The 107508-nt window shown below is 40.1% G+C and overlaps 2 pseudogenes; both read left to right on the forward strand.

The window, feature by feature from the left end:
* The first annotated feature begins 12172 nt into the window (after positions 1–12172).
* LOC149174043 (uncharacterized) lies at positions 12173–66906 on the forward strand (annotated as a pseudogene).
* A 36092-nt stretch (positions 66907–102998) lies between these two features.
* On the forward strand, positions 102999–103650 carry LOC149174044 (DNA damage-binding protein 1a pseudogene; annotated as a pseudogene).
* Positions 103651–107508: the final 3858 nt, after the last annotated feature.

The following is a 107508-nucleotide window of genomic DNA, read 5'->3' on the forward strand; positions in this document are numbered from 1 at the left end:
GAAGTAATCTCTCCTTCTGTGCATGGCTGAGATCTAGGTCCAGCTGAGCTGACATCCTTAGAGTATTGAATTCAAACTCTATTGACAAAAAAGCCTTCTTCCCATAGACTAGTTCATAGGGTGTGAACCCGGTGGTGGTCTTCCATGTTGTGTTGTAGGCCCAAGTGGCCTCAACTAATCTGTCCGCCCAGTCTTTTCTGTTGCTGCTCACTACCTTAGTTAGGATCCCTTCCAATGCTATGTTAGTGACCTCCACTTGCCATTGGCTTGTGGATGGTAAGCGGTGGAAGTCCTGTGCTTGATCTTATGATGTGTGAGCAGGTCTTCAATCAGGTTGGAAGTGAACTGACTGCCTTGGTCTGTGACCAACTCTCTTAGATACCCAAACTTGTAGAATATGTTTTCCCTAAAAAACTCAGCTACCTTTTCCTCTGTCGCTGCTTTGATTGCTTTTTTCTCCACCCACTTTGTCAGGTAGTCGGTGCACACAATGATGTAATGCTTCTGCTTTGAAGGGGGGTTGATAGGCCCCACAAAGTCCATGCCCCACTTCTCAAATGAATCAAAGGTCACTTTGAGGTTGCATGGGCATTTCATCCTTTGGAGTGGGTTTTCCCATCCTCTGACACCGATCACACTGGCTCGTGTATCTCCTCACATCCTGATGAAGAGTGGGCCAGTAGTAGCCTACTTGCAATATCTTGAAGGCGGTTCTTTTTGTTACAAAATGACCTCCACAGGGCCCGTCATGACAGGTCAGGAGGATGTCAAAGACTTCCTCCTCCCTGACACATCTTCTCAAGATTTGATCTGGGCCAAATTTGAAGAGATTGCCTCCAATCCAGGTGAAAGGGGCACTTTTCCTTACTATCTTGCTCTTCTCTTTTGAGGATAGGTGTGGCGGGAACTGTGTTGAAACCAGGTAGTTTGCTATATCAACAAACCATGGAGAGAGTACTGATATAGAAAATAGGTGTTCATCTGGCATTTGGTCATCCACCATTCCTTCTTCACTTGCAGGAAAATTTACTCTAGAAAAAAAGTCAGTGACAACATTCTCTTTACCAAGGTTATCAATAATGGTCAGATCAAACTGTTGCAGTAAAAGCAACCATCTAATAATGCGAGCATTTACATCTAGTTTTTTCATTAAATATCTAATTGCAGCATGATCAATGTGCATAAAGGTTAACCTGTGATATAATGTCTGAATTTGTTTAAGGAATGCACGATAGCTAGGAGTTCCTTCTCGGTCACTGTATAGTTTAACTCTGCCTTTGACAAGTTTTTGCTTATAAAGTATATGGAATAAGGTAAGTTTTCATCAATTTGTCCCAAGGCTGCTCCTATTGCTTTGTTCAAGGCATCTGTGTGAATGTGAAAGGGTAGGGCCCAGTTTGGGCCTCTGAGAATCGGGGCAGTCACTAGCTTGCTCTTCAAGGTATCCAGGGCTTCTTGATAGTTTTCCGACCATATGAACTCAACATCTTTGCCTAGGAGGCCAAACAAAGGAGAGGATAACTTGCTGAAGTCTTTAATGAATCTCCTGTAATATCCAGCTAAGCCTAGGAAGCTTCTGACATCTCTCACCTTTTGAGGAGGTGGGACCCTTTGGATGATAGCAATTTTGTTGGGGTCCACCTGCAGTCCTTGTTGAGATATTGCATGACCTAGCATGGTCCCTTTAGTCATCAAAAATTCACATTTTTCTGGACTGAGGGACAGGTTCATCTCAATACACTTATCTAGAACTTTTCCTAGGTTAGATAAAGCTTCCTGAAAGTCAGAGCCATAAGGAGTAAAATCATCCATGTATATTTCTACTGCATCATGAACCAGTTTAGAAAATATACTCAATACCACTCTTTGGAAAGTGGCTAGAGCGTTGCACAAACCAAAAGGAAGGACCTGGTATGCAAAGGTACCCCAAGGACAAGTGAAAGTGGTCTTATCTTGGTCTTCCAGGCTGATTTGAATCTGATTGTACCCGCTAAACCCATCTAGGAAGGAGAAAAATTTTCCCTGCCAGACCGTCTAACACTTGATCTATGAAAGGTAAAGGAAAATGGTCCTTTTTAGTGGTTTTGTTTAATTCCTGATAGTCAACACAGATTCTCCACTTACCATTTTTCTTTAGCACTAGCACCAAAGGAGAGACCCAGTCACTGTCAGAGATGGGATAGATGAATCCTGCATCAAGCAATTTCTGCAGTTCTTCCTTAATAATATCTTTAAGTGCTGGGTTCATCCTCCTCTGAGGCTGCCTGACTGGCTTGTAATCTTCCTTGAAGTATATGTGATGAGTACATAATAAAGGGTGCACTCCCTTCATCTCCTTACAACTCCAGGTGAAGGCATCTAGATGTTTTCTCAATATGATGCATAGCTCCTTCTCTTGGGAAGTAGATAGGGATGGATTGATTTTCAATGTTCTTTCTGGGCCGAACTCTACATTTTTAACACGGAGAGAAGTGAGGTCGGCCACATAGAGATCAGTTGAGGGGTTGTTTTGGGTTTCTCTTACTATGTATTCTAATGGTGATACACTCAGAGGTGGATTCTGAATCAAATTTTCAATCATATCATCCTCATCTTGTGGTTTTCCCCCCATGGCGATTTCTAATGTACAAAGTGGCGCAGAATAAACTTCATCCTCATCCTCCTCCTCCAACCGGAGAGGTAGACCATGTTCTAGCAAGGGTTGGGTAGGAGGATATAGGATTAATTGCTTGGACATATGCCCATTCTTTATGGTCATGTTCCCAGCTCGGCAGCTGATGTAGGCATCGACTGTAGCCAACCAGGGTCTTCCCAGAATGAGAGGATACCCAGTGAGCTTTGCCTTTGGCTAGAGAACTAAGAAATCAGTAGGGTACTCCCAAGAATCAATGGAGACCATCACATCTTCCACAATCCCCTCAGGGGTCACTGTGGAGCGGTCTGCTAGCTGCAACACTGTCATGGTCTTCCTTAAGGAGCCTTGGAGGTTAATTTTGAGCATTGTGTCCTTTGTCATCACATTAATGGCAGCTCCCAGATCAATCAAGGTATGTGGGACCATTGTGCCATTGATGTGGACATCAACTATTGGGCTTCCAGGGTCCAGATATTTTGGACAGATTATCTGCCCCAACATCAGGTCGGACAGTTGTCCTATGACATTGATGGTTGGGGCATCTCTCTTGTGCCTTCCTGGATGCCTAAAGCACTTCTCTTTGATCAACCTATTGTAGATAGGCACCCTTTTTATGGCTTGGAGAAGTGGAATCTTCACACATAAATGTTTCAATTCTCCCAGGAGTTCAGTCTCTTCTGGGGTAGACTGGATTGTCATGGATAGTCTCTCAGGAAAGGTTGGATTTGATTTAGGTTTGATTTCCTCTTTATCTTCCTCAACCTCCCTAAGTGGAGGCTGGCTATCTGGGAGAACTTTCCCAGATCGCAAGTTAATTTCTTGAATCTCCACAACATAAGTTGGACATGATGGTTCCCCATTATACACTTGCTGAGCCTATCTGTTGTTCGGGTTCGGATTTGGCTGGGCAGGCATTTGGGATTGCCTTGGTAGAGAAGAAGGTAACAGTTGTGGTTGGGCAAGTGGTGGAGGCAGAACAACGGGAAGAGAGTTGTATTAGGGCCTCCACCCCTGATGAGATGCATTCCACTGAGGTTGCGGTTGAGCATAGGATTGAAATGAATGGGTGGCTTGTTGGGCATGACATTGAGATGTGAAGGACCAAGGAGGAGGCGTGGACCAGGAAGGATGACCAAGGGGGCCCCAAGAAGGTATGGAAGTGACTTGGTTGGGGTTGTAGTATGCCTGAGATGTCCCTTGCATCCCCTGCTGGTATGGTCTAGGTCCATGCGGCCTCCTTTGGTTTATGTAATAGATCTGTTCAGTGACTCCTTTGGCCCCTTGGTATATAGCTTTAAGTCTGGGAAAGGAAGGGAACTTATCTATAGAATGATCTTCTTCACAGACTGAACAAACCTCTATAGAGTTCAATGGGCATTCATTCCTAGGATGCCTCCTGGTGCATCTAGGGCAAAAAATGGCCAAAGCCCTCTCTACTTCCTCTTGTTTTCTTTTGATATGTAAGGTATCCATTTGCATGGCAAGAGTCTGCAGCATCTCACACTTGTAGTCTTCCAACATGTTTCCAATTTAAACTTTAATGGATGAATTGGAAAAAGAGGTACTGGCTATGGGTTTACTCCCCCTACCTTTCTTTCTAGCTGCTCTAGAATGGTTTCTAAAAACAGTCTTTATGTCCTCATAGGATAGTTGGTAGATGTCTCCCCCGACCAGTAGATGGAGGGTGTCTAAAAGGTCTTCCCGAATTCCCCTGAGCAGGACCAACTTCAGAGACTCAGGGTCAAGTGTACACCTGGCCCTTTTGTAACTGAGCTGGAACCTCTCTTCATAGTCTTCTAGGGACTCATCACTTCCTATGGTCATTTGGAAGATTTATTCTTTAGTATCTTTTGACCTACAATAGTCTCGATACTTGTTGTTAAAGGCCTACTACATCTGAGCCCAAGTTGTGATGCTATTGCCAGGTAATCCCATGAACCAGCGTAGTGCTACGTCCTTGAGAGTAGAAGGGAACAATTTCAACTTTTTCTCGTCTTCTGCATAGTCATAAGTTCGACAGATGACAACAAATTCGAACAAGAAGGTGTTAAGATCTTCTGTAGTCAGACCATGGAAGTGAGGTAGGGCTGAAGGACTTATATTCTTCATTTTGGTGTCCCCATTGGTCTCCCGAATGGGGAAGGTACCCTCTATTCTCTCTCCATTTCCCCTAGCATTTCTGTTTTCAGCCATTGGCTTCAGAGGAATGGTTTCTTCTTATTCTTCCCCTATAGGTTCTTCAAATATGTCTAGATGTTCACCTAAGGGTTCTTCTTGATTGTAGCCACCGAAGAAGAGAGAAGGTTGGCTGTGTGAAGCAGTGGGGGTGTTGGGCAAAATTTTTCCTAAGTTATCTCTACTCCTACGAGGCATGAAAGGAAATATTTTTGGTTGGTTTTTTGTTTCTTTTTCCCCACACTGAAAGTACCTGTAGAAACTGAAATTGTGATTGAACAAAACAAATTGCAACGAGTTGCAATGAACTTGCTAAATGGAAATTTGCAAAATTGAAAAGGAAAGCAAGGAAATGCAGAACTGAAAGAAAAGAAATGACTAGTCTACTTTTGCCGAAATAAACTATTAGCAGAATGTTGCAATATGAAATAGAAGAAAGCAGTAATCACAAAATACTCTGACGCTTCCCCGACAACGGTGCCAAAAAGTGGTGAGAGACAGTATTGCAACAAGAATGCTACAACTCCTGGGCTACCACCAACTTTACTTTTATCAACCCGGTAGTTCGTAACAAACTTGGAAGCGTCAGTGCTATATGCACAAGTACTAGTTCTCACTGCAGGTTGTCACTTGGTCAGCCGGTGCGATATCAATAGGAGCTCAAGCCAACTTCTATAGATTTCAGAAGAAGCTCTATGTGTGGTGAAAGGGAAGAAATATTACTCTACAGATGCTATTCTAACTGCAGAAAGGGGAAAGATTGTAATGTAAAGCAAAACCTAGTAAACCCTAATTAACAAGCTAATTCTACTTTTGCCAAAAACACTATGAAAACCATGAAAGAAATGCCATTACCTACTCAAGGAAGTAAACAACATCTAACCATGCTATTTCTGGAAGTAAATAAGCAAAAAAACATATTTTTGGATTTTTATGTGAATTTAACATGCATCTAATTTATTGTGTGTGAGTGTGGTAGCGAACAGGTGGCATTAGAGGGTGTTTTTGGAGCTTGGGAGGATGTAGGATGGTGTGGATGGGTCCTAGGAGGTTTTAGGTGGCCTTCTGGAGGCTTCTCCAACACTCGGCTTTCAAAAGAAAGCCTACAGGAAAAACTACAGGAGGACACAGGAAAACTACAAGAGGAAAACAGGGAAACTACAGGAGGCCTACAGGAGGAGGCCGAGAGAAATTTTCGTTGTTTTGAGGGTGTGAGAGTGGGTGGAAAAGGTGGATGAAGGTTGGAATGAGGTTTTAGGGTGCCTAAGGTCTACCATGAATCACCAGGAGAGAGAAAGATGATTGGGTTTGCTCAAGGAGAGAGGAAGAAGTTCTATGAAAAATGAAGGAAACTAGGGCAGAATTGAGGTGAGGTTTGGGAGACCTATAGGGCATGGATCAGATGGAGGGTGTGATTTTTGGTAAGCTGGCCTACTACTAGAAGATATCTGCTTCGTAGAAACTGACATTCAACCAAGAAAATCAAGCAACCAATGAAATGAGTGCATCCTAGGAAAAACAGAGTTTTTCATTAAAATGGCCTAAACTATGATGTATAGAAGGAAATGCTGGGAAATGTTGTAAGAAAGGAAAGCATGAAAAAGGACTATTTCAAATCAGGAATTGAACATGATAAATAAGCTCTAAAGCAAAGCAAAACTGGACTATCAACCTACTAGAGAGCTGCAAACACTAGAAGTCCTAAGAATGAGGAAAATCTGTGTTTTTGGGGCAGCAAGAGAGTCTTTGCCTCAAATCATGGTCCCAGAGGGAGGAAGAGAGGCCAAGGCACTGTTTCTAGCCTTTTGAATCTTCTCAGATCATTTCTTAACCTACTACAGAAAGCACAAATGGAAGCAAGCTACTAAATCATCAAAAGCAACCTATTCTTAACCATAAGAGAAATACATCTAACAACAAACTAATCTATAAACTGAAGTAAAGCATACAAATACAAGTAAAGAGAAGCTTGGCTGCTTGGATTGGGACCTAACCCAAGAGCTTTAGCCCTCTGAGGTAACTCAGTGCTAGCTCAAAAATGATTCCATCTTCATTATCAAAACATAGCAAGATTACATAGAAATGTCATAAAATAGTAAGCTTGAAATTTGAGCAGAGTTTTCACAAGCAAAAAAAAGTCGACCCTAGTGAGGCCCTAGGCCTCTCTACTTATACATCTGAAGCTATCAATAGCTTCCTTAAAATCAGGGAGGCTTGGCTTCCAAAACTTGAGATAACTATCAATCATCTTCCACTTGCTCGGCTGCCTTCTAGTGCATGATTCAGCTGCTTGTACTTTGAGCTGAATGAAGGGGAATTCGAAGTGAGGAGAAATAAATGAGGGGGATTCCCTCCTATAAGTCCTCTCCTCTGTCTACTTCGAGTTATTGCTGTAGTTTGACCACTAGATCCTTGAATTTGACCTCGAAATCCATCAATAATCTGCATTAAATACATGTTAGACCACATGGCATAATAACTAACTCAACTCACCCTATAAGCATAAATATAATCAGAAAATCATACGATATACTAAGAGAATGGTTGATTTGACTAGGTTAGGAGGTAAAATGAGCCCATATAATTACCCATTTATGAGGCTCATCATTAGACATGGAATAAAATCAAGTCCTTGAGGAGTGATAATGGAGGAGATTATGTCTCAAATTCCTTTAGAGATTTGTGCGCCAAGGAGGGCATTAGGAGAGAGTTGATAACACCCAAAACCTCAACAAAATGGGGTTGCAGAGAGGAAGAATAGGAGTATTGTTGGGGTTTCTAGAGAAATGTTGCATGACTGGGGGTTTCCCTTATCTTTGTGGGTAGAGGCTTGCAACACACTTGTGTACTTGCATAATAGGAGTCCTCACAAAGTTCATGGGATGATTATACCTGAGGAGGATTTCACTGGTAAGAAGCCTAATTTATCCTACTTTCTCATTTTTGGGTCCATGGTGTATTGTCATGTGCCCAAAGATGGAAGGAGAAGTTGGAGCCCACTACAGAGAGGGGGATCTTTGTGGTCTATATCGAGAAAAATCATGTTTACAGGGTGTACATTCCCTCTCTCAAAAGGACTTTTTTGAGAAGGAATATGAGATTTGATGAGGAGAGATCCATGAGGATTTATCTAGAGTGAGAGATGAGAACATCACTAGATGAGGAGCTTCTATCTCCCAAGGAGGAGCCTCAATTAGATTCGTAGAGTCAGTCCTTGCCTAAGTGCAAGAGGACATTCTAGGAAGATGATGTGGATCCAACACATGATGAGAATAAGAGAGCAGATTGAGTGGAGGAACCCAGTGACACAATGACTTCGAATGAAGGCAGGAAGGGGACCAAGTTGGTTGAAACATTGGTGTTGGAAGCTCAATAACAGGTTGGACCTCCTAGTTCCTTCCACAGACAATGCAGATTACCAAATAGATATGTAGGATACATGGCTCTGATGACAGACGATTGATTGATTTTGAGCCATCTTCTTTTGAAGAGGCAGCTTCCCATTAGGTTTTGTTGGATGCCATGGTGGAGGAGTATAAATCCATTATGAAGAATGATGTTTGGGAGGTTGTGCCTATACCTGAGGGAAAATCAGTTGTTGGCTGTAGGTGGTTGTATAAGGTGAAGGATGTTGCAGATGGTAGTGTGGAGAAGTATAAGGCTAGGTTTGTGGCCAAGGGCTTCTCACATATTGAAGGGATTGATTACGAGGAGATCTTTTCCCTAGTGGAAAGGTACTCATTTATCAGGACCCTAATTGCATTGACAACATATTTAGGGTGGAGGATCTACCAGATGAATGTCAAGACAATGTTCCTCAATGGAGTGGTTGAGGAATATATCTACATAGAGCAACCAAAGAGATTCGAGACCTTCAGCAGAGACACACATGTGTGTAGGCTAAAGAGATATATTTATGGGATCGAGCAGGCACATATAACATGTCACACTCACATTGATTCTTATCTCAGAGGATTGGACTTCACTAAGAGTGAGGTAGATGCAAACCTATACTACATCATTGTGGATGGTATTCTGCTCATCTTAGTTCTCTATGTTGATGACTTGATTTTGACAAGAGATGATAGTTTGATCCAGGATTGTAAGGAGGATCTTGCAAGAGAATTTGAGATGTAGGATAGCGGGCTAATGCACTATTTCCTTGGATTCAAGGTTTGGTAGGGCGATGGAGAGATATTTTTTGGATAGGGGAAGTACACCTCTGAGATCCTTCAAATATTCAACATGCAGGATTGCAAACCCATGGCTACTCCTCTAGCTACTAATTAGAGGAAGGAGGATGCCTCCACAACAAATGTAGTAGATGGTACAACATATAGGAAGTTGATTGGGTCTTTGATGTATTTGGTGAACACAAGGCTTGATATTTATTTTGTAGTGAACCAGTTGATTTGGTCCATGGTAGATCCTTCCAAGGTCCACTGGAGAGTTGCAAAACATGTTTTGAGATACCTCAAAGGCACAATAGACTTTTGATTGTGGTACAAATAGGTTAACAGAGTGATACTTCAGGGCTTCACAGATGTAGATTGGGCAGGGAGTCCCATAGATAGGAAGATCACATCAAGAACAATCTTCACTATTGGGTCAGTAGTAGTTTCTTGGTACAACAAGAAGCAGAGATCAGTTGCACTCAGTTCAATAGAGGTGGAGTACATGGCTACTAGTCAAGCAACACACGAGGCTATTTTGATGAGGAACATCTTGGTAGGACTCTTCAGTCATGGGATGGAACCTACATTGATCACCTATGACAATCAAAGTTGCATAAAACTCTTTGATAATCCATTGTTTCATGATAGGTCCAAGCATATAGACATCAGGAACCATCATCTTAGAGATTGTGTTTTGAGGAGGATTGTTATGCTACAATAAATTCCTACAAAGCAGGAAGATGTAGACATCTTTACCAAGGACCTATCAAGGGGAAAGTTTGAGCTCCATAGAGGTAGGATTATGGTTTTCCAGAATCCCTTCCTTGTTAAGAGGGAGTGTTGAAAATGTAGCAAGTAATGGCTCCATTGACTTGTGCCTTAGTCAAAGATTCCAAGCCGAATTCAGCCTCATATTTTCTTGAGTTAGCTTTCAGTTAACATGTGTGACATGTCCTATCACTGAGTTATAGTCAGTTAATTCGAGTTAGATGGAATGCAATGAGTTGTGGACTAGTTGATGGCTAAAATTAGCTATCTAGTGGAGTTAACTCTAGTGTCTATCAATTAATTGCTCTCTACTTCTATAATAGAGATAGACATGATTTTAGTTGAGTAGTTGATTTTCTGTTAACTCAACTTACTCTCGGTTAACAAACGAAACTGCTAAACTTATTCCTAGTAGGCCATGCAATTTGAATTTCCTAACGAGATTGAATGAAGGCACAATTGTAATCATTATTGTATACAGGTTTTGGTGTACAAGCTTCAGGATCAAGTAGGGTAATTTTTCTTTGTATTTTCACAAGGAAATAGGGAATTATCCTATTTTTAAGGGAGGATTTGTGCTAGGAAATATGAGGTTCCTAGCAGGCCTTATTTTCCCAAGTGTTGGGCAAGTCTTGTAGAGATTTGATCAGTATTGCAGGGAACTTCAGGCTTGAAGCAATTTCTATGTAATAGATCAGATTTCTTAGTTGATTTAATACACAAGCAAGAGAGTTTTTTCCCAGTTAGGTTCCCCAAATATATTTTGTGTGATTTTGTTTCTATTCATTGTTTTCTTTCCACTGATTTTTGGTAGAGAAAGCTTATGTCTTTTTAGTTTAGTTTTCTCTCATTATAATTTGCAAGGTTTCAATGATTTTCTACACCATCATGATTACAATATGCCATGAGTTAATGAAGAGAAGGGTTTTGTGTGGGTTACTCATAAATGTGGGTTTGTGGAAGACTGAAAACCATGGTTTTTTTTTCTAGTAATGGTCATCTTGTTGCAACTGTGCTAATAACTTCTTCTATGGGTGATGAAATCAAATTATGTCAAAGACCCATTTGAGGTATTAAAGAGATATTTCCATTGATATAACACACTTACACTTTGATGACCTATGGAGTGAGAAAATGATTCCTAAAACTCAAGGTACCGATAGTCACGAAACATTACAAACATGTGTAACGTCAATAGCTGGTCTCTTAAAACAGGAAAAAAAAATTCTTTAAAAACCCATTTGAGCTAACCGAAAATCCCTTCAAATGAGATATTGTGCACCTTCTGAAATGCATTGTGGAGGTCATAGAACTTGCATGAAATTTTCTAAAGATTGTTGCTCTGCATTTCATCCATCATTGGGCTTCTGTTGTGGCCATACCACTATTGGAAAGCTAAGAAATTCTTGCAATGATGTCGTCCAAGATTCTATGTGTTGAATATAATTTTTTAGGCTATGTCATGGTTGTATAAATCTACAATAACAATGAATGCAAGAATATCAAGTGCAGAGGGCCACAAAGTATGACAAGGGTTTGTATGGAAACATGGGTTGTTGTAGAGGTCATGGAACCTTAATTTTGTAGACCAATGGATGTAGTGAATCCATGTAAAAATGCTTTAGCAATGGTGAATGAAGATTGGAGGGACCAACTTTGATACTCACAGTGTATGGCCAAGAAAAAGGACTCTAAAAGTGTCAAAAGGAGGTTGGATATTGCTGCAAAACTTTGAAATTGAAATATGCTTCAAACCCTCGTTCCCGTGGATTTGTAACCTGACTTTTATACCATTGATCCAGATCTTAGGGGCTAAGATACAAGAGCCAAGAATGCTGAGAGAGGGGGAGATAAAACATATAGATCTGACATGAAACTAATTACAAAAACAATGATAAAATATACAATAACTCAAATACATCACAAAAATATGAAGAGTCATAGAGCTAGAATTGGAGAATAAGAATAATTACACTAAGAAGAACCATTACATGAAACCAGGAAGATTCACCTGAAGGGATCACTTATTGGTAGCTCAACCATAGGGCTTGACCCTAAGAGTGATGAGAGAATTGAAACTAGGACATTTTAATAGCAAATGTGCTTTAACGATAGGGACTCATCCAATTGAACTAACACCAATTGTAATCAGATGAGGATGGACGGAAGCTTGGAAAGCCTCTAGGAATGACAACCTTCAAAGATGTTTTCAAGGATTCTCTTTCAAATCCATCAAACATAAACCTTCCCACAACTTCTAGAAACCCCAACATTTTTCAAAACCTTAGTCGACTAATAATATGGATATTGAAAAATATTCTAGTCTGCACATCAGGAATCAACAAGTTTAAGCAAGGAGTATTAACACTTCGTTTATGATTTTCAATTTATCCATTTTTAGGAAATTAGAACTAATACAATGGGTAATAATATTACGAGCTGCTATGAAATAATCAATGTGCTAGTGGGAAAAGGAAATCACAAATTAAGTAGCATTGTGAAGAATTTTTCCATATGGAAAATGGATCACTTGATGAAATTACTATTTTTTTTTTCTCTTTGGTAATGCATATACCCATCACTAGAAGGAATCATTTGATAATATATTATCAATATTCAATGCCAAAATATGCCTTGACTGTTGGTAATTACGATTGCCATTAGACCAAAACCCACAGGTGTTAGTCAAAGATCGCATCACCAGAGATAAGGATCCACGAGAGGTGGTTAGTCGATGTCACAAAACACATGGGGAGCGTTGGTTTAACCAATGTCCAAAAATCTCCCCCCCAACACGAGTCGAGTGTGTATCGAACTCGTGACCTACACCCTGATACCACTTGTTGGGAATCACGATTGCTGTTAGACCAAAACCCATAGGTGTTAGTCAACGATCACATAGCCAAAGATAATGATCCACAACAGGTAGTTAGTCCATGTCGTGAAACACACGGGGAGAATTGGTTTAACCAATGTCCAACATTGACAACAAGGGAGATGGATTTTCTCCTAATGTATTTTCATTTGACCAAATTAACTGGGACTTTCATGGTCTATGGAAAAAGATGCACTATGTTTTATAAACGAATGCCACAAGGCATATTTTTAATACCATACTTTGAAACATGTCAAAAATATACTACCAAATGGTGTAGAAATAAGTTGTGGAAATCTGACGACAATGTTTTGTAATCCAATTAAATTGCAAGGGATTTATATGGTGAAACCTTTAGTGAAAAATTCTAATACCAAGAAGCTTTGCAGACTTACAAGAATAATGTATGTAGGTGATTTGAGAAAGGATCTTAGTAATATAGACCTGGTGACAACTAAGCACCAATCACAGGGAATTAGGCTCCTTGCAAAAGTTGCAAATGTAGAGAATATTGACTCGAAGGCTAGTGATCAATAATATGCTTACCAAGGTGAAATAAGTTGCAAGAAAGAAAGAACCAAAAGCTAAAAGGAAGGAGAACATACAAAACATTATCCAAGATTTTCATCAACAACTTGGTTATAAATCATTTTCCTTAATCTGGCCAACAAAATTTGGCATCCTTCAGGCATCATGCTTCTTGGTACATTAGCTATTTGCAATCCAAATTTTGGCACATTGAAGCTTGGTATTTTGCCTTTCTAGTTATGCATTTGACAACTAGTGGGGCCCATGGTGATTGGGGTATCTTTGTTGACTATCTTGAAGCGTACTTTTAATTGTGACAAATTATCCCTCCTAATGCTAAGGCAATGTCATGGTCGGATCATCAAATCACAACAATGGGAATCACAAATGTGAAACTTCAATACTTGGAGGAAGCCTTTAAAACATCTCATTGAAAAGTGATCATTTACAAAGATAAGCCATCATATCTCTACCAGGCATATTGGCAAGAGAAATATCTCATCATGGTTATCGGTCACACACAAACCCACGGTTATGGGTCAACCACACAAAACCCTTGCTACCACATTTGATTTTCTAGGCCACACACTATCATCATCACAATTGGTCCACAAGCATTACATGGTATATCTATCCTCGGATCTCCATTCATCATGGTTATGGGTCATCCAAAAACCCATGGTTATGGGTTAACTACACAAAACCCTTGCCATCGAAGTCAATTTGCTAGGCCATACACTATCAATATCACAGTTGGATCACAAGCATTACATGGTATCTCTATCCTTGGATCTTCATTCATCATGGTTAAGAGTCATCCACAAACCCATAGTTATGGGCCAACCACACCCTTTTCTTCAACAACACATGGTTTTCGGTCATCCACAAACCCATAATTATGGGTTATTCACACAAAACTATCCTCTTCATTCAACAAAGACTTCTCAGGAGGGAAATTTATGTAATGGGCACCATTTCTTCGTAAGGGAGGAGGATTGATTCAAATGGAGAGTGGCATCCACCTATGGTATCATAACTCAAAAAAGGCTATAAATAATAAGCCTCATTTTGTGAAAGGAGAGATTGGTCCACACAATGTAGATGTAACAACATTTTCTCCCTCATTTAATAAAGAATTGGGCTTTATGGTGTATCTTATTCTTGTTACATAGGAAAATGACCTCCTCATCAGCTCAGAGGAGAAAGGCAAGATGACTGAGAGACTGAACAGGTTCACAGGCCTATTTGTCAAGCTAACACTCTTCTTAAGGCAACAGACAGAGTTACCCTAGGTACTAACGCACCTGAGTCACAGGCCTATTTGTCAACCTAACGCTCTCCAGGAACTAGCAACCTACTTTATAAAGCTTCCTAGCCATGCACCAGGTGCGTAAGTACCTAGGGTAACTCTATCTGTTGCCTCAGGAAGAGTGTTAGTTTGACAAATAGGCCTGTGAACTTGCTCAGTCTCTTAGTCATCTTGCCTTTCTCCTCTGAGCTGATGAGGTTTTCATATTTTTTTTAGGGGTCATTTAGTTCATGCATTATTTCGTTAATTTTCTCGCACTAGGTTCTATCCTCCTCTCTAAGCATTCTTGGTTCTAGATCTTAGCCCCCAAGATTTGGATAATCCAACATTTTGAGTTCATGCATTATTTCATAGTGTGACAAAACATAGATCATATTCCAAATTCATAGAAAAAGTTTTAGGGGAAAATGTTCGCCATTTGGCGAAATTAAGGGGTTTTAAATTTTTAGTGGGCGAATATTTTGTATCATAGTACATTTTTACAAATCACCTCAAATAGCCCACCTTATTTTAAGGGAGAGGGTAAAAAAGGTAAATTTAGCCCTTGAAATTAGGAGTTACAACCTTCCATTCTCCCATTTTCAAGAATAGGTTTTATTTAAGTGAATCCATTCACCCATTTTCAAGAATAGGTTTTATTTAAGTGAATCCTATGGGCCAAATACCATATTTGTAAAAGAGGTATGGTAAATTAATAAAAATATAAATAAACGAGAGGTATGGTAAACAAATAAAACATTTTTTTATATTTACTCCATAAGTCACCTTATATTTACGAACACTCAAAAAATGCGTTATATTTAGGTGAAACCTATGGGCAAAATACTATGGGACAAATACCATGGACTAGATTGTTATTAATAGCATGCAAAAAAACATTATTAACCCTAATATTAATATTAATAAAAATAAAAATGGCACATGGTATTGACCCATGGTATTCACCAAAATGGCACATGGTATTCACTTGGAATGTAGCCTATTTAAATGAGGGAATTAAACCAGGATAGATCCATCTTTAGTCTGGATCTACTAACTCCCGAGAGCTATCAAATATTGTGATATGCAAACTAGCATAGAGTGAAAAAATATTTGATCCCTCTCGGGCTTGGTGGATCAAGAGTAAAGATGGATGTTGTAATTTAATGTATGTTAAACATTTTAGCTTGGTTAAAATAAAAAATAAAATAAAAATCAACTATTAATTTTATTTATTTTTATAAATTACTAATAGTAATTTTTAAGCTCAGGTTTATGATAACCCATGGTATTGACCCATGGTAATACCAAGATCTTACAAGATTTTATAATTTAGTAAAATATTCGCCATGCCTGGTGAGAGATTCGCCAAAAAATTATATATACATATTATATTATTGATAAAATCGCCTTTCATTTTTCCTATATACCATGGATATTCGCCCATTTATTATACATATAAATTTAGGCGGGGTTCTTAAAATTTTCCCTGTCTAAATTTATGACCCCAGGAAGTTGACGTTCCAACTGACCCCATTTGAGCCCATAAGATTTTAGTACTTTATCTCCTAGGGTTAGGTTTTTGGATATTTATGGTTTCTTATTGTTCCTTCATGATAAAAAGACATCAAAGCCTCATTGTAGCATAGTTCAAAATACATGTAGTTGTTACATCTCTTCTCGGAGATAAGCTACTACTCTTCGAGCTAATTTTCTTTCATTATACATGTAAACAAATTTCAGTATTTGATATTTATTAAGTGAACTTCAGTTTCACTATATCTATATATTCTTGGTTTAAATATGTACTTCATTTCATTCCTTCATAAATTCATATTAGTTTTCCAAGCAGAATAGGCAGGTGGCCTATTGGAAATACTGAGAGGGGGGTTGAATCAATATTTCTTTTACAATTCTTATTTTACCAGTTAATATTTTTCACAATTAAAACTAGAAAGTAAATGATAGTAATTTTATTAAGAACAAATGAGGACACCAATTCTATTTTTACAATAGTTTGAGTACAATAATGTTGAGGGCTCCAACCCTTCAATCCATAAGGCTCCAACCTGTTGCCAAGCTCCAACTTGGCCTTTGATCTGAAAATGTGATCTTAAACAATTATTAAGGTATTACAGACTCATGTGCATGGATTTGCCTATGTTACTTTGTGCAATGGATCGATAAGATTGTGAAATACATAGACAATGAAGCAGTTAAAGAAACATAATAGACAACACACATAAACACAACAAGTTTAATATGGAGTTCACCCAACACTCCTGGGCTACATCTCTTAGTCCAGCCTTTAGTGGTGACCTCTCTATTATGTCTTTGAAAACAAAGTTTTACAGAAGTGAGCTCAATTTGAGTCTCACACAACAGATACAAAACAACAAGGCTTTACTTGGATCCCCCAAGTCTTTCTGAGTACACAGACTCTCCTCACTTACTCCCTGTTTCTGTTTTCACTCTGTCTCAGCACTACCTGTCTCTGTCTTCTACCTTCTGTGGCTTTTAAAGCCAATTGGTGCTGTCTGTTCGTTTCTCCTTATCCGCTCTCTAGCTTCCTGGCCTCTGTCCTCTCAGATCCCCTTCTGAGCATTAGTAATCATTGCTAAACGCCTCCAGGGATGGTGGCCACCTGTTCTGTAACGGAATGGGTCATCGAGCCTTTGAAATTTCCAAAAACAGCATTCTTTGTGTTCACAAAGAAATATCAAAAAACACAGGAAATTTTCCAAACTGCCATTTGTCGGATTTGAAATACTATAAATTCCCCTTATAACTCCTATTGAGTCCGCCTTTATGTCGCTTATTGCATCTCCACCATTGATCTAGAAGATCTAGATCCAACGGTTGTGGTTTATTTCGGGCGGCCCATGCGTACGGGAGTTAACTGCCCGAAAAGAGTGGTTTTCTCTCTCCAGGGCCTGGACACGTGGCAGCCAATGTATGGGCTCGAGCGGAGCCCAGCCAAAACCTCTTACTGCCCACGGCCCACCCAAAATCCTGCTTGTTTCGTGATTTCCCTTTTTATTTAAAAATACATTGAAACATGAAAATCCCGCTCATATCGGACTTGAAATAATATGTAACAACATTAATAAACCCTTTCGGGTCCGGCAACATCGCCCAAATCGCGTTTCCCTTGGTTTTCGTTTATTTAACGAAAACACAACTTTACATAAAAAAGCCCTTTTTTTACGGATCTCAAACTATATCAAATATCATTTATGATCCCGTTGGGTCCAGCCATCGCATCACATATATACATATAACCCCACTCCATTGTGTTGCTCTGACGCAATATGGCAATATCGCAATCACACATCACATAAGCCCCCAGGCCGTTTGGTAACCGCTCCTCTGTAATCGCCGATTGTGATATCACGATTCAACTTGGGCCGTCGATCTACACGCTTGATCGATGGTCCTCATTGACCCGTGCTGATCATGATCACAACTGTCATATGGTCACCTCCGATGGCCTCCGCCTGTCACCGCCGACTGTGATATGCCGATCGGATCTGGACCATTGATCGACCAGATTTGACGGCTCCGATGCATTGTAGTTTTAAGCCGCCGATACTCTGTTTTTCAATGTTTTCTCTATGTTTTTGCCTCTCGATAGTGTAATCCACCTTTTTGAAAGGTTCTTCTTAGGTGACAATTTTGAATGTTTGAAGACTTAGAGGGTTTTCTAGGATCCATTTGGATCATGCCTTCCCACTAAAAAGGCTTTTGGACCACCAAAAGTTGGTTTTTAAGCATCAATCAAGTGAGGATACAGCTTCCTCACTTGCTCAATCTCTATCCATCTTGCACTGCTGGGTTTTGAACCTTTGAGTCCAATTATGAGGTACTCAATATCCCCTTTGCGCATAGTTCTCACCTTCCTGTCCATAACTGTATCTTCCTGCAACTCATTGAGATGTTCAGGCAACAGATCATCAATAGGAGGCAACTGACTTTGCTCTTTAGGATCTTCAATTAATGAAGGTTCAAACAGTCTCAATTTTTCTGCATTTACCACTAAATAGATGTGCATGTAAGCTGGAAAATCAAGGCAAAAAGCGTTCTCACCAATTTTCTCAAGTATATTGAAAGGCCCATACCTTATTGGCTTTAGCTTCTTTCCTTCACCTTGCATTCTGTCTTTGCTGATGTACAACTAGACTTGATCACCAACTTGGAAGCTATGTTCAATTCAATGCTTATCATGCCTTGCCTTGTACTCGACCTGGCTCTGTTGCAGCTATTCCTGCACTACCTGGTGAATTTCTTGGATCTGTTCAATGAACTTGGTTGCTTTGTCCACATCATTGTGTCCATCAACTGCTATGTCTTTTCCAAAGACAAAATCCAAGGGAGACTTTGATGTGAAACCAAAACAAGTCTCAAAAGGAGATCTTTGTGTAGAAGAGTGTCTAGCACGGTTGTAAGCATGTTGCAGATAACGCAAATGTTCACCCCAAAGCTTGGGATGCTTGCTGCAATAGCCCTTGAGCAACTGGATCACTGTCCTATTGACCACCTCTGTTTGGCCATCGGTTTGTGGATGAAAGGCTGTGCTCTTCTTTAGTCTGGTGTCCATTACTTCCCACAGACTTGACCAAAATCTCCCAACAAATTGGGAATCTCGATCAGATACAATGGAAGTGGGTAACCCAAAATGGATCCAGACATGCTGAAAGAACAACTTCACTATTTTTTCAGCTGTAATCTTCTTGTTACAAGGTATTAGAATACACATTTTGCTGAACCTATCCACAATAACATATAAATAGTCATGACCTTTTCTAGATTTTGGAAATCCCCAAACAAAGTCCATGGAAACACTTTCCCAAGGACGAGAAGGAACTGGAAATGGAGTGTACAAGCCTAGTTTTCTATTGTTGGGCTTTCTTTTAGCACACATGGTACACACTTTAATATATCTAGAAACCATTTCATGCATTCTTGGCCAATAGCAGAATCTTTGCAGCTGTGCAACTGTTTTACTTACACAAAAATGACCTGATATTAGAGAAGTGTGTGCTTCTCGGATTATATTAACTCTTTCAGTTTGAGGAATGCATAACTTTCCCAAATGATATAAGAGTTGGTCCTTAACATGATAATCCAATTCTTCTACTTGTTTTCCATGACTTAAAGTTGCATATACATCTTTAAAATCTACATCTTGAGCATATTGTTCAATGTAGCTTTCATGCAATACTGAATTATGCTTAAGTATAGTAGATGCATTTATGATTGGTTTGGACAACATATCTGCAACTTTATTGTGTATGCCTTTCTTATATCTGATGACTAGATGAAATTGTTGTAGGAAACCCATCCACCTATAGTGTCTTGATTGCTGCAATTTAGTTTGTGAGTGCAAATACTAAAGTGGTTGATGATCAGTATGTATAACTGTTTCTTTGCCCATTAAGTAATGTTTCCACTTTTTCACACTCTGTACTAATGCATACAATTCTTTATCATAAGTGGGATAATTAACTACTACAGAATTAAATGTCTCAGAGTGATAACATATGGGTTTACCATGTTGCATCAACACTGCTCCTATGGCATAATCACTCGCATCTGTTTCAATCTCGAATGGTATTTGAAGATCTGGCAATGCTAGTACTGGTGCTGTACTAATTGTTTCTTTCAAGGTGTCGAAGGCTTTCTGTTGTTTGCCTCCCCACTAAAACACCTTGTTCAATCCTGTCAAAGCATGTAAGGGAGCTGCAATCAAGGAAAAGTTAGCAATAAAATTTCTCCAATATTGCGCTACTCCTAGGAATCTCCTAACTTCTATAGCAGATTTGGGTTTAGGCCAGTTCACAATGACTTCAACCTTAGAGGGATCTATCGTCAGTTCACCACCCCCTACAATATGACCCTAACAATTTAAAGATGTTTTGACAAATTCACATTTTGATAACTTAACATAGAGATTTCTCTTTTCAAAACATCTAGAGTCTGCTTTACATGTTTCAAATGTTCTTCCCATGTTTTACTGAAAAAAATAATGTCATCTAAATATACAATTACAAAATCATCAATAAAAGACCTGAGTACATCATTCATAACTCTCATGAAAGTGGCAGGAGCATTAGTTAAGCCAAAAGGCATAACTAGCCATTCATACAGCCCTTGCTTTTTTTTGAAAGCAGTCTTCCATGCATCTTGTTCTGCTATTCTGACCTGATGGTAGCCACTACGCAAGTCCAACTTGGAAAAGTAAACTACTTCTTTTAGCTAATCCAATAGATCATCAATGTGAGGAAGGGGATAATGATTCTTGATCGTTATTTTATTCAGCGCTCTGTAATCAATGCACATCCTCCACGGACCATCTTTCTTTCTCACCAACACGATTGGAGATCCGCATGGTGATGTGCTGGGTCTTATGAACCCTTTCTCGAGTAGCTCATGTACCTGCTTCTTGATCTTTGCATTCTCTAAAGCGGATAACCTGTAAATTCCGATGTTAGGCAATGGAGCATCTTGCTCCAAATGAATATCTTGTACAATTTCCCTTTTGGGTGGTAGAACTTTAGGTTCGTGAAATAGGATATCATATTCTGAAACAAATTTTTCTAAATTAGCTTTCTATTTAGCATCACAGCCCTCAAATACATTGGTTTTATCAGGTTTCTTTTCCTTTACAACCATTAGTAAAAATTTCTTGCATGAATTTACAATTCTTTTCATCTGCCCTGAGTTTATGAGAGTGTAATTATTTTTGAGTTTATGAGCTCTTACAATATATTCTATTCCATCTTTGGTGAGTTGATACTTATCTTAAGCTTTATAGAAAATGGCTTTTATATCATACAAGTAAGGACTTCCTAAAACAATTCCACATATATCCAAGGGAACTATATCTAACTCAACCTCATCTACAAATGCTAACCCAATAGCAAACCTAAGTTTACATTGTCTAGTCACTTGTAGCTTTGCTTTATCACATACCCAACCTAATGGATATGGCTTCTTGTGAGGTGTGGTTAGTAATCCCAACTTCTTTACAATTGCTTCAGAAATCAAGTTTACTTGTGAGCCACTATCAAATAAAGTATCAATCTTTTGATGCTTGGAAATAACTCTAATATGAAAAATCTCATGTCTTTTCCTCTCATTTTCTTCATTATCAATAGTTTGTGCAGAATTACTAGTAGATGCTTCAGAATTTTTACCTTTTATACCTATAGCTGTGATTGTTGTTTCATCACTTGAGTTTGACCCCAAATCTTTCTGTATAGCAGCAACAGTCTTCTTCTTCTTGCCATCAAACTTCTTGGGTTTCAGCTTCGGATGCAAAGACCAACAATGTTCATCATCATGTCCATCCTTCTTGCAATGAGTGCATGAAGGTTTGTTTTTCTGTACAACGTTTGCCTTCCTCTCTTTCCATTTCTGCTTCTTCTTTTCCTTGTTCTTGCTTGCAGTGGGTTTTGATGATCCCCCAATCTCCGGGTTCACATTCTTGCCTCTAGCCTCTAGATGTGTAGCCTGAACGGATACCTCATCTATGCTAGTGGGGTTAAACATGAGAATGGTTTGCCTCAAATAGCTATGCAGACCACCTATATACTTCAACAAAGTTTCAGGTGAGTCTAGAGAAATGCCTAGAATTAAAGCTCTTTTTCTAAATTCCTAGGTATAGCTTTATACACTTTGCCCCTTTAATTGGCAAATATTTTGCCAACTCATCATAGCTTGTTGCATATAAGCTAGTGGATAGAATTGTTTTTTAAAAATAGAAACACATTCACTCCAGGTAGAAAGATTTTTACCATGCTTCTTCAAATCAGTTTGTGTCTTGCCTTCCCACCACATTAGGGCAGTTCCTCCAAGGCGAAGGCTGGCCAGCTGAATCTTTCTCCTTTCTGAATCAGTGTTCTCCACTTTGCAATATACATCAATATGTCTAATCTAGTTATCTAGCTTTTCTGCATTTAATTCTCCATCATATATTGGAAAATCAAATTTTACATCTAATTTAATCACAGAAGTCTTCTTCTTTTTATTTTCAGGGCTAGAAGGAGGTGTTGATGGAGGAGGCTCTTCCCCTTTCCCTTTGCCTTCTGAATGGGCAACTAGAAGAGGTTCCTCTACTCCTTTGCCTGTTTGAGATGCTGAAGGGCCTTCCCCTCGGCCTTTTTTAAATTCTCGATACATCTATTCTACCATGGCTCTCATGGTCATGAAACTGTCCATGAACTAAGAGTCTGGTTCCAAGGTAATTTCTTCTGCCATTTTCCTCCTAGGATAGAATCTTCCAATTTCTGGGTTAGCCTCAACGAGTTCTCCTTCTCCTAATTTGAGCTTTGACCTAATTAGCATTCAACAATCCAGCATAAGCTTGTCTAACCTTAGCAACCTAAAGCTATGATACCACTTGATCTGAAAATGTGATCTTAAACAATTATTAAGGTATTACAAACTCATGTGCATGGATTTGCCTATGTTACTTTGTGCAATGGATCGATAAGATTGCGAAATACATAGACAATGAAGTAGTTAAAGCAACATACTAGACAACACACATAAACAAAGCAAGTTTAATATGGAGTTCACCCAACACTCCTGGGCTACGTCTCCTGGTCTAACCTTCAGTGGTGACCTTTCTATTATGTCTTTGAAAACAGAGTTTTACAGAAGTGAGCTCAATTTGAGTCTCACACAACAGATACAAAACAACAAGGCTTTACTTGGATCACCCAAGTCTTTCTGAGTACATAGACTCTCCTCACTGACTCTCTGTCTCTATTTGCGCTTTGTCTCAGCACTTCCTGTCTCTGTCTTCTACCCTCTGTGGCTTTTAAAGCCAAGCGGTGATGTCTGTTCGTTTCTCCTTCTCGGCTCTCTGGCTTCCCGGCCTCTGTCTACTCAGATCCCCTTCTGAGCGTTAGAAATCATTGCTAAATGCCTCCAGGGATGGTGGCCACCTATTTTGTAACAGAATGGGTCATTGGGCCTTTGAAATTTCCAGAAACAGCATTCTCTGTGTTCACAGAGAAATACCAAAAAACACAGGAAACTGGCCAAACTACTATTTTTCAGATTTGAAATACTATAAATTCCCCTTATAACTCCTATTGGGTCCACCTTTATGTCGCTTATTGCATCTCCACTATTGATTTGAAAGATCTAGATCCAACGGCTATGGTTTATTTCGGGCGGCCCATGCATACAGGAGTTAACCGCCCGAAACGAGTGGTTTTCTCTCTCCAGGGCCTGGACACATGGCAGCCAATGTATGGGCTCGGGCGAAGCCTGGACAAAACCTCTTACCGCCCATGGCCCACTCGAAATCCTGCTTGTTTCATGATTTCCCTTTTTATTTAAAAATACATTGAAACATGAAAATACTGCTCATATCGGACTTGAATAATATGTAACAGCATTAATAAACCCTTTTGGGTCCGAAAACATCGCCCAAATCACGTTTCCCTTGGTTTTCGTTTATTTAACGAAAACACAACTTTACATAAAAATCCCTTTTTTTTTGCGGATCTCAAACTATATCAAATATCATTTATGATCCTGTTAGGTCCAACCATCGCATTGCATATATACATATAACCCTGCTCCATTGTGCCACTCTAACGCGATATGGTGATATCGCAATCGCACGTCGCATAAGCCCCCGGGTCATTTGGTAACCGCCCCTCTGTAATCGTCGATTGCGATATCGTGATTCAACTTGGGCTGTTGATCTGCGTGCTTGATCGACGGTCCTCGTTGACCCGTGCTGATCACGATCGCATCTGTCATATGGTCACCTCCGATGGCCTTCGCCTGTCACCACTGACTACGATATGCCGATCAGATCTAGACTATTGATTGGCCAGATCTGACGGCTTTGATGCATTGTAGTTTTAAGCCGTCGATACTTTGTTTTTCAATGTTTTCTCTATGTTTTTACCTCCCGTTAGTGTAATTTTCCTTTTTGAAAGGTTCTTCGTAGGCGACAATTTTTAATGTTTGAAGACTTAGAGGTTTTTCTAGGATCCATTTGGATCAGGCTTTATGACGCTCCAACCTTTAGGGCTCCAACCCTATCTTCCCAAGGCTCCAACCCTTCAACTTTTAACAAACATAATATATAAATGACTTACTTCAATAGTCAATCAACTTGTCCACAAGACTGCTCCGTATTTCTAATTTTCCCACTCTCCAAGAGATCAAATAATTCACTGCCTAAGGCTCCAATTACTTCACTATCCAAAACTCCTAATACTTCACTTCAAATTTTTCTCCAAACAATGCCTGAATTTGCTTCAAAAATATCAATGGGATGCTTTACAAGATGTAGTAATTTTGACTCAAGTCTTCTCCTTAACACATCACTTCCACACCTAATCTTGTGAAAACGGGTTTGAGTATGGTCAATATTCAGAACTTATTAATAGCCCTCACACAAGTCTGAGCCTTCACCCAAGTCCAAGCCACCACAATGATAACAATCCTCTACAATCGTCATTGTTTTGAGCTTTCACCTTTTATGCCACTGTTCAATAAGTCCAAGCCTTGTTGCTACATGTTCGAGCTAAAAACACAGTCCAACCACCTTTCCATGGGTTCATAATCATAGGTTTCCAAACTGTTGATTTATTACAGGGTTCTAGTCCGAGCTTGAAGGAGGTCTGAGGCTACTATTGTTCCTATCTGAGCATGAAGGAGCCTTATTGCCGGTCGAACGATATTGTTGTTCTTGTCCAAGCATGAGGAGCCTTATCACAAGTCCAAGGCTACTTTTGTTCTTGTCTGAGCATGAGGGAAACTTAGCACAGAAACTACCACAGGTCTGAGTCTAAAACAATCACTTCAAGTCTGACCCTTCCACTATCCCGAGTTCCACAGTCAAGAGTCTGATCTCCTCCAACACAGGTAGCTTTGCAATCCTTATCCAACCCTCTGAAATTGGTGATTGTCCACAGTTCAATGTATCAAAGGTCAAAGCCAATAGGTAAGGTTCCAAGGTTATCTTTCTTCTAATATGAGCCTCCAATGTGTCACTATTATCAGATCTTCACTTCTTCAATTCTTCAATGATAACCCAATCATAGAGGTATGCCCAATCAATAAAACTATATTCCTCGACATCCTTGGTTCACGAGATGTGAACACTTTTCCTTTCTGTCTTCCTGTGATATTCTTTACCAAAATTGGATGATGAAATGATGTGTTTGAACCTTTATTTATACAATTTTTGACCTTAAATGAAGGGGCACGTCTCTTCAAGGTGAGGCTAACTTGTACAAGTAGGCTTAAATCGGCTAGGATAAAGAATATATTATTTCATCTTAAAAAATCATTTTCTCTTAGACTAAGAGGAGTTAGAGGATGACTAAGGGCTCATTGGAAAGGGGAAAGTGTCCTCTTATTAAGTAGGTGAATCCTCTCTGCGGACAGAGACGACCCCTCTATCCCAATGAGTGGGTCTAGCAACAAACGAGACAATCTACAAGACACTTTCCTAGATTACAATCGAAATAAGAGAAAAGGAAGGAGACCTACCTCACTCTGATGTTATAATGTGCTCATTTGTTGAAAATATTGATCAATTGTTTCTCAGGCTCAGTCCTCGTTGCTCATAGCATTTGAATACCTACACAAGAGGCCAAAAACACAAAAAAGCATAAAAGTGTAACAAACATAATCAAATGTAATCCACTTAACAGATTAAGGAGCATTATAATAAATGAAGCATTGACACAAGCATTTATGGAAAGTGAACCAGTAGTTGTATATATTAATAAACAAAAGAGGAAGTGTACAACCCAGACCTTGATGTTGGAAGCCCTCCTTGAGTGAATGTCCCAGTCCAAGCTCAATCTCTCTAAGCACTCCTTCTCCAAGCCAAAATGAATAGCATGTAGGCATTATCTCAGCATAAGGGTGCAAATAATCAAAGACCAACCATTTGGGAATGGAAGAAGATGAATTTATAGGCAGGGAGAGGGAGTTAGGATCTCTTCAAAGATAGGGGAAGGTCCTCATCTCAAGGAAGGAGCTCATAGGGATAAGATCAAAGGGTAATATTTGGAGAAATCGACCACATCCACAATGAACATCATCTAGCTCATTGTTCTGGAAGCCTCTAGATCACTAAGCTTCTCCTCCTCTTTGGGAAAACTTTCCTTTTAGGGATCAGCGCGAGTATCCAGGCCAAATCCACGTTGGAAACATGAGGCTCATATGGTGCAACCTACCATCAACATGAGTGGGTAGTGTCACAGTCGCGCTGACCCAGAAATTAGGGTTTTGAGCTCATTTTCCTCAGGGAAGGCTTAAGGCATGTTTTCATTAGTTCTTTAGGGAGGATCTAAACTGCATATCAGGATGTGTACACTGCATAGTTTTCAAGTTTTGGCACTCTGGGGTATGACACAGGGAAGTGCAGGAGGTGTGACAAAATATTGTGTAAAAATCGCCCCCTAAAGCATGAAGGTAGAACAGGGAGTGATGGTTGAGATGCTTTACGAGCTAGTGCAAGGACGAGAACAAACACCGTTAGGAGACCTGCAAATCAAGGATGCATATACATATACATATATGAGATCTCTGTCATATATATCAAGACATTAATCCACGATATGGACACAACCATCTGGATAGCAAGGACCACGTGAAAATATCCATGGTATGGGTGCATCCATCTGAATGAAAAGGATCATCTGGAAGTCTAAGATCCATGGTATGGATGCAGCCACCCGATATAGAAGGATCATCATCATCATAGATATAAGGTCCCATGGTGTTACACAAAAATATCATCACCATGATTATTTGCAGTTAGTATGGGTCTATCATCACTTGTACTGTCCTCCTAAGCAAGTCTCAAACCTCAGCTCTTCAAATCAAGCTTTGGAAATGGGAGAAAGACATTAAAAAACAATGAAACTCTGGTTCCGCACTTTCTCTCACTGTCACCTGTGGTCCCGCACCTTCTGTGTACAAAAACTGCGGACCTGGCCGCACTGTCCCTAACGGTGTAGGTGCAGACCCCTGTGAAAGTCAAAAGGCACAAGTTTTATCTTAAAAAACTCACTTTGGGTTAATTCTAGAGGTTTCTAGAAGGAATTTTGACGTGGATTGTTCGCTCTGAGGTGGTTCATGCATCCCAAAAGAGAAGGAGCTAATCCCTTGATGAGAGGAGCTATCCCTTTGAAGGAGGGCTTTATCCCTTTGAAGGAGGACCTAGTAACCTCCCTCCATTGCACTATAAATACAGGCATTGGGCTGGTTGCTGGAGAGGTTAGAAGCTGAACATTTTTGAGGGTAAATGCTGGTGAAATCAAGACTTCCTAGTTGAGCTTAAGAGGAGAGATCACACATCTTTTTGGCTTCATTGGGGAGTGAGTGAAACTTGTCAAAGTAGAGGAGACTTCTTGCTGGACCCTGGGAGGAGCTTGTACAGCGTCAAGGCAAAGGTTGTAAAGTTCTTCTTCTTTTGAATTAATACAATCAAACTCATTTTTCTCAACAAGTATCTTATGTTATTTGTTTCATGGACTCCTTGACTTTCATGTTAAATATGTTTTATGCAATTGGCTTTTCAGGTGCTATTTAATTTGTTTGCCTTGTTTGTGTTTTCAGATTCGCGAAAAGGAGCTCATTTGGATCAAAGGAGCGAGGGCATCCACAAGCTTGCGTTGGACCTAAGGTAGGCCCTAAAAACACTTGTTTGCCATTGTTTACAAAAGCATATTTAGAGAAAGATAGTGTCTGGTTGGTTTGCTTGTCATTAGGTATTCTTTAGATTCTAGGAAGGTCTATCTTGTCCACAAGATCGACTTATTCCATGTGACAAAATGGCGACTCCACTGGGGACTTGATTGTTTTCCTTGTTTTTACTTTGACCTGAGAAACTATGTTTTTGTTTATGTTTTTGGCTTGTTGTGTGTAAAATTGGGTAGAGTTTGTAGATCCAGGGTTATTTTTCATTTTTCATAGCTTTGAGAGAGGACCGCACCCTAGCCGTTTGACACAGTGTGTACTTACCCGCAGCTTGGCTTTTAGCACAGAGCGGGACCGCACCTGTGCCAACTGTGGGCTTGCGGACCCTGTCAAAATTTTGAAAACCCTAAGATTTCCTTTGTTAGTCAGCTTAGTTTGTGTTTAGAAATTGTTATCCACTGCCCAGACCTGCATATAACTTGTCAGAAGCTTTCCTTGGATTGATTTCGTTAGTGTTAGGGTTTTAGGTGAAATTCCTAGGAGTTTTTCTTGTTGGGTTTGTTTTTCATTTTGGTTGTGTAGTGGCTCTGAGCTTAGAAGCTGTAGGGACTTCAAATCACCTTAGTGTCTACCAGCATTCTTATGAGTCTGACCATTTATGAAATCTCCCCTTGTTTGAGGAATCCGCTTTGAGTTTTCTCTTTACAAAACTTCGAAAAGCTTGTGTTTGAAAGTTTGGATTTTCATTTTCAAAAAGAAAACAAAATTGGTTGTTCTTGACTTATTTGTGATTCTGCATAAATTGGTCCTTAGCTTACATCTAGCTAAGTAAAACATCCTTAAAAAGACTTTTAGTAGGCTTTGACTTCAAATAGGTTTTTATAGTTTGTAGATCTCAAAGTTAGTCATTTTCATAGTTTTTAGTGTTTTATTAAAAAATATAAAAATCTCTTTTGGAAAAAAGTTTGTTTTGTAGTGTTTGAGTGCTTTGAAACAAAAAAGGGAAATTTTTGTGAAATAACTAGTTGTCTCGTTTTGAGTGCTTTGGAAAGGAAAAAGCTCTTCTTTTAATTTGTTTGATTGAGAAAGATTTGTGTTTACAAAGTATTTGCATTCTCAAACTCTTTCTTAGTTTAGAAGTTCATCGAAGAGAAAAAGATTGTTTAGATCATCTTAGGTGCATTTTTAGTGATTTTGAGTCGAGTCTTCATACCACGAGTTTCATCTCCGCACCTTTTGACTTAAACAAAAACCACTAAAATTAACGCTTAAAGTAAAATATACCTAGTAACATTTTTATTTCTAGGGCTCTGATACACCAACTTAGCTTAGGCTAGTGTCTTGGAGTAGGAGAGTAATTAACTCTCCAAGACAGTAAAAACAAACAAGTAGCTGTATCTTGTGGTAGGGAAGAAATCCAATTGTTGCATTTATGCTCTGGGAAAGCTCCTCTTAAAGGAGAATCACGAGATCGTGTTCGAACCAGTGTGGGAATCAATCCTTCCTCATTGGGAACGACGCTAGATATTCACGTATTAAAAACGGTAAACCTCGGATTAACCATTGTCAAGGAGCCTGGGGTCACTTGTTGGTAAACCTTGGATTATGTCAAGGAGCCTTCAAGGGGATTGAGCTTGCTACTCTGCCCTTGCGTGTGTATCAGATCGTAGACTGTTCCCCCAGGTATATTTGTCTCAGTTGGTAACCTTAGTGGCCATATTCTTTAGGACTCTTCCTGAGGTGACAGTGGTGGGAAGATCCCACTGTACCTGGAGCAGACATCGGCTAGACTCACTTGGATTTTCTGGGGGGTTCTATTCACTCGAGACGGTTAAGTGGAGGAACTTGTGCCAGTCTGTTCATTAAGCAGGTTGCCGGGGTAACTGTTCCAACCGCCATTTATGTATTGAACTTTGCGACGTTGGATTTCATCACCAACTAGTGTTTTCAGTACAGAAAGTTACTGTTTGTGTGTTTTTGATCTCCTAGATTCTTTAAGCGTGTGATTCAAATTTGTTTGTTTCTTTAGAGACTTTAGGTGCTTTTCATTGAGATTTTACTTTGTTTGCGTGTGAAGTAGTTAAAAGTTTTCAACTGTGGCTGAATTACCAAGACAGTCTCATAGACTTCGGGGCCAGTCTCCTGAGTTTGTAAACGTGGCTGAGTTACTGAGGAAGTCCCGTAGACTTTGGGGCCAACCTCCTGAGGAAGTACCGAGCCAACTTGAAGGCTTAAAAGTCCTCGTAACTCCTAGAGACAGTAGAGTTGGGTCACCTGAGGAAGGAGAATCTTCTTTGATAGTACATCCTGATTTTCAACCGTTAGTAGTAGATTATAATCCACAGTCAGTGTTTGTTTCCGAAATTGCTGGTAGATTTTCATCTAGTAGTGATATAGGTGAGGAACCTGAAATATCCGAGCCTGAAAGTGAATTTGCTGCTACTCTGACATCAGGGTTTGTTTCTCCAACTTCTAGTGGTCCTGGTTCACCTAGGGTAGAAAGAGTAATCACCCAAGATCTTCCTTCTGGACTTATTGCTATTGAAGAACTTGCTCCGGAAGAAGAAGTAGGCATCCCTATCCCTGAAAATCAACCTGTTATTGAACTAAGGGAGCGTGAATCAATTTTTTACAGTCCACCTAGGAGTAGTTCTTGGTATCTTTCTTTGACTAATTTTTTAGAAAACTCAGGGTTGAGTTTTTCACCACCTCATTCTCCTTATCACCCAACACCTAGAGGTTTTAATACTCCCGTCAATATGGCATGACAGTCATCCATGTTTACTCAATCGTCCGAATCTTTTTTGTACGACGGTCCTTCTGTTCCCTCCGGGTATCAGTCACTTTCTGGTACTTTTTCGGGAGCATCTCCTCAACCCATTGAGCAAGGGTTATTAACTGGAAAAAATGGTACTAAGCCGTTGAGCATAGAAGACATTATTATGACGTCAGGTTCTATTCCCAATCCTCAACCTCAAGGTGGCCAGTTATCGCCTGGGGGGCAGCCTCAATTAACGCCTGGGGGGCAACCTCAAGGTACACAATTTGCATCTGGGGGGAAACCTCAAGGACAGTACATACCTATGGGACAGTACGTTCCTCACCCCAGACTCAATATGTACCCCAAGGTCAACCCCAGTATCAATTTATACCTCAAGGTCAACCCCAGTATCAGTATGTGCCTCAAGGGTATCAACCCCAAGGTCAATACTCGAACCAAGGTTTCCAACCACCCCAAGGTCAAATGTATGTTCAAGGAACGGGAAATGTACCTTTCAATTATCAATCCTACCCTCAACCCGGTTATGGTCCTCAGTATTCTCAACCTGTTATGGGTCAGTACCCCAGAATGAATATAGTGTGGGATCCATCGCAAACCCAACAGGTGTTGCAGCCAAGTGTACAATTGTCATCTCAAACTGGACAACCCTTAGTTTCTGGTACACCCCAGCAACAGTCCAGTCTAACATTCAAACTTCTGTACCTTCGGTAGTTTCTCAGCCTGGGCCTAGGACACCTCGTCCTCCACCTCAAACGACTGCTACAACTGCCGCAACATCTGTTCAATCTACCCCACCTATGTCTGGAGTATCGACAGCTCCGGTTTCTACTGTTCCTGTATCTACTCCTCAGACATCTTTACCACCGTCTGGATCTACGATTCAAACTTCGGTTCAGATGCCTGTAGGACAACCTGGTTTAAGTACGGTTGTCACAAGTCAACCACAATTCACTTATCAACCGTACCAGGGACAGTACCAATTCGGTCCTGCTGTGCAGCAGCCAGTTTATCAGTATCAACTGTACCCTGGGTACACTTATCAACAACCTCAACAACCCCAGTATGGTCTGGTTAATCCTGGTTTTCTGGGAGGATACAATATCCCGAACGCGATTCCTATTCCTAGTTATCCTGGATATCCTCCTCCTGGAGCTAGTCTCATGACCCAGAGTTTTAGGGATCCTAATCGGCAGTTACCGTTTATCACAACTTTGGACTTACCTGACTTGTCACGCCTAACGAATGATCCCATTAATTATCTTCTGTTTTGGCCGCCAATGCTGAATAAGTTGCCTAGTGACATTCCCAAGTTCGAAGGTAAATCAGGAGAGGACCCGTCGAACCATGTGATGACTTATCACCTCTGGTGCGCGTCTAACTCCATTTCAGATGATTCGATCCATCTTAGACTTTTCCAACTCACTCTAATTGGTCTCGCGGCCAAGTGGTACATTGAGTTACCGCGAGGCACTTTTTATAATTTTAGTCAGTTAGCTACCTCTTTTTTAACTCATTTTCAGTTGCCAGTCCGATATGACAATGGCACGGAATTGTTAACTTCGCTAAAACAACCGACATCCACTTACATTTCAGATCATATTCATGAGTGGAGACGTCGACGACGTTTAGTGAAGGTATTTATTCTGGATCAGATCTTGGCTGAGTGGTTTGTAAAATCTTTGTTGCCAAAGATCACTGAAGATGTTGCTAAAGCCGGAGTTGTTACTGAGGAGCAAGTAATTGCTCAAGCACAGTACCTTGACTTTGTCTATACTCAGTCAGGTACGTTACATGAAAAAATCCCCGATCTTCCCAAGAAAAATCAAATCACTACAGCTCCTTCGGGATCTCATGCTGCCGATGGTATGATTGGCATGGTTAACACTAAAAGTAAGAAGAAGTCTTCCAAGAATTCTTCCCCTATCATAACCTTGCCTGATTCCTCAACAGGAGATTCTTCTACAGAGATCTCCACCGATATTCACATTGTAGAGTCATCTACAGCCAAATCAAAATCTGGTGGGAAGAAGAAAGGAAAGAAGAAGAATAAAACGGACAAAAGTTCAAAGGAGAAACCTGAAAAGGCGGAATCCAATGATGAAAAGCGCAAACCTCGTTATCCTTGTCTCATTTGTGACGATGAACATTTTACAAGAGACTGCCCTCATCGTGCAGAGGTTGCAAAGATTGTCAAGGGTTCCCAAACTCTTGCTGTTTTGAAGGATCCTTTTCCGGCTCAAGACAATAATATGATAGGTTCACCCTCGAATGCCAATGAAGAATCCATACTGATGATGTCCCATGTTAGGATTGCGACTCGATTGCAAGATTATGGTAGTAAAAGTCCTGTTGATGGTAAAGAAGCAGAATCTTCTCATTCTAATCCATCAACCTTAGCTCCCGGTTCCGATCCACTACAGATCGAGAAACCTAATCCAGACTTGGTAATCAAACCGCCCGCCAAGGGTATACTTCGAAAGTCAGCTTTCAATCCACATGCGAGAGCGGCTCAGAATTATAACATTGTTGAGGATTTAGCTGTTTCACCCTCAGCAATGTCGGCTTTGGAGGTGCTGCAATCATGTCCAGCATAGCGTAAATTACTTTTGTCGGCTATAGGAGCTGTTGATGTTCAGGACCCGAACCTAATAGTCTTTGATCTAGAAAATAGTACACCACGGTTGCCTCATCAAATGGCTTTCCAGATTCCAGTGATAGTCAAAAACAGGTCTATTCATCAGACTGTAATTGATGAGGGAGCCTCAACGTGTATTATGTCGATACAGTGTTGGAGATCGCTTGGTTCTCATTCGCTAAATCAATCCCCGACAATTCTAAAGGCCTTTGATGGCCGTGGGTTTCATCCTTTTGGCATTCTACAAGATTTGCCTATAGGGGTTGAAGGAAAAACTGTTAGTCTAGATGTGGAGGTGGTTGATGCCCCTCTAGATTACAACCTTCTCTTGGGTCGAAGTTGGTCTTACGCTATGATAGCGGTCGTTTCATTGGTCTTTCGAGTAATAAAGTTTCCACACAATGGAAAGATCGTAACAATTGACTAGCTGGCTTACTTTTCATCCGACCCAGCCTCTTCGGAGAGTATTCAGCATGTTGGTAAAACGACTATCCCATATAAGGATGTTGGAGTAGGACTAGTTAAATATGCCGGTTTACTGGGAACTTTTCCTTTTCCTCCGATCAACGCATCATCTTCATTTGCAACCATTCATATGATTACATCAGACACCATTGTTTATGATGATCCTTGGATCATTCCTTCTGAATCTGAGATAGACTCATTTGGTAATTCCATGCCTTTGAGTCCATATGAAATTGCCTATGAAGCCGTGCAGTCGTTTGTCCACACATGTTCAACCAAAAATGACTTAATGAATGTGGTCCGTGAGGAATCACTTTTCACATCAACCTCGGATTTAACCACGTTTTCTGAACTTTTTCACTCTGATGAGCAAATTCGTGAAATCCTATGTGTAGATGATTTACCATGGGAAGATCTCCATCACAGATCTTCGTTTTTACCTGAGGATGATAGTTTTGAAAATGATTTCTCATCAATTTTTACAACTGAATATGTCAAGGAACCTCAGAATCCAATGAAACATCCCGATTCAGAGTTAAATTTGGGAAACATCTCTCGAACTATTCCTATTGACGTTTCGGTTAAGCCCAGAATTGTTGAGAACATTCATATAGGTGCCTCGTGTATAGATGACGAAATTCAGATATATAAGGCCCTATTTCAAGAATTCCGGGACGTGTTTGCCTGGTCCTATGAGGAAATGCCAGGAATTGATCCCGCGATTGTTGTTCATGAGATCAAGACTTACCCGGACGCTAAACTCGTCCAGCAACGTTTGCGTCAGATTCACCCACGAAAAGCAGCTGCAATTAAAGCAGAAGTTGAAAAATGATTGAAAGCAGGTTTCATTTATCCGATCCCGTTAACGGATTGGGTATCGAATATTGTTCCGGTTAACAAAAAGCAGGGAACAATAAGAATATGCATCGACTATAGGGACATTAATCGCGCCTATCCAAAGGACAATTACCCAACTCCCTATATCGATCAAATCATTGATGATTGTGCCGGCAGCGAACTATTCTCCTTTATGGATGGTTTTTCCGGATACAATCAAATCAATATTCTACCTGCCGATCAACCAAAAACGGCTTTCATTTCTCCATGGGGGACATTTTCTTATTGCAAGTTAGCTTTTGGGCTTAAGAATGCCGGAGCAACTTTTCAAAGGGCGATGTCTTATGCGTTTCATGACATCAAGCACATTGTGCAACCCTATCTCAATGACTTGCCTACTCATTCATTACATCGAGCTGATCACCTCGTCCATTTACGAGCAATCTTTATGAGGTGTAGGCATTATCGTATTCGGTTGAACCCACACAAATTTGTCTTCTGTATAGAAACGGGTCGATTACTAGGATTTGTAGTTTCGAAAGCTGGCATTCGCGTCGATCCCTCGAAGGTCGAATCTATCATCAAATTGCCTCCTCCTTCGAGTCTTCGCCAACTCCAAAGTTTGCAGGGGAAAGCAAACTTTTTATGACGATTCATTCCTAACTACACCGAGGTTACAAAGGGTTTTACCCAGTTGTTGAAACAGAATACTCCATTCTATTGGGACGAGATAGCTCAGAAATCTTTTGATGCACTCAAACACACGTTGACCCATGCACCGTTGTTGCATCCTCCCAACTACAACCAGGATTACTTCTTGTATCTCGCCGCCTCTCATTCCACCATTGGAATGGTCTTAGTTCAGGAAGATGAAATCGGAAATGAACATGTGATATATTACCTTAGTCGAACTTTAAATCCAACTGAGCTAAAATACTCACATATGGAGAAATTGGCATTGGCGGCTGTTCAAGCTGTCCAACGTTTTCGTCACTACATTTTACTACGTAAGACTACAGTAATTTCGGATTGCAACCCTATGATCTACATTTTGACCAAGCAATTGCTAGGGGGCAAGTACTCTAAATGGATTGTTATCCTGCAGGAGTTCGACTTGGAATTCGAGAAATCCAAGTCTAAGAAATCTCTAGTTTTTGTGGAGTTAATGTGTGACTTCCCGCGTGCTGACACGGAAACTGTGGCGGAGGAGCCCATTGCAGACGAATCCTTGTTTCTAATCAGCACTTTAGATCTGTGGTATGGGGATATCATCGTTTATCTCCAGACCCAATCCTTTCGGCCAGAAATTTCAAGGTCAGAACGTCGGAAAATTCGATTCCAGTCCCAACAATTCAGGATTATTGGAGATACTCTTTATCGCCGTGGGGCGGACTCTATTTTTCGACGTTGCTTAACTCATGAGGAAGCTGAAAGAGTTCTAAATGACTGTCACTCTGGAGCATGTGGCGGTCATATGTTTGGGTTTGCCACAGCCCAAAAGATATTGCGCACTGGCTACTTCTGGCCGTCTTTATTTAAAGATTATATTACGGCGGTCCGAAAATGCCAAAACTGCCAAATTTTTTATCGAAAGATGTGCGCTCCACCTGCTCCTCTCCACCCTATAATTGTCGTTGGTCCTTTTGCCAAATGGGGTATCGATTTTATTACATGTAACCCTCACTCGGCCGGGGGGCATGCGTATATCATCCTTGCGGTAGATTATTTTACTAAGTGGGCCGAGGCGATGCCTACATTTGAGGCAGACGGCAAGACAGTTGCAATTTTCGTGTTCAATCATATAATTGCTAGGTTTGGTGTCCCGCAAGCAATCATCACTGATCATGGACGTCATTTTCGAAACGTTATGATGACCGAACTTACAGGCCAGCTTGGTTTACGTCATGATAGTTCAACCCCTTATTATCCACAAGCGAATGGTCTGGTTGAATCCATCAACAAAGTTTTAGTTATCATGATCCGACGAATCATTGGGATTCATCGGTCGAATTGGCACAACATGCTATTTTCAGTGCTTTGGGTGTACCGAACTTCAGTAAAAACATCAACAGGGTTCACTCCTTTCCAACTAGTCTATGGTTTGGAAGCTGTGTTACCCATTGAATGCGAAATCCCGTCACTGCAAATGGCCATCGAGTTACTTCCAGCCACTTCCGAAGAGGAAAAGCATTTTCTATGCTTGGCTCAATTAGATGAGAATCGACGTGATGCTGCATTGGCAATCGAGACTCACGCAAAACGCATGAAAGCTCAGTATGATTGAAATGTGACCCCTCGAAATTTTTCAGAAGGAGATCTAGTCTTAGTGTATGATCAAGCTAATGATAAATTAGGTGCTGGAAAATTCGTTCCTATGTGGCATGGTCCCTATGTTGTCAAGCGAAAGCTAGCCAAAGGGGCCTATGAATTGGTAGACTTTGACGGGGACTCTTTGGGTAAACCCAGAAATGGCCTTTACTTGAAGAGGTATTATGCTTAAAAGAATGGGTATGGAGATTTAGTTAGGATAGTTTTTTTTTTCTAGCTGGTGTGTTTTAGTTTAACAGTGTGCTTAGCTTAGAGAGTGTTTTTCGTCATTATTCCTGCTTATCTTGGTTTTACTCTTGATATTGCAGATGTCGATGCCTCTCCAAACATACATTAGTTTCGCTGATGGTGCTTGTCGTAATACACGGAACATCTCTTCCGCAGCTTGGGTTATCTATTCACCCTCTGACGGGTTAGTATCTATGCATGGGGTAAGCCTCGGTCAAACAACGAACAACATTGCCGAGTATAGTGCAGTGATTGAGTTATTATCTGAATCTATTTCATTTGGGATTCAGAGTTTGATAGTGAGGTTAGATTCTGAACTCGTTGTATTACAGCTTAATAGAGTGTATTCCATTAGAAATCCAGTGTTATTAAGATTATTTTTGAGAGTGCGTCTCTTGGAACGTGAATTTGATTATATTGAATATCAGCATATTCCAAGGTCTTTAAATACATTCGCAGATGCAATTGCTTCTCGAATGTTAAATAGACATTTGCAATAATCATACATGTAAATTTAAAACCATTCCATAACATGATTTACAAGATAAGCCGGTAATAGTGATATATATATATATAGGAGTGTGTCAGAAAATACATCGTCTTCGATCATAGGTTGAAAAACACCTTATGATCGGCAAAAATGATAAGTACAAAAAACAAAAATGTCACATGTGCCCACAATAGGCGATCATCCTATCACTGGTGATGATCTCTATAAGAAACCACTGCATGGGCCACCTTGCAAAGGAACCTCCTAAAAGGTCCCGGGACCCCAATCACATAGCGTTGAAGTCGACGAGGAATGTCGTCTATAGTGGTCTCAGGAATATCCCCTGTCAAGTGCTCGAGATGACCCTCCAACTCGGCCAAAACCTCTGCTGATTCGTCCTGTGGGGCTGGCGCGGGTGCAGCTGGTTGTTTCCTCTCGTAAGGCTGGAGAGCGGTTGGTCGCTGTGGACCCACATCTGCATTTGAAATTTTTTACTATCAGTTTTGAGACGATGGAAAAATAAAAAAATTAAAATAAGAAAAATGTTGAAAAGGATTTTACCTGAGTCATCCCACTGCTCTCCTGGTGGAAGAGCCATGTCTGGGTCACCACGAAAATCTATCCCAGCATAAGGGAAGTCCTGAATAGAAAAGACCTAGTTTTCCAGTCATTGGAAATACTCAGGTTTGAATCGAGCAACCTCTGTCCTCCCGTCCGGGTGACGGGCCATGACTGTGACCCATCGCATTAGTTTGGGCTCTCGAGGAAGCCCAGCTCCAACAGTAAGGTGCTGCGGGATCAACATAGGAACCCTCTCCAGGCCAAAACTCACGACCAAAGCCCCATAACCAAAGGTCTTTAGTCGTCCGTTCTTGGCCCTGGTCAGTTGGCCTTTCACATTGGCCAACACGGCATCGCATCAATTGAAGATGGTGCCTCGAAAGCGATCAACTGCCATACGCATCTGGGATCCGGTGGCAATATGTAATGCGGCAGCTCCGCAAAGTCTGGTGATAGTGAACACAATCACCATGAGCTCAGGACGGGATATGGTCTTTATGTCTATCCCTTTGTTTCTAGCCTGGCTGTTGCAGTACTCTAGCCGGAGGCTATCAACAGACTGGCCACCTGGCCTAGTCGCGTGCAGAGTCAAGTCTTCGCCTCTCTTAGGCAAACCAGTCAAGAAATAAATGTCCACCAGCTCGATTTCGAGCTGGTGGCCGCCAATGAAGAAGCACTGGTCCTGTACGCTCCATCTGTCAACCATCCACTGTAAGAAATCCACCTGAGCCCTCATGCCAGGAATGGCCCAGAATTTGTACAAGCCGCACGCCCTCAAAGCATCAAGTGAAGGCTGATGATTCCATGCGGCAACATCTACATCCTCATGCTCTCGTTCGCACCAATCTAGCATGATGTACTCTCTGCATCAAGCATAAAGACAAATTAAATTGCTAGAAATTATTTTGTGTGGTCCATTTTTGAGAATTTTTGGGTTAAAAACCCTTGCGACGGGGACCGCACCCTTCGGGTTAGACACAGTGTGTGGGACCGCACTTTGTCTACATGGAAGGTGTGGACCCCGAGCTTTTTCCCAATGGAGAAAAATTCGGGGTCCGCAGGCCTGCAATGGTAAACCTGCGGGCCCCCGTGCGGGTTTTGTGCCTAAAAACCCTCCCAAAAATGAAATAAATGACTAAAACAAAAAATTAAACAGTTAAAAATGAAGAGTGGGATGATGTGGATTACCTAGAGAAGACGGCGTTCGATTCCGACGGTTTGATTTTCCGCAATCTTCACGGGAAGTTTTCTAAGCAAAAGCACTATTTTCTCGCCCAAACTCAAATGGTAAAAATGAATTGACAAAGGCCCTTTTTATAAGTTTTTTGAGTAAATAAATTGCAAATTTGTTTATGTTTCACTTTGAAAAGGTATTTTTGCGACATTTTTATCCATCTCAAACAGGTATGAGTAATGTTTGTGTTTTTGTGCAGAATAACGGATTATTCAGGTAAAATCTATCATTTTCAACGAAAAAACATGTAGAGTCATCTTTAAGCCCTTTTCTAACTCCTGAAACATGAAAAGATTTCCAAGTTTTTCTTTTAAACTTGTTAAAATGGAATTAAAAGACGGTCCACTTACAGCTCTTTTCCGACTGTAAAAAACATGAAAAGATTGCTGGATTTTTGTCGTTTCAAATTCAATATTGGTTATAAAACGACGTGCCATTGCTCGCTTTTTTACTTTTTCGGGTCAAGAGCACTAATAACGAAAAGTACTCCTTGGTCGTAAAAAGATCAAGCAGTTCTCTCAAGTATTATTTTATACTTTTTCGGGCTTGGGAGACACAAATTTACGAAAATGGTCAACCCTGGAGTCTTCTTAAGTTTTTTCAGACTCTCTAAAATTGAAAAACGCCGAGTTTCTCCTATAGTGGACTCGTTAAAATTTCATAGTAAAGGACCTGTTCAATTACAAACAGGAACGAACCGCTCCTTCTTAGGGTTCGAATTTAAACTAAGTTGGACTCATCCGAAGGATGAGCTTATAATCAAGCAAATGTTATCCTCCTCAAGCTTGTCAAAAATAAAGAGGTACTTACCAAAAATGGTGGGGGAAAAGAGAGAAAAATGAATCTGTTTGTCATACTTTGTAACCACTCTTGAACACGACACTTTTATTCACCTGGGTTGGGAAATCCTTTGCCTAACAGTTGATCAAACCACATTGAAAGTCTTCAGCCGATTTCTAGATATTAACTTTGGGTCAATTGTCACCAAGCCATCTGTCGTGTCGTTATGTGTTCAAGAGGTCACTGCCAATAAGCCATTCATCTGCAAAATATCTGTCATCCATCTTGACCATCCCTGAGTCAGTCCTTGCAACTAAATTTCTTCAACTTGATCTATGATTTCGTGTTGTGGGCTTGCCTACGACGGATCGCTTTCTATCGACATCAGCTCATTATCTAGAAAGATGATCTAGAAATCATCAGTACCTTGAGATCTGCATGCCTCAATGGCAGGTTTCTCGCCTTTGACGACAGTTTACATCATTGACTTTCGATCAAAGGATTCCGTGGCATGTTAGACATCAACACATTTATTCGCATCTCATGGATTGTACTGGGTACTTTGAGAGCCATTAACATCACTGGTGGTTTCTCTCACACTTGTTAACAGTTTACATCATTGACTGGTAATCAAGTGGTTTCTACCATGTTCGACATCAACACATTCATTCGCATGGATATAATCGTACTGTTTCGGGAAGTAGAAATGAATACCCTGGATCTAGTTTCCACAATCCAGGCTGCGAGGAATTTTGTATTCATTATATAATGGACTATTCATAAACAGATGGCTGCGTCCATACTGTGTCCACATGAATCTATACTTGTGATGTTTTACAAGATCATTCCTATATCAGAGAAGTAGTTAGTTTTTCTAGTCAGTTTTGATCTGAGTATGGGAATGCCTACCTCAGCGATGATATGATCTCATATATATATCTTGCATTGAATGTTTTTACAGGTTCCAACCGGGCTCTCCACAAGATGATCCTCGAAATGATAAAGTACTTCACTCTTCCTAAATGATCAATGAAATCCTCATCTACTACAGACTTCGCACTTTAGGGGGCAATCTGTTACACAAAAATATCGTCACCATGATTATTTGCAGTCAGTATGGGTCTATCATCACTTGTATTGTCCTCCTAAGCAAGTCTCAGACCTCAGCTCTTCAAATCAAGCTTTGGAAATGGGAGAAAGACATTAAAAAACAATGAAACTCTGGTTCCGCACTTTCTCTCACTGTCACCTGCGGTCCCGCACCTTCTGTGTACAAAAACTGCGGACCTGCCCGCTCTGTCTCTAACGGTGTAGGTGCGGACCCTTGTGAAAGTCAAAAGGCGCAAGTTTTATCTTAAAAAATTCACTTTGGGTTAATTCTAGAGGTTTCTAGAAGGAATTTTGACGTGGATTGTTCGCTCTGAGGTGGTTCATGCATCCCAAAAGAGAAGGAGCTAATCCCTTGATGAGAGGAGCTATCCCTTTGAAGGAGGACCTAGTAACCTCCCTCCATTGCACTATAAATACAGGCATTGGGCTGGTTGCTGGAGAGGTTAGAAGCTGAACATTTTTGAGGGTAAATGCTGGTGAAATCAAGACTTCCTAGTTGAGCTTAAGAGGAGAGATCACACATCTTTTTGGCATCATTGGGGAGTGAGTGAAACTTGTCAAAGTAGAGGAGACTTCTTGCTGGACCCTGGGAGGAGCTTGTACAGCGTCAAGGCAAAGGTTGTAAAGTTCTTCTTCTTTTGAATTAATACAATCAAACTCATTTTTCTCAACAAGTATCTTATGTTATTTGTTTCATGGACTCCTTGACTTTCATGTTAAATATGTTTTATGCAATTGGCTTTTTAGGTGCTATTTAATTTGTTTGCCTTCTTTGTGTTTGCAGATTCGCGAAAAGGAGCTCATTTAGATCAAAGGAGCGAGGGCATCCACAAGCTTGCGTTGGACCTAAGGTAGGCCCCAAAAACACTTGTTTGCCATTGTTTATAAAAGCATATTTAGAGAAAGATAGTGTCTAGTTGGTTTGCTTGTCATTAGGTCTTCTTTAGATTCTAGGAAGGTCTATCTTGTCCGCAAGATCGACTTATTCCGTGTGACACATGGTATGGTCACAACCATCCATATAGAGAAAACATGTATACAGCTTCTCCCGACGATTTGCAACTTCTCCCGCCGATCTGCAGCTAGACGGGCGATCTACAGCTTCTCCTGAATGCTCTCTAATTCATTATATTCGATCTACAGCTTCTCTCATATATATCAGCTTCTCCCGACGATCTGCAGCTTCTCCTGACAATCTGCAGACGGGCGATCTACAGCTTCTCCTGGGATCTCCTCTCGTTGCTCTTGCTGCTGGCGTTGGGCGTCTTCTGATACGAACATCTGCCCCAGATCTTCAACTGGTCGACGCTAGCCTGGTTGGGTATGCTCACAACCCCGGTGCTCCTGCTCACCCCGGTGCTCCTACTCACGGGGTATAAGGAGATCATCTTCCGCTCACTTGCAGTGGGGTCTGCGATCGTTGTCCTCGACGCAGCATCTCTGCCGCTGGGTTCTAGATCTAATCTTCTGTGGCTAGATCTAGATCTAATCTTTAAAATATGGCTCCCAGCTTTGCGAAAATAGTTGCTGGCTCAGTTCCGTCTGCTTCTGGAGGGCAAGCTCCTGCCCATATCATCAGTGAAGCCCCAGCTCCCACTGTCCAGGTGGTCCAGGCCTCACTCGATGAGGCTTTGAAGTTTTCTAAAAGTGCCCTAATCTGCAGGTTCAATGGTTTTTGGCCGCGGCTAACAGCTCTCCACAAATGGATCTCAGAGGTATGGAAGCCAGTCATCTCTGATGAAATTAATATCTACCCATGTGCTAGCAGTTTCTTTATAGTAGATTTTGAAAATCCTGAAAAGACAATGTATTCTAGATTCTGGCCCTTGGTTTTGGGAAAACTCAGGCCTATTCATGAAGCCATGGAACCCATCATTTGATCCCTCAACAGTAGTCATAACCTCAGCACCAGTTTGGGTGAGATTTCCAAGCCTACCCTTGCATCTCTGAAATCTCTCCTCGCTACAAGCCATTGGAAATGCAATTGGGAAATTTTACTGTAGGTGCCAAAAAATAGAGGAATATACCAGAACCACCTATGCACGCATCTGTATGGAAATGGAATTCAGCGTCGGATTCCCAGTTGAAATAAACCTAACAAGTAAAGACTATGTGTGGAACCAGAAACTCGATTATGAAAGTGTCCTCTTCCGATGTCGATCCTGCTTTGAGACAGGCCATCTAGCCAAAAATTGCCCAAAAGCCTCCCAGAAAAATTCTGCTAGAAAAAACCACCACAGATCTACATGGTGGGAAGGAGCACAAAAAGAACACTACACTATCATCAAAAAAAAATACTCTAGAGAAAAATCTAAATCACAATAAATCGAGCAAGAAAGAAACAACTCTCAAGACAAGCAGGGAGAAAGCCCCGCCCAACAACAAAAAAGTGAACTTGACAACCCTTCAAGCAAGAGTTATGAGGATTCGAATACCGCACAAAATAAAACTTCATTTAACAGCAAAGGAGATCTCCTACACCAAACTTCTTCTCCGACTATCTTCAAAAGGGTGAACACAATAGATCGCGAAGCTAAGACACCAATGCCCCAAGAACTAGAAGAGATGAAGGATATGCAAGATAAAGGAAGTTGGAAGACTGTAGAGATAAAAAAGAAAGCTACAACACCAATCTCGCCAAGAAAGATGAGGAGCCAGACAATTAAAAACTAAGAAAATTATAGGTCTGATAGACCAATTTGGTCTCAGTGGACGTTAACCACTATCATTATCATCATCACAATCATGAATAATACATAACTCCACGCAACCTAAGTCATATCAGACAAAACTCAAGGTCTTACGCTCCATCCCAACCTGATCAAAGTACGAATTCTAACATGCGAATGAATGTGTCAAAGTTGAACATGCTAGAAAACCACCTGATTACTGGCCAATGATGTGAACCATTAACATGTACGAGAGAAATGACCAATAATGACAATGGATCTCAAGGTACGCCAATACAATCCATGAATGTAAAAATGAAGCTAAAGTCGAACACTCGTGGAATCATCTAATCAAAGGCCAGCGATGAAAACCTATCATTGAATGCGAAGAACTTGCCATTAAGGCATGAAAGATATAAGGTGATATCACTCAGAAGTTTTCCCTAGAAGTTATCAAAACAAGGAATAATCTGAGGTAACCACAAACCAATCTTTTAGACTCTGGTTCTAGCCAACCTAAGCCCAGAGAGGGCTCCCTCTTTATTATTTAACTTTTTTTTATTAGATTTTAGGCTAGCTCTTAGTGTTCATGAGGATTTTGATTTTAGACTGAAATTTGGGTGGTGGAATTCTTGGAACATATGGATAGAGCTAGGTCTTCAAGCCATTGGGCTATGGAGTCAATCAAAGGATAGCATAACTAGACCAGATCATTAAAGGGAATGTTCACAGACTAGGCTAGCAAAGCAAAAGTCAAATCTTCAGGTTTAATGGAGGAGATGGTTCTAACCAGGGTGAAAGGGCAATGAAGAATCCTTAGACCGGGATCTGAATGAAAGAAAGTAGGTGATCAGGAAACAAAGGGAAATTAAGAATCCTTTGCTATAGACCAGGGGGAAACTACGGAAGCAAGGGAGTAGTCAAGAATTCCCTAACTAAGATAGTTTAGCAGAAAACATTAAGAATGTAAACAGTCAAGACAGAGTGTAGTTAAGCAAGTTCTGAAATATCATTCCTAGTTTAACATTCAGATTTCATAGAAACACATATGATTATTAGGAAATATAAGGAAAAACAATAATACACATGAGAGAATACTTATTTGATTTTTTCTTTACACAAGAATCCTGTAAAATATTTGAGCTTTATTCCATGATCCAACAAGCCAATCCAGTCATTGATACAATAGAACTTAGAATTGAGAGAGAAAGTCTATAGAAATGTCTTGGAATCCACCCTAAATACTTCGAAATATGAAGTATTTATACAAAAAATATTTACAAAATATCTCATAACAATCTGAGATTTAATCTAGGGAATCAAAATATCTTCAAGCATGAAGGTAGGGACAGATGGAAAACTGCATCATGCTATCCCTTTTATTGTGGTAGTGCTGGCTGTTGCAGTTGAGTTTGAGCCCTTTAAGCTGGCTGATATTTGTACGCTGGAATAATCTTTATTTTAATCTGTCACTCATACTCTTTGACCTTACTACTCTTTGACCCTGCGGATCTATATTTTACCTGTTTCGTCTAGCTTCCTTCAGATTTACTGTGGTAACTTATAGTAAATCTATCATTTTTTCCCACCATTCATCCTCAGGTAACTTTACTTTTAGCATTCTTCTGTAGATTTCGTCTGCCTCTGTGTATTTAGCAAAATTGGGCTTGGTGACAAACAAATGTTTCACCTCATGCTCTAGAAAAAACAGATTCTCCAAAGTATCATACAATACTTTTCCAGTTGGCAAGGCTTTGATACCTGAAGTGCTTGCTTGTTCCTTGGCCAACTTCCTTAGTCTGTCAGTGTAGTCCAATTGGGTCATAAGTTTATCATGGATGACCATAGGACTGGGAAGGCCTTTGTCCCTCAAAATTTGAAATTTGGCCATGAATCTATCAATGGCCACCTGCATGTTATGGCATTTTTCTTCTAAGTTGACCATAAGGTTTCTTTTGGAAAGAAACTTTTTAACTTCTAGGATGGCTTTAGTCCTATCCTATACACCAAGCTCGTTAAGATTGTTTCTGTTCTTACTGTTCAGGAAGTGGATGAGTCAATTTGCATCCTTAGGTTGGTCTCCTAAATCTTCCCTTACTTTCTGAATAGCCTCAGTGGCCACTTTCACCAATTCAGTTTGCTCAAATATAACTTGAATTGATGGCCAAATATCATTGATAGAGTCAATGATATTGGCCCAGAGCATCTCTTTGGTCTGTCCTAGTGGCTTTTGCAGTGTTAAATCTTTTTCTAGGACTTTGATCTTCTCATCCATCCTTAGGGCTTTCTGTGTTTCTTCTCTCTGCTGAATTTGGGCAAGCTTACAGTTAGTTTCTAAGCTTGCCACTTTCTCCTTTAGCCTTTTGAGCTCTGTTGCCTAGATTGACATATTCTCCATGGCTTTTACCAGCTCTACTATTTTCTTTGTTGAAGTACCTACTATTGTAGGTTCAGTGGTGAGTGGCAGTGTTGTGGCAGGTGGAGCTATGGGTGCTACCAATGTTGAAGGAACTACAGTAGAAATAGTGGGAATGGAAGTCCTAGAAGTGGTGGCCAAGTCACTTTGTTTGGATTGAATCAATGTGTCTAACTCCTTCCTTGTTTCTTTTAATTGGTCATTTAGCTTTAGGACCAAGTCCATGAGCTCTTCTTTTCCTTTTTGTGTCTCCATGACTTCTATTGTTTGTGAGTGATGTAATTGTGGAATCTTGAGTTGCTTCTTCAAAGCAGCTATGTCATCATTCTTCTTCTTTATCAATTTTTAAGTTGCCTTTACATCTTTGGGATCGTGTCCCAACTCAATGATTAAGTCCTCTAAGGACTTGATTATGGTGTCTTTGGCCTATGAAGAGGCCTTCTCCAATTGGAACTGAGATGATATGTTATTCAAGGAGTTTTGCAATTGGTGGGTTGTGATGGCTTTCCCTGTCAAGGTGGAGTAAATCATCTCCCCTTTCTGTTTGTGCAGCTCAATCTGGTCAATAGGATGAATGTCCTTTGCCAGTAATTGGAAGTCTATCTTTTTGAAATCCACTGCTATTCTCGGTTGCTGAGTAGTGGGCTTCATAAATGTCACCTGCATTTTGCCTTCTTTCACGTCATAGGCTGACATAAGCCTTATCTGATTGGTAGGTGCCATATTTAAGTACTGTGCATAGGTTTGGGCTTTTAGCCTCTCATTTATGGCTTTTATATCCTTGTACCTTTCTTTGATGTCTTGGTCTCTGTCAGCTGGCATCCTGAATGAGGACACTTCAACACTCTGTCGCCTTTCCAACATCTGAGTCTGTGAAGTGGAAGGTTCTAGTGTGCCCCAGAGGGAGTGGCATGACTGCTTCCTTCTCTTTCTGTGCTGGTGGCCCCAACTATTTCTTCTGTGAATTCCTATTCAAAGACAGGATTTATCCTTTGCCTTTTAACCAGGCTTGTCTCTGCATATGCCTGTGCAGTTGCTTTGCCTGAAGTAGTGGCCTCTTCCCTGTTTCTTTTGAGGCTTTTCTCCTCATTTAGAGGAGTTTGCAAGACTGGGGGAGTACTCATGATGGGCTCTGGTATACCTGTTTGAGTTAGCTCCTCTGATAGGTCTGGTTGTTTTGAATCTTCTTGCACCTGGGATTCTTCTTCTACATATGATTCACTTTGCGCCTGAGATTCTCCTTGTGCCTGTGATTCTTCTTAGGCTTGAGATTCTTCCTGGGCTTGAGATTCTTCTTGGACTTGAGATCCTCTTGGCACCTACAGGAAAGAACCCTCATCAAGTTGTTTCTCTAAATCAATTAGAGCATTTTCAACTGCAACTTCAGTGCTATCCCTTTCCACTAAAGTATTCTCCACCCATTCCAATTGATTTGCATATTTTTCTATTTCAGGGATTTAGTGGTGAATGTGGGAGCCATCTTGTTTTTCTATCTTCTGTTGTAGATGAAGTCCAAGGGATCATATCTCCACATGAAGCTCTGTTTTAGATTAAGTCTCTAAAGGATTTGATTTTCTTCCTTTCCAACTTCTTGGCTATTACACACAAAGGGGCCTAGTTGATATTTGATTCTGAGTTGGGCCTTCGTTTTGGATTTGAAAATATGTACCTCATCTGAATTGATTATCTGCCTGTAGTACTCCAGAGAAAATAACCTCATTGGGAGGTAGCTAGCTAGTTTATATGGGGCCAGCTCATAGCCATAAATCCTAATTTCAGTGTGATTTTCGTACAAGTACCAATCTCCCACTTTGTGTTGTTTTGAAAGCTATAGGATTGTCCTGATATCTAAGCTGATTCTTGGAGGAGGGCTACCTATCAGCATTGTTACTATAGGATGTACAAAATGATCTATGAAGTCTGTGTATGGATATGGTGAGTCATACTTATGGATCAAAGGAGTCCAGAAAATCACTGACCTAGGGTGACCTTTAGTATCAAGCTTTTGGAGAGTAAAGGGGAACTTGTCAGCTTGGTAATATAGAAAAAGGTGGTACAAAACTGAGGAATAATTGAATACTCTCTCATTACTCATTCTAAGAAATTGGTCATGCATCTAATCAGCTATGAACTTGGCATAATCATACATGATAGCAGGAGGTTGTCCTGGAGTGAAAATGGACATGAAGGCTAAGATGATTTCATCTATATACTCACTGGTGGTATAGCCTAAGACACAAGAAATCATTGCTACAATGTCCTGACCAAATGGGGAAAATATGGTAGCCACATATGGAGGAGGATATTTTGGGATATGCTTTTCCTCCCTGATGAAGGTTTGGAACATCTCAGCAAGTTTTGCAATGGTAAGCTTGGGGAATCGGTCTAATAGGTCTCCAATTGAAATAGGGGTTAGATTTTTCCCTGGTTGAAGTTGCAACATTTCATTGATTGACTCGGCAGTGATGGTGAAAAGTATGGTTTGGTCAAGGGACATCACTGCTCTTTGACTGGGGATGTAGTTTGCATGGCAATAATGGACAATTTCTAGAAAGATGTGCACTTCAAGGAATTGATACTTGGGAAAATTAGACTCCCAAAGACGAATTTTATCAGTGTGGTTCAAGTATTGATCTCTATATCGGCAGTATAGTTTGATAGGGGATTCAAGGACAGAGGTTTCCTTGATTTGGAAATCTTTATCAACAAGGGGAAGGTGGTCCAAGTCCATGTGAGGAGTGGAAATTGGTCTAACATCCATAACAATTGGAGCAGCCATTCTCAGTTCTTGTGGATTTGAGAATGGGGGAGGTCAATTTCCAGTATTTTAGGACAAAGGTGGTTCAATTCCAGGTGGGTTTCAATTACTAGAGTTTCCCTTTAATTCCAATTAAGAACACTCAACAATTGGCTCTGAAATTGACAGGGTTTTCAGTGAATTATGGTTTAAATACCTGGATTTTGAAGAAAACTGGGTTTGAACCAAGTGAATGGCAACTGTGAACGATTGAAAAAGATTCAAGCAATCTTGAAGGCAATCTGGGAGCTTTATGGCGTCTTTAGGGTGCAATTGTACATAGGTTGATAGCTTTCGACATTCACAGGTGCATGCATGGAAGTTTTCAGTTAAAAAATGATAAAAACAATAATTTGGGGCTTTTTGGATTTATGCGTGAAATTCAATTTGGCGGGTACGGGTGAATAGCGGTCATTTCTCGCATAGCGGGGTGAACAGTGGTTGTTTTCGTGTGTAGCGGGTTGGTAGTAATTGGTTTGCTTCGCATAGCTTTTGGGCACTTGGCGGTATTGGGGGGAGGCCGCTCGATTCCATTCATTGAGTGCCACGTCGCCTCGGGGGCCCAATGGAAAATAGCCCTTTTTGGGCGGGTAACGTTCGGATTTTGGGCCCTTTCGAAATCAACACGGGCTGTCAGATGGGGAGGGGAGAGATCGTGTGGTGGTCGAGCGATGGAGTTGCACGGAAGGTAATGGGGGGGCCCGACGGGCGTTTAAGTGCGGCGGTTTTGGTTTAATGAGAGATTAAGGCGGGGATTAAGGTATTGGGTGGGATTTAATTGGGTTTTTTAACTAACTTAATCAAGGATCGATTAGTTAGTGGGTCTGGGGTAGAAAACCTTAGTTTATATAATTAAACTAGGGTGGGATTAATTAATATTGTGGGAGTTAATATATATACGGGAAACGATTTTTATTAGGGATTTAATAAATAAGTTAATAATTTAGTCAAATAAGCAAAAAGGGGTGCCATACCTAAGTATATGATATTTCATATTTTTAATGCTTTTCCATAAAACTTAGGATATAGTGTTTTTTGTGTGTTTTTTATGTAAAAATGAGTTATGTGGGGGAACAAATACTTTTCCTAGGTAAAAGTGATTTAACCTTAGGAAAGAATATTATTTAGGGAAAATGAATGAACTGAAGGGGGGGAACGAATGCTTATGAGGGGATTTAGTACTTATTGCCTATAAGTAATTGAGCCAAGGGTCTGATCCCTCCCAAAGTTAGAGAAATGCTCTGAGCCTCTTTGAGTTAGGGTTTTTAAGTACTTTGATCTTTATTTTGGGAAATTAGTTAAGTAAAAGGTGAAATGAATGAGGGAAATTAATTAATTGACTTTGATATCCATCTGCATGCTTGAGTGCCCATTCACATTTGGAACTTTTATGATGAAAAAGATGATGCTCATGCTTTTGTCTAATCAATCATCAAAATTCTGCAACCTTTCTACTACTTACCCACCTACTCATCCTACCATTTTTAATTCTCTTTATTAGGGTGCATTTAAGCTAGCAAACCCTTATCAAACATTTTTCTTTTTATTTACAATAGTAAACTATCTAAATCTAACCTTATTACATCCAAGCGCTCAGATTATACAGTTGAGCTCCTTTTATTTACTCTACCTATCTACTTATCTGCCAAGATTAAACAGTTTGGTCAGATATTTATTCTCTATCTATAGACATGAAATTGAAACATGAAATAGCCAAGTTTAAACATTTTGACTATCATGGATTGTGGCAAAGGTTACAAACTGCACACAATCATTTATTATGCATGAAAGTAAATAGTAGTGGCATTTTGACTTGCTCACTTTCATGGTCTTTTTCTTTTCTTGGGGTTCATATTTTTCATCTTTTTTCGACCTTTTTATTCTTTTTGTCCTTTGATTATTCTTTTAGGACATACCCTCTTTACATTTTTTAATTTTTTTTTAATATGGAAAACATTTGCAAAAAGCAAAGGTATGTACATATTACAGGTTTAATCTCAGCCATTCAAAAATTATGACTCCTATTGGTATAGTAACCTAACAGTGTCTCCACTTGGGGATGGCATTTCTTGATGAAATGTCAAGAAATTGTAGATAAATGGCCTTCTAAATTGTTGTGATGTCACTTTGCAACTTTTTCCTTTTTCACTTTTCTGCCTTATTACTATTTATGACAGTAAAACTTTTGAATCTTACGACCTTCTCTTCGGGCTTCAACTTCAAACATCACCATCCAATCCACTCTATACTTTTGAAAAACAGAATATGTACAAATGATTAGTGAAATCAGTAACTAGGTTCAATGTAGTGTTTAAGCATTCGACCATTAACTGGTCCTCCTTCTGCTTCTGTGCCATCCATTTCTCTGAGGAAGAAAGCATTATTACCTCTGAAAGCATAAATGATATATGGGCCTTTCCATAGGAAATCAAATTTCCCATGTTTACCTTTATCCTCTCTTCTTGAATCCCATTTCAAAACTTTGTCCCCTAGGTAAAAATCTTCTGCCTTAGTCCTTTTATCAAAAGTCTTCTTGATCCTTTCCTGCACAACTTGAGATCTGATGTACACTTCTTCCTTGGTCTACTGTAAGTGAATTGTTTGGTTGATTCTTCTTTGGATGTCATTTGGTTCAACCTGCAACTCTTGGAGCAACTTCATCACTGGTGTTCCCAAGGAAGATGGGAAAACAACTTCCATTCCATAAACTAATTGATAAGGACTAGTACCAATGGATTTCTTTGTGGTTAGCCTATCTGCCCATAAGGAATTTACTAGCTTTTTGTTCCATGTTTTCTTGTTGTCTTCTAACAATTTTTTGATGATATTTACCATACTTTTGTTTGAGGACTCTACTAGTCCATTTCCTTGGGGGTAATAAGCTGTGGAATGGCCCAAAGTTATATGGTACTTATTACAGAAATCAATCATTCTCTTAGATTTGAAAGCTGCTGCATTATCAGTGATGATCTTGGTTGGGCACCCAAATCTAGATAGGATGTTGGATTCAAGGAAGGTTATTATAACAGTATCAGTGGCTTGCCTTGACGATATGGCTTCTATCCATTTGGTAAAATAATCTGTAGCAGTGAGGATCCATTTGTGTTGGGCAAAGGAAGGAGGGTGGATTTCACCAATGAAGTCAAGATCCCATTGTTGAAAAGGTGCTTTAGCAGATATTGGTTTTAGGGGCAGGGGTAAAAGCTTTTTCTTTCCTTCAAAAATCTGACATTTATAACATGAGGTTACAAATTTCTTTACATCAGAAAACAAAGTGGGCCAATAGAAACCAGCTCTAAGAATCTTGTCAGCAATGGTTTTCCAGTAAAGATGTCCTCCACAGTCACCTGCATGGAACTCTTGTAGCACCTTGTCAGATTCTTCTTTCAATAAACAGTTAAGAAGGATACCTTCATGATTCCTCCAAAACAAAGAATTGTCAATTATGCAAAATTTTAAAGATTTCATTCTTAAAAACCTGCTTTTGGTCCTGGATATTTCAGGAGGAGCTTGTAAATTTGTAAAACATATATGATGTCAACATACCATGGTGATTCAATAAAGGCTTGGCTGATTGGTGGAGTCGCCATATCCTCTCCATTATCCATTTCTACAATAAAATCTATATCTAAGGCCTGACAATTCGATTCAGCCATGAGCTTGGCTAAACCTTGGCCTTTGATTAACTTTTTTGGTTTGATTTCTAGGTCATATTCTAATATAGTAGCAATCCATTTCCCTATCTTTCCATCTGGACCATCCTGAGTTAGGATATCCTTGACTACTGCGTTGGGGACATAGGCTATTACATGAGAATATAAAATATAAACTCTAAAATCTTTGATAGCTTTGACCAAAGAAAAGGTTTACTTTTCCATTATATTATACTTTAAAGGGGCATCCCTCAGGGCTTTGCTAAAAAAGGCAATGGGTTGTTCATAACCTTGATCATTCTTCTGCAGTAGGACTGCAGCAATTATATGCTTTGAGACAAAGGAAAATATAATGAAATCCCTATCAAACTTCGGACTAACCAAAACTGGTGTTTTTGTTAAGGCTAGCTTAATATCTTCAAAGGATCTCTTAGCTTCAATGGTCCATTTTATGGTCGAATCTTTCTTCAGCATGTTATTCAATGATCTAATTAATTCTGTTAGGTTAGAAATAAATCTCCTAAGGAAGTTGATTTTTCCTAAAAAGGCTTGTAATTCCCTGATGCTCCTAGGATTTTGTATTTGTAAGATGGCCTCAATTCTTGCAGGATCTATTCGGATACCATCATTTGAGATTATATGGCCTAATAACTTTCCCTCTTCTAGCCGAAACAAGGATTTCTTGGGATTCAAAGAAATTCCATACTTCCTACATTTTATGAAGACCTGTCTTAGATGATCCAAGTGTTTTTTATCGGATTTTGAGAATACAGTGATGTCATCTAACTATATTACTAAGAAGTCATGAATTTCCTTAGCGAAAGCTATGTCCATAGCTCTTTGAAAAGTGGCCCTACATTCTTTAACCCAAAAGGTATCTTCACATATATGAATGTGCCCCAAGGAGTAGTGAATGCTATTTTAGCCTGGTCATCTAGGCGAACTAAAATCTGATTGTAACCAGAAAACCCATCCAATAATGAGATTCTGGTTGACCCTACTACCCTTTGTAAGATGTGCTCCATTTTAGGAAGAGGGTAATTTTCTTTGAGTGAAACTTTATTAAGATTCTTGAGATCAACACAAAGTCTTATCTCACTAGTCTTTTTCCTTGTGGGCACCAAATTCGAAACCTAATCAGAGAATCTAATTAGTGCTATTAGCTTGGCCTCATACATCTTTCTGATTTCTTTTTCAATAGAAGGCAAGAGGATGGGATTAATCCTCCTGAGCTTCTGTCTAAAAGGCTTCTGGTTTTCTTTTATGGGATGGTGTTTTGTATTATGCTGGTGTCATAGGACTTGAGGTCCTCATAACTCCAAGCAAAGACATCTTGGAATTCCTTTAGTAATTCAAGGTATTTCTCTTTTTCAGTAGGAGGTAAGGACTTTGAAATTTTTATTAATTTTGGATTTTCCTCAGTACCTAATTACACTCCTCAATATCAGATTTTAAGGGTTCCATTTTTGGTTTTCTAGGGACATCATTTGAATCAAGCAAGTCTTCCAAAGGGGTCAATCCTTTGGGCAAAAAGTTGTCTTTAAGATTAATGATTTCAGAATCTTCGTTAATTATCTCATCAATTTCAACTTGCTTTAGGTTTTCTACATCTGATTTTGTAAATTTAGTGGGATGAAATCTATCTATCTTTTCATCTTCTATTTCATTAATTTCTATTTTATCTTTAAAATCAAGATCTAATGTTATGTCAGTATCTATTTTACTATATACAAATTCTTCTTTTGAAGTTAAAAAATTATTTATCTGCTGGTCATTAGTGAATACTTGCCAGTTTTTTAAGTTATCTGGGATAGTAGGTCTGTGCCTAACCTCAGTAGTGTACTGATGGTTAGGTTGAAATGGTAACTTACAAGTGCTGGAAAACATTGCTAAACTATGAGCCTGCATATTATGTTTCCTTGGGATGACTGCAAGCTTAGTTTCTAGAAAAGTGTTCAATATTTCTACAACTATTCCTCTATAAAAACTCAACCTAGGATCTCTGGTCATATATACAACATTAATTTGTTTTATAACCAACTCAAAATCTCCCATAATAGAACTCTTATAGCTCCTAACTTTCTAACCAATTTGATGTTGAAAATGCAACAAGATGATGGAGCTTAGTGAAAGGAAGTCGCCTTCACTAAGTGGGCCCGCAGGCTATTTTTGGCGCAAAGCCTATTTTTAGACTATGTCTATTTTTAGACATATGGATCATGGTCTGTGAGTTGCAGGATGCTATTTATGGATGATTGGTCATGTTGGTAAAAATAGATGGACCTCTATTTTTAGACATATGTGCGGAGTCTATTTTTAGACTGCCAGTCAAAAAATAGAACAGTCGAATATTATTAGCTCTTAATAATATTTGGACTATAAACATTATCTTATCCTCTTGCAACACTTCAGTTCGAGCTACAAATGTGGCACATGCAACTGCCAGAAGGAAATACGCTTTTCCTATGGGTTAGTTGAGCTATTGCATGATGGACTTCAATTAGAACTCAAGTGATTGAGTTTGGTGGAGTTGATTAAGGAGTTGATGGAGTTGTGTTCAATTTGACTTAGTTGAACTAGTTGTATTTAGTCTAACTGCAAAATACACTAGTGATGAGTGATGTGAATTAATTATTAATTAATTCACTAATTATTAACTCATAAATCAACTAAAGAATACATCAGTTAACTCAGTGCATGGATAGTTCAATGGAGACAAGTGTTAGAGGTGGGTGAAATGGTGAGACTACTATCAGTTGTGACTATAGCTGTGCATGAGATTTGCACAATCATTGATTGAGATTGCCAATGAGGATTGCGTAGTAAAAGCCAAGGGAATTCGAACTTGGATCTAATCTATTCTCAAATTGGATTGCACAGTAGAGGCAGGCAAACAGTGGAGGAGATTTGAACCCATGACTTGTTCAGATTTGAGCTAGTTTGTGTGTAGCATGTGGAGATAGTACTGAGTACTTGTGAGGAGTATTGTACTATGTATTGTTACATGCTCTCTATCATTATAATATACAGATAGTTGGAGGTTTTTAGCTGTATGCTTTCCCATTACATACTGTGTTGATATGTGTGATTGATGTTTCAATGTGCGCATGCGATTGTTTTTTTAATTCCGCAAATTGATGATCAATGGTAGAGGAGGTTATGAATTATGCATGCATTCCGCAAATAGTGTATAATCAGGATAATCTCTGTGAATAAGGGTTATATTATTTAGATTTCTACATGGTATCAGAGAAAAGGTTATCATCAGATCTATTATTCAGAAAGTGATTACATTTTATTTCTTCAGGCAGAGTCTGTAATCGGGCCAAGTAGCCTATGGATTCATCCTTCTTTTGGAAGGTGAGATATCCGGAAAATTCCCATACAGTCAATCTCTGTACGAGAAATAATTTGTTCTCATGAATTTTAGATCAGAAGTGGTTGAGTTTTGAGCTGGTGGAATTCAAATTTGCAGCAGTGTTTTCTTGGTGTCAAAGTTGAAATGTCTTTCAACGGATTGCGATTGGAGTATGCCCTTGAAGGCGGCTCGAATTATATTGCATGGAAAGACAGGATGGAGGCAGTGTTAGATGACAATGGGTTGAAGGAGTTCATATATGCTGAGGTCCCAAAGCCTACTGATGCTGCTCAAGTTGAGGCTTGGCAAAAGAAGACAGCAAAGTGTCGAAGGATTCTGTTGGAGGATGTGAAGGATCACATTGTATCCAGCCTGCATGGAAAGGCTTCTCCATACTTGATGTGGAAAGCATTGACAGATTTATTCCAAAGCAAGAGCGACCAGAGGAAGTTGGAGCTCAAGGATAAACTCAGAAACATTAAGTGTGAGAAAGGAGACAGTATGCCCAAGTATCTCACGAAGTTCACCCAATGCCGGGATGAGCTAGGAAGTGTGGGGGTGACTGCCGATGATGAGGACTTGGTGAGCTTGGTTCTCCTTGGTCTTCCGAAGAGTTGGCATTCCTATGTGGACTCTGTCAATGGTCAGGAGAAATTGCCAGGATGGGAGAGACTTTGGTCTGATCTTGTGCAAGAGGAGATCAGGCGGAATACCAGGGACGGATCTTCATCAAAGGCATCTGATGAAGAAAATTGTGCTTTGGCTGCCAAAGAAAAGAAGGGGGAGAACAATAAAGGTTCTCATTCTGGTGAAAAAGGCAAGAAGCAGGACATGTCCAAGGCGAAGTGCTTTCATTGTCACCAGCATGGACATTATGCCACAAATTGTCTGCAGAAGAAGAAAAATAAGCAAGCTGCTGGATCTACAGCGGGAGAGGCCTTAGCCTCGTAGTTTGAGCTGGATTTTTTGCTGATCGCATGCTTGGTATCAAGTGTGATGGGATCGGTATGGTTCTTGGACAGTGGTGCCTCGTTTCACATGACAGGAGATCGAGATTTGTTTTCTGATCTGGATGAGAAAGATCTTGTAGTGCACATCAAGATGGGCAATGATGGTAGATACAGTGCGACCGGTATTGGTACCATTTCCTTTGAGAGGGAGTCTAGTAAACCCTTCGTATTGAAGGAAGTGATGCATGTTCCAGAATGAAGAAGAATCTTATCTCTGTGGCGATGTTAGAAGACAAGGGATATGATGTTTTCTTCAGCGAGGGAAAGGCTTTCCTGCGCAGTAAGACAACTGGAGAAACTCGGAAGATAGGGGTTCGAGTCAAGAACCTTTATCAATTACATGTAGATGGCTGTGCAGCAATGGCATGCAAGGTAGAAGGATTGGTGAGCCGGGATGATGGCAAGCTGTGGCACCAGAGATTGGGCCACCTTCACTATGGAGCCTTGAAGATACTGCAACAGATTTCTACTGGGCTTCCTAAAGGCACTCTTGCACAGTCAGATCAGTGCAAGGGGTGTGCTTCAGGAAAATTTGTGAAAGCCACCTTTCACGAGAAGGATAGTCATGCCACAATGATCCTTGAGAGAATTCACACAGACGTGTGTGGACCTTTCTCAGTAGCTTCGACAGCAAAGCACAAGTACTACGTGATCTTTGTTGATGATTTCTCTCGAAAGTGCTGGATCTTCTTCATGCAGAAGAAGAGAGAGACATACTCAAAGTTCTGTGAGTTCAAAGCACTGGTCGAGAAGGAATTGGGGAAGAAGGTGAAGGCTCTTAGGAGCGACAATGGTAGTGAATTCATCTCTGGTGAGTTCAAGGACTTCTGCAGCGCAAAAGGGATTCGAAGAGAGCTCATAGCTCCCCATAACCCACAGCAGAACGGGGTTGCTGAGCGGAAGAATAGAACGATCGTGGGTGCTGCACGGGCGATGTTGCATGATCAAGGCCTACCCCTTCACTTGTGGGCGGAGGCATGAAATACTGCAGTATATGTGTAGAACCGTTGTCCTCACAAGATACTTGGCATGAGTACACCCAAGGAGGCTTATTCTGGTAAGAGGCTTGATATTTCCCATTTGAGGATTTTTGGTTCTCTTGTTTACATGCATGTGACGAAGGATGCCAGGAAGAAGCTAGAGCCGACCGCAGAGGTTGGGATATTTGTGGGTACACTGATATGCCCCACAACTATCATGTGTATTTGCCAGAAAGTCGCAAGACTGTTGTGCGACGAGATATCAAATTTCAGGAGGAGAAAGCCATGAAGTGTTCACTTGAGAGGGAGCCACACTTGCATGCAGATGAGGAGCTATTAGTTCCTAAGGATGAGCTTTAGGATGTGGATCAGCCACAAGATGAAGTTCATGGAGTGGAAGAGACCACTCATGTAGTGCCAACCATCAGAGGGCGAAAGCGCACTACAGAAGCTAAGCGACTGGCTCAAGATGCAGAGAAGGTTGTAGGACCACCTACAGCACAGCGCAGACAGAGACAGTCACCTAATCGGTACACTAGATACATGGCTCTTGTGAGCAAATGTGTCGTGACTGAGCCATCCTCTTTCGAGGAAGCTGTGGAGGATCCCGAATGGGTAGATGCCATGGTGGAAGAGTATGATTCGATTGTCAGAAACAGTGCATGGGAGATTGTCCCAAGACCAGAAGGGAAATCAGTGGTGGGTTCGAGATGGCTCTACAAAGTGAAGCAAGCAGCTGATGGGAGTGTAGAGAAGTACAAGGCAAGATTTGTTGCCCGAGGCTTCTCACAGATAGAGGGGATCGATTATGAAGAGACCTTTGCACCTGTCGCAAGGTATTCTTCCATATGGATGATTCTTGCTCTCTCAGTGCAGATGGGGTGGCACATCCATCAGATGGATGTGAAGACTGTGTTCCTCAATGGAGTCATTGAGGAGGAGGTGTACATAGAGCAGCCCGAAGGTTTCGAGATTTTCAGCAGCAAGTCACATGTGTGCAGGCTCAAGAGAGCGCTGTATGGGTTGAAACAAGCACCTCGTGCTTGGTACACACGGATAGACAGTTATTTCATCGGACTTGGATTCTCCAAGAGTGAGGCGGATTCTAACCTATACCAGATTGTGGTGGAGGGTAAGTTGCTGATCATTGTACTTTATGTAGATGATTTGATTTTGACGGGAGATGAGCTGTTGATACTTTCATGCAAGGAGGATCTTGCTAGAGAGTTTGAGATGAAGGACTTGGGCCTCCTTCATTATTTCCTGGGATTGGAAATTTGGCAGCGCAGTGATGGACTATTTGTTTCTCTAGGTAAGTATGCCCGAGAGATACTGGAGAAGTTCAACATGCATGGCTGCAAGGCTGTTGATAATCCTCTTCCTGGAGGTTGGAGGAAGGAGGATGCTACTTCAGCAGAGGTAGTGGATGCCACTGTATATCGACAGTTGGTGGGGTCGCTTATGTATCTTGTCAATACACGACCCGATATATGCTATGCTATTAACCAGCTTTCACAAGCGATGGTTAAGCCAACCAAGCTCTTATGGAAGGTAGGTAAGCATGTATTGCGTTATCTCAGAGGCACATCGGGATATGGATTGTGGTACAGACAGGAGGTTGAGGTGAAGATATGTGGCTTCACGGATGTAGATTGGGCAGGGAGCCCAATGGATAGAAAGAGCACATCTGGAGGGATCTTTAGTATCGGGTCAACAACAGTTTCTTGGTACTGTAGGAAGCAGAGATCCATGGCACCCAATTCAGCAGAGGCTGAGTATATGGCAGCAAGTTTGGCTGCATGCGAGGCTATATGGATGAGGAAGATCCTGGTCGGGTTGTTCTGGTCACACTTGGAGCCTATTGTGATTTATTGTGATAACCAAAGTTTCATTAAACTCTCGGCTAATCCAGTATTTCATGATAGATCCAAGCACATCGACATCAGGTACCATCATATCAGAGATTGTGCGCAGCGGAGAATCATGTTACTTTTATACATTCCCACGGAGGATCAGGATGTTGATATCTTGACGAAGGCGCTCACCAGGAGAAAATTCGAATACCACAGAGGCAGGATAGGGGTTGCAGATAATCCATATCTTGTTGAGAGGGAGTGTTGAAAATGCAACAAGATGATGGAGCTTAGTGAAAAGAAGTCGCCTTCACTAAGTGGGCCCGCAAGCTATTTTTGGCGCAAAGTCTATTTTTAGACTATGTCTATTTTTAGACATATGGATCATGGTCTATGAGTTGCAGGATGCTATTTATGGATGATTGGTCATGTTGGTAAAAATAGACGGACCTCTATTTTTAGACATATGGGCGGAGTCTATTTTTAAACTGCCAGTCAAAAAATAGAACAGTCGAATATTATTAGCTCTTAATAATATTTGGACTATAAACATTATCTTATCCTCTTGCAGCACTTCAGTTCGAGCTACGGATGTGGCACATGCAACTGCCAGAAGGAAATACGCTTTTCCTATGGGTTAGTTGAGCTATTGCATGATGGACTTCAGTTAGAACTCAAGTGATTGAGTTTGGTGGAGTTGTGTTCAGTTTGACTTAGTTGAACTAGTTGTATTTAGTCTAACTGCAAAATACACTAGTGATGAGTGATGTGAATTAATTATTAATTAATTCACTAATTATTAACTCATAAATCAACTAAAGAATACATCAGTTAACTCAGTGCATGGATAGTTCAGTGGAGACAAGTGTTAGAGGTGGGTGAAAGGGTGAGACTACTATCAGTTGTGACTATAGCTGTGCATGATATTTGCACAATCATTGATTGAGATTGCCAATGAGGATTGCGTAGTACAAGCCAAGGGAATTCGAACTTGGATCTGATCTATTCTCAAATTGGATTGCGCAGTAGAGGTAGGCAAACAGTGGAGGAGATTTGAACCCGTGACTTGTTCAGATCTGAGCTAGTTTGTGTGTAGCATGTGGAGATAGTACTGAGTACTTGTGAGGAGTATTGTACTATGTATTGTTACATGTTCTCTATCATTATAATATACATATAGTTGGGGGTTTTCAGCTGTATGCTTTCCCATTACATACTATGTTGATATGTGTGATTGATGTTTCAATGTGCGCATGCGATTGTTTTTTTAATTCCGCAAATTGATGATCAATGGTAGAGGAGGTTATGTATTATGCATGCATTCTGCAAATAGTGTATAATCAGGATAATCTCTGTGAATAAGTGTTATATTATTCAAATTTCTACATTTGAGACCTAAAAGAAGTGCTTCATACTCAGCCATGTTGTTAGTGCATTTGAAATTCAATCTGTAAGCACGACCCTCTGAGTGATCATTCTCTAAATTCTAAATCCACACTCCTGCTCCTGCTCCTAATTTATTCACTGACCTGTCAAATTCAAGATGCCATAATATTTCATGTTCATAATTCTTACTGTCTAGAGGGACAAAATTTTCATTGATTAAGGTGTCTTGATCATCTTTTTTATCTGAAAGCTCTTGAGTTTGGACGGTTTCATTTTGGGCTGTAACTGCAATTTCTTTTGGTTCTGAAATAATGTCGTTTGAAGTAATTTCTTGTGTTTGTTCATCATTGTACAGAATAAAAGAATCGATGTCAGAATGCAGGGAATAGATAGGAAAGTTTTGAGGCCTATCTTGGCTACTCACTACATATTTCATTAGGGTCTCTCTGTATAGTTTTTTAGGATGTCCAAAGACTGAAATTGTGGCATATGACATGTCAAGTCACAAAGATCCTTGGAGTTCAACCCCCCATGATCTAGACAATAGCATGCCATATTTAGGTCGGATGTCAGCTACTACTATATCCATGAGAATAGTCTTAGCAGGGTATTGTACTAAGGAAAAACACAGGTCCTTGATTAACCCTAGACACTTTACTTGACTTGAATCAAATGAAAACAAGTCTTTGTAAGGTCTAGTAATGTCCAAGTTTAATTTTTCCATAATAGATTTAGGCATTAAATTGTATGAAGCCCCAGAATCTAACATTGCATTGTGTAAGATTTTATCATGAATGTTAAGGCTAATATAAAAGGGTGGTATCCCTCCTTCTAATGGTTTTCCATTAACATCAGGACCGAATATAAGCTCAGGCTGATCATCAAACAAGTTGACAGAGTCTTCATTCTCAACGAAGTTTAAGGTTTTGCTTATTTGAGATTTATAGGTTTCATTTTTAATCAGCTTTGTTAAGGGAACTGAGATTTTCAGTTTAGCCACCTCTACTCCCAAATTGAAAGGCAAAGGGGCTTTCTCTGTTTGAGGGCTTGGAATTTTCATGGCAGGAGTTTGAGTAGATTGCTCTTCTTTTTCTGCATTTGAAGTATTTTTCTGTGGATTTTCTAATATGGTGTTTGGAGATTTCTCCACTGTCTCCTTGGAGGGGATTGAAGTGGATGGTTGATCATTAGGGGGTTGGTCATGGGTTATATCTACAATGGTGGGACCAGAAGGGTTCTGATTTGGTCTAGGGAGGATTTGAAGAGTTTTAGTAACTGGAGCTGTTTTGATTTTCTTAGGTTGATTTGGTACTGCTTTCTTGTTTTGGTCAGGAGTATCAGTGTTCTTTTTACTCCTCAAGTTGTACTATTTGTGCACTTTGAAGATAGCATAATCATACCCTTGCTTATAATCGAATGATTCTCTGGATTGGGTCTGCAATTGCTGAAGCATATGTAATTCCTGATCATCTTGGGTCAAAAAGACAGTTTCCTCATCATCTAATCCCATTAAGTTAATTTGTGTGTCTTGTTCAGGGTCTTCTGAATGGGATGTTTCAGCATAGTTTTCTTGAAAAGGAGGCCTAATATTCTGATCAGGTCCATTTTTTCCAGTATTTTGATTTTGATTCTTTCTAAAGTTTGGATTTCTCACTGGAGGTGCTTGTTGATTATCCCATTGAGGCTTCCTTTCAATGTTCTCTATCCTATCCATCAGTTTTTCCATTCCTTTGGTTAGGACATCTATTTTAAGGTCAGAGGGTGAGGCTTCATCTTTCAAGGGTCCTCTCCTTTCATTCCTAACCCTAGCTCTTTTTGCTAGCAAATTAGCTTCTACACTAACTGCTACACTCTACATGTCTTCTAAAGTTGGAGGATTTCTCTCTCTAAGTTGGAATGCCATATCAGTATCAAACCCATTAGGAAACTTTATCAGAGCTAAGTCAAGTGGGGGTCTAAGATTGACTGGTATTGCATTGTATATATTGTTAAATATAGTACAGTAATCCTAGACTGTTTCATTTGGTCCTCTTTTGATGCTCTCATATTCTGAAAGAATCTGCAGAGGGTTCTTTTTCTTTTCCCATCTATTTAAAAATTGTTGATAAAATACTTCTAAATTATCTATACCATTAGCAGGTAAAGCTCTAAACCATTTTCTTACATCACCAGCCAGAGTCTGAGAAAAAAGTCTCATTTGAACATCTCCAATATCAATTTCATGTAATTCAAAGAAATATGTCATTTTGTTTGTATGTTGTTGTGCTGTATAAGTTCCTATGCCATCGAATTGGACAATTTTGTTCTGGTAATCTTGTGGCATGGCACCACGTGGAGTAGGTAACACAAGAGGAGCATATCTATTTTCCATGGCTCTAAGTTGGGCAGGACTAAGAAGTGGGGTTGGGGTACCAGGAGATGATACAGTAGTTGATGGAGAACTGGGAGTAATGGGTGACTGATGTGTAATGATAGGTTGGTGGGGAAGTGAAGGTATAAATGGAGGTGAGGAATGAACTTCAAAGGTGGAAGGGAATAATGGTGAACTAAGGGTAGTTGACACTGGTTCAGAGAGCTCGGGGATCTTAGCAGTAGTAAGGGATGACTGAGGGGAATTTAGAATATACTGATCAATTGACAGGTTTTCCTTTTGGACTTCAAGATCTGCAATAAACTCTGGATCTAGAACTATGTCATCAAGTGCACTTTCAAACCTGGTTCTAAATAGGGAAAGGTCAAATGACTCATCAAAGGGGAGGTCTTCTAAAAACAACCACTCATTAGGGCATGAATTTGCTTTGATTGAAGGTGTTGGCCTTACTGAACTCTCTTGTCTTCTGGATCTTCTCGAAATCAGGTTGGGATTATCCACTATTGGGGGAGGATTTGGATCTAGGTTGGCCCTAATGTAGTGAGTTCTCCTTGAAGACAGAGTTTCGAACTTTTCTAGTTACTTTATTTTTTTTTATGAAATTTTTGTAAATAACTTCTAATAAACCCTTCAAGAGGCTTGAAATAAAGATTTGAAATTTTCTCAAAGGTTTATTAGGACTAAGGATTTGAGAACCCCAGTATGGTCGCCACTATGTTATCACTCAGAAGTTTTCCCTAGAAGTTATCAAAATTAGGAATAATCTGAGGTAACCGCAAACCAATATTTTAGACTCAAGTTCTAGCCAACCTAAGTCCAGAGAGGGCTCTCTCTTTATGATTTAACTTTGTTTTTATTAGATTTTAGGCTAGCTCTTAGTGTTCATGAGGATTTTGATTTTAGATTGAAAGTTGGGTGGTGGAATTCTTGGAACAAATGGATAGAGCTAGGTCTTCAAGCCATTGGGCTATGGAGTCAATCAAAGGATATCATAACTAGACTAGATCATTAAAGGGAATGTTCACAGAGCATGCTAGCAAAGCAAAAGGAAAATCTTCAGGTTTAATGGAGGAGATGGTTCTAACCAGGGTGAAAGGGCAATGAAGAATCCTTATACCGGGATCATAATGAAAGAAAGAAGGTGATCATGAACAAAGGGCAATTAAGAATCCTTTGCTATAGACTAGGGGGAAACTGTGGAAGCAAGGGAGCAGTCAAGAATTCCCTAACTAAGATAGTTTAGTAGAAAACATTAAGAATGCAAATAGTCAAGACAGAGTGTAGTTAAGCAATTTATGAAATATCATTCCTAGTTTAACATTCAGATTTCATAGAAACACATATGATTATTAGGAAACATAAGGAAAAACAATAATACACATGAGAGAATACTTATTTGATTTTCGCTTTACACAAGAATCCTATAAAATATCTTAGCTTTATTCCATGATCCAGCAAGCCAATCCAATCATTGATACAATAGAACTTAGAATTGAGAGAGAAATTCTATATAAATGTCTTGGAATCCACCCTAAATACTTCGAAATATGAAGTATTTTTACAAAAAATATTTACAAAATATCTCATAACAATCTGAGATTTAATCTAGGGAATCAAAATATCTTCAAGCATGAAGGTAGGGACATATGCAAAACTACATCATGCTGTCCCTTTTATTGTGGTAGTGCTGGCTGTTGCTGTTGAGTTTGAGCCCTTTAAGCTGGCTGATATTTGTACGCTGGAATCATCTTTATTTTAATTTGTCACTCATACTCTTTGACCCTGCTAATCTGTCTTTTACCTGTTTCATCTAGCTACCTTCAGATTTACTGTGGTAACTTATAGTAAATCTATCATTTTTTCCCACCATTCATCCTCAGGGAACTTTACTTTCAACATCCTTCTATAGATTTCATCTGCCTTTGTGTATTTAGCAAAATTGGGCTTGGTGACAAACAAATGTTTCACCTCATGCTCTAGAAAAAATAGATTCTCCAAAGTATCATACAATACTTTTCCAGTTGGCAAGGCTTTGATACCTTAAGTGCTTGCTTGTTCCTTGGACAACTTTCTTAGTCTATCAGTGTAGTCCAGGGTCATAAGTTTATCATGGATGACCATAGGACTGGGAAGGCCTTTGTCCCTCAAAATTTGAAATTTGGCCATGAATATGTCAATGGCCACCTGCATGTTATGACATTTTTCTTCTAAGTTGACCATAAGGTTTCTTTTGGAAAGAACCTTTTTAACTTCTAGGATGGCTTCAGTCCTATCCTCTACACCAAGCTCATTAAGCTCATGTCTGTTCTTACTGTTCAGGAAGTGGATGAGTCAATTTGCATCCTTAGGTTGGTCTCCTAAATCTTCCCTTACTTTTTGAATAGCCTTAGTGGCCACTTTCACCAATTCAGTTTGCTCAAATATAACTTGAATTTATGGCCAAATATCATTGACAGAGTCAATGATAATGGCCCAAAGCATCTCTTTGGTCTGTCCTAGTGTCTTTTGCAGTGTTAAATCTTTTTCTAGGACTTTGATCTTCTCACCCATCCTTAGGGATTTCTGTGTTTCTTCTCTCTGCTGAATGTGGGCAAGCTTACAATCAGTTTCTAAGCTTACCACTTTCTCCTTTAGCCTTTTGAGCTCTGTTGCTTGGATTGACATATCCTCCATGGATTTTACCAGCTCTTCTGTTTTCTCTGTTGAAGTACCTATTGTTGTAGATTCAGTGATGATTGGTAGTGCTGTGGAAGGTGGAGTTGTGGATGCCAATGATGTTGCCAATGTTGAAGGAACTGCAGTAGAAATAGTGGGAATGGCAGTCCTATAAGTGGTGGCCAAGTCACATTGTTTGGACTGAATCAATGTGTCTAACTCCTTCTCTGTTTCTTTTAATTGGTCATTTAGCTTTAGGACCAAGTCTGTGAGCTCTTCTTGTCCTTTTTGTGTCTCCAGGACTTTTGTTGTTTGTGGGTGATGTAATTGTGGAATCTTGAGTTGCTTCTTCAAAGCAGCTATGTCATCATTCTTCTTCTTTATCAATTTTTCAGTGGCCTGTACATCTTTGGGATCGTGTCCCAACTCAATGATTAAGTCCTCTAAGGACTTGATTCTAGTGTCTTTGGCCTGTGAAGAGGCCTTCTACAATTGGAATTGAGTTGATATGTTATTCAGGGAGTTTTGCAATTGGTGGGTTGTGATGGCTTTCCCTATCAAGGTGGAGTAAATCATCTCCCCTGTCTACTTGTGCAAGTCAATCTGGTCAATAGGATGAATGTCCTTTTCCAGTACTTCGAAGTCTATCTTTTTGAAGTCCATTGCTGTTCTTGGTTGCTGGGTAGTGGGATTCATAAATGTCATTTGCATTTTCCTTCTTTCACATCATAGGCTGACATAAGCCTTATTTGATTGGTAGGTGCCATATTTAAGTACTGTGCATAGGTTTGGGCTTTTAGCCTCTCATTTCTGGCTTTTATATCCTTGTACCTTTCTCTGATGTCTTGGTCTCTGTCAACTGGCATCTTGAATGAGGACACTTCAACACTCTATTGCCTTTCCAACATCTGAGTGTGTGAAGTAGAAGGTTCTAGTGTGCTACCAGAGGGAGTGGCATGCCTGCTTCCTTCTCTTTCTGTGCTGGTGGCCCCAACTGTTTCTTCTGTGAATTCCTGTTCAGAGACAGGATTTATCCTTTACCTTTTGACTAGGCTGGTCTCTACATATGCCTGTGCGGTTTCTTTGCCTGAAGTAGTGGCCTCTTCCCTGTTTCTTTTGAGACTTTTCTCCTCATTTAGAGGAGTTTGCAAGACTGGGGGAGTACTCATGATGGGCTCTGGTATACCTGTTTTAGTTAGCTCTTCTGATAGGTCTGGTTGTTTTGAATCTTCTTGCACCTGGGATTCTTCTTCTACATGTGATTCACTTTGTGCCTGAGATTCTCCTTGTGCTTGAGATTCTTCTTGGACCTGAGATCCTTCTAGTACCTGCAGGGAAGAACCTTCATCAAGGTATTTCTCTAGCTAAATTAGAGCATTTTCAATAGCAACTTCAGTGCTATCCCTGTCCAGTAAAGTATTCTCCACCCATTCCAATTGATTTGCATATTTTTCTATTTTAGGGATTCGATGGTGAATGTAGGGAGCCATCTTGTTTTTCTGTCTTCTGTTGCAGATGAAGTCCAAGGGATCATATCTCCACATGAAGCTCTGTTTTAGATTAAGTCTCTAAAGGATTTGATCTGCTTCCTTTCCAACTTCTCGGCTATTACACACAAAGGGGCCTAGTTGATCTTTGATTCTGAGCTGGGCCTTCTTTTTGGCTTTGACAAAATGTACCTCATCTGAATTGATTATCTGCCTGTAGTACTCCAAAGAAAATAACCTCATTGGGAGGTATCTAGGTAGTTTATATGGGGCCAGCTCACAGCCATAAATCCTAATTTCAATGTGATTTTGGTACAAGTACCAATCTCCCACTTTGTGTTGTTTTGAAAGCTGTAGGATTCTCCTGATATCTGAACTGATTCTTGGAGGAGGGCTGCCTATCAACATTGTTACTATAGGATGTACAAAAATATCTATGAAGTCTGTGTATGGATATGGTGAGTCATACTTATGGATCAAAGGAGTCCAGAAAATCACTGACCTAGGGTGACCTTTAGTATCAAGCTTTTGGAGAGTAAAGGGGAACTTGTTAGCTTGGTAATATAGAAAAAGGTGGTACAAAATTGAGGAATACTTGAATACTCTCTCATTACTCATTCTAAGAAATTGATCATGCATCCTATTAGCTATGAACTTGGCATAATCATGCATGACAGCAGGAGGCTATCCTAGAGTGAAAATGGACATGAAGGCTAAGATGATTTCATCTATATACTCACTAGTGGTATATCCTAAGACACAAGAAATCATTGCTACAATGTCCTGACCAAATGGGGAAAATATGGTAGCCACATATGGAGGAGGATCTTTTGGGATACACTTCTCCTCCCTGATGAAGGTTTGGAACATCTCAGCAAGTTTTGCAGTGGTAAGCTTGGGGAATCAGTCTAATAGGTCTCCAATTGAAATAGGGGTTAGATTTTGCCCTGGTTGAAGTTGTAGCATTTCATTGATTGACTCGACAGTGATGGTGAAAAGTATGGTTTGGTTAGGGGACATCACTGCTCTTTGATTGGGGATGTAGTTTGCATGGAAATAATGGACAATTTCTGGAAAGATGTGCACTTCAGGGAATTGATACTTGGGCAAATTAGACTCCCAAAGACCAATTTTATCAGCGTGGTTCAGGTATTGATCTCTATATCGGCAGTATAGTTTGATAGGGGATTCAAGGACAGAGGTGTCCTTGATTTGGAAATCTTTATCAGCAAGGGGAAGGTGGTCCAAGTCCAGGTGAGGAGTGGAAATTGGTCTGACATCCATAGCAATTGGAGCAGCCATTCTCAGTTCTTGTGGATTTGAGAATGGGGGAGGTAAATTTTCAGTCTTTTAGGGAAAAGGTGGTTCAATTCCAGGTGGGTTTCAGTTACTAGAGTTTCCCTTTAATTCTAATTAAGAACACTTAGCAATTGGCTCTGAAATTGACAGGGTTTTCAGTGAATTATGGTTTAAATACCTGGATTTTGAAGAAAACTGGGTCCGAACCAGGTGAATGGCAACTGTGAATGGTCGAAAAAGCTTCAAACATGCTGGAAGGAAATCTAGGAGCTTTATGGCGTCTTTAGGGTGCAATTGTACGTGGGTTGGCTGCTTTCAACATTCGCAGGTGCTTGCATGGAAGTTTTCAGTTAAAAAAATGATAAAAACAATAATTTGGGGCTTTTTGGATTTATGCGCGAAAGTCAATTTAGCGGGTACAGTTGAACAGTGGCTGTTTGTCACGTAGTGGGGTGAACAGTGGTTATTTTGGCATGAAGCGAGCTGGCGGTAAGTGGTTTGCTTCGCACAGCTTTTGGGCGGTTGGAGGTATTGGGGGAAGGCCACCCGATTCCATTCACTGAGCTCCACGTCGCTTTGGGGATCCAGCGGAAAACAACCCTTTTTGGGCGGGTAACGTTCAAATTTTAGGCCCTTCCAAAATAAACATGGGCCGTCAAATGGGGAGGGGAGAAATTGTGTGGTGGTCGGGCGATGGAGTTGCATGGAAGGTAATGGGGGGGCCCGACGGGCGTTTAAGCGTGACAATTTTGGTTTAATGGGAGATTAAGGCGGGGATTAAGGTATTGGGTGGGATTTAATTGGGTTTTTTAACTAACTTAATCGAGGATCAGTTAGTTAGTGAGTCCGGGGTAGAAAAACTTAGTTTATATAATTAAACTGGGGTGGGATTAATTAATATTGCGGGAGTTAATATATATATGGGAAACATGTTTTTATTAGGGATTTAATAAATAAGTTAATAATTTAGTCAAATAAGCAGAAAGGGGCACCATACCTAAGTATATGATATTTCATAGTTTTAATGCTTTTCCATAAAACTTAGGATATAGTGTTTTTTGCGTGTTTTTGATGTGAAAATGAGTTATGTGGGGGAACAAATACTTTTCCTAGGTAAAAGTGATTTAACCTTAGGAAAGAATATTATTTAGGGAAAATGAATGAACTGAAGGGGGGGAATGAATGCTTATGAGGGGATTTAGTACTTATTGCCTATAAGTCATTGAGCCGAGGGTCCGGTCCCTCCAAAAGTCAGAGAAATGCTCTAAGCCTCTTTGACTTAGGGTTTTTAAGTACTTTGATCTTTATTTTGGGAAATTAGTTAAGTAAAAGGTGAAATGAATGAGGGAAATTAATTAATTGACTTTGATATCCATCTGCATGCTTGAGTGCCCATTCACATTTGGAACTTTTATGATGAAAAAGATGATGCACATGCTTTTGTCTAATCAATCATCAAAATTCTGCAACCTTTCTACTACTTACCCACCTACTCATCCTACCATTTTTACTTCTCTTTATTAGGGTGCATTTAAGCTAGCAAACCCTTATCAAACATTTTTCTTTCTCTTTACAATAGTAAACTATCTAAATCTAACCTTATTACATCCAAGGGCTCATATTATATAGTTGAGCTCCTTTTATGTACTCTACCTATCTACTTATCTGCCAAGATTAAACAGTTACTCAGATATTTATTCTCTATCTATAGACATGAAAATGAAACATGAAATAGCCAAGTTTAAACATTTTGACTATCATGGATTGTGGCAAAGGTTACAAACTACACACAATCATTTATTATGCATGAAAGTAAATAGTAGTGGCATTTTGACTTTCTCACTTTCATGGTCTTTTTATTTTCTTGGGGTTCATATTTTTCATCTTTTTTTTTTACCTTTCTATTCTTTTTTTCCTTTGATTATTCTTTTAGGACATACCCTCTTTCCATTTTTTTTTATTTTTTTGAATATGGAAAACATTTGCAAAAAGCAAAGGTATGTACATATCACAGGTTTAATCTCAGCCATTCAAAAATTATGACTCCTATTGGTATAGGAACGTAACATAAGGTACTGAAAAGGAGTTTCTAAGTCATCTTCCTGGATAATGAGCTGAAGTCGATAAGAAATGACCCATCGAAGTAGGGTCATAATGATTCCCTCATGGTCAACACGAAACAAGGAACAAAGTGGAATAAACGAGTATGATCTAGGACTATGGCGAAAAGTCAGACAATGTATAGGTAGTAAACTGCAGATAGGACTTCTCTTGAACATATCAATGACACGACTCCAGAGTGTGGAAACATTTGACTCAACATAGGACCAAGGGTCATGATGATGAAGTGGAATAGTCAGATGAGAGGAAAAATGGATCACCCAAACCTGGAAGGACAAGTGACTGAGTGAGGATATCCCAAACCCGACATGAGAAACAAATGAGTGTCATGTTCAAGAGTGACATGCTGCATATAAAAGAGATGTTTCACTTTCACTTTTTCCCCACTATTTCTAGTGAGTACCCTAATTATTTTTAATCACAAGCTTGAAGGGGATAGCATATGCTTGTCGTATAAGTTCATTCTTTGAATGAATCCATCCTAGTAAGTTTTACGAGTCCTAGGAAGGAGAAACTCGGTCTCGTCATGGTGACAAGTCTTTCGTCATTTTAATTTTTTTACGAGTCTAATGGAAGAGTAACTTGGTACGTTTTCATATTTAGAGTGCTTGAAAAAGAGACGAAAAAGAAAAATCCATCAGGTCCCTTTTCATAATTTGTCTCTCGAACCCGAATAGGTAGAAAACAATATTTGAGAGAACCTCTTGACCATGTCGCCAAGGTGTTCCTTTTTCGTAAATAGTCAATCCCAGCCTAAAAAAGGGGTAAATGTATACTGAGATGACGTCAATTCATTTAATTTAATGAGTTCGAAAAGACAAGTACTCAACAATATTTTCATCTTTCGAGAGTCAGAAAAGAGCTTAAAGATGACTCTAGGGGGGTTCCTTTTTCTTATATTTTTAACAAGTCCGAAAAGAGATAAAACAAAACTCGTTTAATCAATCAAGAATGATCACCGTTACGAAAAAAAGATCCTGTAACTGCACAAATACAACAATACATCACTGATATCGAGAAAACTAATAAAACATTGGTAAAAATGTCTTTGAAAACTTATAAATAGACAAAAAGTAAAAAAAAATTTACCATTTCACTTTGAGTAATTTGGAGAGTGCATTTTACCCTATTTTCTCTGATTCTTTAGGCAAGCGATGTGGCAGATCTGGGGCACCATTTCACCAACTGTCAGTTGTAGGTAAGAGCCCTTCCATTTCTCTTGATTTTCATACCATTTTTCCACCATCTCATAGAAGTTTTGATCGTTTAAGAAGAGGATTTCTCATTTGTATTATCGGGGGAGATCAACGTGAGTCTGATCATCAGATCTGCGCTGAATTCCCCTTAGCCCAAAAGACCCTCGCACTGCCAGTGCAAAAACAATTTGAATAGTTGCATTGGGTGTAGAGAAAAAAATACAATGAAAAAACCTCTATCTAAACCATTTTTTTCGAAATTTTAATCCATTGAAAGGCTTCTAAATATTGTTTAATATTGTTTATGGATTACTTGTAGGATATTTCGATGATTATGGCCATCGAATGGAAAGAGAGAGGCCACCAAGCTTCCCAAAGTGAAGCATGTGTTAAGGATTTGAGGGACTTTGGATTACTTGAGTTCTTTTCAAACCCCGAGAATTAGAGCTCAGAATGAATTGCTAGAGTATCTCATAGGATTATGTGATGTCAGACGTGAAATATTCATCATTGGAGATCAAGAACTGGAACTAGAGTTATCTAACATCTACTTCATCACTGGACTCTCCAGGAGAGGATAGAGAGTCCAACTCTTTGGAGATCGTATTGGAGGAGAGAGCACTAATACACTGATCAGAAGGCATTTCCCGAATGCAGAAACAACCGTGAGTGGAAAGGTTAAGATAGAAACCATCAACAACCTACCCCTGAGGACTATTCTACATACCATGGCCTGTATAGTTGGGGCTCAAGCGTTGCATGAGGAAAATAAATCTTATTTCTAGTACGAAGTGGACTGTCTCACTCCAATCGTATTTAATTGGTGTGAAGGATTGTTGGTTAACATGAAAACACAGTTGACCAAGTGCAAAACAGGTCGTTTGAAGCAGTTTGGGTTTGGATCAATCTTAGTCACATTATTTTTAGAGTGTGTGCCTCTGTTTCCTTACAGTGGGTAGAGGTGGATGATCCAACTCCAAGGGATCTAAGGTTACTCAGACGGAGTGAGATTATTCTCGAGGCAGAGGAGGTCAATAGATGCATTTCCCTCCGCCTTTCTTTGGTTGGTTACGCCAACAATTGGTCATGGTAGATGACAATGCCTATGCGGGCACAGACTTCAAAGGAGACCCATATCTTCCTCTACCACCTGGTGCATAATGAACCGATGCAGGTAAAAACTTTTTTTTAGAAATTTTCAAGTTTTATGATTTTTTTTAAGTGTATTTGAGAGTTTACTTATGATAAATTTGCAGATGTGGGAACAAAAAGACCTCCAAGAATGTCTCTGATAGCTCGGCGAGTAGCACGCCCAATAGAGGAAGAATATTTGTACAAGGAAGGAGAAAATCCTATAGTGGAGATGGAGCGAAACCTAGAAGTCCTTACTCAAGGGATTCCAGAGTACGCTACTATAGATTACATGCCACCGCGGTACTAGAGGCACATAGTGGGAGTATCCATGAGACTTCGTCAGTTGTTAGGTTGAGTGATTAGAGTTGTCTCATGCTATCATGAGCATCACGTGGGCGGATAGCCTATTCCTAGTCGTGTTATCTGCATTGTTGTAGGCTTTTAAAGCCGTGTGTCTCAGGACACCATTATTTTAAATTTTGACATAACAAACTTTGCTAGACTCGATATATATATATATATCTATATATATATATATATATATATATATATATATATATATATATATATATATATATATATATATATATATATATATATATATATATATATATATATATATATATATATATATATACATATGCATGTTTCTATTTGTCTACTTATGTGTTCATATATCATGATGATGTGTTCGATTTTTTTACAAGTGACACAAATGTCTATCTAGAACATAATTTTCCAATGCATCTGTTAGTGTATTCAAATTTTGTGGAATGTGTTGATATCTAATGTGTTGGGCGCGGGATCCCCCAAGGGAAGTTTTGGGGCTTAAACCCAAATTTTGACCAAATCCAATGTAAAGACTCCGTGTTTTGTGGGCGCGGAGCGCAAGATTGTAAATGAGTCATAGGGTTGTCCTCCCTTAATTTTGTAATGTAATGTCGGCTTTAGAGATCTACCCATGGTCCACGGGCCATGGGATTGTATAAATAGAGCAAGGCTCTAAGTTGTAAAGAGGTGAATAGAAAGGAAGTAACAATGATGGAATAGAAGAATCGAGTCTTACCTAAGCATAGAGTCAAGTCTTGGGTTATAGAGTAGGAGAAGACTCTGCAGCTGTGTGCGCAGAGGCCTAGTAGTTTGCAGTTGAGTGCACGAACCCCTGCAGCTGAGTGAAAAGGGCAGGTTGATTCTGTAACCGTTGAAGAAGTAATAAAGAGAAGTTTCATATCATTTTTGTGTATCTTTTCCTGCTTTATGCATTAAAGTATATTGGGTATGAATTGCAAGTTTACTGTTTAATTGCTGCGCGAACTTATATGAATGTGTTGAATAAGCAAATATAAGATAAGTATCTATTTATGTGAAGTTAACTAACAGTTATAAGAAGATAAGTAAGATTCGCAGTGTAACTTAGGGAAAGAGTGCAGATCGCTACCTTAGCAGCGCGAAATCACCTTAGACCCTGATTAGGGCTGCGTGAAGGCAATTATAATAGAGCACGAAGGCCTCATAGGACAGGAGAGTGCGTGAAGTGACCGACGCGAATTCATTCCTAGTTGGACTAAGACAACCCCTTAGACATCTCAAGGGTGCGGAAACCTAGTTCCAGCATCCCCCCATACTGCTTCGGGTGAGACCTCAGTCCGCGCTCCGCGAGCTATTGCCGAAAGGGCCAGTAGTACAGGGATTTGTTTGGCTAATTAACTCCAAACCTAGGTCAGGCCCCTCAAGCCAAAAAATGGTTCCATTACCGGGACCAGAATCTGCATAGAGATGTCTGATGTTGTATTATTGGAATCCAACAAAGAAGGAAATTGAAGGTTGGTTGGACAGAAGCATTCATGAGTTCGCGGTGCAAGAGGACAAGAACCCAAAACTGTCAAAAAAAGAGTGGTTAGATTGCTACCTGTACATAGAGATCCATGAAATCTTCTTCGCATCAATCCCCACTGAGTTGTATGAGTGGATCGCGAAGCTAGCAGATAGCCAAGGAAGGTGGAATATCGACAGTCCTACTGTGTGGACCCCAGAGTTGGTGCACAGATTGGAAGCATTGAAGGATCAGATCGCGCGTGTTGTTGATCACTGGCTCAATTGAATTATAGGAGGATTCATTACTGAGTTCGTGGTTGACACCTCAATTAGCTACTGCGAGGCAGAGCAACACTTTCCCAAAGGACCGTGAGGTAAGTACCTAAAGTCTTTGAACACTTGGATTAAAATGTTATTGTGCGAGAAAAGGGTTATGCAGTTACCTTGATGTCTAGAGCTACGTAAAGCAGAAAAACCTACAGAAACGAGGGAAGTAAGGGACCAGAGAATAGCCCTTTGATTTCACCTCTATGAGGGGATGAGGAAGAGCTCACGAAGGTCTCACCACGAAGTGCGATCAATCTGATAAGGTAGAGAATCTCGCAAATACCACCCCCACCCACACCACCACCAGCTTCACCACCATTACCTCCATCTTCACCCATACCACCACCACCACCACTGCGATTCAATATGGTGAGCACAGTGAAGTTGCCTGTGTTCAAAGGTTTTGGGAATGAGGATTCAGACCAATTCTGGTTTGTGATAAGAGCCATATGGAAAGCACAAGGAGTTAGAAATGACAATATCAATAAAGCGACACTCGTTAGTGCCCTGCAGGACTGCGCGCTGAGCTGATATGTTAAGCACTCCAATGATAATCAAAATGCGGGAATCACCGGATATCCAAACAGCGCTAAATAGAGAATTTAGCAGGCCAAAGTCTGAAGCACAATCGATCATTGGATTCAAGGATATCACAATGTTACCAGGCAAGACTCCTTGGGAGTTGGATTAGAGGTTGAAGTGTATGATTCGCGGAGCTAATATGAATCTGACAGATGGACAACACCACGAGTGGTTTGTAGTGTCGCTAACGCCACATCTAAGGAGCGCGTTGTCGCAGCAAAAGTTAACAACTCAAGCAGAAGCCTTAGAGATCATGATGAGGTTGCATGAAACCCCGATGCAGGATCCTAACTTGGAAGTTCAACAGATCCAATCACAGTTGAAGAACTTATGCCTCGAGATGCAGAGTCTAAAATAGGATCGGACAGCTTGACCAGAAGTGCGCGAAGAGGTGTGGTGCATAGAATGCAAGGGTCAGGGCCATGATAAAGACCACTGCCCGATGTTCACGAATTACCTTGTGGGAGGAGGACCGATGCCGTTAAGGCCGGAAGCACAAGCGGGACTGAGTGCGGCGCCTGCTTTGTGGTGCGCGATTTGTCAAATAGGAGGAAAGCATGCTACAGACAACTGCCATTTGTTACAAAAGTACACGCAAAACTCGCAGCAATTGTTCTGTAACTTTTGTAGGTTGGTGGGACATGATGAGCACACTTGTAGGAGTTATGAGTTGATTATGGATAGAACTCCCACCTACAGAGTTCAGGTTGAAACACAACTCCTAGACTAGAATGTAGGAGTGGCACGAACCAAATTTTAGGGGTGCGGATGAGGCCGAGGTGGAGGAGGACCGGGAAGAGGTCGCGGATAGCTGATATGCTACAATTGCGGAGGGCCAGGACATTATGCCCTCGATTGTAGGAACCTAATGCGTCCATCATGTTTGTATTGTACCTTGTTTGATCATGAGACGGAAGATTTTCCTACGCTGATAGCTAGGATACGTGACAAAGGAGGGCTAACACCTCCCCCGACTCATAACCTACAGATGGTGAGGTTTGAGCCGCGCGAGGAGGATCCAAATGTGAACATGATGCTCCGAAGTGGAAACGCATCAGGAGATGACAAAGGCAAACAACCAGAAGAAAGTACTTAGGTTTGCAAAGCTCTGGCAAAAGAAGCATAGTTTGATTTGGAGCACGCTAAGGAAACCTTCATGGAAGCTAAGAAGAGCTTCGCTGATGCCTCCACTTCAGGAAGCAAAGATAGACCAGAGTTGGAGATGGACCCATCTATGCTTACGACATCCCTGGAAACATGCATGAAGTTACTACATGACAGTAAGGCTGTAAAGGGGTTATAGGGACTCATTAACAGATGCGCTGGGATCGCACCAGGAGAACCACGCGTAGTCCGGAAGATCGGAAAGCACAAGACAAGAATGGGGAGAGAGATGAGGCTAACCGCATAGATTGGAGAATATGAAATGGACCAAGTAGTTCTAGATCTAGGATCAGATGCGAACGTCCTTCTGAAGCAGACACGAGAGAAAATGGGGAGACCTACACTGCAGTGATCCCCTATTCAGCTGCGAATGGAAAACCAATAGAAGATAATACCCATGGGGTGATTGTAGGGAATCACTGTGGATGTTGAGGGAGCGAGTGCACTAGCAGATTTTGAAGTGATAGAGATTGTTGATGATAGCAATCCCTACCCCATGCTCTTAGGAATTGATTGGGCCACTGACATGAACGGGGTGATTAATCTGAAGAAGCGCAAAATGATCTTTGAAAAGAAGTCACTACGCATAATCATACCCTTGGACCCTGCTGAAGGATCGCGTTATATAGAGCTAGTGCACGAATACGAAAGTGATGATGATTTGGATTGCATCTATAAGATAACAGTACGAGACCAGGGTTGGGTGAACCCTATCGCGGATGGGCGAATTTCATGGGATTGCGAGAGCTCTTGTACCTCGGATTCTGATGAAGAGATCGAGCGATGGCAGAATCGATTACATGAGGTGACTACACTGAATTGTAACATGATGACAAGGTCATTGTGCTGCGTATCAACATAAATGAGAGATCTACCTACTTATGATGGGTTAAGTGAGGTAGATACCTTCTTGGATAGGTTTGAAAGGGAAGTTCCAGAAAAGCAATGTCTCCAGACCTTGAATTAGGTACTGCACACTACGCTCGCGAGATGGTGGGGTACGCACAAAGGGAGCTTTGAGGACTATCGCGAATGCAGGAGAATGATGCACACACACTTTGGGAAGCCTAAGATGCGATTAACAGACAAGTATGATGGACGGGATGATCCACGCGTGCACCTGGCCAAGTGGACGAAGGCCTATGGAGAAAATCCACAACCTGAGTGGGTGCATCTGTTCTGTCATACCTTAGGTGTTATACGAATGAACTGGTATATAGAGATAGAGCTCCGCCATGGGACGAATGAATGGGATGTCTTGCGCGAAGGGTTCCTGATGACCTTCAGTTTTGAGGATGGATGGGGGGACAGTATTGATGAAGCATTACAAGTGATAAAAGCAGCCATCTTCCGGACACCGCAGGAGCTTTTAGACCTGAGTCAGCTGGGATGGGCTACTCAGCTGAGTTGCGCGCTAGAATGTTACAATGTAATTGCTGAAGAGGAGGATGAGGATACGAGGAATATCAACATTCTAGAAACAAAAGGCCATCGTGAGGTTCAAGGACAAAAGATTGAGAACCCTGATATAACCGCGCCAGTAAAAACGAAGAAGGTGAACATTGGTATGGAGGCTGAACCTAAGTTTGCAAAAATCCGTGACTACTAGGACGGTGTGATGGTGGATAAGGTCGTTGAGCTACTTTGCGAATACCAGGACTTATTCCCGACCAAGTTCACGGATTTAAAGGGAATCATCGAAGATTTAGGGATGATGAGGATCACGTTAAATCCTGACGTGAAGCCAGTTAAGCAGAGGCCTTACCACTTAAATCCAAAATATAAGGAGAAGGTCCACATGGAGCTAGACAAAATTCTCACAGTAGGAATCATCAAACCTATGGAGGAATCCGATTGGGTAAGTCCAATGGTGGTGCAAGAAAAGAAGCAGAAGGATGAGATAAGAATATGTGTGGATCTCAGAAAATTGAATGATGTTTGTGTGCATGATCCATTCCCAACTTCGTTCATAAATGAGGTGCTGGACAATGTTGGGGGGAAAGAAGCATATTCTTTCACTAACGGGTTCTAAGGGTAGCACCAGATCAAAATCGCGCCGGAGGATAGGAGAAAGACAACCTTCACAACTGAGTGGGGTTGCTTTAAATACATCGTCATGCCGTTTGGGTTGAAGAATGCGCCAACCATTTTCTCGCGCGTGATGGTTGCGGCATTTAAGGAATATATTCATAAGTTTTTGAAGGTTTATTTTGATGATTGGACTGTATTTGGGCTGGTTAAGCGCCATGTAGTGAGATTACGATTGATGTTGGATACCTGCAGAAGATACCAAATCACGCTTAACCTCAAGAAGTGTGTGTTTCTTGTTCCTTTCGGGAACCTATTGGGACATGTGGTTTGCGATACTAACATAGGATGGTGGAGAGGGATTGGATCACCCTATTAAGGGCTTATCGGATGACATGCCTAGTCTGTGCATAGCAGCGCTCACAGGTATGATGGACCACAGAGCCCTAGAGGAGAGGATCACGTAGTTGGAAGAACTCGAGGAAGAACGATTTTTGGTTGGCTTTCACCAGCAGGTACAAAAGCAACATGAAAAGGCCTGGCACGATCGACATATTAAGTTGCGCACCTTTAAGGTGAATGATTTGGTGCTATTGTATGATAGTAAGTTTGAGAAAGTCTAGGGAAAACTGATAATGCATTGGTTGAGACCATATGTTATCAAGGAGGTCACAGATGGAGGCGCGGTACAGTTGGTAAAGTTAAATGGAGAACCTTTCCTAGGAAAATTGAATGGCAGTCGGTTGAAGCTATACACAGGCAGCTCAGCCATCTGATTAGCCGAGAGAAGCACGGTCTTAGCACTCCGGGTAGCTGAAAGGAGGTACGGGACTGTAAACAAGGTCAGGGAAGCAATTCAGCGGTCCCTAAACAGCGCATCTAGGAAGTATAGCAGGCAGCCGCTCAGTGCGTTGCCGACCTTGCAGTAGTTCGAGCAGAACTGGGAGGTCTTCGCGCGAAGATCTCCACACCGACAGAGTGACTCGAGGGCGAGTCATGATGTTTGTGTTGGGGGCCTGTAGGGCGCGAGATCCCCCAAGGGAAGTTTCGGGGCTTAAACCCAAATTTTGACCAAATCCGATGTAAAGACTCCGTGTTTTGTGGGCGCGGAGCGCGAGATTATAAATGAGTCATAGGGTTGTCCTCCCTTAATTTTGTAATGTAATGTCGGCTTTAGAGATCTACCCATGGTCCGCGGGCCATGGGATTGTATAAATAGAGCAAGGCTCTAAGTTGTAAAGAGGTGAATAGAAAGGAAGTAGCAATGATGGAATAGAAGAATTGAGTCTTACCTAAGCGTAGAGTCAAGTCTTGGGTTGTAGAGTAGGAGTAGGCTATGCAGCTGTGTGCGTAGAGGCCTAGTAGCCCGCAGCTAAGTGAAAAAGGCAGCTTGAGTCTGTAACCGTTGAAGAAGTAATAAAGAGAATTTTCATATCATTTTTGTGTATCTTTTTCTGTTTTATGCATTAAAGTACATTGGGTATGAATTGCGAGTTTACTATTTAATTGCTGCGCAAACTTATATGAATGTGTTGAATAAGCGAATATAAGATAAGTATTTGTTTATGTGAAGTTAACTAACAGATATAAGAAGATAAGCAAGCTTCACAGCGTAACTTAGGGAAAGAGCGCAGATCGCTGCCTTAGCAGTGCGAAATCACCTCAAACCTTGATTAGGGTTGCGCGAAGGTGATTATAACAGAGCATGAAGGCCTTGCAGGATAGGAGAGTGCGCGAAGTGACCGTAGCGAAGTCATTCCTATTTGGACTAAGACGACCCCTTAGACATCTCAAGGGTGCAGAAATCTGGTTCCAACATCCCCCCATACTGCTTCGGGTGAGACCTTAGTTCGTGCTTCGCGGGCTGTTGCCAAAAGGGCCAGTAGTACAGGGATTTGTTTGGCTAATTAACTCCAAACCTGAGTCAGGCCCCCCCAAGCCAACATAATGTAATCAAAGTTTCTTTCCAATAATCGAAGACGTAGATACATGCACAAAATTTGTGGATTTCTTATTGAATAATGACCATTTAGTTGTAGCACAATGAGTTGTGAATCTAACTTAATAATCAAATTTCTGATTCGGAGAGCAACTAATTCTCATAATAGTTCAATAACTGCACTATACTCGGCAATATTATTAGTTTTTCATCCCAAGAAAATACATAGTAAATTGATCAACTCGCCATTAGCAGCGAAGAGTGCCCAAGATGCGGAAGATAAGTTCCGTGTGCTACGAGAAGCACCATAAGCGAAACCAACATAATGGTTTGATGACATCTGCGAACTGAGTGGAACACAAGTTAAGTAGAGGAAACATGTCTACAAAGCAAACAATCACACCAAAAAATCAAAATGCACACTAATGAATTCACACACTAATGTACAAAATTAATTATATGGAATTTTCAGATGGAGCACATTTGCGGACTTGGGTAATCAATCAACAAAGAATGTAACCGAAGTTTCACCATTGGTAGGACATGTAAGCATCGACTCAGCCAAATAGTGGAATAACACACATAAATGATCATGCCCCATGCCCCCCAGGCGAGTGAAGGTTATGAGTCATAAGATGAATACCCCATTGTGATAATGGGCAAATGGTAAAGATTTGGTGAAGAGATCTCATGAAAGAAGGCAAGAAAGTCTTAAGCTCACGTTGAGAAAAATATGCCTCTAGTTGAAATATTTTTACAATTTCTGGTTGGACTGAAATGTCAATAGGCAAAGTAGCCATAATATTTCCCATATTACCTTCGGATAGAACTTCATGCACCAAAACAGGTGTTTGAAGTGGATGCGTTGGGTTATGAGAAACAAAAGTCTCAAGACATGAAGAAATGTCACTAAGACTTGGAAGACACGAGGAACGACGATGAGCATCATGCCAGGAAGTTTCATCAAGGGACATAACCTCAACAATACTCTCGTTGGTGGGAAATATCTTGTTCAAGGGATCCGAAGAATCCCAAGAACCAAGCTAAGGAGATTGAGAATACGCATCTAGGTGCATACTAAGAGTAGTAAGAATTTTAGAAGTAGCCACTGAAGCCAAAATAACTTCTTGATAAGTTTATTCTAAAGGACTTAGCGACATAGCATCACCAAAAGAATCAACCTGATTTGGAGTAGGGATGATCCATGGATCATATGAGGTTGATATCATGTTGACCGAGGTGACATGCGGAGGTGGGAGAGAAAAAGTTCCCATTAAAGCAGAATATTTGAAAAGACCTGCCCCCACGCTCTCATAGGGAATATCGGTATTTCCCACATATGGGACATTTCCATTAAAAGCACCGGAAGAGAAAATTTCCAATTGATCGACGGTGACAATTTTCCCATCATGAGGAAAATGGAGCACATCCACATGGAGCACATCACCCAGTTTGGGCTACATCCACCCCGAACAGCCAGTCCTTCCTTACTATTATCCAGCAAAATGAAGTGACACAACCTACAACAAATCCGTTGTAATATCCTCTGTTTTCTCTCATAGTCTCACCTCTCTGTTTCTCGCTCACAGAATACACATCTATTACACAGCCTCAAATACAATTCCCTCATACAAAGAGAGGGGTTTCCTTCTAGGGAAAAAAACCCTAAACTAAACATAAGTTCTACCGTCAGATCATCCACCTAATGAATGGCCCAGATTGACTAGAAATTACTATACTTTTACAAGGCAATTTTACATTTATTTTGGCTTCGGGGGTGCTGCCCTCGAGCCCCCGCTGGCCCCCCTAACCCCCCAGCTAGGGGGGATCGGCCCCCCGGACCCCTGGGGGGGGGGAAAAGTCCCCCCCGCATGGAGGGGTGTGCAAAATTCCTGGGGTATACATCCGGCTGAACCACAAATACCTCTGAACAATCATGCTCCACACACAACAATCTCCCACTTGGAGAATGATTGTATCAACTCCACCACTGCTTCATTTGCTGGACAATGACTCCTCTTTGGACCTGGTTGTTTCTCATCTTCATCGTCATCCTTGAAGGCCAATTGAAACTGAGCATATTCTCAGTTTCTCCTTGGTTACAACTTTTGTTAGCATATCTGCAGGATTCTAGCTAGTGTGTATCTTTTCGAACTTCAACTCTCCATCTTCCAACACTGATCGTATGAAATGGTACTTGATTTGTATGTGTTTAGTCCTAGAATGAAATGTTGAGTTCTTTGCAAGATGAATGGAACTTTGGCTATCACTATATAATGTGCCCATATCATGCTCCTTACCCAATTCACCCATAAACCTTTGTAACCAAATCATTTCTTTACTAGCCTCTGTAGCAGCAACATACTCTACTTATGTTGTTGAAAGTGCAACAACACTTTGGATTTTTGAAACCCAACTGACAGTTGTTCCACCAACAGTAAATACATATCCTGTAGTGCTCCTCCTGTTATCTCTGTCACCTGCCATATCTGCATCAACATATCCCTGTAGAGAAATGTTTGCTCCACCAAAGCATAATCTTTGATTTGTGGTACCTTTCAAATATCTGAGAATCCATTTCACTGCCATCCAATGTTCCTTTCTTGGATTTTTCATGTACCTGCTTACAACTCCCACTGCATGTGCAATATCAGGCCTTGTGCAGACCATTGCATACATAAGCTTCCAACTGCTGATGCATATGGAACTTTAGACATATAATCCATGTCTTCTTGGGTCTTTGGGCACATTTCCTTACTAAGTTTGAAATGGCTAGCAAAAGGTGTACTAACTGGTTTTGCATTGTGCATATTGAATCTTTTCAACACCTTTTGTATGTACTCATTCTGAGACAATGTTAATTTGCGATTTTTCCTATCTCTAGTGATTCTCATACCAAGGATTTGTTTTGCAGCTCCCAAATCCTTCATTGCAAATGAATTTGCCAATTTTCTTTTGAGCACATTTATTTCCTGCATGTTAGACCCTACAACAAGCATGTCATCTGCATACAATAACAATATAATATAGCTGCCATCATTTTTCTTTTTCATATAAACACAATGATCAGAGTGGCATCTAGTATAACCTTGTTCAGACATAAACTTGTCAAATTTTAGATACCACTGCCTTGGAGCCTGTTTTAAGCCATACAAGCTCTTCTTCAACCTGCACACTAGTTTCTCCTTCCCTTTTACTTCATATCCTTGTGGCTGCTGCATATATATCTCTTCCTCCAAATCCCCATGGAGAAAGGTTTTCTTTACATCTAACTACTCAAGATGCAAATCTTCAGCTGCTACTAGACTTAAAATAGTTCTGACTGAACTCATTTTAACAACAGGAGAAAATATTTCATCAAAATTAATACCTTTCTTTTGTGCAAACCCCTTCACCACAAGTCTAGCTTTGTACCTCTGTTTTCCTCCATCTTCTTCCTTCAGCCTGAAAACCCATTTATTCTTCAATGTAGTTTTTCCTGCATGCAACTTGACTAAGTCCCAAGTCTGGTTATGCATTAAGGAGTCCATCTATTCTTCCATGGCTACCTCCCACTTCTTCCTGCTTTCAACTTGCATTGCTTCTTCATAACATTCGGGTTCACCATAATCAGTCAACAATAAATAATATAATGAAGGAGAGTATCGTTCAAGGGGTCTACTTATCCTGGTAGATCTTCTAACACCACTTTCAGGTGTTTGGGGTGCCTGTTGCTGTTGTGGTGGTTGCTTTTGTTGTGGCTGTTGATTATTATTATTTTCAGGCACCTTTACTTTTTCAGTGATTTCATCAAGAACTGCATATTCCTTGTTTTCTTTTTCTTGCTTCTTTTCTTGCAACTGATTCTTATACAAGACCTTTTCATTGAATATTACATCTCTGCTCCATATGATTTTGTGATTTTCGTAATCATATAAGCGATAACCAAAATCATTAACACCATATCCAATAAAGGTACATTTCTTTGACTTTGCCTCAAGCTTTGTTCTATTTTCTTTATCAATATGGACAAAGGCCTCACAACCAAAAGGCTTTAAAAAAGAGTAGTTTACATTTTTTCCTAACCATGCTTCCTCTGGAACACCACCATCCAAGGAACTTGAAGGCCCTCTGTTTATTAGATAAACAACAGTATCTACAGCATCTGCCCAAAACTGTAAAGGCAATCCTGCATGCAATCTCATGCACCTTGCACACTCCATGATTGTTCTGTTCATCCTTTCTGACACACCATTTTCTTGTGGTGTTCTTGGAACTGTCTTCTCTCTGCGAATTCCATGCTTTGAACAGTACCTATCAAACTCTTTGCTGCAATATTCACCACCATTGTCTGATCTAAGACACTTCAATTTCTTTCCTGTCTCAATCTCAACCAAAGCTTTCCATTTCTTGAAAGTATCAAATACATCAAATTTATTCTTAATACAATAAATCCAAGTTTTTCTAGTTGCATCATCAATAAAAGTAACATAATAATGAGAGCCACCAAGAGATGATACCTGAGCAGGTCCCAATACATCTGTATGCACAAGCTCTAATTTTTCGCTCTTCTTTTCTTTCCCAACTCTGAGAAATCTGACTCTCTTCTATTTTCCATAAATGAAATTTTCACAAAAGTCCAAATCAACACTCTTCAAACTCGGCAACAAATTCCTTGAATGAAGAATCTTCATCCCCTTTTCACTCATGTGTCAAAGCCTATGATGCCATAATGTTGCATCTGCTCCTTTGGAAGTTAAAGCATTAACAGAGTTAGAAATGCCATTGCATAAATACAATGTACCAACATTTTCGCCTTTTGCTATTGCCAGGGCTCCTATGGTGACCTTCCAAGCTTTATCTGTGAAAGTTGTCACACAACCTTCACCGCCTAACTGCCCTGTTGAAATCAGATTTTTCTTTATATCTGGAACATGCCTTACCTCCTTTAGTATCCATTGGTTTCCATTCTATTGTTTTACAAGAACCTTACCCATTCCAACAATTTTATAGGGTTTATCATCACCCAAATGAACTTGTCCAAAATCTCCTTGAACATAGTCATGAAAGTATTTCTTATCAGGTGTGGCATGGAATGAGGCCCCTGAATCTACCACCTAGGAATCTGTAATATTTTCGAAAGAAAGAATCAAAGCATCTTGTAACACCTCACTTGTCACATTTGCTTCATGATTGTTTTCTTGTTGTGCATCTCCTTCTTTTCCCTTCCGAGATCTACAGTCTTTCTTTAGGTGTCCTTTCTTTCCGCATTTCCAGCACACTATCCCCGATCTGGACTTGGATATGCCTTTCCTTGATTTACTGCGATCTCCTGAGCTCTTTGTTCTTTCTATTTTTCTTCCCCTAGACTCTGCACTCAAAGCATTACCTGATGTCTCACCAGAGCTTTTCCGTCGCATTTCCTCGCTAAGGATAGCACTGACAACATCATCAAACTTTAAAGTACTAGATCCAGAGACAAAGTTACTAATGGCCATTACTAAACCATTCCAACTTTCTGGCAATGAGCACAAGAATAACAGAGATCTAACTTCATCTTCAAAGTTTACCCCTACAGAACTTAACTGACTTGTAACTGTATTAAAATCTTTTAAATGATCTACAACATATCCACCTTCCGACATCTTCATATTAAATAACCGTTTCATAAGAAATACCTTGTTTAAGGCCGAGGGTTTTTCATATAGTTTCGACAACGCCTGAATCAAGCCCTCTGTCGTTGTTTCCTTCGAAATGTTGAAGGCGACTGATGCAGCGAGGCACAACCGTATTGTTCCGAGTGCCTTTCTATCGGGAAGGTTCCATTCTTCATCTGTCATAGCCGTTGGCATCTTTGTTTTTCCGCTCAATGGTAGGTACAAATATTTCTGATATAGATAATCTTCCATCTGCATCTTCCATAACGAGAATTTTTGGCCGTTAAATTTCTCGACCCTAAACTTACCATCTTCTGCCATTGCTCCCACTCGAACGAGGAACCCTTCTTTCCTGCGAGTCTATCAGCCAAATAGACCTTCGGCTTTGATACCAGTTGTTAGAAAATTATATATTACAGAGCAATGTAACACATAAAATATTGCAGAAATATAAACACAAAAAATGCATAAGACAAGAGAGACACAGATATATGTGGTTCACCCAGTTTGGGCTACGTCCACCACGAACAGCCAGTCCTTCCTTTCTATTATCGAGCAAAATGAAGAGACACAACCTACAACAAATCCGTTGTAATATCCTATGTTTTCTCTCACAGTCTCACCTCTCTGTTTCTCGCTCACAGAATACACATCTATTACACAGCCTCAAATACAATGCCCTCATACAAAGAGAGGTGTTGCCTTTTAGGGCAAAAAACCCTAAACTAAACATAAGTTCTACCGTTAGATCATCCGCCTAATGAATGACCCAGATTGACTAGAAATTACTATACTTTTACAAGGAAATTTGACATCTATTTTTGGCTTTGGGGGCACTGCCCCCGAGCCCCCACCGGGGGGCTGCTGGCCCTCGGACCCCCCAACCGGGGGGATCGGCCCCCCGGGCCCCTGCAGGGGGGACAAGTCCCCCCCGCGTGGAGGCGTGTACAAAATTCCTAGGGTATACATCCAGCTAAAACAAAGACCTCTGAACAATCATGCTCCACACACAACAATATTTACATCTACGACTTCTACTTCCAACAATTTTCCCTTCCAAGGTAATGGGAAAACTTGTGAGAATACCATAAGGACGGGATCCTCTACCATCAAAAGCTTCTAAGGTGTTTGGAGACTGATTGAGAGGTGGAGAGCCAATGGCTTTACAACATGAAATAAACATGATGCAGGTGGAAGCACCCTCATCAATGACAATCTGATGAATCGTCTTCCCTTTCATAATGACTTGAATCAAAAACACAATTTGATGGGGAAGATGAGGGACATGGCTTCCTAGATCAAAAGTGATAAAATTCGAATCCGCGAGATCAATCCCTCCTATAGTAGATAATAATGATTTCCGCTGTGTTGGACAAGTTTGGAGAAATTCCAAGGAAGACATCACCAAAGGCACTTGAGCCAAGTCTTCGACAATACTGTAATGTTGAGAAGCTCTAGCGTTTAGATTATAAGATGACTTCTGAAGCACACCTTTAGGATGCGGTCAGATCACAGATTCATTCTTAGGTATCTCGATATGAAGAGGACCGGAACTAGGTGGAGTAAAAGTAGAAGGTGTATCAATGACTTTTTTTTCCACTGTCTACTTTTGAGGAGTTTGATAATATTTCAATTGGGTGGCAACAGAAATAGGCACTGCCCCACTCGTGTAAACCTGAAAACCTGAAGAGGCAGAGGATTGCGTTTGTTCTGCCAATTGGGCCTACTGTGATGGGAATGGCTCTTTTAGTATAGTCGGGGTCCCTTGAGTGCCTTTCAATAAGTGATTGAATTCCACACGACGGGGAAAATCCTTGCTATAGTCATCTTCCTCACAAATGAGGCAAGGATACTGAGGCTTACGTTTGGAGACATCATCAGCATATGACTTAGGAGGATTCTGTTTCGAGGTATCACATTTTTCTTTTCCTTTACCCTTATTTTTACCTTTTGAGGTTTTATCTACTGCGGTAGACTGAACAATATTAACCTTAGAGGTTTTACCAGGATTCAAAGAGTATTTCGAAGGAGGATTGGATGCAGTGTTCGAAACAGATTTATGTTTCGAATAAGCTTTATTGGAATTTTGAGATATTGATCCAATAATACCATCGATAGGTGGTACATCTGGATATTTTGAAGATGTTGGATCAGTAGATGGCCTCGAAGCATCAGGCAAGAGATCATATAGCATGCTAGATTGGGAATATACCAAATCTAAATATTGGGCACGAGAAATGGCTTGATCTTCAATAACACAACCTCCCATTGCTATGTTTGTGGCAATTTTGTTGACGAATGATTTGGTAAACCATTCAGTTAACAAATCATCAAGTATTTCAAACTTGATGAGGATACACTGACGTCTCCATTCATGGATGTGATCAGAGATGTGGGTAGCAATATCATGTTTCAGAGATGTAAGAAAATGGGTACCAGTTTCATAACGAACCGGTAACTAGAAGTGAGTGAGGAAAGCCATGGCCAGAGAATTGAAGTCTGAATAGGCACCTCGAGCTAACTTGATGTACCATTTCGCGGCAGCACCCATCAAGGTTCACTGAAAGAGACTAGATGAACATAGTCTTCAACATAGGAATTGGATGAACACCATAAGTGATAAGTCATCACATGGGCTTGGGGGCCTTCTTTACCTTTTCCTTCGAATTTTGGGCAATTGCTAGGAATCTTAGTGGAAACTAGAGGCCAATAAGGTGAATGAACTATTGGATCATTAGTGAGCCTTGAGACATCTGATAGTTCCAACATTTCTAGAAATGGAAATTGCGGGTTGAAAGGCATGTAAGGCCTTTGATAAGGCCCAGTTTGTGGATTCCATCCTTGTTGGTATGGGTTTTGCCCCCAAGGTGGCAGATTTTGACCTTAAGGAAGTTGATTTTTCCCTCACTGAGGGGTACCTTGACCATAAGCTGGATTCTTCCCCCACAAAGGTGGGTTTTGACTAGGGTAAGGTTGATATTAACCTGCCATATGCCATTGAGAACCATAAGGTGGATAAACATTTTGCGCGGCATATGGATTATAAGGTTGTTGTTGCAACTACTAACCCTGGTGATAAAGTTGTTGGCCCTACTGCTGCAGGGGTTTACCTTGCGGCTACAATGGTTGACCTTTTTGATATAAAGGTTGGTTTTACTGCTGCAAGGGCTAACCTTGTTGCGGCAATAGTTGACCCTGCAGATACAAGGGTTGATTCGATTGTTGGACAAACTGCATTTTCTGCTACAAAGTTTGTTGAAGCTGTTGAAAAGGTTGCCCCTGCTATTGCAAAGGTTGCCCCTGCTGCTATAAAGGTTGTTGTTGAACAGTTCCTTGAGGAATTCCTTGTTGGCACTGATAAGTTCGAGTTTGGAATTGACCATATGCACCGTAAATAGGATTTTGACCTAGTTGCATATAAGGACCTACTTGTGCAATATAAGGTGGATTTTGAAGTGCTTGTGAACCATATGGAACATAAGACTATTGGTGGGGTATCTAGGTCGAATAAGGTTGTTGATACTGGACATTACTTGCTCCAGCTGGAATAGATGATTCAACGGGATTAGGAATACCACTAATAGGTTGACTCACTCCAACCATGTGAGGTTGTGATCCACTCACATGGGTTCCACTTGAGACAAGAGGGATATTTGGAAATTCCCCCCCATGCTGTGAATGAGGCGGTGGCACATTTTTTCCACTTGATGGGGGAATTGAGGAACTTACAAACGTATAAACCAAAACTGTCGGTTACACCGGGATCATATATTGAAAAGAAAGCAACGGTTGTGTTGGAATAGTTGGTTGAAGCAAAACTTAAGTAATGGAAGTTTGCACAGGGATATGAGAGGTCACATTAGGAATAAACAGACTAGAAGTAGGCATATCATTTGATGACCAAATTGGATTTTGGTAAAATGAAGAGGCATTGGGAGTCCATGAAACTAGTTGAGCCAAGGTGGTATAACCATGTGGAAGCAAAGGCCCACTATTTTCAGGAGGTGGTTGAGATGGATCTCTTCCTACATAAGGAAAACCTTCCTATGGAAATTTGTATTCAAAATGATTATCAACACTAGGAGTGTGAGTAGCAGAGACTTCTGAGGGACCTCAAGGAGAGGTTGGAAACTCACCTTCTGAAGCCATGGGTGGAAATAGTTGGCAAGGAGGAATCTGAGATGATGGAGATAACGCCAAAGGAACACTAGGGGTATCGTATGGACTGTAAGGTTGTTGAGGAGATATCACCAACGGATCAAAAAGCGGATTTGGTGGGAATAAATCAAACCTATGTGGACTCTTAGGGGTTTCTGGATCAGACTCCTGAGACGACGATGAGTCTCAAGGTGGGGGATGAGAAGCAAGGGGTTGGATACTTCAAACAATTCCAAATTCAAGTCCTTGAGCTTCAAGTCACTGTGAAAGTTCAGGATGAACTCCTTATGATGACCCTTTAGTATCAGATGATGAAGGGGAACGGTGAGGTGAAAACAGTGGTTCAACCATGATGACTTTCCCTCAAAAGAAAAAGGATAAGAGATGATTTTGTTGAGGGATTTTGAAATTAAAATTTACAAGGAATTACTCAATATGAGGTCAAGAAACAACTGCATGGGTTCAACATATTATGAACGGCAATATACACCTTAGCTGAAACCAAGGACTTGACGTACAATGACCAATCTCCCCGAATGTTGTGTTCGGTGTATCACATTTACAAGGTGACAAATTCAGTTACCTATGGCTAAAAGATAGAAAACTAGTGGGGTCTTCCAATATATACTCAATGGTACAGGGAGCACAAGTTTGTGTTAACATTGTCTAATGCATAACCGCCCGGTGAGATTGTTCCCATATACTTTGCATACTGAAGTGCCTCCTATATACCCGAAAGTACTAGAGAACATTCTATATACTTCCGTACTAGAGCAAGATTTCACCCTCGGGATACAATGCAAGCAGTTATCGCCAGCTGCTATGTTTAAAGATGCCAGAACACGTCTCTAGCCTAGACCTCTAGATATTTGTGTTAGGTTACAAATGCTCCTTAGGTTAATTGAGGTAAATTTTAAGTTTATCTTGAATTAGGTTTCAATTTTATGGCTCAACGATGTCACCTGAATTCCTATGATGCAACTAAATGAGAAAAATGAAATATTTTCATTCGATGAAGGCTAAAATAATGAGGGAAGAGAGACAACCAAACAATGCATCAATCAAGAAAAATGCATCAAAACATATCTCCCTAACTTTTCGAATGCAAGATGTAAAAAATGAAAACTACTCTTTCACTTTCACTAATGAATGCAATGCCAAAATGCAATCTTATGAGAAACAAAATCACTTTCTTTCACTAAGATGCACTAATATTTTTGTTCTTTTTCTTTCACTTTGATTCAAAATGCAAACTAATGCATAAGAAAAGGAAAAATGGATTTCAAAACAACTAAAATGAATATTTCAATCACTTCAGTTTTGAACAAAAATTGTTTCCAAAATATTTTAATGAAGAGATCCTTCCACTTTTCTTTTTGAAACAATGAAATCAAAACAAGCACATACTTTCAGTTTCACCAAAGAAAACAATTGTAATCTACGTTTGACAATGGAGCAAAAGTAATTTTCAAAGTACAAATATGATCCAATACTAATGAAACAACTTCGCAAATATGACTTGAAAGAAACTTGAAAATGTTGTCCTGATCGCAGTAAAACTCCTAAATGGAGACAATTGATCTCACAAAGATAAACCAAGTGATGAGTGAAGGGTAACCTAGACCTAGAAACCCTAGAAGACAATATAACTTCAATCACACACCAAAATAAGCAAAGAGGCAATTGCAACCATTAAAGGAAAGCAAACAAGGAAAACACAATGAGGTCACACTAGAAAAACACTCACAGAGGTTAGGACACATTGAAAATGAGAGGAAACCTTAATTTTTCTCTAGCCTTTGGTATCAGCACACCTATGAAAGGAAAAGTAGCACTAAAAGGCAAAACAACGCGACTGTTAATCCAAAATCAGTGTTAGCAGCGCTTCTATGAAACCAGAAAACATGTTGGGCGAGGAAAAGAAGGAAAAAACAATAGTTTCAAAGAATCAATCTAGACTCAACACTCTCAAGCAAAAACGAGTGACTATATAATCCTACAGTGATTCCCAGAAGCCGAGGAATCGAAGGTTGGTCAAACTAATCATAGGATTAGATCGAAGAAAGTGATGGAAAGGTTATATCTTCCCCAACAGAGTCGCCATTTTTTTCAGTAGGTGAATCCTCTCTGCAGACAAAGACAATCCCTCTAGCCCAATGAGTGGATCTAGCAACAAATGATACAATCTACAATACACTTTCCTAGATTTCAATCGAAATAAGAAAAGAGGAAGGAGACATACCTCACTCTGATGTTATAATTCACTACTTTGTTGAAGATCTTGATCACTTTCTCCTCAGGCTTAGTCCTCACTGCTCATAACATTTGAATACCTGCACAAGAGGCCAAAAGCACAACAAAGCATAAAAGTGCAACAAACATAATCAAATTTAATCCACTTAACAGATCAAGGAGCATTAAGATAAATGAAGCATTGACACAAGAATTTATGGAAAGTGAACCAATAGTTGTATATATTAATAAACAAAAGAGGAAGAATACAACACAGACCTTGATGTTGGAAGCCCTCCTTGAGTGAATGTCCAAGTCCAAGCCCAAACTCTCCAAACACTCCTTCTCCAAGCCAAAATGAGTAACATGTAGGTGCTATCTCAGCATAAGGGTGAAATAATCAGAGACCAACTATTTTGGAATGGAAGAGTATGAATTTATAGGCAGGGAGAGGGAGTTAGTGTTAAGAAATTTATGGTAGAGAGATAAATTATTACTAAGATTTACCGATATTTATAGAGAGGAATAATAAAATAACCAACAACAATACACATAAATATTATGCACATAATATTTATCCAGGAAAACCCCAAATCCAGGGAAAAACCCAACCCAATGAGATCTCATTAGCATTGGCCAAAACCCTGACCAATCTAGCCAAGTGAGCCTTCACCACTCACCTCCAGGCCTACATTACAATGAAGTATTCCCAGCCTTTTATAGGCTCCATTAAATGCAATACCACGGACCATAATACCATGGGTACACTATACCATGTGCCCAAAACCACTACTATTTAACCAGGTCAACCTTGACTCAAACCCCGAGTCAAGTTTACCTAACAGTTCCCCCCTTAAACTTGATTTAGGGTTCGTTGACTAAATCCAGCCAAAACCTGCTAAGTGAGACAATCCTGCTCACTCTAGCCCTTACCCCCTTCAAATTTTTTACCTGGGATTTGTTAACCCGACATCCCCCTATTAACTAGGTCTAACCCAGACTTTACCAGTAATTACCTAGGGGTGTGCATGCCTTACCAACAATATTCCCATTTACATGCAAATTAAAAATTTCACTCCATTATATATATATATATATATATATATATATATATATATATTTTGTTTACCCTTGTTGTTGTGTTTGTACATATGATATCAATATCCATATAAAAAGAACCCAGCCGCTGAATTACATGGGCTACTAGCCACTGTAACCATCAGTTAGCTAGGTGTTCTTTTCAGGTACATGGTTCATCAATTAATTAATCCACGTGCACATATCCTCCTCGTCCACTGAATCTCTCATGACCCAATAGTGTGCAGATTTGCTTCACAATCTATGGCTTTTGATCCAGAGCTCTGATACCAATTGTTAAGAAATTTATAGTTCATTAATTAATTAATCCACATGCACATATCCTCCTCATCCACTGAATCTCTCATGACCCACTAGTGTGTAGATTTGCTTCCAATCTATGGCTTTTGATCCAGAGCTCTGCTACCAATTGTTAAGAAATTTACAATAGAGAGATAAATTATTACTGAGATTTACCGAGATTTACAAAGAGGAATAATAAAATAATTAGCAACAATACACATAAATATTATGCACATAATATTTATTCAAGAAAACCTCAAATCCAGGGAAAAACCGAACCCAATGAGATCTCATTAGCATTGGCCAAAACCCTGACCAATCCATCCAAGTGAGCCTTCACCGCTCACCTCCAACCCTTACAATGAAGTATTCCCAGCCTTTTATAGGCTCCATTAATTACAATACCGTAGACCATAATACCATGGGTACACTATACCATGTGCCCAAAACCACTTCTATTTAACCAGGTCAACCTTGACTCAAACCCTGAGTCAATTTTACCTAACAGTTAGGATCTCACCAAATATAGGGGAAGGTCCTCATCTCAAGGAGTGTTATAGCTCCAAATCTCACTCTTGAGGTTTGTGAAGCTACACTCATGGCCCAGGGCAACCCCTCCTTCCAGACCTGGTCCAAAATTAAAAAAACAGTGTTTTATTCTCTATACGCGACATTGCCCTGAGCTAAACACGTGTATACACGGGTCTATGTATACCCAACCCGCGTATATGTCTTAAACCACTTAAAAAAATTAAATCTCCTTAATTTCGAGCGGAGATCGCAGGTTTTACCTACTGATCACCTGTTAGTGATTGTGGCCCAACTATTCCCAACGAATTCCCAACTAAAAAACTACTTTGGGATAAGTATAAAAAGGCTTCAATGGGAAGGCCTAAGGGAGGAGAGAAGAGAGAGAAAGGTTACTATGCTGAGATTTCCCTGACCAGGTCTGAAGATCCTAGTGCCTCCTGCACTTCCCCCATTTATAGGAAACCCTTGTTTCCTTGTGTGATGATGTCTATCTACTACTTGAGATATCATGGAGTAAGTCATGGAAGGAGTTTGTTAAAGGCTTGAGACTGGACGAATCCGGAGGACGGTTCCGGTTGGAGCCTGCAAAAGGACGAATCAGGTGAAATTATTCCTTTCTATACTTTATTTTCCTATAATAAAAGAAACACTTGTCTTTGTTCCTAACATAAATCTTCTTCATGTTTATGATATCCACGTTATGATTCATATGTGAATGGTTGTTTAATTGCATAACTAACTACTTTTCAATATACTATGAAGATGATTTATTTATGATGTTCAGTCCATATACTACTGTACTTTCTTGAATTGATTGTTTTGTAGGTTGAAGGAGCAAAAGGAACTCCAAGAGGGTTTGGACCCTGGAAAGATCTTCTCAAATGTAGGACCCCCAGGTACGCTCCTTATCGTATAGTTTGCTTATCTTAGCATTATGGCTGTATGGAATGTGTGTTTCTCTGTATAGACAACCTCTGATCTGCTAGGGTTTAACACCAAAGACCCTAGGGGAATTTGTCCCTTAACAAAATTGGCGACTCCACTGGGGACAACAGTATTGTTGTTCCTAGTTTGGGTTTATTCAAGCCAATCAGGGCTCAGCTATCTATTTGCTTGTTGTTGCTGTGTGGTCTGTTCTTGTGGGAACTTGAATTGTAAGTTTGGTCAGTTTCTTCAGACTGTTTTTAGTTTTTTCTTGAAATATTTTATATACACTGTTTTTCTTGTTTACAGAAGCATATATATGCATGTTTCCTTAAGTAAACCCGCGTATATGCAGGTTTCCTTAGGCTCAGTCACATATACACGCAGTTGTACATCAATACAGTCACGTATATGTTGTAATTTTCAAGATTTTTCAAATCTTTTTGTTTCTGAAGGTTTGTCTGTTGGTTTGATTCAGTCCTTAATAGTTACTTTTCTGTATCAGTTTTTAGTTTTACAGCAAGTATCTGATTTCAAGTTCTCTCTGATTTTGGAAAGTGTTGGTCTTATTGGTTTTATTGCAAGTGTCATCGTTTTGTTAAGCACACAAGATTTCTTGTTAGGAGTCTTGGCTGCTCTGTTTTGTGAGAGCAGAAAGGTTGATCTCAGTCTTTGTGTCAAATCTTGTTTTGGTGACCTTTTGTGTTTGCTTGTTAAAACTACATTTTTGTGACCATCTACTTTTCTTGCTTTCGAAAGTTGTTGATTGACACTTTCTTGAAAATTATCTTTTTGATCTTTTGGTCTTTGTTGCCAAACCTCTCATTGCTGCTTTTGATTGTTAAAAGCATCTCGAAACACATCCTTGTTGTTGAGTTTTCATCCATTTTGTGTTGTCAGCTTGCAAAGTGTTTGGTGCCGATTTTTCAATCATAAAGTTTTAGTCTTGTTGAGAGCACTTTTGAAAATACGTTTTTTCTTTTGCTTTTGAATAAAACTTTTTGACAAACTTGGTTTTGCTTTCTTAAACTTTGTTTTGATTTAGTTTCCTTTTAGTGAATGAAAGTGCATTTTTGTTTGTCTTGAAACTTGTTTTTAGTGTTTAGACGAAATGAATAATAGGAACTCATATTCTATCTAAACATTTTAAGTGGCAAATTAGAAATTGATAAACAAGTAACTTTCATTTCTTGATTTAGAGTAGTCTTAAGTCTTGCATCAGCATGTACTCATTGCATTAGGATAGAGTTGCACATCTTTTTAGGCATCCATAGTTTTGTTAACTTTTGTGAGTGTGAAGCGTGAGTAAAAGAAAAGAAAAGGAAAATTTGTTGCTTTTTTTTTTTAAGTTCCTCTGAACCCAGTAGAAATTTCTTTCATCGAAAAATGAAAACAAGTGCATTTGCATGTAGTTTGGTTTTTATTAATTTCTTTTGCGTCAAAACACCACTAGTTTCACTTCCGCTTATCCCTTGACTTAAAGAACAGCCCATTTAAAAACAAGCGCTAATTAAAATATACTAGAACTTTTTATAATTGTCAAGTTAGACACACCAACAAGTTTTAGGATATTTTAGGGCCTTGGATTAGGCGAGTGGAGAGATAACTCTCCAAGGCCATTTAAACTGTCAAACATAGGAGTTTGAATAGTGAGTGAAAATCCAATAGTGTTAGGGAGACCAGGAAAGCTCCGGATCTGGGAGTTAAGCATGAGGGTTTTTGAAGACAGGGAAGAGAGATACCCCCTCTCCTACTTGTTGGATCTAACCTCAAGACTGTTCCACCTGGCTTCTGATACGAGTTGGTAACCTTAGTTGCTACTCCTAGGGATCTACATAGGTGGCTGCGGAGGGGAATCTCGTGGCACCTGAGGTCGACATTGTATCACTCTCAACGGTACTACTGGAGGGCACCCTTGTGAAGCTTGGGGGCTTGCACCGGCGCAGGCTATTGTTAGGAGGTCAGCGTAACTTCCTTTGTTACCTTCACTGATAGGACTGGGCCGTCATTATCCCAGACTATCTTCGAAAGGCCTCTTTCTTCACTTTCTTGTATTTTGGTGTCCGGTCCTCATCACCCGGAGCGGAAATACTTGAAAGTTGTTTGATTGGCTGACTTCTTTTAGAGACTTTTTAGTGAGTGCTCTTTGCTCCTTGTATATAGTTGGCTTTAGGTATTTTTGTCTAGTCACTTTTTGGACTTTGTATCCTGAGTGATTGACTTGCCACTCCACCAATCTTGAAAGGCTTTTGGTCGTTCTTTTGGAAGTTGTGGAGTTGCCTCCTCAAGGCCAAAGGTTTTGATTGCATATCCATCTTCCTTGAAAAGTAGTTTCTACATTCCCGTAAGGGAAGGGTCCGTGAATCATTTAGATATGGCCAATATTCTTGTGGAAACCAACCAAGGTACCCTCCCAAAAGGGGATCCTTGTGCTTTTCCTTTCTTTGGAAACGTTGGTACTCCCTTGATGGCCACTTTGATAATTCCTGGATTGAATGTTGGACTACCCGTCTGGCTGTGGTCCACTCCGAATATTCCCAATGCTCTTGAAGCTTCTCAGATGAATCCTTTATTTCAAGGGAATCACATGGGTGCTAATTGTTCATCTTCTTTCAAAGAGAAATCTAAGATTCCTATTTCTCCTCCTTCTTGTAATAAGAAATCTAAAAAGAGGAGAAAGAGGAAGTCAAAGAAGAAAAATAATTCTAGCACTTCATCTTCAACCTCTGCCAGTCATGTTGGAGATAAGCTTTCAGCCACTGCAAGTCATTCTGGGGGCACAAGTCTAGTCACTGCAAGTCACACTAGCACTTCATCTTCAACCTCTGCCAGTCATGTTGGAGATGAGCCTTCAGCCGCTGCAAGTCATGCTGGAGGCACAAGTCTAGTCACTGCAAGTCACACTAGCACTTCATCCTCAACCTCTGCCAGTCATGTTGGAGATGAGCCTTCAGCCACTACAAGTCATGCTTGGGGAACAAGTCTAGTCACCGTGAGTCATACTAGCAAAGAGTCACCGACCTCTACAAGTCATGTTCAGGACTCTCGGCAAATCACTGCTAGTCATGTTGGCAGATTGGAGGTTGATAAGAAACCTGGACGTAGAAGTTTTAAACCTAAGTTCCCTTGTAAGATATGCAAGGGAGACCATCTTACTCATTTATGCCTTGGTATTCCAGAGGTTCAAAGGATATGGTCCGAGTCTGAAAGTACTTCTACTCCTAGATCTGATATGGTTTCTCATCAATCCCACCAACCATTGGTTGATAATGTGGTGTAGCCAGTGCAATCTCTGGCCGATTACACTCCTCTTTTGGGGGGTGAAGTACCTAACAAAAGAGTCTGTTTGATCTCTAGTACAGATTCTTCTGGTATAGGGGGCATTCCGGTCTCTTCGAATGCTCCCCCTCCAAGTTCTAGGAGTGTCTCCTTTGATTGGGATAGTCTTGTTGAGCCTCGTCTTCCTTCCGCTGCACCTTTCCAAATAAAGGTCAGGGTTAATTCCACAAATGTCTATCAATGTATGGTGGATGAAGGATCTTCTGCAAGTATTATATCCTCTTTGACTTGGAAAGCTTTGGGTTCCCCAAAGTTGTTGACAGCTCAGAGTCAGTTGTTAGCCTATGATAGAAGACCTGGTGAATCTATGGGTGTTCTTCCTCAATTGCCTATCACTTTAGGAGGGAAGACTGTCTTGATTGATATGATGGTGGTTGATAGCCCTTTAGACTTTAATATGCTACTTGGGTGTGATTATGTCTATGGTATGAAAGCTATGGTGTCTTCACTCTTTTGAGTAATGTGGTTTCGTCATAACGGGAATATTGTCACTATTGATTAGCTTGCATCTAATAATTACCACCCTAATTCAACTTTACTGCAGAATACCCCTTGGTTTGTTCCAAGTGTTCAAGTAGACTCTACCCCGCCACGGGTTAATTATGTGGCGTTGAATCCTCAATGTTCAAATGCTTCTAAGAAGGATCCTTTGACTTATTATTCTCCTTCTTGGGACTTGGTCCTGGCAGTTGACCGAGAGATTCTTCCTATAGGGACATGGGACCCCTTAATTCCCTCTTTTGATCCTTGTAGTTCTCATGATTTCTTAGAACTTGATTTGCCTTCACAGGAGGAACTCTTTGAAGCCATGAGTTTTGACTACCAAAGGAGTCCTTGGTCTGATCCCTGCAAGTGGTTTGTCCAGAAGAACTATTATACGTAAGTTGCAAGGTTGTGTGGTTCCCTGTACCATATTATATATATAAGGTATGCCTTTTCAAGTTTTGTATTCTATAACATAAGATTTTATATGTAGTTTATACATGGGATGTATTAACTTCTTATCTAGTGTTCCTATTTATGTTTACAGAACTTGGGAGATTTCTTCTTTGGAAGTTTATGGTTGGTCCGTTCTGACAGGTATTGGTTCTCGAAACTGGCATATAGGTTAGGTTTTTCCACCTGCATTGTGCACTTATCAGTTTCCTTTTCCATTTTGGCCTTAGGATCGACCCCACCAAGTTATGGTGCAAAACCTTCTCATTTCATAGAAGTATCATGACTTGTGTGGTAGAGCCTACCTTATCATGGGTGCCCTAGTTATTACCTTGTTGTCGCTTGGCACTTATGCTGATGTTTTGTCCGTAGGCTCAGGAGTCCTCTCTAGTCCCACCATGACTTATGTGATGAAGACTCATTCCTCTTTGCTTCTTCGCTTTCGTTCTGGCTGTTATCACCTAAGAAACAATTTCTAAATTGTTCACATCATTTTGATTGTAAAGGTTTGGTGTTAGTCCGGGTTTAGTTTTCTTTCAAATTTGCCTAGTATCTAAGTCCTAGGAGTCTTGGCGGTATGGTTAAATAAAGGTCAAACACTCCGTTCTCATTCATCACTGGTTACATAACTCACACAGATTCCATGTATCAAATTTGTTTTAAGCTTCTTATGTGTTATGAAACTATCTAGGTGTTTTCGTAGCGCAAAACCCAGAATTTACACTTGCTGCGCTACGAAATCAGGGATTCATTTGGATCCGTAGAAAATCTCACCCAGCTGTCATATTTATCAAAATCTGTTGTGTTTACATCAACAATTGTAAACTTATACACTTCGTCTATCATATCCAACCACTTATCCTCATCATTAGGTCGTTAGGTGTCTTGGTACTAGCACATGTTTGCAGTTGTACTTTGCTCTGCGGTTTTGGTCGTTCAACTAGGCTTTTCAAAATGGTATCAGAGCAATCAGGGAAATGTCCTTCTAGGTTTTGCATCTGTTCTTTGGATTTGGGGTAGTCTGAAACTATTCCTTGTAAACAATCTTGAGCTCAGTTTTAGTTTTCCATGTGGTCTTGGGGATGGGCATCTGTTCAACTTCATATTGAATATGAGCACTGGAGAGTTGTCGGACCGGAAGAAGATTTCGTTGGGTACAAAAGCTATCACCTTCAGGACCTTTCGCTCTAAGAACACAACACATGTTTTTGCAGCATCAGACAGGCCGACAGTTATTTACAGTAGCAATCGGAAGTTGCTGTATAACAATGTGAATCTCAAGGAAGTCAATCACATGTGCCCTTTCCAGACAGCTTTGCAATTGCAAAGGAGGACCTGCTTACTATTGGGTCAATTGATGACATTCAGAAACTTCATATCCGTGTAGTTCCTCTTGGAGAGCATGCTCGTAGTATTTGCCATCAGGAGCAATTTCACACCTTTGCCATTTACAGTGTGAAGTATTCTCATACAAATATTAAGGAGACCGAAACACACTTTGTGCGCCTGTTAGATGATTAGACATTTGAAGTTCTTTCATAATATCAACTTGATACTTATGAAAATGTAGTTAACCAACTGCGCCACAACTTCCTTTTCCCTTGGAGCTCAGCTCTGCAAACTATTCGTTTCAAAGTGAGTGCTCGGCCCAGAAAAAGAAAGAACTGATCAATATTAAGGGTGAAAAGAAGGTGACCTTAAAGCGCTACCCAACCCGCATTTATTTATTTCAGGCGAGCCCTCGCCCACGATCTTTCAGCTTTCTCTTTAGAATACCCCGTGGTGGATGCACTGTGTTCGACAATGAATCCGTTTGGCTTTACTCTGATCTTGGCGTAACGAAGTGATCCCGGTTGGTTGGAATCCCCTCACTGATGGTTCACGGGTGCGTTCTCGACATTTGCCGTTGTTAGCAGTCTTAAACTACAGTTGTTCATTTACAGATGACAACGATGCTTATTATTGTGTTGGGACAACATATGTATTGCCTGAGGAGAACGAACCTAACAAGGGCTGAATTTCAGTATTTTCAGTTGAAGATGGTAAACTGCAACTTGTTAAAGGTTTCTGTTTACAATCTGAATGCATTTAATGGAAAGTTGCTTGCTGGCATCAATCAAAAGATTCATTTATACAAATGGGTGCTCCGTGATGATGGTTCAAGAGAGTTGCAGTCTGAATGTGGCCATCATGGTCATATTCTTGCACTATATGTTCAATCTCGTGGAGATTTTATTGCAGTTGGTGATTTGATGAAATCAATCCCTTTATTGATATACAAACATGAGGAGGGAGCAATTGAAGAGAGGGCTCATGATTATAATGCAAATTAAATGACAGCAGTTGAAATTCTAGATGATGATATATACCATGGAGCAGAGAACATTTTCAACCTTTTTACAGTGAGGAAAAATAGCGATGTTGCAACTAATGAAGAGAGAGGAAAATTGGAAGTGGTAGGTGAATACCACTTAGGAGAGTTTGTTATATCTTTTTAGGCATGGATCTCTTGTTATGCATCTGCCAGATTTAGAATCTAGCCAGATTCTTACAATTATATTTGGAACAGTCAATGGTGTTATTGGTGTCATTGCATCTCTTCCTCAGGAGCAATATCTGTTTCTTGAAAAGTTGCAAGAAAATCTTGTCAGCAATGCAAAGAGGAATTCCATGGAGGGGTCAGAAATATAAAGAGGCTCAAGACAGTGAAATTTTGCAAGTAAGCTGTGTTTTTGAAATTACATAGCAGTTTCGTAGCGCGCTACGAAACTGCTGTAGCTGCATAATTAAACTTAGTCGACCAATTTTGAGTAATCAAGGGGAAATTTTTTTGAAAGGGGATTTCAGAAAAGGATAATTACAACGTGCAAGCAACCAGCAAGGGAAAAACAAACGAAGGAAAAGATATATGAACTCTAAGTTTTTTGTCATACAAATGATCACCGCTAGTATTGTCCATGACATTTCAAACAACTTTGAAGAGTTTTTTCTTTCATACGAGTATATGGGAAGCGTTTACAACACATCAAGAATATGGCACTCCAATACACTTTTGTATAATCAAAGAAGAACAACATGGTTAATTGGTTTCAAATATCCTTGAGGAAACCAAAAGCAGAAAAACAGGGGGCAGTCTTCTACTTTTCAGGAGTAGTAATGGAGATGAGACATTAAGGGCCAGCAAGGAGTTTTTAAACATCCACTAAGGCTAAACTGAAGGAAACCACTTGTCAGAGAACGAATTTTGATTGTAATAAATGCTATGCTCAACATGATGTAGAGTTAGACTCCTAATTGTCTTAGGTTTCGAAAACTCCCAGTTAGCAGTTGTTGTATTTATTAGTTAGTTAAAGTTTCAGTAGGTGTCATAGAAAGCATAATTCGTGTTCCCCTCACATAGGAGGAGGAATCTCAACTATGTACAGAATTCTATATATAGGAGAGAGAGAAATGTACTTGAGGTTGGAAAATTATTGAAAAAAGCTACGATATTTGGCTTTATGTAAAAGATTCTATTTTCAGTAATACAGTACAGGCTTTGCTTCTCAAGAATCATAAAGAATTCAATGTGATGAATGTCTTGTGTTGTCTTTTCCTATTATTTACAGTGTTATGAATATGTGATTACTTAGAAATCACTAACAGTGCTCTAATTTCCTTCATATATTCGTAAACTGTACTAGCCTTCTATGTGTTTGGTGTGTTCTACATATGTTGGATTCTGAATGCCTTGACTTCTATGTAGAGCTAACTTACTGTTAATACTGAAACATATCTGACTCCATAAGCCCAATAGATACTTTCTAATCGTATTTCCACCACTCTCATTTTTCTATCTTTGTTTTACAAGAGTTAGTCATCTTAATCATAATCAAAAATCATTAATCCTTTGAGAGAGCCCTCTCAGGATGGGGAGGTTAAGCCTCAGCCTAAACTAGGTTTGAAATAGTTACTTAAGGTCTTCCTGGTCAGCAGCCTTCCAGGGTCTGATTTTGAGATAACATTTTGGTGCGTCTGCCGGGAGTCTGAAGATTAATCATTCCCGAAATCAAGAAGCTGAACTTCTAAAGGTAGCAGGAGCTCAGAAATCTTTTGAGGTTGCAAAACTACCTTGGCGACTCCATTGTTGAAGAATTCGAAATTCATAGATTCATGGTGATTCCACTGGAGTTATGAAGAACTCAGATGCTACCATTCTTATTTCAAGGTATGCATGCATAAATTTTTCAGGAATTCATGGTTTCCCAAATCATTTTCCCAAGGATACATATTTTCTAAGGAATGGTCCAAAATTCAATGGAGAAGATTTGAGTTTAACTTTGAAGCATATATTAGATTTCTGTGATTTTACCGAGCTTCTTAGAGTCAAACATGAGGATGTTTGCATTATGTTGTTCTATGATTCATTTCAAGGGAAATGTAAACAGTGGATTGAAAGCTTTCCTGCCAAATCTATTAAGTCATTTGAAGACTTTTGGTTTATGTTTTTGGAGGAATGGATAGATAGATCAGATTTGGTGGCAAACTTTCCTTCAATTCAAGGTTTCAAACAATGGAATAATGATCATATTAATGAAGAAATAGATGAAAATTTTTCTTTGTCCTTGTCTTCTTATCTAAAATCATTTCAGTGCAAGACAGAAGATAAGATGAAATTTTTGGATGAAGTTGCTAAGGACATTGAGAAAGACATTGAAGGTTTACAAGGTCAAATTCAATCATATAGTCTTCATGGTCATGATCATTCTTTTCAAAAGGTTTCTATGTCAGAACACAAGGAGAGGGTGTTGCTTCCTTTCTCTTTCGTGATTGAGGAAGAATACACTATTATTGAAGATCAGTTGGCACAACCAGAAAGTTACGAGAACCATCAAGCTAATCATGTATTCTGGGATCCTATAGTTAAATACATGGAAGAGTTTTACTCTCCAGTGTTTCAATATTTCTATGAAGATCAGAGGCAATTTCAGTGGTAGTGGTCATCACAATATCATAGTGGCTCTGAACTTCGATAGAGTCAAAAAACTCAAATATCAGATAAGACAAATGATTGGCTACATTGGAAATTTCACATTGATTAAGCTGAAAGAAGTTTGAAATTGATAGGGTAGGTAGGTAGGAAAATTCAAATAAGCTCAAGGTTGACTAAGCATTTTTCAGTAGATGTATATTTCTTTCTCCCACAGTGATCATCAAGCTTAAGCCCAAGGTGAATGCCCAAGAAGCTTGAAGGGGATGCTTGTCAAGCAATTGTCTGTTTGTCATAAGAGGATAAAGCACTGGACCTGCGAGTTCTTAGCGTACTACAGGAGCACACTATCCCAAGTGGAGCCACCTATTATCACCTAAGAAACAATTTCTAAATTGTTCACATCATTTTGATTGTAAAGGTTTGGTGTTAGTCTGGGTTTAGTTTTCTTTCAAATTTGCTTAGTATCTAAGTCCTAGGAGTCTTGGTGGTATGGTTAAATAAAGGTCAAACACTCCATTCTCATTCATCACTGGTTACATAACTCACACAGATTCCATGTATCAAACTTTTTTTAAGCTTCTTATGTGTTATGAAACTGTCTAGGTGTTTTCGTAGCGCAAAACCCAGAATTTACACTGGTTGCGCTACGAAATCAGGGATTCGTTTGGATCTGTAGCAAATCTCACCCAGCTGTCATATTTATCAAAATCCATTGTGTTTACATCAACAATTTTCAACTTATACACTTCGTCTATCATATCCAACCACTTATCCTCATCATTAGGTCGTTAGGTGTCTTGGTACTGGAACATGTTTGCAGTTGTACTTTGCTCTACAGTTTTGGTCGTTCAACTAGGCTTTTCAAAATGGTATCAGAGCAATCGGGGAAATGTCCTTCTAGGTTTTTCATCTGTTCTTTGGATTTGGGGTAGTCTGAAACTATTCCTTGTAAACAATCTTGAGCTCAGTTTTAGTTTTCCATGTGGTCTTAGGGATGGGCATCTGTTCAACTTCATATTGAATATGAGCACTGGAGAGTTGTCGGACCAGAAGAAGATTTCGTTGGGTACAAAAGCTATCACCTTCAGGACCTTTCGCTCTAAGAACACAACACATGTTTTTGCAGCATCAGACAGGCCAATAGTTATTTTCAGTAGCAATTGAAAGTTGTTGTATAACAATGTGAATCTCAAGGAAGTCAATCACATGTGCCCTTTCAATTCAGTTTCCTTTCCAGACAGCTTTGCAATTGCAAAGGAGGACCTGCTTACTATTGGGTCAATTGATGACATCCAGAAACTTCATATCCGTGCAGTTCCTCTTGGAGAGCATGCTCGTAGTATTTTCCATCAGGAGAAATTTTGCACCTTTGCCATTTGCAGTGTGAAGTATTCTCGGACAAATATTAAGGAGACTGAAACACACTATGTGCGCCTGTTAGATGATCAGACATTTGAAGTTCTTTCATAATATCAACTTGATACTTATGAAAATGTAGTTAGCCAACTGCGCCACAACTTCCTTTTCCCTTGGAGCTCAGCTCTGCAAACTATTCGTTTCAAAGTGAGTGCCCGGCC

The sequence above is a fragment of the Pinus tabuliformis genome, chromosome 4_1 (assembly GCF_031772625.1).
Source record: "Pinus tabuliformis cultivar Carrire ecotype Pingquan chromosome 4_1, CPIR1, whole genome shotgun sequence".
Classification (NCBI taxonomy): domain Eukaryota; kingdom Viridiplantae; phylum Streptophyta; class Pinopsida; order Pinales; family Pinaceae; genus Pinus; species Pinus tabuliformis.